The 102,883-nt window shown below is 47.2% G+C and overlaps 4 protein-coding genes and 1 pseudogene across 7 annotated transcripts; 2 read left to right on the top strand and 3 right to left on the bottom strand.

Annotated features, from left to right (window-relative positions):
• Nucleotides 1–319: 319 nt before the first annotated feature.
• Nucleotides 320–42,831, bottom strand: LOC123463558 (leucine-rich repeat-containing protein 37B-like). Its single transcript, XM_045159576.1, has 14 exons — nt 42,472–42,831; nt 41,555–41,703; nt 38,031–38,102; nt 36,582–36,653; nt 28,797–28,868; nt 27,146–27,226; nt 23,553–23,624; nt 22,503–22,577; nt 19,386–19,504; nt 16,698–16,798; nt 14,818–16,008; nt 13,123–13,227; nt 2,607–2,656; nt 320–436 (listed from the first exon to the last, which is right to left on the bottom strand). The coding sequence occupies exons 1-14, from the start codon at nt 42,829–42,831 to the stop codon at nt 385–387; spliced, it is 2,571 nt and encodes an 856-aa protein (XP_045015511.1). The 3' UTR covers nt 320–384.
• LOC123463463 lies at nt 35,123–36,223 on the bottom strand (annotated as a pseudogene).
• On the top strand, nt 42,588–66,199 carry LOC123463464 (serine/threonine-protein kinase/endoribonuclease IRE1-like). 2 transcript variants are annotated; one of them, XM_045159207.1, is made up of 3 exons: nt 42,588–43,006; nt 63,954–64,021; nt 64,713–66,199. In XM_045159207.1, the coding sequence occupies exons 1-3, from the start codon at nt 42,976–42,978 to the stop codon at nt 64,923–64,925; spliced, it is 312 nt and encodes a 103-aa protein (XP_045015142.1). In that variant the 5' UTR covers nt 42,588–42,975; the 3' UTR covers nt 64,926–66,199. The 2 variants fall into 2 exon arrangements, with proteins under 2 accessions (XP_045015142.1, XP_045015141.1); XM_045159206.1 differs by lacking the exon at nt 42,588–43,006 and adding an exon at nt 63,497–63,573.
• A 27,212-nt stretch (nt 66,200–93,411) lies between these two features.
• Icam2 (intercellular adhesion molecule 2) lies at nt 93,412–99,490 on the top strand. Of its 2 annotated transcripts, none has more exons than XM_045159697.1 (4): nt 93,412–93,587; nt 96,417–96,689; nt 98,181–98,501; nt 99,254–99,490. In XM_045159697.1, the coding sequence occupies exons 1-4, from the start codon at nt 93,527–93,529 to the stop codon at nt 99,421–99,423; spliced, it is 825 nt and encodes a 274-aa protein (XP_045015632.1). In that variant the 5' UTR covers nt 93,412–93,526; the 3' UTR covers nt 99,424–99,490. The 2 variants fall into 2 exon arrangements, with proteins under 2 accessions (XP_045015632.1, XP_004655694.1); XM_004655637.2 differs by having other exon boundaries at nt 99,150–99,490.
• Prr29 (proline rich 29) lies at nt 97,502–102,646 on the bottom strand. Of its 2 annotated transcripts, XM_045159698.1 has the most exons (6): nt 102,526–102,646; nt 102,198–102,273; nt 101,828–101,973; nt 100,630–100,847; nt 100,452–100,522; nt 97,502–100,272 (listed from the first exon to the last, which is right to left on the bottom strand). In XM_045159698.1, exons 1-6 carry the CDS (start codon nt 102,583–102,585, stop codon nt 100,244–100,246), a joined length of 600 nt encoding a protein of 199 aa, XP_045015633.1. In that variant the 5' UTR covers nt 102,586–102,646; the 3' UTR covers nt 97,502–100,243. The 2 variants fall into 2 exon arrangements, with proteins under 2 accessions (XP_045015633.1, XP_045015634.1); XM_045159699.1 differs by lacking the exon at nt 100,630–100,847 and having other exon boundaries at nt 100,230–100,272.
• Between the last annotated feature and the right edge of the window lie 237 nt (nt 102,647–102,883).

Here is a 102,883-nt window from a genome sequence, read left to right as displayed (position 1 = left end):
GACACAGGAGGGATTCCTGGAGCTTCCTGGTTAGTCAAGCTAGTGGAAGAAGGATAGCAGTGCCAGTTTAGTGAGAGTCCCTACTGGAAGAGAATAATGTGGAAGAACGATAGAAGGTGAGAGGCCTCATCTCAGGAAACTAATGTAGAATGATAGAGGAGGCACTGGCTTCCACTGGCGTGTACATGAGGCCTATGCTTCTGAACACACGTGTATGCACTACACATGCATGAATACACACATACCATACACATTACAAACACATATACAAGCATTGATTTTTATTTACTTATAGTTTATTTTCTAAACATGGTGAAAAAAAAAAACAAAAAGAGGATGTAAAAATAAAGATGGAGTCACTCTGTTGTCACCTATTTATTCTCATCAGTGCTTGGCGATGCTTGGAGGTGTTTCAATGATGACTTCAGTGAGCTCCCTGGAAGAGAACAAGGCCAAGACTTATAAACTGAAAGGAACAACTAGCCTTGTCCTTGAGTCCTCATTTCAGCTAAAAATTGTGAGCCTTGGCCCGGCGTGGTAGTGCACGCCTTAAATCCCAGCACTTGGGAGGCAGAGGTAGGTGGATCGCCCTGAGTTCGAGGCCACCCTGAGACTACATAGTGAATTCCAGGTCAGCCTGAGCTACAGTGAGACCCTACCTCGAAACATAAACCAAAAATAAACAAACAAACAAACAAAAGAATTGTGAGCCTTGGCCTGGCATGGTGACACATGTCTTTAATCCCAGCACTCAGGAGGCAGAGGTAAGAGGATAGCTGTGAGTTCCAGGTCAGCCTGAGACTACATTGTGAATTCCAGGTCATTTTGGCTAAAGGAAGATGCTGCCTCAAAAAAACAAAAACAAAAACAAACAAACAAAACATTGTAAACCACCGACAGCCATTTACCCTGTGTCTTAACTAAACCTCCTCCTCATCATCAGAAGAGTCCTGGTCCTGTAGATTCTTGGCCATGTTTTTCACACATGTGCGTGGCGAAGTCTGTACAGATCCCTAAACCACAATGGCCACGTTATCCAGTAAAGCCTTTCTAGAAAACAGCGAGGGAGACAATAATTCTGCTTGCCCTGCCTGCTCTAGCACAGCACCAAGTCTCAGGCTTATCTGACTCCCCTTTGGGCACCTCCTATGCCCAAATGGGAAACATTCCCTGGGAGGAAAATGCAGACCAGAAAAAAAAAAATTAGTGATTTTGTCTTTTCTCTCTTTTGGGTCTTATAAGTTGCATCTCTGGTCTCATCAGCATAAAACCTGTGCCTTGGTCCATAGTCACAGTGACCACATAGACCTGGGGACAATCCCGTGTATGCTGAGCTTCTAGGAGCTCTCCCAGTCTGTCCCAAGGGCCCCACAATACCTCTGGGGAGACCTATGGATGTGGCTTGGCATCGAGCATAGACAAGACACAGGCAGGACTGTCAGCCCCACTTCAAGCAAATGGCACAACCATCCTGGACAGAAGCGTCTTGCTCTCTCCAGAGCTTTCCCATCAGTTCTTATCAGACCACATCTCACACTCATGATCCTGCCTGAGGGACAGGTGCTTCTAATGTCTAGCCACATGATCCTAAGGGACAATCATGTCAAGCAGTGCTTGAGTCCCACAGTGAAGTCCCTAGCTCACAGACTTCACCCTGCAGGCTGTCTCTCATGAGCAGCTGTGGAACCTACATAAAGGACACAAGTGACAGCATGGCGGCTCATGCCTATAATCCCAGCACTCAGGAGGCCGAGGCAGGAGGGTTGCCATGAGTTTGAGACCAGCCTGGGCTATACAGTGAGCTCCAGGCTAGCCTGAGCTACATACTGTGGGAGACCCTTTCCCCCTCCAACAAGAAAAGAAAGGCAGTAAAGGACGAGAATGAGTGCTCAGCACCAAGCCCAAGCTTCCCACCTGCATCCAAACAACAGGAAAAGTCAGGGTGGATTGTTCCAGAGACCACTGACATCAGCACACTGCATGTGCACTGCTTCGAGACCCAAGATGCAGCCACAGCCTGAGCAGTGTCACCAATGACCAGTGCCCAGCAGGGAACAGTCCTCTTTGTGATACACCCTAGAGTGTGACCAGGGGTAACGTATTTCCTTTCTCCTCCTCCATGTCCTCATTATCACAGAAAGAGACAAACTACTGTCTAGGGCCTCTTCCGGCTCACACCTGTGATGTTTGCTAGAGGAAAAGAATGGGGTGGGAAGGGGATCCTGGGATGAGAAGAAGGTGGGGTGTCCTGCCATTGCAGAGAAAGGGTGCATATGGGATCCACCTGCTACCAGTCCTGCACCTTAACACTCTGGGCTTGCCCAAGCTTCCAAGCAGCCTCTGGCCAGGGCTGATGCCACCACCACGGGAGCAGGCACAGCCCAACCTCTTCCCCTCCACCCTCTTGGAGAACTGGTGACATCTCAGTCATCCATGCTAGTCCCTGCAGCCTCCATCTCTTTGGGGAGCCAGGAGTATGCCAGGGAGATCACATTCCTCCTGCCTCTGCAGGGTCCCTCTCTGTAAAAAGAGGGATTAAAATGGATGAGTTTCTTGAGTTCCAAGTTCTCAGATTGTCCTTGAAAGATAGTCAACCACATATTTACCCTGAGGATTTTCTTTCACTGGCCATCCTTGTTGCTCTGCGAGAATGAATCTGTTTTGGAAGAAAACACAATTATCACAATGACTACTATCTGTAAGTCTTTACTCAATCCTTTTATTTAATTTCTGTTATACCTACAGAGTGAGGTGATAACTCTTATGAGCCTAGGAGGTCTCCCCTGATTTTCTTCTTTTCTACCTAGCTTAGCTGTCACATGCAGCTGACACTTAATGCACTGTATTGACTTGTAAAGATAAAATCCAGCAAAAGATTCCTAATAACCTTTAAAAATGAAAAAAGGAAGGAATATCCTTGATAACAGTAATTACCAGAAACTTCAGCCCCAGAGAATCAACTGAAATTTTAGTGGAATATGAGAATTCAGTATGGTGTCTAATAACAAATATGGAGATTAGCACACAGCCTCAATAGTTAGTTCTCTGTACCTCAAACATAAATTAGAAAATGAAGTGAAGACCCCATTTACAGTGGCTGTTAGTATGCAGAAAGTCAGGTATGCATGATGGTGCATCCCTTTAATCCCAGAACTCAGGAGGCAGAGGAGGTCACCCTAAGACTACAGAGTGAATTCCAGGCCAGCCTGGGCTACAGTGAGACCCAACCTCAAAAAAAAGAGAAAATATGCAGAGAGTATCTTGGACTAATCTTTTGTTTTGTTTTGTTTTTGTTTTTGTGTTTTTCAAGGTAGGATTTCATTCTAGCACAGGCTGACCTGGAATTCACTATGTGGTCTCAGGGTAGCTTCAAACTCATGGTGATCCTCCTACCTCTGCCTCTCAAGTGCTGGGATTAAAAGCGTGTGTCACCATGCCCGGCTCTTGGATGAATCTTAATGAGCTGGGCATGATGGTATATGCTGTTAATCTTAACACTTGTGAGACTGAGGTAGATGTACACTATGAATTCTAGGCCTGCCTGGACTACAAAGTGAGTTTCAGGTAAACCTGGGCTAGAGTCAGACCTTTCATGAGAAAACAAAACAACAAAAAATATGTAAGTTCTACGTGACAAAAACTATAACTTGCCTGGCGTGGTGGCACATGCCTTTAATTCCAGCATTTGGGAGGCAGAGGTAGAAGGATCACCATGACTTGGAGGCAACCCTGAGAATACATAGTGAATTCTAGGTCAGTTGGAGGTAGAGTGAAACTCCACCTCGAAAAATCAGAGAAAAAAAAAAAAAAAAGGTCTGGGGCTGAAGAGATGGCTTAGCGGTTAAGCGCTTGCCTGTGAAGCCTAAGGACCCCGGTTCGAGGCTCGGTTCCCCAGGTCCCACGTTAGCCAGATGCACAAAGGGGCGCACGCGTCTGGAGTTTGTTTGCAGAGGCTGGAGGCCCTGGCGCGCCCACTCTCTCTCTCTCCCTCTATCTGTCTTTCTCTCTGTGTCTGTCGCTCTCAAATAAATAAATTAATTAATTAAAAAAAAAAAAGGTCTGGAGAGATTGCTTAGTGTTTAAGGCACTTCCTGCAAAGTCTAAGAATGCATGTTCAGATCTCCAGGTCCCAAGTGGCCAGATGCATACGCACAATGTTGCACATGCACACACGTCTGGACTTTGTTTACAGCAGCTGAAAGATCCTGGCACACCCATTCTCTCTCTCTCTCTCTCTCTCTCTCTCTCTCTCTCAAAAATAAATAATAAAAAACTGGACTTCCAGATAAGATGGAGGCATAGGAACCACACCAAAGCAGCCTAGGGGAGAAAAAGCCAAAGATAACCCAGCAAAATACACACTTTTACTAAAAAGTGAGGTGTATGAGAAATTAAAACGGCAGCAGAGAAGTAGGAGAGTCCTAGAGCATCCAGAGCCCACACAGGCAGGCCAAAGCAGCTCCGGCAGCGGCACCAGCTCTAGCAGTGGAAGTGGCGGTGGAAGCCGTGGCTCCGGCTCCGGCAGCAACAGCAGCAGCTCCGGCACTGTGGCTCCAGCAGCAGTGGCTATAGCAGCGGCAGCGGCGGACCCAGCAGCGCGGTGACCATCTGTAGGGCCACAGTTGCCAGGCTCGGTTTGCCCCACAGGAAAGGCCAGTGCCCAGCCCCAGAAATCAGAACAGTGGTCCAGCAACCCAGCCACCCTACTTGACTGAGACCAAAATCATCCAAAAAGGTAACTGGGATTGCACCAGGGAAGGGTCTCACTTGGTCACAAGCTGACTTGGAACCCTCAACAGACCAGAAATCTTAACCTCTTTGTTGATCGAGGATCTGGTTGTTATAACACCTACTCTTGCATAAATACTTGGTGCTGTTGTTGATTGAATGTATACAGTGTTTAGTTAAATTTTAGAATCTACCTGCATTTTGTTCCACTCAGCCTACTTGAATACTCCCATAGCAGGCAAACTCACCCCTAGGAACACTTTTCTAGACACTCTTGACTGTGTTAAGAGCCACACCTAAGATCTTAATCTCCTACACTGAAGATATATAACATCAGATCAATTGATACAGCTAAGAATACCCATCAAACTAGAAAATACAAGCATTAACTTAATCCAAGATGCAAAAACATATACATTATAACACGAGAAACACCAAAAATCAAGACAATATAAATCCACCAAAAAGTATTAATGCATCAGAGATGACCTCCAGTGAGAATGAGTTGGAGGAAATGCCTGAGAAAGATTTCAAAAGAATGATTGTAAATATGTTCAAAGAAGTCAAAGATCAAATCAAAAGAAACAAAGAGGAAATCAAAGGAATCAAAGAAGATGCAGGACACCAATTTAATGAAATAAAGAAGGCAATACAAGACATAAATAAGGAAATAGAAATAATAAAGAAAAACCAGTCAGAATTACTAGCAATGAAGAACACAGTTAATGAAATAAAAAAACTCTGTAGAAAATCTCACCAGTAGAATGGGTGAAGGAGAGGACAGAATATCTAAGCTAGAAGACCAGATGGCAGATCTAATACAGTCCAACAAAGAGAAAGACAAACTAATAGAAAAGTATGAATGGGAATTTCAAGATATTCGGGACACTATGAAAAGATCAAATATAAGAATTCAGGGCATAGTAGAAGGAAAAGCATCTCACTCCAAAGGCATAGTAGGTGTCCTCAACAAAATCACAGAAGAAAACTTCCCCCAAATTGGGAAAGAGGTGCCAATGCAGATACAGGAAGCCTTTAGAATACCAGCCAGACAAAATCTGGAAAGAACCTCTCCTTACCATATTATAATCAAACTACCAAACACACAATCCAAAGAAAAAATATTGAAAGCAGTCAGAGAGAAAGATCAAGTTACCTACAAAGGCAAGCCCATCAGGACTACAGCAGATTACTCAACACAAACTTTAAAAGCCAGAAGGGCTTGGGGTGATGTATTCCAAATTCTAAAAGATAACAACTGTCAACCAAGGTTACTTTATCCTGCAAAGCTATCCATTCAAATAGACAGAGAAATAAGGGCATTCCATGACAAAAGCAGGCTAAAGGAGTATTTGAAGACAAAACCAGCTCTACAGAAAATACTTGAAAGAATCCTCCATGCTGAAGAGAAAGAAAAGCACACATATAAGGAACCTGGAAAAAACAAGCAATACTCAAATACTAATTAACACAAGAGAGCAAAGGTAGAACCAGAACCACAAAAAAATGGCAAACATAAATACACACCTTTCAATAATATCACTTAATATCAATGGCCTCAATGCCCCAACCAAAAGACATAGGTTTGCAGACTGGGTTAAAACGCAGGATCCTACAATTTGTTTTGTCTCCAAGAAACTCACCTTTCTACAAAGGATAGACATAATCTTAGGGTGAAAGGTTGGAAGACGGTGTTTCAAGCAAATGGGCCTAGAAAACAAGCAAGGGTTGCTATCCTAATATCTGACAAGGTAGACTTCAGTCCAACGTTAGTCAAGAAAGATAAGGAAGGTCACTTTATATTGATTAAGGGCACACTCCAACAGGAGGACATTACAATCCTAAACATATATGTACCTAACATGGGAGAACCCAAATTCATCAAACAAACACTATTAGAACTAAGGCCACAGATAACACCAAACACAGTGGTAGTGGGTGACTTCAAAACCCCACTCTCATCAACTGACAGGTCATCCCGGGAAAAAATAGAGTGGCATCTGGAGTAAATGAGGTCATAGAAGGAATGGACCTAACAGATATATACAGGACATTTCATCCAAATGCTGCAGAATATACATTCTTTTCAGCAGCACATGGAACATTCTCTAAAATAGACCATATATTAGGACACAAAGCAAATCTTAACAAATACAGGAAAACTGAAATAATTCCTTGCATTCTCTCTGACCATAATGGAATTAAACTACAAATCAATAGCAAAAAAGGCTATTGAGCATACACAAAGTCATGGAAACTAAACAATACACTACTAAATGATGAATAGGTCAATGAAGAAATCAAGAAAGAAATAAAAAAATTTATAGAGTCAAACGATAATGAGAACACAACATACCAAAATCTATGGGCCACAATGAAGGCAGTTCTAAGAGGCAAATTTACAGCTCTAAGTGCCTATATTAAGAAATTAGAGGGCTGGAGAGATGGCTTAGCGGTTAAGCGCTTGCCTGTGAAGCCTAAGGACCCCGGTTCGAGGCTCGGTTCCCCAGGTCCCACGTTAGCCAGATACACAAGGGGGCGCACACGTCTGGAGTTCGTTTGCAGAGGCTGGAAGCCCTGGCGCGCCCATTCTCTCTCTCTCTCCCTCTATCTGTCTTTCTCTCTGTGTCTGTCGCTCTCAAATAAATAAATAAATAAATAAATAAAAAAGAAATTAGAAAGGTCACAAGTAAACAACCTAATGCTATACCTTAAAGCCTTGGAAAAAGAAGAACAAGGCAAACCAAAATCAGTAGATGGGAAGAAATAAGGAAGATTAGGGCAAAAATTAATGAAATAGAAACAAACAAACAAACAAAAACCATCCAAAGAATTAATGAAACAAAGAGTTGATTCTTTGAAAGGATAAACAAGATTGATAAACCCTTAGCAAATCTGACCAAAAGAAAGAGAGAAGAGACAAATTAATAAAATTAGAGATGAAAAAGGAAACATCACAACAGATGCCAGAAAAATTCAAAAAATCATAGGGACATACTATAAAAGCATATACTCCATGAAGTATGAAAATCTGAAAGACATGGATGAGTTCCTTAATTTATATGACCTACCTAAATTAAATCAAGATGAGATTAATCACTTAAATAGACCTATAACAAGCATGGAGATCCGAACAGTTATCAAAAATCTCCCAGCTAAAAAAAGCCCAGGCCCAGATGGATACACTGCTGAATTTTACCAGACCTTCAAGGAAGAGCTAACACCATTGCTTCTTAAGATTTTCCATGAAATAGAAAAAGAAGGAATTCTACCAAACTCCTTCTATGAAGCCAGCCTCACCCTAATGCCAAAACCAGACAAAGATAGAACAAAAAAAGAAAATTACAGACCAATCTCCCTCATGATCATAGATGCAAAAATTCTCAACAAAATATTGGCAAACAGAATACAAGAATATATCAGAAAGATCATTCACCCTGACCAAGTAGGCTTTATCCCAGAGATGCAGGGATGGTTCAACATACGCAAATCTATAAATGTAATACATCATATAAATGGATTGAAGGACAAAAATCGCATGATCATCTCATTGGACGCAGAGAAAGCATTTGACAAAATCCAACATCCCTTCATGATAAAAGTCCTACAGAGACTGGGATACAAGGAACATATCTCAATATAATAAAGGCTATATATGACAAGCCTACAGCCAATATATTACTAAATGGGAAAAAACTGGAAGCTTTTCCACTAAAATCAGGCACAAGACAAGGGTGTCCACTGTCCCCACTTTTTAATATAGTTCTGGAAGTCTTAACCATAGCAATAAGGCAAGAGACACACATAAAAGGGATACAAATTGGAAAGGAAGAGATCAAGTTATCATCATCTGCGGATGACATGATTCTATATATAAAGGACCCTAAAGACTCTACCAGCAAACTGTTAAGAGCTGATAAAAACCTACAGCTACATAGCAGGATACAAAATAAATACACAGTAATCAGTAGCCTTCATATATGCTAACAACAAACACACAGAGGATGAAATCAGAGAATCACTCCCATTCACAATTGAATAAAATAAAGTACCTTGGAATAAACCTAACCAAGGAAATAAAGAATCTCTACAATGAGAACTTTAGAATACTCAAGCAAGAAATTGCAGAAGACACTAGGAAGTGGACAAACATCCCTTGTTCCTAGATTGGAAGAATCAATACTGTGAAAATGGCAATCTTACCAAAAGCAATCTACACATTTAATGTAATTCCCATCTAAATTCCACAGGCATTCTTCATGGAAATAGAAAAAACAATCTAAAAATTCATTTGGAATCACAAAAAAACCTCGAATATCTAAAATAATACTGAGCAACAAAAATAAGGCTGGTGGTATCACCATACCTGATTTTAACCTATACTACAGAGCCATAGTAACAAAAACAGTGTGGTACTGGCACAAAAGCAGACATGTAGATCAACGGAACAGATGTAAGTCCAGGTAGCTATAGCCACCTGATATTCTATGAAAATGCCAAAAATATTCATTGGAGAAAAGACAGCCTCTTCAGCAAATGGTGTTGGGAAAATTGGATATGTATCTGTAGAAGGATGAAAATAGATCCTTCTATCTCTCCATGCACAAGAATTAAGTCCAAATGGATTAAAGACCTTAACATCAGACCGGAAACTCTATTTATTTGTTTATTTATTATTTTTTTTGGTTTTATGAGGTAGGGTCTTACTCTGGCCCAGGCTGACCTGGAATTCATTATATAGTCTCAGGGTGGCCTTGAACTCATGGTGATCCTCCTACCTCTGCCTCTCGAGTGCTGGGATTAAAGGTGTGCGCCACCACGCCTGGCTCAGACCGGAAACTCTGAAACTGCTAGAGGAAAAAGTAGGGGAAACCCTTCAACATATTGGTCTTGGCAAAGACTTTCTGAATACAACCCCAATTGCTCAGGCAATAAAACCACAGATTAATCAATGGGACCTCATGAAGTTACAAAGATTTTACACTGCAAAGGATACTGTGAATAAAGCAAAGAGGCAACCTACAGAATGGGAAAAAATCTTTACCAGCTATATATCTGATAGAGGATTAATATCTAGGATATACAAAGAACTCAAAAACTTAAATAATAAGGAATCAAACAAGCCAATCAAAAATGGGCTATGGGGCTGGGGAGATGGCTTAGCGGTTAAGTGCTTGCCTATGAAGCCTAAGGACCCCGGTTTGAGGCTCGGTTCCCCAGGTCCCACGTTAGCCAGATGCACAAGGGGTCGCACGCTTCTGGAGTTCATTTGCAGAGGCTGGAAACCCTGGCGTGCCCATTCTCTCTTTCTCCCTCTATCTGTCTTTCTCTCTGTGTCTGTCGCTCTCAAATAAATAAATAAATAATTTAAAAAAATGGGCTATGGAAGTAAGTTAAAAAGGAGATATAAAGGGAAAAGAAAGGAAGGGAGGAGGGTACTTAATAGGTTGATATTGTATATATGTAAGAACAATGATTGAGTTAGGGAGGTAATATGATGGAGAACGGAATTTCAAAGGGGAAAGTGGGGGGGGGAAGGGAGGGAATTACCATGGGATATTTTTTTATAATCATGGAAAATGTTAATAAAAATTAATTAAAAAAAAGAAAAAGAAAAAAAAGGGCTATGGAGCTAAATAGAGTTCTCAAAGGAAGAAATACAAATGTCATATAAGCATCTAAAAAAATGTTCTACGTCGCTAGTCATCAGGGAAATGCAGATTAAAACTACATTGAGATTCCATCTCACTCCTATCAGATTGGCTACCATCATGAAAACAAATGATCATAAATGTTGGTGGGGATGTGGCAAAAGAGGAACCCTTCTACACTTCTGGTGGGAATGCAATCTGGTCTGGCCATTGTGGAAATCAGTGTGGAGGTTCCTAAAACAGCTAAAGATTGATCTACCATATGACCCAGCTATAGCACTCCTAGGCATATATCCAAAGGACTCATCTCATTTCCTTAGAAGTACGTGCTCAACCATGTTTATTGCTGCTCAATTTATAATAGCTGGGAAATGGAACCAGCCTAGATGTCCCTCAACAGATGAGTGGATAATGAAGATATGGTACATTTATACAATGGAGTTCTACTCAGTGGTAAAGAAAAATGAAGATATGAAATTTGCAGAAAAATGGATGGATCTGGAAAGGAGTATACTAAGTGAGGTAACCCAGGCCCAGAAAGCCAAGTGCCACATGTTCTCTCTCATATGTGGATCCTAGCTACAGATGATGGGGCTTCTGCGTGAGAAGGAAAAACTCAGTAGCAGAGGCCAATAAGTTAAAATGGAGATATAAAGGAGAGAAAGGAAGGGAGGAGGGTACTTAATAGGTTGGTATTGTATATATGTAAGTACAATGATTGAGGTGGGGAGGCGATATGATGGAGAATGGAATTTCAAAGGGGAAAGTGGGGGGGGGTATTACCATGGGATATTTTTTATAATCATAGAAATGTTAATAAAAATTGAGAAAATAGATAAATAAAAAATATTTTTCAGGGTTGTTGCTCTATGAAGGACTAGGGTGACATGTGCATGGCCACAGTCAGCTTATGTACATGGGTGGAAAGTAAACTGTGGTCTCAGCCAGAACACATTTTTTTTGGTTTATTTTTCAAGGTAGCATCTCACTGTAGCCCAGGCTGACTTAGAATTCACTCTGCAGTCTCAGGGTGGCCCCAAACTCACAGAGATCCTACCTCAGCTTCCTGCATGCTTCAGAAAACATTTTAAAAAATATTTTATTTGCTGGGCATGTGACACATGCCTTTAATCCCAGCACTCGGGAGGCAGAGGTAGGAGGATCGTCATGAGTTCAAGGACAGGCTGAGACTACAGAGTGAGTTCCAGGTCAGGCTAGGTTTACCTCCCAAAACAACCAACAACAACAAAAATATTTTATTTAAGTCAGGTGTGGTGGCGCATGCCTTTAATTCCAGCATTTGGGAGGCAGAGGTAGGAGGATTGCAGTGAGTTTGAGGCTACCCTGAGACTACACATTGAATCTAAGGTCAGCCTGAGCTACAGTGAGACCCTATCTTGAAAAAAAAGTTTAAAAAACTCTATTTTATTTATTTATTTATGAGAGGTAGATAGAGAATGGCTGCAAACAAGATTCAGACATATGTTCCACCTTGTGCATCTGATTTACATGGGTACTGGGGAATTGAAGCTGGGTCCTTAGGCTTCAAAAATATTATTTTTATTTATGAGAGAGGGAGAGGGAGAGAGAGAGGGAGGTAGAGAGGGAGAAAGAGAGAGAGAATGGGCATGCCAGGGCCTCCAGCCACTGCAAACAAACTCCAGATGCATGTGCCACCTTATGCACTGGCTTATGTGGGTCCTGGGGAATTGAACCAAGGTCCTTTGGCTTTGCAGGCAAGTGCCATATCTCTAGTCCTCAGACAACATTCTTAAGCACAGAGCAATCTTTCTAGCTATAGGAATTTTTCTTTCTTCCTTTTTGGTTTTCCAAGGTATGGTCTCACTCTAGTCCAGGCTGACCTGGAATTCACTATGTAGTCTCAGGTTGGCCTTGAACTCATGGCGATCCTACCTCTGCCTCCTGATTTCTGGGATTAAAGGTGTGTGCCACCATGCCCAGCCAAGAATTATTTTTTAAATATTTTATTTTATTTTTATTTTTTATTTTTTTTTACTTTTCTTTATTTGAGAGCGACAGACAGAGAGAGAAAGAGGCAGATAGAGAGAGAGAGAGAATGGGCACGGCAGGGCCTCCAGCCACTGCAAACGAACTCCAGATGCGTGCGCCCCCTTGTGCATCTGGCTAACGTGGGTCCTGGGGAACTGAGCCTAGAACCAGGGTCCTTAGGCTTCACAGGCAAGCGATTAACTGCCAAGCCATCTCTCCAGCTCTATTTTATTTTTTTTATTTGCAAACAGAGCTAGAAGACAGACAGAAAGAATGGGTGCAACAGGGCCCCCAACCACTGCAAAAGAACTCCAAATGCATGCGCCACTTTGTGCATCAGGCTTTATGTGGGTCCTGAGAGACTGAATCTGGGTCCTTGGGCTTTGCAGGTAAGTGACTTAACTGCTGAGTCATCTCTCCAGCTCAGGAATTATGTTTTCTTGTTGTTTGGGGTTTTTGTTTGCTTGTGTGTTTTTGTTTTTACAAGGTTGTCTCACTCTAGTCCAGGAAGACCTGGAATTTACTATGTAGTCTCAGAGTGGCCTTGCACTAACAGCAATCCTCCTACCTTTGCCTCCCAAGTGCTGAAATTAAAGGCATGTGCCACCACGTCTGGCAGGAATTATGTTCATTATAGAATGGGAAAGTGGCTTTGATTTTCATTTTGTGAGTTCTAAATATGTTTCATAGATAAGAGTACATTCTAGAAACCTGGATGAATTAATGTCCTTACCTCAATGAGACAGAAAATTATAATCAAAACAGTCACTGCAGCAGTCACACATATTGCCAAGATGAGCTTGTTATTATAGCCATGTCCAGGGACTTCTTTTCCAAGCTAAAAAAAATTAAAATTAGGATTTTTTGTTATACAACAGAGTTCATATGAAGGATGAAATCTAATTACTCAAACCCCATCCTGAGTGGGGGCGTGGTTATGCACGCCTTTAATCCCAACACTTGGGAGACAGAGGTAGGAGAATGTCCCTGAATTTGAGACCAGCCTGGGACTACATTGTGACTGCCAAGTCAACCTGGGCTAGAGAGAGAACTCACCTCAAAAAAAAAAGAAAAAGAAAAAGAAAAAGAAAAAAAAAAGACAAGGCCAGTTGGGGGGGGGAGGGGAGGAGCATTCTAAAGTTAGACATGGCAACAGTTTGGGACTATAATCTAGCATTTGGGAGACTGAAGCATGAGGATTGCCATGAGTTGGAGGAAAGCATGGGCTACAAAGTAGATTTCAGACCATGCTAGGCTCCATAATGAGACCCAGGCTCAGAAAAATACCAAGGACTGGTGATGGAGTTCTATGGGAGAGCCCTTGCTTGCATAGTATGTGCAAGGGCTTGGGCTCAGTTCCCAGCAGCACAAATGAACAACAAAACAAGTAAATGCACAAAACCCAACAAATCCCCAAAGCCAACCCTACAAACAAGTCTTCCATGTGAGTAGCTTGTAGGGGTTTGTGTGTGTGTGTGTGTTATATGTGCACATGTGTGTCCGCATTTGTAGAGGCCAGAGGTCCATTTTGGATGTCTTCCTCAGTCATTGTCTGCCTTATTTCTTGAGGCAGGGGCTCTCAATCTCTCTCCCCCTCCTCTTATTTATTGTTACTTTAAATATTTTTATTTATTTACTTGAGAAAGAGAGAGAGAAAGAAGCAGATGAGAGAGACAATGGGTGTGCCAGGACCTCTAGTCACTGCAAATGAACTCCAGACGCATTTGCCATCTTGTGCATCTGGTTTTACATAGGTACTGGGGAATCGAACCTGGGTTCTTGGGCTTCAAAGGCAAGTGGCTTAACCACTAAACCATTTCTCCAGCCCCCTATTTATTTATTTTTGTGTAAGCCTCGCAATCTAGGTCAGGCTGATCTAGAGCTCACTATGTAGCCCAGGCTGGCATTGAACTCACTGTGATCCTCTTACCTTAGCCTCCCAAGAGCTGGGATTACAGGCGTGAGCCACTGTGTCTAGCCTGAGATAGGGACTTTCTTTAAACCTCGGGCTCATCAGTTCAGCGATACTAGCTAGCCAGCAAGCCCCAGGGACCCTCCCTGCCACTGGCTCCCCAGTACTTGGATTTTCAGGTGCATGCCATCATACCCATACAGGTGCAGAAACCTGATGCCACAACCTTAGGCTGGCACAGTAAGCATCTTACCAACTGAGCAATCTCCACAGCCTCACTTGGAGGTTCTTAATACACCATATCTAATGTGTTTCCTCCTTTTAATTAAATAAACATTTTATAGTTTATTGGAGTTTTAAATCTGGAAATCTAGAAACAAACTGAGGTAACACTGTCTTGGACAGAGGTCTATGGGCAACTCAGTATTTGGCCTGGGAGCCCCTGAGCTTCTTGCTTCAATGACAAAGTGTCAGTGATGGGAGAGTTGGAGCCTCATGTCAGGCCACTGTCCTCACCTCACTTGATTGACGCTCCTTCGGTCCACTCTGGGCCTCTGTGCTCTCACTGAGGTAGTTCTCAGTTTTCCACTGCTCTGTATCCCAGTCGACCTTGGACATGGTAAATTCTTGCTGCTCACTGAGAAGCTTCATCAAGAGGCTTGTTCTGAACCTGAGCCTGGCACAGGGCTGCTGCACGCGGGTCTCGGAGCATTCCATCTTCAAAATCCTGACAATGTGAGCGAGCAGCTTCCTCACGTTCTTGTTGGGGATGAGGGGCTGCATCTGCTCGTACAGCTCACTTTCAAACCGATCGCCTGCGGACCACTGCGGGAGGTCCTGGCTTGTGGCGGGTGCAGCGGTGGTCATGCTGGGGTGTTCCCACTGTGCCTCACCAGTTTGTTTATCAGGTGGAGTAATCTTAAGTGTATTCAGCGGGGCCTCTCCATAAGGATTCTCAAAGTTTGTATTTTCCGGTTCAGTTTCTTCTGGTACAGCAGTGGTTGAAACAGTTCCTTCAAAAGTACTTGCTGCAGTCTGATTTTCCACAGAGGCGCTTTCTGTGGAAGGATCTGCAAGAGTATATATTTCTGGAAAAGGGTTTGCCAGAGAACTCAGGTCTCCTGAAGATGACAAAGCCCCTCGGGGTAGGGAATTTATGAGGCTCCTCACTGCAGGCGCCGGAGGCCTCTCTGCAACTATCTGATATGACTTTTTCTTTCTTAAGTCTTGATGCTTTTTTGCAGATTGTTTAGCATTCACCATACCTCTAACCATAGCACTTGCATCTTCCAAAACGAAAATGGTATCAGTTAAGTCATTCTTTTTGTTTATGAAATCAGGTAGCAATTTTTCAGGGGTGGGTTTGGAATCCAGGCTGAGCCAGTACTGTGCTGGGGAGGAAGAGAGTGCCGCCTCGTATTCCGTTGTCAACGAGGGCTCAGCTAGGAAGGAGCTGTCCACGGACTTCGAGGGTTCCTGCCCCGGCTCCCGCCGCCCCGGCTCCATGGAGGCTGGGTCCCAGAGCTGCCCCTGGTCGCCCTCGGCGCTCTCCTCGGGTGGCTGGGCCCTCGGTGTCCCCCAGCGGCTCTTTCTCCTCGCTGTCTTGGGGTGTCTTGCCTGTGTGCTTCCGGGCGTCTCGTGGACTCTGTGCCTCCTCTGGCGTCTTTTTTCCTCTTTCTCCATCTCTTCAAGGCTGTTTGCCTCTCCCTGGGAAGTTTCAAATTCCTTATCAAAGGTCTGTCTTTTAAATGTGCTTTTTAAGAATATTTAATTAATTAATTTATTTATCTGAGGGAGAAAGAGGTAGAGAGGGAGAGATTGCGAGAAGAAAGAAGAGAACGGGCACACCAGGGCCTCCAGCCACTGCAAATGAACTCCAGGCACATGTGCCACCTTGCATCTGTCTTATATGGGTACTGGGGAAATCGAACCTAGGTCCTTAGGCTTCACAGGCAAGTTGCCTTAACTGCTAAGCCATCTCTAAAGCCTGTCTTTTAAATTTGGGAGCTAAAAGCCTAGCCTATTGCATGAGCATGACAGCTTTTTCTTTCTTTTTAACTTCATCAATTTTTCCCAGAATTTCTGTATCTAACAACTCTTAAAAAATAGAGGTTATACAGTTTATTTTTGTAAGCTGAACTGCTAGGTATCAATTGAGCAAGAGGACTTTTAAAATAAATATCCTTTTTAAAAATCCGGATATTATCTACATTTTCTATATTTGAGAAAAGCAGTTTAATGAAGAGTAATAATGTTGATGCCACACCCTCCAGATTTCCCTCAGAGAAATATGGCAATATGTAGTTCAGTGTACTAATAACATCACTTTCAGCATCAAAATCTAGCTGTTCATTCATGAAACCTGAAAAGCTGCCGCCATTTCTGTCAGAACACACCCTGTCTTGTTCAATGGTTAGCGCAGTGGTGGTGCTCTCCTTCCGGGCCTGCAGCGCCTTCATGAACGCTCCTTCCGGGTCGCCTATGGACGCTCCTTCCACTGTCGAGAAGAAGAGACTGCTTTTAGAAACGATCCCTGGCAGCCCTTCCTCAGCCCTCAACCATGCAGCCCTGTCACATAAATCAGGGGTCAGCACACGCTGGAGAGTCGTCCAGAGGGGAGAAACACGCGCCCGAACTCAGCGAGCGTCGTGGACAAAGGAGCCTCTCACGGGTAGCACCTCCCCGCGCGGACGCAGCGGCTCCCGCCCGAGCTGCCCGCGCACTGCTGACGCGCAGAGAGCCTCCGCCGGACCCGCGCTCAGGGCTGGAAAGCAGCGCCCCGCACGCCTGCGCACTGCTGACGCGCAGAGAGCCTCCGCCGGACCCGCGCTCAGGGCTGGAAAGCAGCGCCCCGCGCGCCTGCGCACTGCTGACGCGCAGAGAGCCTCCGCGGGACCCCGCGCTCAGGGCTGGAAAGCAGCGCCCCGCGCGCCTGCGCACTGCTGACGCGCAGAGAGCCTCCACCGACCCCCGCGCTCAGGGCTGGAGGAGCAGCGCCCCGCGCGCCTGCGCACTGCTGACGCGCAGAGCGCCTCCGCCCACACCCGCGCTGCCCACGTCAGGCCGCGGCGCGCGGGGTCCCTCCCTTCACCTCTTCAGGGAGCCCCGCCCTGCTGTGAGTAAGACCACCGGTGACCAGGATGGACAGTCCTCTGAGGAGAAAAGGACAGAACACCAAAAGCAGATGTCCTTGTCCTCATCCTTTCCCTCATGTGTCACAGAGATGCTTGCTTTACCACTTCTGGGTGTGAAGAGAATAATGCCACTGAGAAAAACTTGATTGAAAAATAGCACTATTGTGTTTACAAGGGTAGAGAAGTGCTATTATTTATTATTTGTCCCAAATCTCTGGTATTCAAGCTACCCGTGTACAAAATAGTCACATTTTGGAATGAGGTTAGTTCTAATAAACCATATATATATATATATATGACACTTTGTTTGAGGTACTGAGAATGGAGCCTGGGCCTCATGTACGCTAAGTATAGGTCCTACCACTGAGCTACATCCACAGCACTGTGTATTCTTTTAAGTTTTGAAACTTGACCTGACTAAGGTGCCCAGGATGGCCTTGAACTTTGATCCTCTTGCCTCAGCCTCTAGTAGCTGGGATTATAAGCATCATCCGCCACACTCAGCTTTAAAACAAAACAACAAAAACAAAAACACCCTGTAAAGCACCTGAGTGCTGTGTGGATAGAGAGGCTGCGCTGGGGAGCAAGTCCAGAGTTGGACACTCGGGCCTGCGCGAGCCTCCGTTCCAGTAGGAGATCCAGGCAGCGCTGCCAGTTAGAAGAATCTCTAAGTCCAAGTAAAATAGCATCGCTTATTCTCTTAACAAATTCCAAAACAAAACCAATCCATCCCCTCTGTGTAAGACAGAGGGCACTCGAGACCTAACGCATGCAAATCCAGCTGACAAACTGCACTGTGCTATAGGAACCAGTGGCCGTTGGAAGGCAGAGCAGGAAGCAGAGCTCAGTCCACGCCTGTGGCCAGTATCAGCCCCTCCCTCTTCCGTGTCTTCCTCTCCGTCCTTATGCGCATAGAACAGGTACAGTTTAATTCATGCAGGAAAAGTTGACAGCCTGACTTTAATTAAGCAAGGGAGATGGTAGATGTTCAGAAGTTTAGTGCCTTTTACTCTGGACAGATGGCATGAGCAAAATAAAGCAACTATATCATTAGTTAAACGTTTTAACATTTCCAGGGCTGAGAAGTTTGCTAAACAGTTAAAGGCACTTTCTTGCAAATCCTGCTGGTCTGAGTTCAATTCCCCAGCCACCCCACATAAAGCTGGATGTGCATTCCTTTCCAGTGGTAAGGGACCCGGGGTGCATGTGTGTGTGCATGCGTACGTGTGCACACACATGCACAGGAAAATAAAGAAACGTTTTAAAAAGCAAAAAATTGCCAGTAATAGTTAGAAATCAAAATTGGGGGGCTGAAAAAAATTAGGGGACCGGAGAGATGGCTTAGTGGTTAAGGTGTTTGCCTGCAAAGCCAAAGGATCCTGGTTTGACTCTCCAGGACCCACGTAAGCCAGATCACAAGGGGGTGCATGCATCTTGAGTTCGTTTGCAGTAGTTAGAGACTCTGACGTGCCATTCTCTCTCTCTTCCTCTGCCTCAGTCTCTCTCAAATAAATAAATAATCATACATATATATGTATATATATATATTTTTTGTTGTTGTTATTCAAGGTAGGGTCTCACCCTAGCTCAAGCTGACCTGGAATTCACTATGTAGTCTTAGGGTGGCCTTGAACTCACAGCGATCCTCCTACCTCTGCTTCCTGAGTGCTGGGATTAAAGAAAATATCTATTTTTAAAATTAGGTATGAGAGAGATAGCTCAGTGATTAAGGAGTTTGCCTACAAAGCCTAATAACCCAGGTTTGATTTCCTAGTATCCACATAGGACCACATGCACAAAGAGGTGCACGTATCTGGAGTTTGTTTGCAGTGGCTAGAGGCCCTGGCATGCCTATTCTCTCTCTCTCTCTCTCTGCTTGCAAATAAACTAATAAAATAGTTTTAAAAAGGAAGTAAAATTAAGACATTTATTGTCATGCAAGAGACTCACGACAATATGTGGTGTTCGTCAGGCATCCACTTCCACAACGTAGCTTGACAGTCTTGCAGACAACTTCAATGCTGCTTTTAAATTGACAGAGGCAGCAGCCCAGGTGGCTAGGTAAGATCCTATAAGTGGGAACACGGAGAAACGAGTCAAGGGAAAACAGGCTGCTGAGGGGTCAAAGAGGCTACCACAGGGTGTTCAGGAAGGAGTTCTTGAGGCACATGGCATGGAAGTTGGGGAAGAATTAGAGGGCAAATAGCTTATGTCAGATATTGAAATAGGAAGGAGGACAGAAGTTTCCAACAGAAGGGTGAGTGTGAAGGTGGGTGGGGAACACCTGAAATAAAGGTGGTAGGGATCAGGACTGGGGACATTGATCTTTGTATTCAGAAGCATCTCCTCTCAACTCGGAAGACTCACTCTGGACATTTTAATTCAGATTGCCTTGGCTCAGCTGAGCCAGACACCTCAAGGCCATGCAGATGTGGGAGCCCCTGGTGGGAGCACAGACGCCAGGATCTACTCCAATCACCCTGGAAGTAGGGGCAGGGTAGTGGACCAAATTCTTCAAATCTTTCACCATCAAGGGCAATATGTAGAAATATTCAGTTCAGGTTTCTGTGATTTCCTTGTTCAAGTATTTCTTTGCACATTAAAAATGGAGAAGCCAGAGCAGGGTGTGGTGGTACATGCCTTTAATCCCAGCATTCAGGAGGCAGAGGTAGAAGGATCGCCATGAGTTTGAGGCCACCTTGAGACTACATAGTAAATTCCAGGTTAGCCTGAGCTAGAGTGAGACCATACCTCAAAAAAACAAAACAAAACAAAACAAAACAAAAAGACATAAAAGGCTGGAGAGATGGCTCAGTGATGTAGGTGCTTGCTCGCAAAGCCTAAAGACCTGGGTTCAGCTCCCCAGTACCCACATAAAGCCACGCCAGATGTATAGAGTGGTGCCCGCAGTGGCAGGAGGCTCTGGCATTTCCCCCTCTCTATAATGCTTGCAAATAAATAAAAGAAAATATTTCAAAAACTAGTCATAAAAAAAGTGTGCACAGGAAAAAGGTAGGCTTCTAAGAAGGGCATGAGCCAGCCTCCAATGCCTGGATTTCTTTTCTCAATTCCTGCTGGGAGTGGCAAACATTAGAAATTATCCTAGTCCTAAAAATAGCTTACTTCAACCAACCCATATTGTATGGCTAAATGACAGCAGAGATCACATTGGCCAAATCTGGATAATTTGTGTATTCAAAAGAATAAATAGAGTTAGAACAGAAGTGCCTGGCATGGGTGCCTAATACCATGTCTAGAAGCCATGGGTTATTAAAGGAAAATCCAAGTGCCAGCATGGGACACCTCCTGGTAAGTTGTTGGGTATAGAGGCCATTGAGCCTCCAAGACAATACAGGCTCTTGTACTTCTCTTGGTTGCCCACCAGAGCTAAATACTTAGACCCAGGGCTGGAAAGATGGCTTAGCGGTTAAGCGCTTGCTTATGAAACCTAAGGACCCCGGTTCGAGGCTCGATTCCTCAGGACCCACATTAGCCAGATGCACAAGGGGGCGCACGCATCTGGAATTCGCCTGCAGTGGCTGGGAGCCCTGGCATGCCCATTCTCTCTCTCTCTGCCTCTTTCTCTGTCTGTCGCTCTCAAATAAATAAATAAAAATAAACCAAAAAAACTAAAAAATACTTATATCCTATTGCTGAAGACACCCTGCTTTGGTTGCAGGATACAGAGAAATTAGGCTGGAGCTGAGCTGGAGGCTTCCTCCCTGCTGGCTGGCTGTCACAGTGCCAGAAGGTGGTGTGCAGACTGCCGTGGGGGAGAAGTCATCGACAGTCTGACCCAGTGGTGGACTCTGCATGCTACACACCTGACCAGGCCAAGCACTGGTGCAAAAATGGCATCCCAGGGCTGGGGAGATGGCTTAGCAGTTAAGGCACTTGCCCATGAAGCCTAAGGACCCAAGTTTGATTCCCTAATACTCATGTAAGCTAGATGCACAAGGTGGTGCATGTGTCTTCAGTGGCTGGGGGCCCTGGCACACCCATTCTCTTTCCTCTTTCTCTCTCTCTTTCACTCTTAAATAAATAAATATGTAAATAATATCAGGAAAAAAGTGGCATTCTAGTTTTTGAGGGGAGAACAACTGCTTTCTGATTGAATTTGAGGCCTGCTCCATAGGAGTTCATGCCAGGTACTGGAACCTAGTCAAAAGCCTACAGCTGGACAGGTCATGGGTCCTAGGATGGACACTGCTACTACTGTTTGGCAAAATGGATATGTTCTTTCCTTTAAACTGCCATCTGAATGCCCATGTTCATGCCCATGGTGAAATGCTTTCAGCTTTGATCAGAGTAACTTCTTTTTGCAGGGTGGGGGGGCACTGCTGGGAAGACTCAAAACTCAGTAAGTGCTGTGAAAAACAAGAGACTGGTGAGTGCTCAGAGCTAAATGGGACATCTGCATCCCTTCCTTCCAGGCTGTGGGAACACTATGGAAGAAGGATGGAAAGAATGTCAGAGGCAGAGGAAGGAGAAGAGTGCCGTGCAGCTCCGTCTTCTAGATGAGACACTTTTACGACCTCACCAAGGCTGTCATCACCTGACCAAGGCCAGCACAAGATCCGGCCATGACATTCTTCACGGCTGGTTTCCAAGAGGCTGATGGTGGGAGGGATGAGTGGACTGCAAAGGGAAATGAGAGGCCTTTGCAGGGATGGCAAATGTCCTGTACCAGCAAGGTGGTACGTTTAACTATGCAACCTCAGCACCTGGGTTCTATTGTGTGAAAATCATACCTCAATAAATAAGACCCAGAAAAGAAATAAAATCCTTAAAACATGAAACTAGGGCTGGAGAGATGGCTTAGCGGTTAAGCGCTTGCCTGTGAAGCCTAAGGACCCCGGTTCAAGGCTCGGTTCCCCAGGTCCCACGTTCGCCAGATGCACAAGGGGGCGCACGCGTCTGGAGTTCGTTTGCAGAGGCTGGAAGCCCTGGCACGCCCATTCTCTCTCTCTCCCTCTATCTGTCTTTCTCTCTGTGTCTGTCGCTCTCAAATAAATAAATTTAAAAAAAAAAACATGAAACTAAATTTATCCTAAGAAAAAAACTTACAGTTTTTCCAACGTAAAGCTCATCAGGAGGATGTTCTCAACTGTCGTAAGTTGAACGTGTGTTTTCCCCACGTCTCTGAAGGAGAAAGCCCAGACACTCATGATGAGCTCAGTACAAAGTCTGTACTTTAAAATATATTTTAAGCCCATGTACTTACTTAAAATTTGGCTTTTCTGTAAGAAACCTGGATTGAGCTTGTCTGTCATAGAAGATGATTTCAGAGAGCTCTTACTGAAGATGCTTGAGCTCACTGTTTACAGTAGCATATTAGTGACCTGGCTTTGCATAGAACCCTTTTGTGTCATTGTGTTCTCATTTTACTATTACATGCACCCCTATACCTACCACCATTTTCTCTTCCTTTCTTCCTTCTTTTAAATAACTATATACACCTATGCCTACGGAGCAACAGGCTTTCTGGGAGGAGGACATTCCCTCATGTGCTCGCGTGTTCCATGTCTCTGTGTGCTTCAGCCCTGGTCTGTACCCTGCTGGGTATCTTACCCACTATACAGCCTTTCTCCATCCTTTTCTTTGTCAATAATTGTTCTCAGTTACCTAGTTAAAACTAAAATTGTGACTCAAGGCAATATGTCCTGGATGAAAGTAAACAAGAAAAGCATAAATCAATTGAAGACTTGTAGGACTGGGGCTGGAGAGATGGCTTAGTGGTTAAGGTGTTTGCCTGCAAAGCCAAAGGACCTCAGTTAGATTCCCCAGGACCCATGTAAGCCAGATGCACAAGCTGGCGCATGCATCTGGAGTTCATTTGCAGTGGCTGGAGGCCCTGATTCGCCCATTCTCTCTCTCTCCCTCTCTCTCTAATAAATAAATAAATAAAGTTTTAAATCCCAGCACTTGGGAGGCATAGGTAGGAGAATTGCTGTGAGTTCAAGGCCACCCTGAAACTACATAGTGAATTCCAGGTCAGCCTGAGGTAGAGTGAGACCCTACCTCCAAAAACCAAAATAAATAAACAATAATAATAATGATAATGATAACAAAATAAAGTTTTAAAAAAGAGAATTATAAGATCACCACAGTACTTACAGATATTTTAGTGCTGGCAGCTTGAAAAGGTAAGGATCTTCAATAACTGTCAGAGGATTATGGTTGAGAATTCTGAAAAATGCCATGAAAAATGATTAGCATGTTTAGTGTGCATGTTACTTTAATTTTAAGTATTTTTTATTTATTTGAAAGTGACAGACAGAGAGAGAAAGAGGCAGAGAGAGAGAGAGAATGGGTGCACCAGGGCCTCCAGCCACTGCAAACAAATTCCAGATGCGTGTACCCCCTTATGCATCTGGGTAACATGAGTCCTGGGGAATCGAGCCTCAAACTGGGATCCTCAGGCTTCACAGGCAAGTGCTTAACCACTAAGCCATCTCTCCAGCCCTGTGTGAGACTTTTAAAAAAAACAACATTTTATTTATTTATTTGAGAGAGAGAAAAAGAGGTGGGAGGGGGAGGGGGAGAATGGGCATACCAGGGCCTCCAGCCACTGCAAACAAACTCCAGATGGATGTGCCACCTTGTGCATCTGGTTCATGTGGGTCCTGGGGAATCGAACCAGGATCCTTTGGCTTTGCAGGCAAATGCCTTAACCGCTAAGCCATCCCTCCAGCCCTGCATGAGACTTTTTGAAAGGTTAGAATTGCTTCTTTGATATGAAACATTTAAGGGAAAAAAAAAAACCACATTTTTTTCTATAAGCTCTCCTTAGGTTACATAAAAATAAAGTAGAAGAGAGACAGAGGAAATAATAGGTCACAAATTAAAATACTGGGGCTGGAGAGATGGCTTAGTGGCTAAGCACTTGCCTGTGAAGCCTAAGGACCCGATTTGAGGCTCGATTCCCCAGGACCCACGTTAGCCAGAAGCGCAAGGGGGTGCATGCGCCTGGAGTTCGTTTGCAGTGGCTAGAGGCCCTGGCATGCCCATTCTCTCTCTCTGCCTCTTTCTCTCTCTTTATCTGTCACTCTCAAATAAATAAATAAAAATAAACAAAAATAAACAAATTAAAATATCACACCTTCATGACATCGAATATATATAAGTAGAAGAACAGATTACTGGGGGCAGAAAAGGCCTAAGTGAGGTCAGGGGAAGAGATTGAGTAAAGGAAGGGTGGGGGGAGGGTTAATCAAAATTCAAGAGGGTATGAATAAGTCATATGGAAACCTACATTTTTGGACAATGGCATATCTAAAAGCCATAGATTGTTACTAGAAAAATTTTAGTGCCAGGGATGGGATACCTTCCAGTCAGTTGTTGGCCAGCGAGGTCCCTGATGCCTGCAAAACATTACAGGCCATTCCTGAGGTCCTTGGTTTCCCACCAGGAATAGATGGCAAGACCCTATTGCTGAAGACTGCACATACTTGGGCTGCAAGGTCACTGAGAAATCCTGCTGGAGCTGAGCTGAAAACCTTCTCCATGTAGACCAGCTGATAGAAAACTGGAAAAAGCTATGCTGTATGCAGTTCAATAGGAGAGAGAGAAATCACCAGTGGAGATATTCAACAGTGGACACTGCAAGCCTTATATTTGGCCAGCCAGGCCAAAAGAGCCAATAAGTGCAATAGTGGCATGTTGTTATGGGGGAAACCAAATGCCCTCTAATTTGACTAGAGGCCTGCTCCATGGGAGGAAATACATCTCCTGATACTGAAAACCTATGATGGGGGATGTTATGAGCCCTATGGGTGAAATGCTTGCTGGTGTCTGGCTAAATGCATATGTTATGCTCACTAAAGTACCTGGTAAGCACTTCTCTTAATGTTCATACCTATATTTTAATGCTACTCTCGCTTTTGGTTAGAGAAACTTCTCTTTTTAGATGGCAGTGACCTCTGGGATGACTCAGAAGGGATCATAGTGCTGAGAAGAAGTGACAGAGGAGTGTTCAGCACTGAAACATCTCCATTACACTTTCCAAGGCTCAGGATCCACTGCAGAAGAGGTGATGAAAAGAATGTAAGGACCGGGCTGGAGTGATGGCTTAGTAGTTAAGGCGCTTGCCTGAAAAGCCAAAGGACCTAGGTTTGATTCCCCAGTACCCATGTAAGCCAGATGCACAAGGTGATGGTGCAGGCATCTGCAGTTTGTTTGCAGTGGCTAGAGGCCCTGGCATGCCCATTCTCTATCTCTCTGTCTCAAATAAACAAAAAAAAAAAAATTAAATTCTTTTAAAGATTTTTTAAAAAGAATGTAAGAGCCAAAGGAAGGGCAGGATTCCTTACAATGCACTCTTCTAGACACAAAATGGCCTGGCTAGCCATGACCTTGCAGTGCCTGGCACTACCTACACAAGACCATCATAATAGGAGAAAAAGATGATGACATCAAAATAAAAGAGAGACTGATGGAGAGGGGGAGAGGATATGATGGAGAGTGGAGTGGTGAAGGAGAAAGTATAATGGTTTATCGTCTGTAATTATGTAAGTTGTCAGTAATAATAAATAATAATAAAATAACATATCACACCCTCTAAGGCTTGGAAGAGGTGGACAAAAGAATGTTAGAAGCAAAAGGTGAGGAGGAATACTCTGGAAGATGTCCAGGTACAAAGTGGCCATTGCATTCATATACCCACAGCATTGGCCTTTACCTGCACAAGACCTGCATAACGTTAGGCCCATCAACATGTTGCCATCGATGATGGAGGAGGGGGAAAATGACATCAGAACCAACTGGACTAGATGGAAAGAAGGTAATGTTCCATGGGAAGAGGGAAGAGGAGGACAAAAGAAAGTAATGGGAGGAAAAATAGCCCACATGCACAGTACTAGAGGCATCAGGATGAGGCTGTAGCTCCAAGGGAACTGGTGGTGCCTGGAGACCTCACTTGAGACATGTCTTGGTCTAATGCTAATCCCCCCTCCCATAGGTGTTTTGGAAGATGCCTACAGATGAGTGTTTTAACTATGGCAGCTGCATGAGGTGATGGATGACATTTGAGACAGAAAACAGCCTCAGTCACAAGCTGAGAAGGTGTCCCTGTAGGGACTTTGAGATGTTTCCACACCCTGGGGACACTGGGAGAGCACGAGCCATGTGTCTGGGAATGCACAAGGCCATACACATATGTGGGAAGAAGCACAGACTGAAAACAGCCTGGGAAAACGCTAAGATGGTCACCTGGCTGACCCTGAGGTCCTGCACAGGCCAAACAGCGAAGCTAAGGCAGAGAAAAAGCCCCTCACACCGACATGGCACCCACACCATTGCCCCCTGGAGGGCTTTGTGTTAGACTTTGCTCTGTGCAGCTCTGCCTGGCCTCCTTTCAGGCCGCTGGGAACTCTGCATGCGAGAGGAATCCAGACCTCACAAGTGGGACTTCAAGGACCATCCATCACGTATCAGATCAGCACCACGGGGCCCCATGACAGTGCTGACCTGCGTGGTGTCCTGTAGCGCCCATGCTCACAGTCACGACTAAGGAAAGCAGGGCGTGGCGGGGACGTTACCCAAGCCACTTGGCCTCTTGTGCCTTAGTTTCCTCACTGGAAAAGAATGAATATCCACTGGGACATAAGTGTCAGAGTGCACACAAGGCTTACACCCAGCTAACCACTTGCTACATGAGGCGTCTGACACAGAAATCAAGTCCACATGCGTTTGTCTTCTATTTCACTTACATCTTGGTTAAGAACTGCATTCCATGCCATGTCTGGAATGTTCCAAAGCTCACTTCTGTCATAAAGTTGCAGTTGAGATTTCTACAAAAGAGGACAGAAGTAAAATAATAAGAAGAAGAAAAAGAAGGAGGAGGAGGAATGTTCTTTCAGCACATTTCATTTGCCAGTGATTCTAATTAATTTATTATGAAACAAAGCCTCAGTGTTTTTCCACTCACTAAGAAAATCTCACTGTGGATGACATGAGCTTAGCATTCTATATGGATGTCCGCCCATGCAGTGCATCAGACAGCGAATGCTGTAAAGGCGATGAAGTGACCTTCTCTAGAACAGGCTTTCACGGTATCAGCTCCACTGACATGCTGGGCTGCACTGTTCTGTGTTGGGGAGGTGGGTCCTGTGCACCATAGGATGTTTAGCAGCATCCCTGGGCTGCCCACGGGCGGACAGTAGCACATCCACAGATGCCACATGCGGCCTCGGTGCAAAGCCACAGTGCTGTGTGATGACCCACTCTGACTCAGAAGAATTCTCACACTCAGCTCCTCTAGACACTGAACAGATGTGGCTTTCTACCAGTAAAAAATAAAAAATAAAAAATTAATTAGGGGCTGAAGAGATGGCTTAGTGGTTAAGGCACTTGCCTGTGAAGCCTAAGGACCCATGTTTGACTCTCCAGAGCCCTTGTAAGCCAGATGCACAAGGTGACACAAGCACACAAGGTCACACATGTGCACAAGGTAGTGCACATATCTGGAGTTTGATTACAGTGGCTGGAAGCCCTGGCATACTAATTCTCTCCCCCATCTCTCACGTTAAAAAAAAAAGGCCAGTTTGTCAAGGCCACCCTGAGACTACATAGTGGATTCCAGATCAGCCCAAGATAGAGTGAGACCCTACCTTGGTAAAACAAACAAACAAACAAACAAACAAAACAGGCCAGTTTGTTAGGCTTACCTCAAAAAAAAAAAAAAAAAAAAAAAAAACAACTAGTATACAAAATAATGGGCTTTGTTGTGACATTTTCATATATGGATATCATCATTGTCCTCTGCTCTTACTGTCCCTGCCGTTCTCCCCTGTCTATTCTCTTCCTCCTTTTTCTTATCCCCTTACCTCAACAGAGTCCCCACTCTGAATTCCTATATAAGTACATATATTCATGTATATTATGTATAAATTTAGATTTTACATATGAAAGAGAATTTGATATTTTGTTTTTTCCTCATTATCCCCTCTGATTCCTCAACCCTTTAGATTCCTTTCCTTTCTTTTCTTTTTTTTTGAGGTAGGGTCTCACTCTGGCTCAGGTTGACCTAGAATTCACTATGTAGTCTTAGGGTGGCCTTGAACTCATGGCAATCCTCCTACCTCTGCCTCCCAAATCCTGGGATTAAAGGCATGAGCCACCATGCCTGCAAGATTCTTTTCTTGACATGCGCATGTGTGTGTAAATGTGCAAGGCACTGCTAGGTTTGGTTCCCAGAGCAAAAGACAATCATGTATCTAGTTGCTACATATGAGAGAAAAGATGTGATATTTGTCTTTCTGAGTCTGGCTAATTTCCAACTAGCAAAATTTTAATTAACTTGTAAAATAAGCAACAAAGTGGGTTATAAAATTCCAAATATGAGTTACATTTATAACTTACAAAGTCTTCAGAAACGGTAATGAGTCGAATGTCCCTCTTTCAATGTAGCGTATTTTATTGCAGTGTAAATCTCTAGCAAAAGTGAAAGGAAAACATTGCTGTGATTAGCTATTTGATATCAAATTAATTAGATAAATAGTAGAATTAAAAATTGGTAATACTGAATACTTTGGTTTGTCTAAACTTTTGGAATTGAATTTGAATTTTGTAGAGCCCCTAACCAACCCAGACCTCTCCTACAGTCCTTCATGATTTTCTTTTTATTTTATTTTCTTTTTAATTTTTTTGTTTATTTTTATTTATTTATTTGAGAGTGACAGAGAGAAAGAGGGAGAAAGAGAGAGAGAGAGAGAGAGAGAGAGAGAGAGAGAGAGAGAGAGAGAGAGAATGGGCACGCCAGGGCCTCCAGCCACTGTAAACGAACTCCAGACGCGTGCGCCCCCTTGTGCATCTGGCTAACGTGGGTCCTGGGGAATTGAGCCTGGGATCCTTAGGCTTCACAGGCAAGCGCTTAACCGCTAAGCCATCTCTCCAGCCCCCTTCATGCTTTTCTTATGTAAACATATATAACTATAGATACTGATAGATTTTGGAGATTTTTTTTCTTCTTTTTTAAGGTAGAGTCTCGCTATATCCCAGGCTGACCTGGAATTCACTCAGTAGTCCTCCTACCTCTGCCTCCAAAATGCTGGGATTAAAGGCGTGCACCACTACGCCCTGCTGGTGATAGTTTTTTTTTTTTTTTTTTTTGGTTTTTCGAGGTAGGGTCTGATTCTATCCCAGGATGACCTGAGTTCACTATGAAGTCTCAAGGTAGCCTAGAAGTCAGGGTGATCCTCCTACCTTGGCCTCCCGGAGTGCTGCACCGCCACACCCAGCTTAAGTGACTTTTTTTGAGAGAGAAAGAGACGCGTGATGAGGGAGGGGCAGAGAATGGATGTGCCAGGACCTTCAGCCACTGCAAACGAACTCCAGCGCGCATGTGTGACTTGTGGGGTTTGTTGTTGTTGTTGTTTTGCTTTTTTTGTTTGTTTCTTTGTTTGTGGTTTTCAAGGTAGGGTCTCTGGCCCAGGCTGACCTGGAATTCACTTTGCAGTCTCAGTTTTCCAACTCCCAAGTTCTGGCAAGGTCTTTCTGTGTAGACCCAGCTGGTTTCAGACTCCTAGTCGCCCTGCTTCTGTGCCGAGTCCTGGGGTTGCAGGCTCACAGCCGCCTCGGTCCTTCCCTGGGGTAACTACTAAGCCATATGAAGATTAATCTTCACTGAGTCCATGGCTGATCAAGATGTGGATCCTGGGCTGGAGAGATGGCTTAGCGGTTAAGCGCTTGCCTGTGAAGCCTAAGGACCCCGGTTAGAGGCTCGGTTCCCTAGGTCCCACGTTAGCCAGATGCACAAGGGGGCGCACGCGTCTGGAGTTCGTTTGCAGAGGCTGGAAGCCCTGGCGCGCCCGTTCTCTTTCTCTCCCTCTATCTGTCTTTCTCTCTGTGTCTGTCGCTCTCAAATAAATAAATAAATAAAATTTTAAAAAGTGAGATCTTCTTATCCTATATTAAAAAAAAAAAAAAGATGTGGATCCTGGCTGGAGGAAGCAGGTCAACGGGGACAAGCCTTTTGAAGCGTGTGTCTTGCTCCTGTGTCCCTTCTCTCTTCAGCTTTGCTCTGCCACACCCTTTTGCCATGATGCTCTATTTCTTTCTTTTTTAAATATTTATTTTTATTTATTTATTTATTAAAGATGGAGAGAGGGAGAGAGGAAGGGAGGGGGAGAGAGAGAGAGAATGACACACCAGGGCCTCTAGCCACTGCAAACGAACTCCAGACGCAAGCGCCACCATGTGCATCGGGCTTACGTGGGTCCTGGAGAATTGAACCTGAGTCCTTAGGCTTGCAGGCATGTGCGTTAACTGCTAAACCTTCTCTCCAGCCTTAAAAAAATTTTATTTGAGAGAGAAAGAGAGAGAGAGAGAGAGAGAGAGAGAGAGAGAGAATGGGTGTGCCAGGGCTTTTCAGCTGCTCTGAACAAATTCCAGATGCGTGCGCCCCCTTGTGCATATGCACTGCATTGCTGCTTGCATCACCGTGCATCTAGCTTACATGATTGGAATCTGAGTTCTTTGGCTTCACTTGCGAGCATTTTAACAGCCAAGTCATCTCTCCAGCCCTAATGCTGTAGGTCAACACAGAACCATAAACAATAGAGCCAGCTGACATGGACCAAGACCTCTGAAATCAAGGGCCAAAATAAGCCTCTCTTCCTTTAAGTTGCTCTTATCAGGTATTTTAAGCACATGGACCAAAAAGTGACTAGCACAAGCCCTTTAAAAATGTAAAAGCTGTTTGTCAATATGTTCTTAGCAGTTCAACTGAACGAATTCATAAAGATGACTATATATCAACGACAAAAAAAAAGTAAAAGCTAGGCTGGAGAGATGGCTTAGCAGTTAAGGCTCTTGCCTGCAAAGCCTAAGGACCCAGGTTTGACTCTCAAGATCCCACTATAAGCCAGATGCACAAAGGTGAGGCACACTCTCTCTAGGTGGTGGCACAAGCATCTGGAGTTTGATTGCAGTGGATGAAGCCCTGGCATGCCAATTCTCTCTGTGTGTGTCTTTGTTTGTCTCTCTAAAATTAAAAAAAAATGTAAAAGCTGGGGTGTGGGGCCTGGAAAGATGGCTTAGGTGCTTGCCTGCAAAGCCTAAGGACCCAGGTTCGATTTCCCAGTATCCATATAAAGCCAGATGCACAAAGTGGTACATGCATCTAGAGTTTGTTTACAGTGGCTGGAGGCCCTGGCATGCCCATGCTTTCCCGCCCCCCCCCCCCAACTGTCCCTCTCTGCTTACAAATTAAGTAATTACAATTAAAATGTAAAAACTGGGGCTAGGAAGAAGCGAGGTGGTTAAAGGTGCTTGTGTGGAAAGCTTTATGGCCCAGGTTCAATTTCCCAGCACCCAGATTAAGCTGGGTGCAAAGTGCCACATGCATCTGTGACCCCAATGTGCTTATGGTAATGGCAGGAGAGCCAGGAGAATCCAAAGTTTGCAGGCCAACTAGTCTTGCATTTATTTGCAGTCTGGCAGTTCATTTGCAGCAGCAGGAACCCTGTCTCAAAAAAGGTGGAGCACAAGACACCTCGAAATTGTCCTCTGATCTCCATGCACATGCTGAGGCACAAACACACACACACACACACACACACACACAGAGAGAGAGAGAGAGAGAGAGAGAGAGAGAGAGAGAGAGAGAGAAAATTATTTTTTTAAATTTAAAAACCATTTTTTTTCAAGGTGGGGTCTCACTCTGGTCCAGACAGACCTGGAATTCACTATGGAGTCTCAGGGTGGCCTTGAACTCACAGCTATCCTCCTACCTCTGCCTCCCAAGTGCTGGGATTAAAGGCATGTGCCACCATGCCCAGCTCCTTGTTTGCTTTTCATTTTTTAATAATCATAACTCAGACTTTATTGCTTATTAGTTACATCATTCCATATAACTTTAATTAAACAGACTTTGAGAAAATATACTGGGAGTGTTAAACAGATGATGGCAATATTGATGAAAGTGTTCAAGTGTTTTGTATATGGTAACGAGAGGTACCACTGCCATTATCATCCCCAGAAATTGATACATTCCATATAAAAAGAGTAAAGGGCTGGAGAGATTTCTTAACGGTTAAAGTACTTGCCTGCAAAGCCCAGGGACTCCGGTTCAACTCCCCAGGACTCATGTAAGCCAGATGCACAAGGACACATGCATCTGGAGTTTGTTTGCAGTGGCTGGAGGCCCTGAGTGCCCATTCTCTGCCTGCCTCTTTCTCTCTCTCCCTCTCTCTCTAAATGAATAAAAATAAAAAGAGGGGCTGGAGAGATGCTTAGTGGTTAAGCACTTGCCTATGAAGCCTAAGGACCCTAGTTCAAGGCTTGATTCCCCAGGACCCACATTAGCCTGATGCACAAGGGGGTGCTCGCGTCTGGAATTCGTTTGCAGTGGCTGGAGGCCCTGGCGCACCCATTCTCGTGCTCTCTTTCTCTTTCTCTGCCTCTTTCTCTCTCTGTCTGTCGCTCTCAGATAAATGAACAAAAAATAAAAATAAAAAGAGTAAAAACAGTTCATTGGCATTTAACTAGCATTTTTCTTTGTAATTGAAGAACCATAAGCTTGACCAGTTTCATAATCTTCAGAGCAGAACAAACACATATTTTTCATCACAAGATTTCTTAAAAGAAAAAAAATCAAATCAATATGACAATAAAACTACTCACACCTTGAAAACAAAAGATGTCATCATCTAATGCTCCTCTATTTCAATATTAACCCAAGAAGCAAAATTTGACTCAGCTTTTCACAAGGAGAGTTAACTCTTCACTGTTACTATTCTCACTTTACAGCACACAATTTAACTGAAGCCAAGACTAACTTTGTCAAAGTCTATGGATATATCTCAAACTGTTCTTATGCTAAGATAAAGTCTTTAATAAAAGTTAATTATTCTTTAAAACCTCAGACATAAGCTATTCAAGTATAATGTGACATATTAACAACCCCCCGACCTTTCTGGATATAACAGGAGTTCTAAGTGTTCCTCAAGCCGGGGACAGACACACAGTCACTGTAAATCACATAAGCATCAGTAAATTTCCTAGTAAACTGTAGCAATAGTTTCTCTACTAGTGATTTAAAAAAAATATTTTATTTATTTATTTATTTGACAGAAAGAGAGAGAGGGCGACAGAGAGAGAATGGGCATGCCAGGGCCTCTTGCCACTATAAACGAACTCCAGATGCAAACTCCAGACATATGTGCCCCGTTGTGTATCTGGCTGACATGGGTCCTGGGGAATTGCACCTGGGTCCTTTGGCTTTGCAGGCAAATGCCTTAACCATTAAGCCATCCCTCCAGCCCCTGGTAGTAACTTTTTTTTTTAAAATTTTATTTTATTTTTATTTTTATTTTTAAAATTTTTATTAACATTTTCCATGATTATAAAATATATCCCATGGTAATTCCCTCCCTCTTTTTTTTTTTTTTAACAAGCATGTGTAACAGTTCAGCATTGGAAAGACTTCTACATATAGTACTGAAAAGACACAGGGCAAAAAACACATTTGCATACTTAAAAAGACAGTACAAAAAAAAACAAAAAAAAAACCTTCCCAAACCCTCACAACTTGAAATGTGGTTTTATGATGTGCCTACTTAAAGACCTCAGTCATCCACTAATTAAAAATACCACAATATGCTGGGCGTGGTGGCGCATGCCTTTAATCCCAGCACTTGGGAGGCAGAGGTAGGAGGATCGCTGAGAGTTTGAGGCCACCCTGAGACTACACAGTGAATTCCAGGTCAGCCTGAGCCAGAGTGAAACCCTACCTCGAAAAACCAAAAAAAAAAAAAAAAAAAAAAAAACCCACAATAGCAGATAAACAGAAATTTATTAAAATCACTATCTCCAACAATACAAAATTAAATATTAAGGCATCTTTTACTCCCATCCTGGTATATGCAACAAAGATAAGTGTTGTAAATAAGAGCCAGCATTTATTCAAATGTTTCTTAAAGTATTTGGCAAATTTGTTTTCCAGTTCTCTTATTACACCTACCACTGAAAGCTCTCCTGATCAATGACTTCGACTCAAATCAAGAAAAAAGTAACGCTGGGCGTGGTGGCACATGCCTTTAATCCCAGCACTAGGAAGGCAGAGGTAGGAGGATCACCGTGAGTTCAAGGCCACCCTGAGGCTGCATAGTGAATTCTAGGTCAGCCTGGACTACAGCGAGACCCTACCTCGAAAAAACAAAACAAAAAAAAGTATAAATACATCAGTTTATTAAAGGGAAGCAGTTCACTGTTGAAAAATTAAGATTAACTACAAAGAGAATCATGTAAAGTTCATATACCAATATTAAATTTTTTCCCAAAGCAAATTATGCCTTAGTCATTAAGCAGAAAAGAGATGGAGACTTTCAGATGAGCAGCCTGGGGATCCAGGCTCATGGCATGTAACAACTGTAGCTAAGTATTTGGCTCTACTGGGATGGCAGGATGGAAAGGGCTTGGACTCCTTTAACATTTACCACATCCCCTAGATAAGACCATATACATTAACACTGACTATGGTTCCCCACCGTCGTCCATTTAACAGAGCTCTACAGGCTTTATAATATAACCAGGTCTCTTCATGATCTTTCCCCTTACGTGTTTAAGAAATATACAAAAGAACTGTATCTTGTAAAAAGCCAGTTTTATACTCCCCCAAATAATGAAGGGTGCTGACCCAATTTACTTTTCAAAGGGAGTTCTTACTTTTTCTTGGTTTCTAAGTACTATTCATCTTCTTTAGAGCCAGTTTTGCTTAATTGCTTCATGACATCAACCCAGTTCCGGCCTCGAGGAAGTTCCCCTTTATGATGTGTTTTACCTGCCAGCGTACGATTCAGTGCTTTAGAAAGCTGTTCTATTTTGTCTTTTTTTCCGACTTGATGGGCTGTATTAGGAGTGTCACCTGAGAGGATGTTGGTTATGGAAGTTGTGGACTTAATGGGATGGTGATTCTCCATGAACTGCTCTTTATTGTCCTTGGCCTATTCAATAATGAATAGGTCATAGCGGTTCCAGACTGACTTCCTCTGCTTCCTGTACCTTGGCTAATGTACTCGGCTTTATAGCTGAGGAAATGGTGTTGTTAAAAAAAAAGCATTCATGGGCTGGAGAGATGGCTTAGCGGTTAAGCGCTTGCCTGTGAAGCTTAAGGACCCCGGTTCGAGGCTCGGTTCCCCAGGTCCCACGTTAGCCAGATGCACAAGGGGCGCATGCGTCTGGAGTTCGTTTGCAGAGGCTGGAAGCCCTGGCGCGCCCATTCTCTCTCTCTCCCTCTATCTGTCTTTCTCTCTGTGTCTGTCACTCTCAAATAAATAAATTTAAAAAAAAAAAAAAGCATTCATATGTAAGAGCCAAAGGAAGGGTAGGACTCCTTACAACATGCTCCCTCCAGACACAAAATGGCCTGGATATCCATGGCCTCACAGTGCCTGACACTACCTGCATAAGAACATCATCATAAGAGGAAGAAAAGATCATGACATCAAAATAAAAGAGAGACTGAGATGGGAAGGGGATATGATGGAGAATGGAGTTTCAAAGGGGTAAGTGGGGGTAGGGAGGGTATTACCATGGGGTATTTCTTATAATCATGGAAGTTGTTAATAAAAATAAAATTATTTAAAAAAAGCATTCATAGATGTAACTGGAGGCGTTTAGGGATAGGTTTCTGTCCAGGAAACCTCTCTTAAGAAGGCTTTGGGATCACCATTTTCACCTATCCTATATTGAAATGAAACTGGACTTAATTCCCGGAAGCTTTCATCACCTTCATAAATAGAACGAAAAGCTTCCAGTTCCATCTCCTGGTCCTCGCCGGCCCCCATCGCGCCTGCGCCTCCCGGGTGCAGTGGCCCGGAAGCCCGGGCGCCCCCTTCCAAGCCTCAGCCGAGGGGTCCCCTCCCCGCCACCGCCGATGTTAGTTCACACCCTTGTGCCCTGACCTCCCTGTTTGGTTTTTGAGAGCGGACTTTGCTGGGCGGCCTGGAACTCACTTCACAGAGCAGCAAGGACTCAGAGCGCAGCAGTTCTCCTGAGTGCCAGCTGGCAGGCGTGGGGCACCACACCCAGCTGACAACTGCAGAATGTCGACGCTGGTAGAGTTTTTAGCATTTAATTTTAACCCTTGTTCATTTCACACATAGTTCATAGCTCACAACTCACGAATAAATATGATTAACTTACAAATACCGGAGGGAGAGCAGACCTTCAAAGGTATCCTTGTGTAATTCAGTCAGCTGATTGTCACTGAGAATTCTGGAGGGTGAAAAGGTTATTTCAGGGGCAGAATTCATCAAACAGATGAAGACTAACTACCCAGTGGTGAAATAGGGGTGGTGGGGGGTGGAGACAATGAATGCTGTCATGTTCTGTTGCCTGGGTATAAGCTGGTGCTACTTGTTTAGGCCAACAAAATCTCTAATTGATAGGGCTGGAGAAATGGCTTAGCAGTTAAGGCATTTGCCTGCGAAGCCAAAGGCCCCATGTTCGATTCCCCAGGACCCACATCAGCCAGATGCACACGGGGCACATGCATCTGGAGTTTGTTTACAGTGGTTAGAAGGCCTGGCATGCCCATTCTCTTTCTGTTTGTCTCTCTTCTCTCACTCTCTGCTTGCAAATAAGTAAATAAAAAATTAACCTTATAATTTATAATAGTTTTCAGTCTAGTAATTCCATTTCTCAATATGTAGTCTATTGGGCTGGAGAGATGGCTTAGCGGTTAAGCGCTTGCCTGTGAAGCCTAAGGACCCCAGTTCGAGGCTCGGTTCCCCAGGTCCCACGTTAGCCAGATGCACAAGGGGGCGCACGCGTCTGGAGTTCGTTTGCAGAGGCTGGAAGCCCTGGCGCGCCCATTCTCTCTCTCTCCCTCTATCTGTCTTTCTCTCTGTGTCTGTCGCTCTTAAATAAATAAATAAAAAATTTAAAAAAATATATGTAGTCTATTAAAAATACTTGCTGTCCATTGCAGCCATGTAACAAGAAACCTGGACCTGCACTCAATAACAGCAGTGTGCGATTCCATTCACCATGATTTATACACACTACAAATCACTATTCAGGACATGAAATAGATAGGTAACCCTCTACACAGGATAAGGTGAAACTAGCAAGTTGCAGGATGTTACCATTTATGCAAAAAGGAGATATGAAAACCATATTTTGCTATATCGAGCCATGTCTGGAAAGGTAAATACCACACTCAGAGCAGTGGCTATGTCAGGGGTGGTGGTAAAAGGACAAAAGGAAGGTTTTCACTACACCTGTATTTCATGTGTCTCCATTACAAATGTAATCGTGTGTTATTTCTACATTGAAAAGTGACTTAAGTTGTCCCTTATTTCGAAGAAAGTCCACAACATTTAATTAATTTTTTTTTTTTTTTTTTTACTGGTGAGGGTCCAATTTATGGTCTCACACATGCTAGGCAAGTGCTCAGCCAGTGAGCCACACCTCCAGTCCCTATGAAATTCATTATTTTAAATAATCATAGAATCTCAATCAATACAGGTAGATTATTTCAATCACACAGAGAAAGTACCTTGCCTAAAAAGTATTGACTTCAAAATTCTGAACTCCAAATAACCTTGCAACGTAACATTTTGAATTCATATTTGGAGATCACATACTCACAGTTTCTCAGTCCACGGATATTCTTTCCATACCCTCTTATCGACGTCTGAAATTTTATTTCCTTGGAAATTTCTGGAAGAAACAGTTCAAATGCTTAAATAAGTAGGGCACACTTAGGTAAGTGGCTGCAACCTCATGGAGGTATTCAAGGGAAGAACACCATCAGTCACACCGCTTCAAGCTACACAGAGAAAATAAAGAAAAGCCAGCGGCCAGCCTAACCCTGAGCTATGCACAGTTAATAAAGGAAAAACAAAACAAAACGGCAGCTATCCTACTTCAGAGCTATGACAAGTAAATAAAGAAAAAGAAAACCCAGCAGCTACTCTACTTCAAAGCTATGCAGAGTAAATGAAGGGGAAAAAAAGTCCCAGGACCTATGATACTTCAGAACTATGCAGAGTTAATAAAAAAGAAAACCAGGGCTGGAGAGATGGCTTAGCGGTTAAGGCACATGTCTGTGAAATCCAAGGACCCAGGTTCAATTCTCCAGGTCTCACATAAGCCACACAGTGGCACATGCATCTGGAGTTCATTTGCAGTGGCTAGAGGTCCTGGAACACCCATTCTGACTCTCTTTCTCTCTCTCTCTGTCTCTCTCCCTTTCCATTTCTTTCTCAAATAAAAAACAAAAGAAAACCAGCAGCCATCTTCCTTCAGAACTATGAAGTTAGTGAGGAAACAATGTGGGGCCACCGGCACAAACAAGAGTCATTTCCTCGGAAATTGAACTTTGATCAGATTTCTTTGACAGTGAATACCTGTTTAACTATTTAGATTGTAAGGTGTATATATATATTTTTAATCAAGATCTCTTCCTTTCCTGGATTCCATTATTTAGGTTCCCCCCACCCCTCCATTGGGAATATATCCATGAATGACACATGTTTAAGAGAAATGTTTGAGGCCAGTGTGGTAGCATACACTTTTAATCCCAGCACTTGGGAGTCTGAGGTAGGAGGATTGCCTTGAGGTAGAGGCTGCCTTGAGACTACATAGTGAAATACAGGTCAACCTGGGCTAGAGCAAGACCCTACTTCAAAAAACCAAAAAAAAAAAAAAGAAGAAAAAAAGTTTATTCTGATTCAACCCTGTGATTAACTGTATCTTTACTTTTGTTGTTGTTTGTTTTTTGAGGTAGAGTCTCACTTTAGCCCAGGCTGACCTGGAATTCACTATGGAGTCTCAGGCTGGTCTTGAACTCATGGTGATCCCCCTACCCCTTCCTCCTGAGTGCTGGGATCAAAGGCATGTGCCTCCATGCCCAGCTTGTATCTTTACTTTTAATGCTCTTTTTTTTAATTTTTATTTATTTATTAGAGAGAGACAGAAGAAAGAATGGGCATGCCAAGGCCTCTAGCCAGTACAAATGAATTCCAAATGCATGTGCTACCCTGTGTACCTGGCTTACATGGGTATAGGGAATTGAACCAGCACCCACTGTGTAGTCAGCCCGAAGTCCTGTCTGCCCTTCCTCTGCAGAGGTCCTGGGCTTTTCTTTCCACTGCCAGCAAGATGGTGCCGACTCGCCCTTCTCACTTCATCCTAGATGGAGCCGGAGCTTCCTAAGAGCTACTCCCGAGCTGCGTGGCCCTCTGGAAACCACTATGCACACGGCTGCTAAGATGACCCGAGATCTGGTGGGGCGGCACGTGCCTAAAACCCCGACACTCGAGAGGCTGAGGCAGGAGGACCATGAGCTCTATACCTGTACCTACGTGTACTATATGGGAAGGTTCTGTCTAAAAAAAAAAAAAAAGGGGGGGGGCTGGAGAGATGGCTTAGCGGTTAAGTGCTTGCCTGTCAAGCCTAAGGACCCTGGTTCGAGGCTCGGTTCCCCAGGTCCCATGTTAGCCAGATGCACAAGGGGGCGCACGCGTCTGGAGTTCGTTTGCAGTGGCTGGAGGCCCTGGCGTGCCCATTCTCTCTCTCTCCCTCTATCTGTCTTTCTCTCTATGTCTGTCGCTCTCAAATAAATAAATAAAAAATGAACAAAAAAATTTTTTTTTAAATCCTCATTTTCCTCTTTTTTTTTTTTTTTTTGGTTTTTCGAGATAGGGTCTTGCTCTAGCCCAGGCTTCATTTTCCTCATTTTAAAAATATTTATTTATTTGCAAGCAGAGAGATAGATAGGTAGATAGGTAGAGAGGCAGAATGGACACACTAGGGCCTCCAGACACTGCAAACTACAGACACATGTGCCACCTTGTGCATCTGGCTTTACATGGGCCCTAGGGAATCAAACTCCGGTTGTTAGGCTTTGCAGGCCAGTGCCTTAACTGCTGAGCCGTCGCTCCAGCCCATTCCCCCCATTTTCATCTCTTGCTTGAAAATATCCAATGGCTCTCCATACCTCACAGTGTGACTTTCCAACCACCATAATTGCCATTGAAGGATTTTTCCTGATTTTTTTTCATTGTTTTCTTACCCAATTTTTTGCAGGCAGACTGATCTATGTAAATCCTCAGCATTTCTGCAGACATGCCTGTGTCTTGACTCCACTCCTTGGTGGGTTTTTCCCTCTCACAATTATGCAGTTTTTGAGCCAAAGGTAATGTTTCAGCTTATCCATGTTTTTCCCTAACCTCTGACCTCAGCACTTAGGGTGTGAAAGACCATGGCCCGTATAGTCTGCATGCTCTTTTAGTGCTCAGTTATGCACCATCTCCTTTTTATGCCTTTTCCTTTCTTCCCATCTACCATTTATTTGTTCTGAAGACATAGAGTGAAACCCTATGTAACTGGAAAACAAAAAGGATGAGCTCTGGACATAAATTAGGAATTAATAATAATTGTTTTGTTTTTGTTTTTCAAGGTAGGGTCTCACTCTAGCTCAGTCTGACCTGGAATTCACTATGTAGTCTCAGGGTGGCCTTGAACTCACAGTAATCCTCCTACCTCTGCTTCCCGAAAGCTGGGATTAAAGGCGTGTGCCACCACGCCTGGCGGATTAATAATTTTAATAGCTATCATTCATATGTCTTAGATACTGATGCATAATATATATTCACTCATCTTAATCTCACCACAAATATCTACATATATGTTAGATACTGAAGTGAATACATGTATTCGCTCACACAACAAGCTTATAAAACGTTAGCTATCAAAAGCCCCATGTTACAGGTGAGGAAGCTGAGTCACAGAGCTAAGTAACCTGTCCCCAGTTGCAGAGTTAATCCAGGAAGGACCTGGTGCTAAGCCCGGGCAGTCTGGTTCCAGAACGGACTCTTACCCACTGTGGTGTCAGCACTGGAGATGTAAACTAGAGGAGGAGCGGGTGTGGAAAAGCGGGCGTGGAAAAGCGGGCGTGGAAAAGCGGGTGTGGAAAAGCAAAGGCTACGCAGTGCTGCAACAGGATGCCCTGGCAAGGCCCTGCGGGCAGGGCAGGGGCTCACGCGCAGAGGACTGGGCAGGGGCGCTGCGGTGAGAAGAGTGGAGAGAAGGAAAGGCTGAGAGCGCAGGGGAGAGCAGAGAGCCCGTCAGTGTGGGCTGAGGGCCGAGGAAGGAAAGGCGGCTCTTACAAGGTGGTGAAGGTGCCATTGTAGCTGCTGGGCTCGAGCACGGGCACTTGGTGGAGCTCCTGCCCTGGGCTGAGACCAACGCAGGACAGTGTCTCGTTTTGGCACCAGCAGAGCTTGCATATGTTGCCGCCTGTGGTCACAGTTTGATCCTTTAACACAGCAGAGTCATTTATGGAACTTCCAGAATACTCGGGTATGGTTCCCGCGTCCAGAGAAAGAGCAGTGATTTCAGCTGGGTTTGGACTTTGAGTCTGACCCTGGTCTCTGGACATCACCTCGGAGGGCTTTGGAGGAGGAGCTATAGTGTTTGGAACCTCAAAACGTGCAGCCTCTGGGGTTGGTGACACTGGGCTCCGAGCTTGACCCTGACCTGATGCTGGAACTGGCAATGGAGATACCATTTCCATTTCTTTGGGTGGCTCTGGAGGCTGAGCTAGGGTCTTCTCCATAAATAGAGACCACTGAACCACTGTAGCAGCTTGTGGAGTTATAGAATGTTCCACATGTAAAATCTGAAGTGTGAAATCATTTGTGTTTGCATGAGTCTGGTGTAGAGCTGTCACCTCAGGTTTTTTTGGAGGAGGAGCTGTTGTCAGGGTTATAGACTGTTCTGCCTCTATTAGGGACATTGGAGTGACACTAAGTGTCTGGTCCAGAGGTTGAACTGGGATTCTGGGGAATACTGGAAACTGAGTTTGATCCTGACCTGCCACTGGAACTGCAATCTCATTAAACACTAGTGCCTGTGCTACACGCTTATGTGTCTGTGGAGGCTCAGTGAAGGTCTTCTGTAGGGCTGGAGAAGGCTCAGCCCCCATATTGGATCCCTCAGTTACAGAAAGTTCCAAATCAGAAGGTTGAAGTTTAACTTCAGGCACATTTGGATGTTGATCCTGCACCTGGTCTGGAGGTGTTACCTCACTGTTCATTGGAGTAGAAACTGTATCTGTCAGGGCCTTAGAATGTTTAGCCTCGTTAGTAGGCTCTGAAGTGACGGTGAGTTCAATGTCCAGAGGCTGAGGTGTGACACTGGGTGAAGTTGGAGAGTGAGCCTCCTCCTGACCCAGGGCTGGAACCGTCATGCCATAGTGTGTTGGAGGCGGCGCTGGGAGCTCAGGCAGGACTCCCTGCGGGGTCGGAGCGGGTTCCACCTCCATGGGTGGCTCTGAAGGCTGAGCTGGGCTGGGCTGTGACCCTGGAGATGGCTCCATGTTCGCAGGGAGTTCTACAGGCCGAGATGGGGTCATTTGCTGAGCTGTGGAAGGCTGCACCTCCATGGTGGGATCTAGAGGCAGACTTGGGATCTCCTGCTGAGTCGAAGCATCCTCCTCTTGCGGGGGCTCACTTGCTGGTGGTGCGGGCTCTTGTTGGACTGGAGAAGATTCAGCTGCAGGGGAGTCTGGAGGCTGGAAAGAGAAGTCATGCTGGACTGGAGAGAATCCAGCTTGCCTGGTAGGAACTGCAGGCTGAGTAAGGTCCTCCTGCTCCCCTGGAACTCCAGCCACCACAGTGGGCTCTGGGGTTATGGTGATCGCCACATCCACATGTTTAACTGTGGTGGGAGGCAACTTCAAATGGTGACTTCTGAACATTGATTCCAGATCTTGAAGAGTAAATCCCACGTAATTAGGAGAAACAGTGTCTTTCATAGAGGTTAGTGAATACTCATCTGAGAGCACGTGAATAGTTGGTGGAAGTTCAAAATAATTCTCTGCAGGCAGGGTGACAGGCTCCTCTGCAGGTGGGGTGACAGTTTCCTCTGCAGGTGAGATGACAGGCTCCTCTGCAGGTAGGGTAACAGTTTCCTCTACAGGTGGGGTGACAGGCTCCTCTTCAGGTGAGGTGACAGTTTCCTCTACAGGTGGGGTGACAGGCTCCTCTTCAGGTGAGGTGACAGTTTCCTCTATAGGTGAGGTGACAGGCTCCTCTTCAGGTGAGGTGACAGTTTCCTCTGCAGGTGAAGTGACAGGCTCCTCTACAGGTGGGGTGACAGTTTCCTCTGCAGGTGGGATGACAGTTTCCTCTACAGGTGGGGTGACAGGCTCCTCTTCAGGTGAGGTGACAGTTTCCTCTACAGGTGAGGTGACAGGCTCCTCTTCAGGTGAGGTGACAGTTTCCTCTACAGGTGAGATGACAGGCTCCTCTGCAGGTGGGGTGACAGTTTCCTCTACAGATGGGGTGACAGGCTCCTCTTCAGGTGAGGTGACAGTTTCCTCTACAGGTGAGGTGACAGGCTCCTCTTCAGGTGAGGTGACAGTTTCCTCTACAGGTGAGATGACAGGTTCCTCTGCAAGTGGGGTGACAGTTTCCTCTACAGGTGGGGTGACAGGCTCCTCTGCAGGTGGGGTGACAGTTTCCTCTACAGGTGGGGTGACAGGCTCCTCTGCAGGTGGGGTGACAGTTTCCTCTACAGGTGGGGTGACAGGCTCCTCTTCAGGTGAGGTGACAGTTTCCTCTACAGGTGAGGTGACAGGCTCCTCTTCAGGTGAGGTGACAGTTTCCTCTACAGGTGGGGTGACAGGCTCCTCTGCAGGTGGGGTGACAGGCTCCTCTGCAAGTGGGGTGACAGTTTCCTCTACAGGTGGGGTGACAGGCTCCTCTGCAGGTGGGGTGACAGTTTCCTCTGCAGGTGGGGTGACAGGCTCCTCTTCAGGTGAGGTGACAGTTTCCTCTACAGGTGGGGTGACAGGCTCCTCTGCAAGTGGGGTGACAGGCTCCTCTGCAGGTGGGGTGACAGGCTCCTCTGCAGGTGGGGTGACAGTTTCTTCTGCCACTGAGGTGACAGGCTCCTCTGCAAATGGGGTGACAGTTTCCTCTGCAGGTGGGGTGACAGGCTCCTCTGCAAGTGGGGTGACAGGCTCCTCTGCAGGTGAGGTGACAGTTTCTTCTGCCAGTGAGGTGACAATTTCCTCTGCAGGTGGGGTGACAGGCTCCTCTGCAAATGGGGTGACAGGCTCTTCTGCAGGTGAGGTGACAATTTCCTCTGCAGGTGGGGTGACAGGCTCCTCTGCAAATGGGGTGACAGGCTCCTCTGCAGGTGGGGTGACAGTTTCCTCTGCAGGTGGGGTGACAGTTTCCTCTGCAGGTGGAGTGACCGGCTCCTCTGCACGTGGGGTGATAGTTTCTTCTGCCAGTGGGCTGACAGGCTCCTCTGCAGGTGAGGTGACAGTTTCCTCTGCAGGTGGGCTGACAGGCTCCTCCTGGGCCAGGGGAGCTTCCAGCTCCTCTGGAGGCTGGGCAGGGGGCTCCTGCGGGACCCGGGGAGAGTCAGTCTCCCTTGTAGGCTCAGAAGTCATGGTAATGTCCACGGCGGCAGGCTTAGCTGTAATGTTGGGCCAATTATACTGACCCTGGCTGGGAGTCTGAGCCGCCACTGGTGGAGTTTCCACTGCGTTCGCCACAGAAGACTCTGAAGCTGGAGCTGAACCCGCTGCTTCTGGCGGAAGCATGACTTCCTGAGAGGGCTCCTCAGGTGGACCTGGAGCTTCCAGATGGCCGCCAGAACTTTCCAGGTCTTCCGGGGGCTCTTGTTGGCTTGGCGGAGGCTCTGCCTCCTCAGGGCTCTCTGGGGCCGGGCCTGGGGCCTGCTCCTGGCTGGGAGGCGGCCAAGCCTCCTGACCTGCCTCTGGGGTGAGGGTCATCTCGATGTCCACGGGCGTCGCTGCGGCAGGGCCCGAGATGGGGTGCTGGGCCTCAGGGAGCACGGGTGGCCCAAGCTCCTCAGAAGCAAGGCTGTGCTGGCCTTGGGCCTCTGGGGCTTCTTGCTGAGGTGACAATGACTGCACTGCCTTGGGAGCTGGTGGAGTTGGAGTCCAGGTCTCCTGCTGGACCAGAGAAGGCTGGACTTGCTCAGGGGCCTCCGAAGGCCCAGCGGAGGTCTGCGATCGCAGGGGCAGGCTGTCCGAACTCACTCTCTGATCGCCCCCATCCTGCCATGCGTGCGTCTTCAGCTGAGTGTTTACAGATTGGTTTGGCGTTCCAGCCACAGCCTTGGCAAGTCCCCCGGGCTGAGCTAGATCTTGCTTCAAGTTCAGGGGGGACTCAAACTGTGGCGCTTTTGAACTAGGACTCTGTGGAGGTGGAACATGCATTTCAAATGCCTGGTGATCTGTTGTCTGATCGTGACCAGAAGTCTGGATATTATTTTTGGGGCCATAAAAATGAATATTTTTAAACTGAAGAGGCAAATTGGGGCCCTGATTTTTAATGTCATTTAGCCTCATAACAGTTTCCAGGAGCTTCCCAGAGTGAGTCACCTTGTCACGAACATCCTGATGAGGAACAGGGAGCTGATCTGTCTCAGGTGGCAGGGTGGTCATCTGGAAGGGAGCGGAGGACCCCAGGTAATCAAAATCCTTGGGGTCTGATGACAGGGCAGCTCCGTGGAGGGATTTGGGTGGGAGATCTGACGAGAGCTTGGTCAGTCCCCAGGGCTTCGGGGTCAACAGAACTGGCTTTCCAGCCCACTCCTGAACGGGAGTGGCCTGGGCCAGCAGCCACAAAAGCTGCCAGCTCAGGAGAAGCCCTGGGCTGCGGAAGCGCAGTAGGAACATGGCGCGAACAGCGATGCGACGCTCAGTGCTGGCTCTTGCTGGCAGGAGACAAACTGGATGGGAGAGAGCCAGAGCTCCGAGAGCCTTGGCAACCTCCAGCCCCGCCCTTCATTTATGACAGCGCCTTAGTTACACAGCCATTACCAGTCTCCTACCTAGTTCTACCCAGGAACCTTTTCCCACACTGACAGGGCCTGACCTCCCTGACCCTGGCAGAGAAGTCAACTGGCTTCTGCGGGGACCCCTGCCCCATAGTCAGGCAGGACTGGGGAGTCTCAGCACTGTCAAAAATTGAGGAGGAAATGTGGATTTGCACTCAACCCTTTCCTAGTACAGGTCAAGATCCCCAAACCCCCAGCCCTGGGTAGCTGCTCCCTGGCTGTCTGGGGCTGTGCAGTGGTGGACAAGGACGGCGCCCATTTGAAGCTGCCGGTTCCTCGGGGCAGCAGCAGGTCCACAGTGAGGCCGCGCCTGGCCCAGTCACTGCAGGGCGCCTGCGCACAGCTCTTGCACGTTGTGACTCTTGGCAAAGGGCAGCATGTGGCGCCAGGCCTGAGAGACTTGGAGGGCATCGCTGGATGTGGTCTTGAAGACCTCCGGGCGTGCGCCGGGCCGACCCATGCGTGATCTTGTGGATCCAGGTCTGGAGCTTGGGGCGTGAGGCTCGGGCTGGGCCAGGGGATCCCGGGCCAGGTCCTCCAAGCGCTCCAGGTGGTAGTGACCTCGCAGGAAGGACGGTGGTGGCTTGTGCAGGTGGCCTCGGATGCCCACATGGCTGCGGCACACCCTGCTGACCACACGCGGGAGGGGATCTGCTACCACTCACGTGCTGTTGGTGCCCAGGAGATGACAATGCCTGGAGCGTGGATGCCACTGCCCCGCGACAGGGCAGACCACATGTGCCAGGCGGGCTCTATCATGTAGAAGAGTCAGGGTGCTAGCTGAAGAGCTGGCTCAAAAAGAGAACAGAATGCAGATATGCAAATGTTCCTCCTTGCCTGCGGGGTGGGGGTGCAATGGCTCCGGGACATCAGGAAGTGCAGGACGCAGGTCTGTCCTTAGACTTCACAGGCATCACTCCAGTCCTCATTTCTAATTTTTCAAAAAGGGCATCAGGCTGGAGAGATGCCTTTGGGATTAAGGTACTTGGCTATGAAGCCTAGGGACTCAAGTTTGATTCCCCAGAACCCACATAAGCCAGATACACATGGTGGCACATGCATTTGGTGTTCATTCGTACTGTCTAGAGGCCCATTTGCCCATTCTCTTTCTCATAAATAAATAAGGGTCTAGAGAGATGAATTAGTGCTTAAGCTGCTTGCCTGCAAAACCTAAGGACCCAGGTTTGATTCCCCAGTACCCATGTAAAACCAGATACACAAAGTGGCATATGCATCTGGAGCTCATTTACAGTGGCTAGAGGCCCTGGTACCCCCACTCTCTCACCATCTGCCTCTCTTCTTTTTCTCTCTCAAATAAAATATATTTTAAAATAAATAAATAGGGTGGAGAGATGGCTTAGCAGTTAAAGTGCTTGCCTGCAAAGACCAGGGACCCATGTTTGACCCTCCAGATCCCAAGTAAGCTAGTTGCACAAAAGATGAGGCAAGCGCAAGGTCACACATGCCCACTAGGTGGCACAAGCATCTGAATTCAATTTCAGCGGCTAAGGCCCTGGCGTGCCAATTTTCTCTTTCTCCTAAAATTAAATAAATAAATTAAATGTTTAAACTGAAAAAAAAACTAAAAAAGGGCATCAGCTTTACAAACTAAAATGTATACTGTTTACATTGGATTATGCTTTGATTTTCTACTACTTCTATTTTTTAATAAGAAAGCTTATTCTATGTAAATGACAATTTCAACAAAGAAAAGCTTAGCTGCAGGCTGGTATGAAAATATGGCTGACTTAATTTCTGAAATTTCCATTGCTCTGACCTTGGAGTCTTGTCTCCTTTCTGAGTGTTGGCTGTAAGCAATCCATTGCCAGCAGGTAATGGGGAAATCCCCAATGATCTAGGGTGTTCTTTTCTATTTGGAGGAAGAGAAAAATTAAGCATTCATTTATTCTTGGGCTTTTATTGTCATGACACTAAGTAATAAGCTTGGGTTACTGACAGGCTGAAAGTTCCAGCTACTAGGGAGGGTGAGGCAGAGGGTCACAGGTCAAGACCTGCCTGTCTGGTAGAAAGATAGTTCTCACTATTTTGAGGTCGTCTCTCTTGAATTTTACTGTCTGCCCATCTGAATAACTGGACTTATCAAAGAGAAAGGACTATATAAGAAGTTTAAATTAGCCAGAGATTAACTTAAAAAAGTGTCAAGTCTGTTTGGGAAATTTTGGGGGGTTGGTCTTTCTTTCTTTCTCTCTTTCTTTTTGGTTTTTTTGAGGTAGGGTCTTGCTGTAGCCCAGGCTGACCTGGAACTCACTATGTGATCTCAAGGTGGCCTCAAACTCATGGTGATCCTCCTACCTCTGCCTCCCAGGTGCTGGGATTAAAGGTGTGCGCCACTATGCCTGGCTTTCTTTTCTTTTCTTTTCTTTCTTTCTTTCTTTCTTTCTTTCTTTCTTTCTTTCTTTCTTTCTTTCTATCTTTCTTTCTTTCTTTCTTTCTTTCTTTCTGTCTCTCTCTCTCTCTCTCTCTCTTTCTCTCTTTCTTTCTTTTTCTTTTTCTTTTTGATACAGTTTCACTGTGTAGAATAAGACTGACCCAAACCCAAGATTCTCCTGCCTTAGCCTTCTGAGTGCAGTGACTATAGGCACATATCAGCATACCAGACAGGAAATTTTACAAATCACTGCCCCAGTCAGGAAGTGGTTGGTGGTTCACTCTAGCATCATGTGGAGAAGAGCTGCTATGTTTTCATCATGGGTTAGGAGAACAGCATTGGGGTCTGGGCAATGGCAACCTTCTCTGTAAGTGAGCCAGCCCCTGCTCCTAGACGTCCCTCATCCTCAAACTACGGTCCCTAAAAATGTTTTCTCAAAGGTAGGCTTTTTCTGCCTCGAGGAAAATCAATACATTATGTGAATTAGGACCACTGATTCAGTGGTAAAAAATAAATAAATAAATAAATAAATAATCTGCAACTTTTTTTTTTTTTTAAATTAAAAGCAGTGGAGAACAGTGGAGAATGTGTGTGCCAGGGACTTTTTGCCACTGCAAATGATCCCCAGGTGCATATGCCACTTTGTACACCTGGCTTTACGTGGGTAATAAGCAATTGAACCTGGGCCTTTAGGCTTTGCAAGAAACCACCTTCAGCCACTGAGCCATCTCTGCAGCCCCAGAATTCAAAAGGTTTTTTACCCCCCCAACTATAAAAGTTCTATTTTCACGTCATGCTACTTGTAGGCACAGTACGTAGGAGAGACCACTGCCAGGCTTTTTTTTCCTTTTCCAGACAAGGAGCCCAGAATAGTCTATGAAAGAGCTGGTGACTATCCAGTGTTTTGTGGGAGTTTCAATGCCCAAGAGTTAGAATTTTAATAATAACAGAATTTCAGCAGAAATACATTCTATGTTGGTATGTAGAGGGTTCTGAGTGGAAGGGCGTTTAGAGGTCAAAACAAGACCAGTTATCCCAGCCATTAGCTCAAAAGTGTGTAAACATAACATAAAACTTGTTTGTTTCTATTCCTACCTCTACTGTAAAAAACTAAGCTAGAACAGAGAACAATCAGTGGCTGGAGACATGGCCTAGCAGCGGTTAAAGGCACTGGCTTACGAAGCCTGATGGTCTGGGTTCTGGGGAATCGAGGCTTTAGTCTTCACAGGCAAGTGCCTTAACCTCTAAGCCATTTCTCCAGTCTTTTTTTTTTTTTTTTGGTTTTTCGAGGTAGGGTCTCACTGTAGCCCAGGCTGACCTGGAATTCACTATGGAGTCTCAGGGTAGCCTCGAACTCAAGGCAATTCTCCTACCTCTGCCTCCCGAGTGCTGGGATTACAAGCGTGCGCCACCACACCCGGCCAGTCTTATTTTTTAAAATAAATGAATTAATTAATTTGCAAGCAGAGAGAGAGAAAGAATGGGTGCACCAGGTCCTCTAGCTGCTGTAGACAAACTCCAGGTGTACGCACCCTCTTGTATATTTGGCTTACATGGGGAATAGAGCCTGGGTCCTTGGCTTTTCAGGCAAGTGCTTTAACCGCTAAGCCATCACTCCAGTCCCTCCAGCCTTATTTTTGCTTGTTTATCTCAAGGTAGGGTCTTACTAACCCAGGCCAACCAGGCACTCACTCTGTAGACCCAGGCTGGCCTCAAACTCACAACAATTCTCTTACCTGTGCCTTACAAATGCTGGAATTAAAGGCATATGCCACCTCACTGGCAAGAAACTAAGTTTTAAAACCAAATCTGGGCTGGAGAGATGGCTTAGCGGTTAAGATGCTTGCCTACAAAGCCAATGGACTCAGGTTTGATTCTCCAGGGCCCACATAAGCCATATGCACAAAGTGGAGCATGTATCTGGAGTTTGTTTGCAGCAGCTAGAGGCTCTGACATGCCCATTCTTTCTCTCCCTATATATATGTGTGTATATATATATATGTGTGTGTGTGTGTGTATGTATGTATATATATATATATATATATATATATCACATAAATAAATAAAAATATTAAAAAAACCCAACTCTATGTTTGACTAAAAGCTGCTAGTGACAAAAATTAACATAACTAAGCCAGGTGTGGTGGCACACACCTTTAATCCCAGCACTCAGAAGGCAGAAGTAGGAGGATCTGTGAGCTCGAGGCCACCTTGAGACTACATAGTGAATTATAGTGAATTCCAGGTCAGCCTGGGCTAGAGTGAGGCCCAACCTTGAAAAAAATTTTAAAAATAAAATAACTAATAATGGAGGATATAGTTCAATTGTAGAGAGCGTGAGACCCTGGCTCAAAAAAAAAAAAAAAAAATTCAAAACCAAGCAGCGCTGGGCATAGTGAGGCACGCTTTTATTTTTATTTTATTTTATTTTTAATTTAACTTAATTTTATTTTTTCTCAATTTTTAAAAACATTTTCCATGATTATAAAAAATATCCCATGGTAATACCCTCTCTCCCCCCCCTTTCCCCCTTTGAAATTCCATTCTCCATCATATCCCCTCCCCATCTCTCAATCAGTCTCTCTTTTATTTTGATGTCATGATCTTTCCCTCCTTTTACGATGGTCTTGTGTAGGTAGTGCCAGGCACTATGAGGTCATGGATATCCAGGCCATTTTATGTCTGGAGGGAGCACGTTGTAAGGAGTCCCACCCTTCCTTTGGCTCTTACTTATTTTTATTTTTTATTTTTTGATTTTTTGAGGTAGTGTCTCACTCTAGCTCAGGCTGACCTAGAATTTACCATGTAGTCGCAGGGTGGCCTCAAACTCACAGCAATCAAACTCATAGCAATCCTACATCTGCCTCCTGAGTGCTGGGAATAAAGGCATGCACCACCATACCCGCTTTTAATCCCAGACTACATAGTGAATTCCAGGTCATCTTGGACTAGGGTGAGACCCTACCTCTAAAAACAAAACAAAACAAAATCAAGTAGGGCACAGTGGTGCATATCTTTGATCCCAGGCTGAGGTAGGCGGATACTCATGACTTCTGGGACAATTTGGGGCTACAGAATGAGTTCCGTGTCAGCCTGGGCTAGAGTAAGACCCTAATTTGAAAAAAAAAAAAAAACAAAAAACCCAAGCTAACAAAACTGCACTTAAGTGACTTGTCAGTTATTCTGTTTTTTATCAGTTATTACCAAATGCTGATTAAAAAAATACCCAAAACAATTTACTAAATGCACAATAGGGGAAATCAAAGATTAATCAATGAATAAAGGGCAACTTTAAATTTAAAAATTTTTTTCAAGTCCACAACACAATGCGACAAGCTATTTGCTCCCCAGCCCATTAGCACTCCCTTTTGGTAAAACTAAATGACAACTCTTTGTGGACTAGTTTTGTTTTTGTTTTTTTATTTTTCCAGTTAAGGCTGACATGGAATTCACAATACAGTCTCAGGGTGGCCTTGAACTCACAGTGATCCTCCTACCTCTGCCTCATGAGTGCTGGGATTAAAGGTGTGTGCCACCATGCCTGGCTTTGAGACAAAATTTTGCTGTGTAGCTTTAGCTGACCCTCAAACTCCAAGAAATCCTCCTGCCTCAGCCTCACTAGCTAAATCTGTGACTTTTGCCCAGAAATTCTGATATCTGTATTCAGGCAGGGGTTTGAGGGCCTGGGAGGCCTGGGAGGCCTTGGATGATGTCCTTCTGGGATTTGTTAGTCTCCGAGTCTTCCTGGGGAGACTTCCACCTGAACGCTGCCTTGCTTCAAGTACATCCAAGAGAGTGACACAGGTCACCTGGCAGAGCGCCGTGGGCTTCCTGTGGGCTCTGCCCTTGACCTTCCCAAACCTCCCTGTCTTCCTCTGTGAATTGAAGATGCTATTAGTACCTTCCTCACAGGGTTGGAGTAAAGATTACCTAGTATCATTATTTGTTTACATTTTCGTAGTTAATCATTATTTAGATATGCAAATCCCAAAGCCCTTGAAGCTGTTGCCTAGCACACAGGCGTTATGGTTGGTAATGAGCATTTCAACTATCGCTGCTACATACACGTGGATGCCTATAAATAACTACCATTACTATTAATTCTTTTGTTTTTATTAGAGAGAGCACACATGTAAAAGGAAATTTCCATGGTAGGGTCTCCAGCACCACCTTCACGTGTGTGTATCATCCTGTGCGTTTGGCTTACGTGGGGTCTGGAGAGTCAAACATAGGTCCTTAGACTTCACAGGCAAGCCCCTTCACCGCTAAGCCATCTCTCCAGACCTATTTTTTAAAATAGTTTATTTTTATTTATTTATTAAAGTGAGAGAGAGAGTGGGCATGCCAGAGCTTCTAGCCACCACAAATAACTCCAGACGCATACACCAGTATGAGCATCTGGCTTATGTGGGACCTGGAGAATCGAACCTCCTTCCTTAGGCTTTGCAGGCATGCACCTTAACCACTAAGCCATCTCTCCAGCCCCTCTCCAGACCTATTTTCTTAAAAAATATTTTATTTATTTGAGAGAGCAAGAGAGAAAGAGGCAGATAGAGAGAGAATGGACGTGCCGGGGCATAAGGCCACTGCAGACTCCAGGTGCATGTGCCACCTTGTACATCTGTCTATGTGGGTACTGGGGAATTGAACCTCTGTCCTTAGGCTTTGCAGGCAAGTGCCTTAACTACTAAACCATCTCTCCAGCCCCCTATTTTTTTTTTTTTGTTTTGAGGTAGGGTCTCACTCTAGCCTAGGCTGACCTGGAACTCACCCTGTAATTCCAGGCTGGCCTGAAACTTACAGTGATCCTTCTACCTCTGCCTGCAGAGAGCTGGGATTATTATTTTTTCAAATTGAAACTAATTAAATTTGCTAGGGAGTTTGTTAGACTGTAGCCCTATGAGGGTGGAACTTTTTTCCTTCCTGTATGCCCCGCCCCTAGCACTGGCTCAGCTAACAGCATGCACTTATCAGCATGTTGTGAGAGCAAGTGGATAAGTGAATAAAACTGGCCTCTCCAGTTATTTATCCAAGTGTCGAGGGCTTGCTGAGTAATTGGAGGAAGAAGTGTATGAGGAAGACTCCAATTCCTCCCCATATCTTGTCGCAAGGAACTCTGGGGCTTGCTGAGGGACAGAAGGAAATGGTCAGCTACCCCCTGGCTGTGTCTCCCCCCTCTCTGCTGTGAGCTGTTCAGTGCTCCTCTGGCACATCCAAGAGACCCCCTAGGTGGTTAAGTGTGCTTGAGGCCAGGCCCAGCTCAGGCCTGGGGTGGCTTTTGTTTGAAGTTCCACCAAAGAGAAAAATTAACATCTCCGAAGCACAGATAAAAGGCTACTGGGTCGCAGGCTATGACTTCCAAAAGGGCATTCACAGCACACACCCGGAACACCAGGTGCTCTCTAAGCACAGGATGCAGAACAGAATCCATGGGCATTAGCTTCTCCAATGCTCAACCCACCCACTGGACCCAGACAGATGACCAGAGGTGCTATGACAGCCCATCCTAGAGTAAGGAGGGTTGGACACCAGGGTCTCCGCCTATGCCCTTTAGTAGTCTTGAAGAGAGCGCCTTACCCATCTTGGGAGGCAACAGAATGGGCACTGTCATGAGACTCCAGGGTTTAACCGTTCCGTGGTGAGCTCAGGGTGGGCAAGATGGAACCAGTCATCAGGAGGAACTTTCCAGAGCAGCTCAATAATGGACTGACCACTCCCTTGGTGGAGGGATGGGTCAAAGGCCTTCCTGTGTGGGGTGAGAGATCATGAGTCAGCTTCTGAGGTTCACAGCAAGAACCTGCAGCCGTTTCCTCATAGCTTTGAGCTCTGGACTTCTGAATTATAAAACTAAGATGTGAAATCTTAGGGCTTTCTCCTATAAAAGGAGCCCTGAAATACAGCTTGGCACTGTATTTGGGCTCTTGAATCCTGGATGTAGTCGCCGGCCAGCTACTAAAGATTCCTTTCCTACTACTTGGTGTCTGTGTGGTCTTCCCTGGGGGTCCTCACCATAACGACCACCACATCTGGCTTGAGTCCTTCTCACAGCCCGGAGGAAAGATAGGATTCTGGCAGAGCGCCCAGCAGGCCTTCCCTCCTCCACCCTGGAGTGGCTGAGAAGGGGAAACACGCCTCCAAAAAGAGGCACACGGTCTTCCCTCTTTAGCCCCCTCTCCTGACTTGCTACCTAATTCCCCCTCAGCCAGACCCATCTTGAAACCAATAGGCCGGGCGTGGTGGCACAAGACTTTAGGCCCAGCACTTGGGAGGCAGATGTAGGAGGATCGTTGTGAGTTCAAGGCCACTCTGAGACTACATAGTGACTTCCAGGTCAGCCTGGACTACAGTGAGACCCTACCTTGACCCCCCCAAAAAACCCCAAAACCCCAAAACAAAATAAACAACAAATGACAAGATAAAGAGAAAACATGCTGGACACAGCGGTCCGTGCCTATAATCCCAGTACTGGGGACAGAGATAGGAGCATGCATAGGGCTCTCTGGCCAAGTAGTCTAGCTGAATTGGTGAAAGACTTGTCTCAAAAAATAAAGTAGGAAAGCCGGGTGTGGTGGTGCACGCCTTTAATCCCAGCACTCGGGAGGCAGAGGTAGGAGGATTGCTGTGAATTCGAGGCCACCCTGAGACTGCATAGTGAATTCCAGGTCAGACTGGGCTAGAATGAGACTCTATCTTGAAAAACTGAAAAATAAATGAATAAATAAAGTAGGGGGGCTGGAGAGATGGTTCAGTGGTTAAGACGTTTGCCTATAAAGCCAAAGAATCCTGGTTCAACTCTCTAGGACCCATGTAAGCCAGATGCACAAGGGGGCGCATGCATCTGGAATTTGTTTGCAATGGCCGGTGGCCCTGGTGTGCCCATTCTCTCTCTCTCTTTCTCAAATAAATAAATAAAATATAAAAATCATTTTAAAAATAAAGTAGGGCTGGAGATGGTCAGCAATTAAGGTATTTGCCTGCAAAGCCTAATGATCCGGGGTTTGATTCCCCAATACCCACATAAAGCCAGGTGCACAAAATGGCACATGCGTCTGGAGTTGTTTTTTTTTTTTTCAGCTGGAGGCCCTGGCATGCCCATTCTGTCTGTCTTCCTTCTTCTTGCTATCTCTCTATGATTACCAATAAATAAAAAGTTTAAAAAAATAAAGTAAGCTGATAAGATGGTGTGAGCCACCTTTAATCCCAACACTGAGGAGGCTGAGACAGGAGGATTTCTATGAAGCATGGGCTGCAGAGTGAGTTCCAGGTCAGCCTAGGCTAGACTGAGAGCCTGCCTCAAAGAAAAACAAGGAAGAAAAGAAGGAAGGAAGGAAGGAATGGGAGTGGTTGAAGAAGACACCCAACATAACATTGATCTCTGGCCTTCATATGTACATACTTACATGTGTTACTGCACACACATGCACACACACACACACCACATGCCAAAGAAAGAAGGAAGGAATGAATAAAGAGGGGAAGGGAGGGAAGGGAAGGAAGAAGGAAGGGAAAGAGGAAGGAGAGAGGGAGGAGAGGAGGAAGAAGAAAAGAAAGACAAAGAGAAGTTGGATATGATGGCTCATGCCTTCAATCCTGGCATTTGGACATTGAGGTTGGAGGATCACCATGATTTCAAGGCCACCGTGGGCTCTAAGAGTGAGTTCCAGGTCAGTCTGGGCTGGAGTGAGAGAAAGGCGGGGGGGGGGGGGGAGGGGTGGAGGAAGCTAAGTCATAATTTTGTAGGTCTATTGGAGCTGGAGGAAATGGTGTGGGGTTCCTTTGGGGGTGATAAAACTCTAAAATTCATTGTGGAGATGGTGGCATAGCTCTGTATACCAACAACTTTTGCGTTGTCAATGTAAAAGGGTGAATTTTATGCTCTGTGAATTATAGCTCATCATGTTTTAAGGCCATTATCCAGTAGTATTGCTGAGTAGGTGAGACTGGCTCTCTTCCCAATTTACAAGAGTAATAAAGACGAGCTGAGAAGAGAGGACAGTCTGTAACAGGGTCTGTAAATAAGACCGTGGCATTTAGCTGACAGGTGAGCACCGTGGATGGGCTGCATGTCTGTGTCCTTGCAAAGAACAAGGTTTGAACTCAATGCATTTACTACAGAGCTGGGAAATGCAGTGGGAGAGGGGAGGAGGAGAACCCCTCCCACCATGCCTGAAAGACATAATTAAAAACATAAATTCCACTTCCCAGGCTTTGGAGGCATTGGTCGCGTGGTTTTCCACAGGCACTGCACGGACAGGCAACGAAGACTTCGGTGCATTATCTTGGAAAAGAAAGGAAGAGGTAGCTGTAGAATACGGGCATGGCGCTGGGGAAGAGGGCAGCAAGAGGGCAGATGGGGCAGTTAGGAAACAAGGGGCTACCCTGGTCTACTGCCAGGTCTGTGTCACAGCCTCATACAGAGTGAAGGATTTCTCTCTCTCTCTTTTTAAATTTTCCTTTCTTCTTCCGTCATCTCCCGTTCTCTTTCTTTTCTTCCTTCTTCCCTTCCTTCTCCTTCTTGGCTTTTCATTGTTTTTACGAGGTAGGGTCTCACTCTAGCTCAGGCTGACCTGGAACTCACTCTGGAGACCCAGGCTGGCCTTGAACTCACAGTGGTCCTCCTACCTCTGCCTCCCCGAGTGCTGGGATTAAAGTCATGCCCCACCACACCCAGCACTCCATTTTAGTTTTTCAGTTCAGTTTTGTCATTTATCATTTATTTTTTTCTTTTTAAATATTTTATTTTTATTTATTTATGAGAGATAGAGAATGCACACACCAGGCCTCTAGCCACTGCAAACAAACTCCAGATGCTTGCACCAACCATGTGCATCTGGCTTACATGGGTCCTGGGGAATTGAACCTGGGTCCTTAGGCTTTGCAGGCAAGTGCCTTAACCACTAAGCCATTTCTACAGCCCTCATTTATTATTTATTTGCAACGAGAGTGAGAGAGAGAGAATGGGATATTCCAGGGCTTCTTGCCACTGCAAACAAACTTTAAATGCATGTGCCGTTTTGGGTATCTGGCTTTACATGGGTACTGGGGAATTAAACCTGGGCTATCAGGATTTACAAGCAAGAGCTTTAACCTCTAAACCATCTCTCCAGCCCCCTAATTTTGTTTTTGAGCCAGGGTCTCACTATCTAGCCTCAGGTAGCTCTGAACTCCCAGATATTCTCTACTTTAGCCTCCCAAATGTCAGGACTCCAGGCATGACCCAACCCATCTTGCTATAAATTAGCACTTTTCTTTTAATTTTTTTCAAGCTAGGGTCTCACTCTAGCCCAAACTGACCTGGAGCTCACTCTGTAGCCCCAGGATGGCCACGAACTCACAAGGATCTTCAGTCCCCTGGGTGCTGAGATCAAAATTGTGTGCTGCCACATCTGGCCGAATATTTTTAAATTAGATCTGCCTTACATTTTGGCCAAGATGAGTAATTCAGAATATTAGACAGAATGTGTGCGACAATTCATGGATGTTGCAACGGTGGCATTATCCTGAGGTATCTATCTGGGTGGACCCTAGACACAATCACAGGTGTCCTTGTAGGAGAGAAGCAGGAGGTGTGACGCCAGAGAAGGCAGCAGGAAGACAGCAGGCTGAGCGACGCTGGTCAGGCCGAAGCCCCGCTAACCCGGCCCCAGAGGCCGCGGCAGGACGCCTGCCTGGCTTACAGAGGGAGTCCAGGGCCAGCCCGACAACTTACTGAGTAAAACAGAATCGGTCAAGTCGAGTGTGGTGGCATACATCTTTAATCTCAGCACTTGGGAAGCAGAGATAGGATTGCTATGAGTTTGAAGAGTGAGTTCCAGGTCAGTCTGAGCTAGAGTGAGACCCTACCCCCAAAATACCAAAAGAGCTGGGTGTGGTGGCATGTGCCTCTAATCCCAGCACTCGGGAGGCAGGGTAGGTGGATCACTGTGAGTTCAAGGCCACTCTGAGACTACATAGTGAATACCAGGTCAGCCTGAGCTAGAGAGTGAGACCCTACCTCGAAAAACTAAAGCAAACAAAGAGATAAGGGCAGGGACATAGTTTGTAGCTCAGTGCTAGAATGCTGGCCTAGCACATGCCAAGGCCCTAAGTTCAACTCTTAATACTGGGGGTGGAGGAGAGAAGGTACTATCCTGGATCTCTGGAGTGGATTGCCAGTTGGGTACAAGCCCACTCTACCAGAAACTGGCCAAGGTGAGGTACTGGCTTTCTTGTACCTCTGCCTCCCAAGTGCTGGGATTAAAGTCATAAGCCACAACACCCAGCAGAAGGAAATTTTTAAAAATATATTTTATTGCCAGGCATGGTAGCGCACACCTTTAATCCCAGCACTTGGGAGGCAGAGGTAGGAGGATCGCTGTGAGTTCAAGGCCACCCTGAGACTCCATAGTGAATTCCAGGTCAGCCTGAGCTAGAGTGAAACCCTACCTTGAAAAACCAAAACTGTGTGTGGGGCTGGAGAGATGGCTTAGTGGTTAAGCACTTGCCTGTGAAGCCTAAGGACCCTGGCTTGAGGCTTGACTCCCCAGGACCCACGTTAGCCAGATGCACAAGGGGTTGCACGTGTCTGGAGTTCATTTGCAGTGGCTGAAAGCCCTGGCACGCCCATTCTCTCTCTCTCTCCCCCTCTTTCTCTCTCTCTCTGTCACTCTCAAATAAATAAGAATAAACAAAAAATTTAAAAAAAATGTGTGTGGGGCATGTGGTGGTTTGATTCAGGTGTCCCCCATAAACTTAGGTGTTCGGAATGCTAGGTCCTAAGCTGATCGCAATTTGGGAATTGAAGCCTCCTAGAGGAGCGTACTATTGGGGGCTGGCTTATGAATATTATAGCCAGCTTCCTCTTGCCAGTGTTTGGCACACTCTCCTGTGCTGCTGTTCATCTGATGTTGTCCAGCAGGGGCTGATGCCCACCCTCTGCTCATGCCATCGTTTTCCCCTGCCATCATAGAGCTTACCCTCGAGTCTGTAAGCAAAAATAAACCTTTTTTTTTTTTTTTTTTTCCTACAAGCTGCTCTTGGTCCGGTGTTTTCTGCCAGCAATGTGAATCTGACTATAACAGGGCACTTGCCTATAATCCCTGCACAATACTCAGGAAGTGGAAACAGGAAGGAGTTCAAGGTCATCCTTGGATAGCTACATAGTGAATTGGAATTTGAGGCCAGCCTGGGCTACATGAGCCCTGCCCCTTGCCCCACAGAAGGAAAATCCCAGTGACAACACTTGGCACATGTGTTATTATTCCCTTTGGGGCTGAGGGACTGCTCAGTAGCTCTTCAGTTCTCTCAGTGGCAGATTCTACCCTGTTCTGGATTCTTGGGATAGCAACAATGGTGGGAACTACCACCCTTGATTGTCGCCTGTTGCGTGCCAGCACTGGGCTAAACATCTGCCACACACCCTTCTCCAGAAGCAGCGTGGGAATAGGGAGAGTGGAACTTGTACAGTGAAATCAGAAACCCCTGGACCAAGTCGCAGGTCTGCCACTCTTAGCCGTGTGACATGAGGCAAGTGGCCGCACGTCTCTGAGCATCAACTGCCTCACCTACGAGATGCTGCTGACTCTACCTGTTTTGCCTGAGATGCTGTAAGGATCAGATTCACCTTAAACAAAAATGCCTGGCACAGTTCTCCTGGACCACTGTTCCTTGTATAACACGTGGACGATTCCCGGTGATGACAGTGTGCTATTGTCTCTGGCTTGAAAACCATCTAAGTGCCACCAGCATCCATTCAAAAGGCAAAGCTACCTCTGCCCCCTGGCTGTGGGACTAACAGAGCATTTCTCCTATGACAGCTTCTCCAGTTGCCAGTGTGGTGATTTCTAAGCAAGACCAAGTGACTGATTTTCTCAACTAAAATCTCTTTCTTCCTTTCTTTTGTTATTATAGGCTGGAGAAAAGACATAACAACACCCCCCATCCCAAGTCTGGAAAAGAAACAAATACATGAAATGTGATTTGGAACTGGAAGTAATCATTGTGTCTACAGTTCTAAAAATAATAATAAATAAATCAAGGAATCATTTTTTTTAGAGCCAATCTTAAGTCATACCTGAGGGTCTGTTTTTGCTCCCTGAACTGCTAATCTGCCGAGATGTTCTACTCTGGCTAAAAGCCCCCACCCAGCCCCTTCGTTAAAGGGGCATTTTTTAGGTGATTTCCAATATTTTGGTACTAAGACCACCAAGGTTATTATCACATCTTCATGTGTAAATCTTTGTTTCTGGGTCTGTTCTTTGTCTTAGCCTCTCTCTCTCTCTCTCTCTCTCTCTCTCTTTCACATGTAGCCCAGGCTGGGCTTGCACTCATTGTGTTTTAAGAATGAGCTTGAACTCCGCAGGCCTCTACTTCTCAAGTGCTGGGATTACCGCATGCGGCACCGTGTCTGTCTGATGATGTGCTGGGGGTCAGTTCCTGTGCCTTTCGCATGCTAGGCCAGGAGCATTCTACCAGCTGAGCCTCAGCCTTGTCTTGGGTGAGATCCCTCCAATCACAATGGACTGAAACGGAGGGCAGTGGGTGTGGTGGGAGGGCGCTGAGCTTTTGAGATTGATCGCCAGTGGTAGGTCGCCTCTCCTGCCAGCAGCTTCCCCGAGTGCCTGTATCATCATCCCCCTACAATTGTGATCACCTGGGGCATAAAGAATACAAGAATAGCCGCTATTACATGTGAAAGAAAAATTGCCTAGCTGGGAGGGTTTCAAAGAGGAGCATTTAGCAGGCTTTTGAAGCCTAATTACTGTTTAATCAATCTGAGGAACGCACAGGCTTATCATTTGCTGTTTGCAGAGACCGAGAATTGCAATGTGCGGTTGGTAATTTTGTCCGCGTTGGGAATGCCTGTCAGTATCCCCTTCCCCAGGCTTGGGCTGCAGGGCATTCCCCCTACTTCCAAAGCCCCTCACTATACACTCAGCTAAGAGGCACACCCCTCTCTCTGGCAGTGTCAGGAGAGATGTCTCAGGCTCACAGGAGGTGGGGCAGGGGCTGGCTGCCCACTGCCCACAATGTTGCCTGAAGATCCAGGTTTTTAGCTCTCATGCTTTTTCCTGAATTCCGCCTTCAACTTTGACAAGCCAGGTTGTCCCTGGAGGAATTTCTCAGTATGGATTTGTCAAGGGGCCGGGGTGTGGCTTTGTGGTGGAGTCCTTGCTTAGCATGCACGATGTCCTGGGTTTATCCCCAGCACCACGCATAATAAACCCACTTGCCTTGGAGAGAGACGCCCTAACCAAGCATCTCATTCATTTTTTTTATTAAAAATATCTTTAGGGCTGGAGAGATGGCTTAGTGGTTAAGACGTTATTTTCCAGGATCCATATAAGCCAGATACACAAGGGGGAGCATGCATCTGGAATTCATTTGCAGTGGCTGGAGGCCCTGGAGCACCCATTCTCTCTCCTTTTCTCTCTCCCTCTCTCTCTCAAGTAAATAAATAAATAAAATACATTTAAAATTTTTTAAATACTTTTTTTTGAGAGAGACAGAGTCAAAGAGGAAGACAGAGAGTTAGTATGGGCACATTAGGGCCTCCTGCCACTGCAAATGAACTCCAGATACATGAGCTACTTTGTGCATCTGGCTTTTACATGGTACTGGGGAATGGAATGGAACCTGAGCTATCAGGCTTGGCAAACAAACACCTTTAACTGCGGAACCCTCTTTCCAGCCCTCATTCTTGCTCAGAATGCAAAAGACCACAACTCGCTGCTCTGGGTTCCAGGAGAGGGTTTCCAGGAGCTACAGAATGACAGGAACTGCAGACCTATGTGCCACTTTCTTTGTTGTTTTCCGAGGTAGGGTCTCACTCTAGCTCAGGCTGATTTGGAATTCACTGTAATCTGAGGGTGGTCTTGAACTCGTGGCAATCCTTCTACCTCTGCCTCCCGAGTGCTGGGATTGAAGGCATGCATCACCATGCCTAGCTCTATGTGCCACTTTGTGCATCTGGCTTTCCAGGGGTACTGGGGAATTGAACTCTGGTCATTAGGCTTTGTAAGCAAATGCCTTAACCACTGAGCCATCTCTCCTGCCTATCCTTTATTTATTTATTTATTTTTTGAGACAGGATTTCATGTATTGTAGGCTGGCCTAGCACTTAATGCTCCTGCCCCCATCTCCTGTGTGCTGGGATTATAGGTATGTAGAAGCACAGCCAGCACATGCAGTGCTGAGTGAGACCATCATGCACATTAGACAAGCACTATACCGACTGAGCTCGCTCCCGAGCTCTGAGGGCCCTTCCAAGCCTGAGACGCTCAGTGGACTGTTGCTGCAGCCTCTTCCCTAGAGCATGAGGCTCACCCACCAGGTGCTTATGCACTGCTTCCCTCCTGCCTACCCAGGGCACTTTCTAAGGAGGAAGCCTTTCTGTTTAATCACTCTCTTCCTTGACACCCCCCTCGCCAGGACTTACTCTGTACCTAGTATACAGTTGGGGCTCAGGATGAAGACAAAGGGGGCTGGAGAGATGGCTTAGCACTTGACTTAGAAACCTAAGGACCCAGGTTCGATTCCCCAGTACCAATGTAAGTCACATACAGAAGGTGACACATGTCTGGAGCTTGTTTGCAGTGGCTAGAGGCCCTGGCATTTTCTCTCTCTGCCTCAAATAGATAAATTAATTAAAAAATAAATCGCAGCCAGGCGTGGTGGCACACGCCTTTAATCCCAGCACTCGGGAGGCAGAGGTAGGTGGATCACTGTGAGTTCAAGGCCACCCTGAGAATATAGTTAATTCCAGGTTAGCATGGGTGGAGTGAGACCCTACCTTGAAAAACCAAAAAAAAAAAAAAAATCAAAAAACCATAAATAAATAAAATTAAAATAACTAAATCGTGAAGCAGTTAGAGAGAGGTGGGAGAGCCGTGGTGAAGATGGACTGGCGGGAGAACATCACTGTGCCCCTGCAGACAGGTGACCATACTGAAGCCCAGGGGAGAGTTTTTCTAAGAACTTGACGTGAATGAGGCTGTTGGGCTCCAAATCCCACTTCTCAGATCGGCACCTCATTTGAGTGTGTCCTCTGGGGTCTGGTTGCATGGATGCATGTTTGATGTCTGCTCCTTAGAGTGACAGGCTAGTGACAGCGTCATACTGTAAGTTGTCATTTCTGGTAGGATGGGATCACAAGGTGAACTTGAAGTGAATGCTACTTCAGGTCCGAGAGGTGACATGTGCTCCTGGGACTGGGAATTGGTGTCCTACTTCAGTTGCTTACTCCCCCAAGACTTTGGGAAGTAAAAAAAGAGGTTTTTTTAACTTGATTAACCACTGCATGCTTAATGCTTTTCTAGATCTACGTAAATTCAGAACCTACAAAGGCGGCTCTGTCCGAGACCTCCTCCGAGCCATGAGAAATAAGGTAGAGCGCTGTGGGTCCTGCGGTGGGGTGGGGGGCACAGCACAGGGCTCTGCCTTCATGTTGGTTTCTGCGGATCTTGTTCTGCATGCTGGATTCCTCGGAGGCTGGGCAGCTTCAGCTGGACTTGTCAAGTTCGAGGCTGTTCCTTCCTTGCAGGGTTTTCTCTCTAGGAATGTGAAGTGCAGAGCCAGGCTCCAGGGAGAGCCTCGTAGCTCATGCCCTTCGTGGTTTCTCTTTCTGTACCCTCCGACTGCCGACAGCCACCTTATGCACACTCTGCAGGGGTTCAGAAAAGGGTCCCTGTGTGTCTCCTGGGGGTCTAGGGATACTCTTGGCCTGTGCTGAATGAATCCAAGCAGCTTTCACCTAGGGCCAACCCTAGGCCCAGGAGCAGCCCCCAAACCTGTTGGGACACCAGGTGACCCTACTGCACTCACAGCTTTTAGGATTCTCCCTCGGTTTTGAGCTCATGGGAGGCCTGTGGGCCCCTGCGACTCCCCCAGCAAAGCCCCGCCTGTCCTCCCGAGGCTGCCTCTTGCTTGTCCGGAAGCCTCTTCCTGAAGGCAGGAAGCCCGCAGGACAGCTGGGTTGGCTCTCCGGGTGCATAAAGCTCTGTCTGTCTTTGCAGAGGAGCAGGCAGCCCTCTGCCAGGCCGCTGCTAAGCCCCTGTGTCTTGTCTGCCCATCTGCAGAAGCATCACTACCGGGAGCTGCCCGGGGAGGTGCAGGAGACGCTCGGCTCCCTGCCCGACGACTTCGTGCGCTACTTCACCTCGCGCTTCCCGCGCCTCCTGTCGCACACCTACCAGGCCATGGAGCTGTGCAGCCGTGAGAGACTCTTCCAGCCCTACTACTTCCATGAGCCCCCGGAGCCCGAGCCCCGAGCCACTCCAGATGCCCTCTGAGCCGGGCAAGCCCTCTGGTCTGTGACTGCGGGCCTGGCCTCTGCGTTCCCGAGCTGGATGCCCGCCAGCTTAGCAGGGAGACCAAGCTGCCCCCACCAAGTGCCTTGAGCTGCCACTCTGCAGCTAGCAGAGGATAACGCTGACCCTCGCAAGTGGGAGCGGGGACCCCTCATGACCGCGGGGAGCTGAGAAGACGGCAGCCCAGAAGCTGTACAGGCGAGGACGTCTGCAAAGGAGGACCCGTCCCAGAGCCACGCAAGGAGCACCATCGCCCTGTGCTGGATGAACTCGCTTCGGCTCTCGTATCTACCTAAAGTTCCTGCTGTTGGCAGTCCAGGGCCCTTCAGGAAGGGCGCAGAGGAATTCTGGCTCGCTGTGTGCTAGGAGCAGTTAGGCCGAGATGCAGTACGCTCAGCCTCTGCTAAAAGTGGCTCAAGAAGCAGCAGGGTGCTCAATACGGGGCATTCAGAGGTGTTGTGATGGGGACAGGGGGCACCTTATTGATCACAGATGTGCCCAGAGCGCCCATGTTACCTCAAGCAGCAGAGCTGTGGGCACCGGCAGGTGAAGTTAGGGACTGGCCGCTGACGCACGTGGACGGCGGGGATGTTGTGGGTGTCTGGCGGTGAACAGGTGCAGCGCTGGCCCAGGGCACCAGTGGCCTAAACAGTGGCCATGGTGGATTGCGTTGTTGGCCTCTGGGGCTAGACGTGAAGAGTTCCTTGGCCATCAGTGAGGGCATCCAAGACTAGACAGAAAGGGACAGGCCTTCAGGACCAGAGGGAAACAACCAAATTGGAGCATCCCAGCCACCTGGAGAAAGATCTGAGCCAGACAGAAGAGGGCGAGCAATGAGGTCCCTCTGTCCCTGAGGCCAGCAGATCAGCACACACCTTGCGAGTGGGAGCTGTGGGGTGAGTCCCAGGACCAGAGTCGCTGTGGGCTTCCTGGGTCAGCTTGTTTCTCCTGGCAAGTTTTAGTGACTGTATTTTGATCATACTGAAGAAAGCTATATAATAAGTAAGCTTAAACTTAACTTGAAGCTTACTCGCAAAGAAGCAATGCAAGACGTAATAGTTTTCCATTTTGTGCCATACCAAAATATCGCCATCCCCTCAAGAATGTAGAACATTCTCTAATGCAGAAGACTAAAACAGTATAGCAACACTAGGTAAATTTTGCCAAAGTAAATTATATCAGTACCTTTCCCCCTAAAATTAATATAGTTTTTAACTTTAGTTTTAGTCAAACTTCCTGTCTTCTCCCCCCAGGGCCTGAGGGGTTAGAAGGCAGCCAGTGCTGGGTGGGGGGTGCTCTGTGTGCAGCTCCTCCAGCCCGTGAGGGTTCGCTGCACTCCTGTCAGGCTGGAGCTTGTTCCTTTGCGGATGGCAAGAGTGGCCCTGCCAGTGGGAGTCACTGCTGCTTCCTGAGACAGGGCTTCTGGGGTGTTGCCGCGCGGCCTGCTCTCGCAGGGCGTCCTCTGCCTCTGTAGAAGTCCGTCCTCTCGCTTCCGTAAGGGCCAATGTGGGCTTTGTCTTATATGGTCCTATGTCTTTGAACCTATGGGTCACCCCATTCGACCTTGGGACCTCGGCCCCACAGTGGCTCCCTGCACATCTCATACCGTAGCACTTTTTGTCCATGGCCCAGGAGGTGACAGCACAAGACAGGTCAGGAGGTCGGGCAGTGCCATCTGTGGCCGGACAGGACAGTCACGGGGCACTGCTGCTCGCCTTGTCCTCGTAGCTGTCTTCCCTTTGGAAGGTGCCAAGGAGATCTGTGGGGGCCTGACTTGGTGTGGTATCCCCATTTGAACTCAGCTTGCTTTTCAAATGCCCTTTCCGCTTAGACTTCTCAAAGTCGTGTGTTCAGCAGGTTTGATCTGAGCATTTTCCATATGGAGCTAGGCGAGACATAAAATGCCAGACAGGAAAAGCTGCCTTTGTGAAGTTTCTCACAAGAGTTGGCAGCAAGTATCTGGCTAACAAGAAAACCCAGGTGTATGGAAAGAGCGTGTGTTTGGGGTTTGCCCCTGTTCTGCCTTAAAACTGCCCTGCCCCAGAATCTGTTCCCATCATTTCCGTCTGTCCTCTCCCCGACACCTTTAGGGAACAGGCAGTGGTCAGCCCTTCAAGTTTGTCTGGAGAGGGGTCCATTGTCATGGGAACTGTGGGCATCATCTCACATACCCACTTGGTAGGACTCTAGTTTCCCATTGTGCCCACAAGGGAAGCTGTCTTTCTTCAGGCCAGAGGAGCTGTGCAGTGGCACGTCTCTGGGGGCTTCTCCAGTCCCCAGATGGCTGTGTAACTAGAAGCTTATTCTCTTCATCTTTAAGGTGGCTTCGAGTTGTGTGTTGGGAAGGAAATGTTTGAAGTTTGCCTTTTGTTGAACCTCTCTCCTGCCCACATGCCGGAATTTCTCTTGCTGTTTGTTGAGTCTTTTCAGTTTCCATGAGGCACCAAAGCGTTTGGAGAACACTGTGTCCCTTGATAAATCACTAGCAATGGGTGACTGAAGGTGAATCCTGGGTACAGACGTGTCCCCTGCTCTCGGTGCCGCAGCAGTTGGCTTTTCCCCACGGTCAGCACAGAGCGGGACCGCGGTAGTGGTCTGAGGACAGTGGGTCCAGCCCTGTGCTTCCTGCCACCAACTCTAAAAATAATTAAGTCCTGGTCAGGGTTGACTTGACCTTGCAGAGAGGTTGTGTGCGCATGGGATTCAGTTATCATTGACAGCTCTATCTCCCTCAGTGAAGAGAGGTCTCTGGAGTGACCTCCCGCGGGTGCTGTGACCCCCGGACTCAGGAGCCGCCTTTTGGCTGCTTGGCGGTCACCTCCCAGCTGCTTCCTTTCCAGCGCATGCACTTGGGCCCTGTGTGATTTCCGTCTGTTCATGAGGTCCTTGTCAGTCTGTCTGTCTGAAAGCACCGGAAGAGCCTCCTCAGCTCCCCACTTGCCCTTCCTGTTGCTGTGATCTGCTTCCAGCAGCTCTGCTCCTTGTCCGCCTCCCCCTCCGGGAGCAGCGACACTCGACTCTCCTGGCCTTGGCATTCCCCAAGGTCATTCTTCCTTCTACTGCGGAGCCCAGATTCTGCCTGTCAGGCTCGGGCCATTGTCTTTGAAGCCAAAGCGTCTCTCCTCTCATTCTTGCTTTTCTCTAGGAACGTGTGATTCTCCATGAGTAACTCTGGTTGGTCTGGGCACGCAAGTCCTTTCTGTGCGTCCTGGAAAGCTGCAAAGACCCGTGTGCCTGAGCCTCCCTCCAGAGCTGCCCTTGCCACGCTGCTGACCATCCCGTGTGGCCCGGCCTCTCCTGCACCCCAAGTGTTTGTGGGTACAGTATTCCTTCCCAGTGTCCCTAAAGCTGTGACATTAGCACCTACATGTAAGCAAGATTATGTATATTCAGTGTTGGAAGCCATTTGGCTGGCCTTAATAGTCTTTTGTACTGAGAAGTGATTGAAGTGCAAAAACTCTGTCACAGGAAGGGTTTTTTTTTTGATAGAAACTTGTGTGAGACTCAGGGAACTTTTGTCCATGGAAAAACTGTTTGTAAAATGATATAAAAATGAATGCTGTGAAATAAACCGTGTCTTCAGTCCTGGCTTGAATCCTTGCTTCAGCCCTGGACTGGAGTCCTTGCTTTCAGTCTTTCTCCTGTCTTTCCTTAATCCTCACTCCCCATCAGGCTCGTACCCTTTCAGCTCCAGCACCCTCGGTAGCACATCTCTTAGCCTTTGCTACATCCCAAGAAGGAAGAAGGTGGCTCCGCGTCACCATGGCAACAGCAGAGCCAGCTTTTGGGTTCCCCTGGGATGACTAAGTAGGTCTGGGGCTGAGCCTTGAAATGGCCATGGGAGGTAGACAGCTGATAGCCCCTCACTCCTCCACAGACAGAGGATCTGGTCCTCTGGGCAGGCTAGCATTCAGGGAGACTCTTCCCTGTCCCGGCCAGCAGGGCAGACCAGGGTTCTAGAGCCCTGAGGGTGATTGTCAAGAGGGCCATGGTGAGAGCGTCGATGTCCAGTCAGTGTTGGCCTAAGAAAAGGAAGCTTTTTCCTGCATGTTTTCTAACATTTCATTAAACATGTAAACACAAACACACACGCGCACACGTCCATCCGTCTCCTGTCGGGATATGCGTCTGTCAGTGCTCTCCCCAGATCTGGTCCATGTGTCATTTTTGTAAAATGTATGCTGTAGCTTCAGGATCTCCTCCTAGGGCTGGAGAGAAGCTCAGTGGTTAAGGTGCTTGCCTACGAAGCCTGAGGACCCAGCTTCCATTCCCCAGGACCCACGTACGCCAGGTGCACAAGGTGGTACATGTGGCTGAAGTTCATTTGCAGTGGCCAGAGGCCCTACCATGTCCATTCTCCCTCCCTCTCTCTTTCTCTGCCTCTTCTTTCAAATGAATAAAATAATAATAATAATAATAAACCAGGCATGGTGGTGCACGCCTTTAATCGCAGCACTCGGGAGGCAGAGGTAGAAGGATGGCATGAGTTCAAGGCCACCCTGAGACTACATGGTGAATTCTAGGTTAGCCTGGGCTAGAGTGAGACCCTACCTTGAAAAGCCAAACAACAACAACAAAACAAAACAGTGAACAAACAAAAGAGCTCCAGGCTGCAAAGATGGCTTAGTAGTCAAGGTGTTTGTCTATGAAGCCTAAGCATCGAGGTTCCATTCTCCAGGACCCATGTAAGTTGGATGTACAAAGTGGTGCATACGTCTGGAGTTTGTTTGCAGTGGCTAGAGGCTCTGGCATGCCCATTCTCTCTCTACCTGCCTCTTTATTTATTTACTTCTCTCAAATAAAACAGAGAGAGAGCATGTGAGAGAAAGAGAGAGCTCTTTCTAACAGCCAGCCCTCTGGCCTTTCTACCATGGGCAGGCATGCACAACTGTGCCATGGTGGCTCCTGGGCCTTATGCTTTCTCTCTGCAGCTCCAAACTGAACACATTTTAGCATCTTTTACCTAATGAGTGACTGGACAGACCCTTTGCCAAGGCCAAAACCAGTCCATGAGCACATCCCGAGCCACTTGTTGAGGGCAGAACAACAGATTGGGAAGAACATGGCAGCTCCTGGGGCGTCACCCTGAAAGATGGAAGGGGCGGTGCCGGCAGGAAGTCGTTAGCTTTGCTGGGCCTCTGAGAAAGCCCAGGAAGTGGTAACGGGGTGGTATGCCTCCCTTTCCTTTTGTCGCTTTGCCTCTTCTTCCTCTTCCCAATCTCACCGTGTAGCTTGGATGAAGTCACAGAATGTTCCTTGTATGTGCTGACACAAGGATCCAATCACCTGAGGATTCCGCGAAGCTAAGCCAGAGCTTGAGGACTGACGGACGTCATGCTGAGCGATGCACCGCAGTGAGCGTGGTGGGCAGGAGGTGCCCTTCCACAAAGGAGAACACTTGTGCAAGTCACGTCAGCCGGGACACAGTGACACAAGCCTCTAAGGGTGGTTTCAAATACAAAAGAACTCAAGCCGAGCAGCACTTACTTGTAAGCCTGAGGTGGTAGGATCACTGTGAGTCCAAGGCCAGCCTGAGACCACATAGTAAATTCCAGGAGAGCCTAGGCTAGAGTGAGACCCTACCTGGGAGTGGGAGGGGGTGTTTACCACCCACAGAGCCACCCCAAGGAGTTGAGCATCTTCCACCTTCCAAAGCTGAGTCTAAAATCTCCATAGATACATGAAGAAGGATGCTGAGAGAAGGAATGGAAGGAAATAGGGTGCACACGAAGGTTCCTGGCATTGCTGGAGAGAAAGTATGGACAATTACTGCCCAGGTGTGGACATGATAGGTGGCTGCTGGAAAGATGGAACTTTCAGATTCCTGGGTCTGAAGAGATGAGCTTCACTCCAACAACTGAGTTAGTCAGCTTTGTGTTACTCTAAAACAGTGACTGGGGTATTCATCTTAATAAGGGTTATTTTGGCTTACACTGAGGTTCAGTCCATGGTCACTGGGCCTGGTTGCTCTGGGCCTGTGGTACCACAGTGCATCATGGGAATGCAACTCCTATTTATTGATTTATGAGACAGAGGGTGGGAAGGGAGAGAGAATGGGTGTACCAGGGCCTCCTCCTCTACCCACCACAAATGAACTCCAGACACGTGCCCACCTAGTGCATCTGGTTTATGTGGGTTCTGGGGAATTGAACCTGGGTTTTTAGGCTTCACAGGCAAACATCTGAACTGCTAAGCCATCTCTCCAGCCCTAAAAACTTAAAGAAAATTTTTTTTGTGTCAGGGTCTCATTTTAGTCTAGGCTGACCTGGAACTGAAGCTAGTCTTATACCAATCCTACCTCAGCCTCCCGAATGTTGGGCCTAAAGACATGCACCACCATGTCTGCAAATAACTTAAAAACTTGAGTGAAGGTAGAGGTAGGAGGATCGCTGTGAGTTCGAGGCCACCCTGAGACTACATAGTGAATCCCAGGTCAGCCTGGGCTAGAGTGAGACCCTACCTCAAAAAACCAAAAAAAAAAAAAAAAAAAAAAAAGGTCTAGGCAAAGCATGGCATGAATTTATAGTTTCTTTTTCCTAAGCTTTACATCATACAATGCACACAATAGTGATTCTTCCTTTTTCCTTTAGCATCATGCCTTTGAAAAAATTAAGACATAATTTACACACATTAAAATCCACAGGCTTTAACTATGTCATTTAACAATTTTTGCCAGATGTGGTGGCACATGCCTGTAATGCCAGCACTTGGAAGGTGAAGATAGGAAGATCAGGAGTTCAAGGGCATCCTCAGCTTTTCAATTTGAAGGCAGCCTGAGCTACATGAGATTGTGTCTCAAAAATCAACAACAAAACAGTTTTATAAAGTGTTTATCCAGACCTGCATAGCCCCTTCCAGAATGTTGAGGGAGAGCATTGGTACCACCCCAGTAGATCCCCTCTCCCTCCTTCCAGTCCTGCTCCACAAAGGCTCCTCTGGTAAAGGCTTAGTCTAGGGCTGGAGAGATGGCTTAGTGTTTAAGGTGCTTGCCTGTGAAGCCTAAGGACCCAGGTTTGATCCCCCAGCACCCACATAAGCCAGATGCACAAGATGGTATGGTACATACATCTGGAGTTTGTTTGCAGTGGATAGAGGCCCTGGTGCACCCATTCTCTCTCTCTCTCACTCTCTCATAAATAAGTAAATAAAAATATTTTTTAGGGGCTGGAGAGGTGGCTTAGTGGTTAAGCGCTTGCCTGTAAAGCCTAAGGACCCTGGTTCAAGGCTTGATTCTCCAGGACCCACATTAGCCAGATGCAAAGGGGGGGGCACGTGTCTGGAGTTCTTTTGCAGTGGCTGGAAGCCCTGGCACACCCATTCTCATTCTCTCTCTCTCTGCCTCCTTCTGTCTCTGTCATTCTCAAATAAATAAATTAAAATGAACAAAAAAATTTTTTTAAAAACTTTAAAAAGGCCTAGTGCCTTCTCTCTCTCTTTCTCTCACTCTCTCATAAATAAGTAAATAAAAATAATTTTTAAAAAGGCCTAGTCTATTGGCAGGTGGTGGAACCACTAAGAGGTTAGGCTTTGTGGGCGGTCCTTAGGTCAGTGAGGTTGTTCTCTTTAGGGGACATTGAGACACTGGCACTTCTCTTCCTTTCTTTATTTTTTGGCCATGAACTGAGGAGTTCTCTTTCTTGGCCCCAGGGTGGGTAGAAAGGTTGCCCACAAATAGGGCAGGAGGAAGACCAGATCTCTAAGGCTCTATTACTGTCCCTTGGGTCCATATCGCGAAACTGTCACCTCTGCACATACAACTAGAAAGGCCCTCCTGGCCTCTCCTGTGGGTGGGCCCTCCACCCCTCAGCAACAGTCAAGCAAGGGCTTTCTAGAGGAGCAAAGGAGGTTGGGAAAGTGTGTGCCCAACCTTGTCCACTTCCACAGTGGAAAGTCACAGCCCAGACAGCCTTCCCTAGGTAGGGGATCCTCCCAACACAGGAAGGGGGTCAGATATTCTGCTGCCCAAACTGCTGGACATCCACCACGCACTTTAGTGGATCCATATTTCTGAAAGAATGCAATTAGAACCATTTAACCTGGCAATATTTCTTGCCTTAAAAAAGAAGTCGGGGGGGGGGGGACTAGAATTCTTGGATTCTTTTTTTTTTTTTTTTTTTGCCTTTGCTCTGTATATAATAGGCCAGAAATTGTTCACTGCCCCATCCATCTGAGTTTTTAGGTGAGCAAATTGGTTTTATTCTTTCCCATGCAACAGAGTCTAAAGAAAAGGGGCTGAGGCAGGAGGATTTCCACAAGTTTAAGGTCAGTCTGGTCTACACAGCATCTCCCTCTGCCTCTCCTTCCCTCCATCCTTGACTGGTGGATGCTTGTGGATAAATCTGTGTGTCCATGTAGATTAACCTCCTCGAACACAGACCCAGCACGGCAGCCTCTCGTCCCAATTTTTGGAAGGCTGAATCAGGGGAAATGTTACAAATTGGAGGCCAGCTTGGGCTCTACAGTGGGTTCCATGCCAGTCTGAGTGCCATGCCAGCTACAGGGTGAGACCTTGTCTCATTTTTTAAAAAATTATTGGCAGGGCGTGGTGGCACACACCTTTAATCCCAGCACTTGGGAGGCAGAGGTAGGAGCATCGCCATGAGTTCAAGGCCACCCTGAAAGTACATAGTGAATCCCAGCCAGAGCTAGAGTGAGACCTTACCTCAAAAAACAAACAGCAAAAAAAATTATTAACTTACAGTTGGTTGACAGGACTTGCTTGCAGGGTGAGTTCAGAGGGTGTGGGAAAGTTTGAGTAAGTGAAGGTCAGAATGAGCCTGGGAACCAACCTGAATCTCTTAGGATTGGAGAGTTCCTTGAGGTGAGGGGAAAGGTGTCCTGGGAGTGAGGAAAACTTTGCGATTGGGTTTGAAGAGAAAGTAACTGCTTAACAATTTTCAGAAGTAGAATTACTTTTAAAAATATATTTATTTGTGTGTGAGAGAGAAAGAGACAGATACAGAGAGAAAGACAGAATGAGCATGTCAGGGCCTTCGGCCCGCTGTAAACGAACTCCAGATGCGTGTACCACCTTGTGCATCTGGCTTACACGGGTCCTGGAGAATAACACCTGGGTCTTTTGTCTTGACAGGCAATCGTTTTAACCTCTAAGCCATCTCTCCAACCTGAGACCCTATTTTAAAACAAATACAAATACAGGGTCTCAAAACAGCATTCAAACCTACCTGTAAACAAAGGAGTAATTTACTGCAGCCACTGCCCTTGAGCCTTTTAGACTTAATGTCAGGACAGTTGCTTACATCAGCCACTAGATGGCAACGGTGTGCCACACCAGTCCTCCTAGGTTCCAGGAATTCAGCATGGCCTCTAGAGAAGTCAGTGATTTCTCATTCCAAGATCAATGCATAACAGAATGGATACTGACAGGAGGAGGCTGGCATTCTGTGTCTCCAAGCAATTGTCAACTCCATTCTACAGCGTTCTTGAGCACAACCTACAGTGACCCAGGTCAGAGCAGGTTCAGGTACCAACTTTAACAACAAAAAAAGTTTTTTTGTTCTTGAGTGGTTACTATTTACCAAGTTCTGAACTGATGTTTTTACAAATACCTGTGTAACTCCATTCCATCAGGCTGATCCCCCAGCCTCTAGTCTGTCTCTAGGCTAGGGAGCCTCAGCCTGCTACAAAACTGTAACATTCCTCCACCCTGCAAAGTTTTCTTTTTTTTTTTTTTAATTTATTCATTTATTTGAAGGGGATACACCAGGGCCTTCTGGCACTGCAAATGGACTCCAGATCCACGCACTGCTTTATGTGTCTGGCTCTATGTGGATACTAGGGAATCAAATCAAGACCATCAGGCTTTACAAGCAAGCACCTTTAGCCACTGAACCATGTCTCCAGACCCCCAGGCCCTGCTAAGTATTTTGCTCCACACTTCTAGTTTCTGCTTGTGGTGATTACTGGTCGTTACCAAAATTCAGAAGCACTTTCTCACTCTGCTAAAACAGTGTGTTCCCCCAAGTCAGACAGCATCGCCTGGGAACTTGTTAGAAATGTGTTCTCCAGCCTCATTTGGGGCATAACTCAGAATTCTGGGTTTTAGCAATCCCTCTACCACACCTGTGGTGGTTTGATTCAGGTGTCCCCTGATGGAGATTTGGGAATTAATGTCTCCTGGAGGCAGTGTATTGTTGGGGGCGGGCTTATGGACTTTATAGCCAGTGTCCCCTTGTCAGTGTCTGGCACACTCTCCTGTTCCTGTTGTCTACCTTATGTTGGCCAGGGGGTGATGTCCACCCTCTGCTCATGCCATAGTTTTCCTCTGCCATCATGGAGCTTCCCCTCAAGCCTGTAAGCCAAAATAAACCTCTTTTCCCCACAAGCTGCTCTTAGTTGGGTGATTTCTACCAGCAATACGAACCGGACTGCAACAGTAAAGTGGTACCGAGGAGTGGATTGCTGCTGGACACCTGACTGTGTGGCTTTGGCCTTTTGAAGCTGATTTTCAAAAGAATGTGGAAGGATTTGAAACCTTGGCCTAAGAGATGCCTTGCAGTGCTGTAAGTACAGCTTGATGGACTATTCTGGTCAGAGTTGAAAGGCCTGAATGCAGTAAGAACTGTGGACTGTGAGGTTTGGCTTATGAGGGTGAGAAAGAGCTTTGCCTGGACTGGGCTAGCAGTTTGTGTGAGAAGCTTGCTGTTATGCCCGTGTCCTGAGAAGTTGTGCAGGGTTGCACTGCGTAGAGATGTTTCGACTGGTGTGAGCAGAGGGATATGACACAGAAAAAAAAAAAAAAAGAAATCTTTGGGCTTAAACTGCTGCCTATCCAGCTGCAATTGAGAGATTACAACCATTGAGATTGGGCCAACTGATCTGTGTTGGGGCAACAGGAAGAATGCAGACGCTTTTGGAGGGGTCTGAGTGCTCAAGGAGTGTCCTGTTCTTCAAAGTCTGCTTTATTTCCCCCTGCATTAACAAATTGGCACCCTACCTGTTATTGTGGAGTATAAGAAATACTAGAAAGTGGGTGATTGAGTTTGTAACACAGTCTTGTGTTTTGGAAATGGCCGTGGGCAGTATGAAGCAGGTTTACTGGGTGCCTGTATGGAGACCCCATGAAGCCATGAGGATGAACCGTGGGTTGCAGTGGAAACCCAGTGGAGATGCCAGGACCACAAGATGGCTGCCAAGGAGAGCTGCTGGCCCCAGATGAAGTTTTCCAGGACTGTGAGTAGCCTAGCTGGAGGGGTGGAATTGGAACTCCAGAGACTTGTTGCTGGTTAGAATTATCGGACTTGGAGATTTGTCACTGACTAGAGTTGTTGGACTTGAAGCTACAGAGTTTGATGTTTGCCCTGGTTATTTTAAATCTTGTATTGGCTGAATATTTCTTTGCTATGCCCAGTGCCATCTTTTGCAGTGTGAATGTTTGTTCTGTGCCATTATGGGTTTTTGGGGGGGATTTTTTTGGTATTATGGCTCAGTTAATAGATCTTGGACTATGGGGATATTTGAACATCATTGTGATTAATAAAAACTATGGGGACTTTTAAGTTGGACTGAATACATTGTATTTTACATCATGTATGGATGTCAGTTTATGGGGGCCAGGGACAGAATGTGGTGGTTTGATTCAGGTGTCCCCCATAAACTTAGGTGTTCTGAATTCTAGGTTCCCATCTGATGGAGATTTGGGAATTAACGCCTCCTGAAGGCAGTGTATTGTTGGGGGCCGGCTTATGGGTGTTATAGCCAGTGTCCCCTTGTCAGAGTTTGGCACACTCTCCTGTTGCTATTGTCTACCTGATGTTGGCCAGGGTGTGATGTCCACCCTCTGCTCATGCCATCGTTTTCCTCTGCCATCATGGAGCTTCCCCTCGAGCCTGTAAGCCAAAATAAACCTCTTTTTCCCACAGGCTGCTCTTGGTTGGGTGATTTCTACCAGCCGTGAGAACCAGACTGCAACAATGCCCACACATGCGCAAATGTGAGACCCATTTCTGTAAAACACACATCTCATAAAACCAAGCCATTCACTTAATATCGATGAACATTTTGTTTTCTCCTTTGGTTTTTTGAGGCAAGGTCTCACTCTAGCCCAGGCTGACCTGGAATTCAATCTGTGTAGCCCAGGTGGCCTCACCGTGATCTTTCCTACCCCAGCGCTTGGATTAAAGGTACACACCACCAAGCCTGGTCTAATTTCAATAAACATTTGCTTAACGTGCCTTTGTGGGTTTAAAGAAAAATGTGCCAGAAACTTAGCAGAAAAAGAAAGGAAACAGAAAATACAATCTGCCCCAAAGCCACAAAGGTGGGGAAGGAGGCTTCTGGGATGGAAGTCAGCACGAATGATGCCTTAGGAGGTGCAGGAGGAGTCAACCCCGGCCACACATCCCAACATCAGAGCTGAACTGTGTACACAGCCTTCCAAGTGGGCTCACAGGTGCTAATGTGACAGCTCTCAGTGGGCCTAGCCCATGCAGCACTAAAAGCTTCCTTACCATCAAGAAAGGTGCAGAGCTGGAGTCAAGGCTCGATTCCCCAGGACCCACGTTAGCCAGATGCACAAGGGAGTTCGTTGGCAGTGGCTGGAGGCCCTGGGGCGCCCATTCTCTCTCTCTCCCTCTCTCTCTCTCTCTCTCTCTCTCTCTCTCTCTCTCTAATAAATAAAAATGAACACACACACACATACACACACAAAGGAGCACTAGCCAGGTATGGTGGCTCATACCTGTAATCTCAGCACTTGGGAGGCTGAGGTAGGAAGATTGCAAATTAGAGGTCAGCCTGGGACAAATAACAAGAGCCTGTGTCAAAAGACGGAGAAGGTGGCTCAGGATATAGCTCAGTAGTAGGGTGCTTGTCTAGCATGCTAAAACCCTGGGTTTCACTCCTCAGTATGGAAGAAAAGTCCTGGTCAAGGAGAGATGGCTTTGGAGGGCCAGCGTTAGTCCAGCTTCCACACCCACAGCAAGTGCTTTTAACCACCAAGCCATGTCTCCACTCCCGGTAGAAGGCGGTGCCAATTGTGAAGCACAGCCAGAGCCAGTTGCGGCTCTGTAATGGTAACTGGACCCAGGAGGCGGCTCATTCTGGAACTGCACGTGGGCAGGGAGTGAGCAAGGTGGTGGCTCCTTCTACACATAAGAGCAGAATTGCCATATGCTGTGAAAGCTTCACTTCCGGGTAGTGTGGTAGTTTGAATGTGTGGCCCCATGGACTCAGGTGCGTCGTAGAAAACTAGTCTACAGGGGCTGGAGACATGGCTTAGTGGTTAAGGCGCTTGCCTGCAAAGCCTAAGGACCCATGTTCGACTCCAGATCCCACATGAGCACAAGGCGACACAAGTGCACCAGATGGCCACACATCTGGAGTTCAACTGCCATGGCCGGAGGCCCTGTTATGCCAGTTCTCTACCTCTCTCTCATAAATTTTTGTTTTGTTCTGTTTTTCTGTGTTTCGAGGTAAGGTCTCACTCTAGCCCAGGCTGACCTGGAATTCACTAGGTAGTCTCAGGGTGGCCTCAAACTCACAGTGACCCTCCTACCTCTGCCTCCTGAGTGCTGGGATTAAAGGTGTGCGCCACCATGCTGGGCCCCAGATTTTTTTTAATTGAGTTTTCAGCTTTAGCTCCTAGCAGGAAGACTCCTGCTGGGAGGGGTGGGTATCACTGGGTGGATCTGAATCCCAGCGCACAGACAGGGAGAGAGAGTTTGAACTCGGGGGTTTCATGTTGTCTGCTGGTGTTGGTGTTTCGCTGGCTGCAGTTGTTTCTCTCTGGATGTACGGAAGCAAGCAGCTTCTTCCGCCATCGGAGGAACAGCCACCAGATTTGTGCTGAGATAAATCCCATTCCTCTCCTAAAGTGTGTGTGTTTGGAAGTTCGTCCCAGCAACGTGGAGCTGACTGCAACAGGTATGTACCCCAAAAGAATTGAAAGCTGAGCCGGGCATGGTGGCGCACGCCTTTAATCTCAGCACTCGGGAGGTAGAGGTAGGAGGATCTCCGTGAGTTCGAGAACACCCTGAGACTACAGAGTGAATTCCAGGTCAGCCTGGGCCAGAGTGAGACCCTACCTTGAAAAACAAAACAAAACAAAACAAAACAAAGCAAAAAAAGAATTGAAAGCTGAATCTCAAACATAAATTTGTACACCATGTTCATAGCACCATTACTGGCAGCAGCCAAAATGCAGAAGAAACCCAGGTGTCCATCCATGGACAGGCGGATGAATAGACACAATGTGGCACACGCAGTGGAATAACCTGCGGCCTTCAGGAAGAAGGGAATTCGGCCACAGGCTGCCACATAGATGGACCTTGAGGACAAGATGCTGAGTGAGCTGAGTCAGGCACAAAAGTGCAACTACTGTAAGCGTCCACTTTTATGGGCTTCCTAGAGGAGTCAAACTCAGAGATAGAAAGTAGAAGAGGAGTCACTAGGGGCCAGAGGAGCAATGTGGAACTATAGTTTCACTGCCCCAGAGTTTCGGTTTGGGAAGATTAAAAAAAAAATCCTGGTGGATGGGGAAAGAAAGGGTGTTGGAGGAGAGTTAATCAACATTAAAGATGTTATTTTTTTAAAATATTTTATTTATTTATTTGAGAGCGACAGAGACAGAGAGAAAGACAGATAGAGGGAGAGAGAGAGAGAATGGGCGCGCCAGGGCTTCCAGCCTCTGCAAACGAACTCCAGACGCGTGCGCCCCCTTGTGCATCTGGCTAACGTGGGACCTGGGGAACTGAGCCTCGAACCGGGGTCCTTAGGCTTCACAGGCAAGCGCTTAACCGCTAAGCCATCTCTCCAGCCCTAAAGATGTTATTAATAAGCCATATGGAGGGTTGGAGAGACAGCTTAGTGGTTAAGGCACTTGCCTGCGAAGCCTGAAGACTCAGGTTTGATTTCCCAGAACTGATGTGCTACAGTCAGGTTCACATTACTGGTAGAAATCACCCAACCAAGAGCAGCTTGTGGAGAAAAAGAGGTTTACTTTGGCTTACAGGCTCAAGAGGGAAGCTCCACGATGGCAGGGGAAAACAATGGCATGAGCAGAGGGTGGACATCACCCCCTGACCAACATAAGGTGGACAATAGCAATGGGAGAGTGTGCCAAACACTGGCAAGGGGACACTGACTATAATAACCATAAACCTGCCCCCAACAATACACCCTCTCCAGGAGGCGTTAATTCCTAAATCTCCATCAGCTGGGAACCCAGCATTCCAAACACCTAAATTTATGGGGGACACCTGAATCAAACCACCACATTCTGCCCCTGGCCCCCATAAACTGACAGCCATATATGATGTAAAATGCAATGCATTCACCCAACTTTAAAAGTCCCCAAAGTTGTTTTTTAATCAATAAAAATTATGTTCATACACCTCCATAGTCCAAGATCTTTTAACTGACCCATAATACCAATAAATAAATAAATAACCTTAAAAAACCCATAATGGCACAGAATAAACATTCACACTGCAAAAGATGTCACTGGACATAGCAAAGAAATATTCAACGAATACAAGATTTAAACAGGGCAAACACCAAACTCTAGCTTCAAGTCCAACAACTCTAGTCAGTGACAAATCGCCAAGTCCGATAATTCTAACCAGCAACAAGTCTCTGGAGTTCCAATTCCACCCCTCCAGCTAGGCTACTCACAGTCCTGGAAAACTTCATCTGGGGCCAGCAGCTCTCCTTGGCAGCCATCTCGTGGTCCTGGCATCTCCACTGGGTTTCCACTGCAATCCACAGTTCATCCTCCTGGCCCCATAGAGTCTCCATGCAGGCATCCAGCAAACCTGCTTCACACTGCCCATGGCCATTTCCAAAACAGAAGACCATGTTGCAGACTCAATGACCCTCTTTCCAGTATTTCTTATACTCCACAATAACAGGTAGGGTGCCAATTTGTTAATCCAGAGGGGAATAAAGCAGACTTTGAAGAATAACAGGATACTCCTTGAGCACTCAGGCCCCTTCCAAAGAGTCTTCATTCTTCCTGTTGCCCCAACACAGGTCATCTTGCCCAATATCAATGGTTGTAATCTCTCAAACAATTTGCAGGTGAGTGGGCAGCAGCTTAGGCCTAAAGATTTCATTTTTTTTTTCTGTGCTATATCCCTCTGCTCACACCAGTCCATCTCTATGCAGTGCAACCCTGCACAACTTCTCAGGACACGGGCATAACAGCAAGTTTCTCACACAAACTGCTTCTAGCCCGGTCCAGACAAAGCTCTTTCTTACCCTCATAAGCCAAACCTCACAGTCCATAGTTCTTACTGCATTCAGGCCCTTAAACTCTGACCAGAATAGTCCATCAAGCTGTACTTACAGCACTGCAAGGCATCTCTTAGGCCAAGGTTTCAAATTCTTCCACATTCCTCTTGAAAATCAGCTCCAAGAGGGCAAAACCACACAGTCAGGTGTCTAGCAGCAACCCCACTCCTTGGTACCACTTTACTGTTGTAGTCAGGTTCGCATTGCTGGTAGAAATCACCCAACTAAGAGCAGCTTGTGGGGAAAAAGAGGTTTATTTTGGCTAACAGTCTTGAGGGGAAGCTCCACGATGGCAGGGGAAAATGATGGCATGAGCAGAGGATGGACATCACCCCTTGGCCAACATAATGTGTACAATAGCAACAGGAGAGCATGCCAAACATTGGCAAGGGGAAACTGACTATAATACCCATAATCCTGCCCCCAACAATACACTGCCTCCAGGCGAGATTAATTCCCAACTCTCCATCAGCTGGGAATCTAGCATTCAGAACACCTAAGTTTATGAGGGACACCTGAATCAAACTACCATACCATATAAGCCAGATGCACAATGTGATGCATGTGTCTAGAGTTCGTTTGCAGTGGCTATAGTCCCTGGTGCACCCATATTCTGTCTCTCTTTCTCTCTTCTATGGTAAATAATTAAAAATAAAATATTTGCCGGGCGTGGTGGCGCACGTCTTTAATCCCAGCACTCGGGAGGCAGAGGTAAGAGGATCTCCGAGAGTTTGAGGCCACCCTGAGACTACATAGTGAATTCCAGGTCAGCCTGAGCCAGAGTGAGACCCTACCTCGAAAAACAAAAAATAAATTAATTAATTAAATAAAATAAATTAAAAAAATAAAATATTTTTTTAATTAGTCATATGGAAACCTACTTTTTCACTAGCTCAGTAATATCTATGTTAAACAAGAGAGAGTTTGGACAGATGTACCCTGTGGGGGTGGAGAATGCTGTGCCCAAAAGCCAGAGATTGTTACAAGAAATTTTCAGGGCTGGCAAGATGGCTTAGCAGTTAGGGCACTTGCCTACAAAGCCAAGGAACCCAGGTTCAATTCCCCAGAACCCAAATAAGCCAGATGCACCAGATGGTGCATGCGTCTAGAGTTTGTTTGCAGTGGCTGGAAGCCCTGGTATGCCCATTCTCCACACTCACTCTCTCTCTCCTCTCTCTCTCTCCCCCTCTTTCTCTCTCCCTCTGGAACAAATAAATAACAATAAAATGTAAAACAGAAAAAAAAGAAAATTTCAGTACCAGGGTGAGGTACTTTTCAGTGAGTTATGGGTCACGGAGGTCCCTGATACCTACAGTGGATGATGCTACCTACATGAGGTCTGTAGAATAGAAGGGGACAGAAGATGACATCAAAATAGAAGAGAGACTGGTTGGAAAGAAGGGGTGTGGTGGGGGACACTGAAGAGGGGAGGGAAGGGAAGCGGGAGGGTATTGAGATCGCTCTGTATTATCTATATGTATGGAGGTTGTCAATAAAAAGGTTTTTAAAGTATTTGTTTATTTGAAAAAGAGAGAGAACGTGAGAATAGGCACACTAGAGTCTCTTGCCACTGCAAACAAACTCCAGACACATGCGCCACTTTGTGCTTCTGGCTTTGTGTGAGTACTAGGGAGTTGAATCTGGGCTTTCAAGCTTTGCAAGCAAGCGCCTGTAACTGCTGAGCAGTCTTTCCCCCTGTAAAAGTTTTTGTTTGTTTGTTTTGCTGTATTTTGTTTGTTTGTTTGTTTTGCTTTTTTTCAAGGTAGGATCTCACTGTAGCACAAGCTGACCTGGAATTCATTCTGTGGACCCAGGCTGGCCTTGAACTCCTACCTCTACCTCCTGAGAGCTGTGATTAAAGGCATGCTCCAGCACACTTGGTTGGTTTTGTTTGTTTTAAAGAAAAAGCCCTGGGGATGGAAGGTGGTGCTGGCTGCAGAACAATGTGAATGTACTTGATGCCCCATGACTATGCATTTGAAGATGGTTAAAGAGCTGGATGTGGTGGCTCCTGCCTCCAGCACTCAGGAGGCAGGAAGACTTTGGGTTCAAGCCCAGCCTGGACTACATACTGATACTGTGTCCAAAAAAAGAGGAACTGGAGCTGGGAGTGGTGGTGCATGCCTTTAATCCCAATACTCAGGAAGCAGGCGTAGGAGGATCTCCATGAGTTTGAAGCCACCCTCAAGCTACATAGTGAATTCCAGGTCAGCCTGGGCTAGAGTGAGACCCTACCTGGAAAAACTACAAAATAATAAAATAAAAGGGAATGGAGAGATGGCTTAGCAGTTAAGGCACTGGACTGTGAAATCTAAGGACCCAAGTTCGATTTCCTAGAACCCATGTAAGCCAGATGCACACAGTGGCACATGTGTCTGGAGTTTGTTTGTAGTGGCTAGAGGCCCAGGTGGTGCATTCTCTCTGCATGTCACTTTCTCTTTCTCTGTAATAAGTAAAAAACCATAATTAAAAAAATAATCGAGTTTAGGTATAGTTTACACAATGATACAAAATTACTGGTGGTAGAGCTAATGTCAGGTACATTTGGGGTGAGAACTAGGGCACAGGAAGCACATGACCCCAGAGGGCGTTAATGCTGAACTGGTGTCAGGGCTGTGACAGAAAACACACACACACACACACACACACACGCACGCACACACACACACACACACACACGCACGCACGCACGCGCACGCACGCACGCACACACACACACACACACACACACACACGCACACACACACACACGCACACACGCTCAGCGCACGTCTAGACCCCGAGCTGCCCTGAGCCCCCAGGGTAGGTTACAGCCTCTCACTTCCGCTGTGGAACGATTGTGGACTCGGGTGGAGCCCTGGGTTCCCGCCCTTCTCTCGAGCTTCGGTCTCCCCGTGCGTGCTGCGCTTCGGGTCCCTGGACGGCCCCAGGCTTGCTGACCACCCCCAACGTGCCGGTTCTCCTTGGACTCCAGCCCGCTGCCCCGCCCCAGTGGCTGCTTCCGGTGTTTTTGCCTTCTTCCTCTCCTTCCTTTTCTGGGTGGCATCGGGGTGACCAGTGTAGAAATAAACAAGCTGCTCTCTTACCCACAGGTCCACGTGGACTGTGACCCGGGTCATTGGAGCTGATGCTCCGGGGCAGGAGCAGTCGTGTGTGTGTGTGTGTGTGTGTGTGTGTGTGTGTGTCTCTCTCTCTGTCTGTCTGTCTGTCTCACTCTCCCTCTCTCTCTCTCCCTCTCTCTCTCTCTCTCTCTCTCTCTGCAGAGCGTGCCCTGGGCTGGGGTGGCTCTCATCCTGGGAAGCCTCCGGCTCATGAAAGGAAGGGACTCACCTGAGCTGGGGCTCATGTTCCTGTTCCCACCGAGATGCCCTTTCCTTCTCGATAAGCAGGAAGTTCCCTTTGCGTTTTGTAAGATTTAATAGTTGGGCCTGGAAATGTATCTGCAGCATGCCTGTTACCCTGAAGCTTTCCTGGACTTAGCTACTTAGTAATGCTTGCTTTCCCTCAGAGGTAGCTCCTCTCTGGAATTTTGTGGTTTTCATTTTCTTTCAAAGTTCTTGATGCCTATTACCCTGCACCTTCCACATACATGTGACACTTTAACTTCATAGTGGGCAGGGAAATTAAAATGAAAGCCTCAGTGGGTGTTAGCTTTACGTTGCCAGGATGAACCTCTAATCCGGGCACAAATTATGGGAGGGATGGATTTGTTTTATTTATTTGTTCTGTTTTTACTTGATTTCTTGAAGCTTACAGATCCAGGGGAAGTTCCATAATGGCAAAGGAGCTGGCCCCCTTTCAGAGGTCCGAGCAGAGAGAAAGCCCACCACCAAGCACAGAGCGAGCACACTCCCGGAACCCCAGGCGGAGCTCAGGCACTCTGCAGACCTTTGACTGGAATTCCAGATCTGCCCCTCACTTTAGGGCTGGACCCCAGGATCCGCCCACAGTGACACCTCCAGCCCACAGGAGGATTGTGAGTTTAAGGCTAGCCTGAACTGCTTACTGAGACCCTGTTTCCAAAAAAAATTTTTAAAGTAAGTATATTAGTCACTTGTTTTTGTTTTGTGTTTTTTCTTAGGCAGTATTAGCCTAAGTACTCTAGCCCAGGCTGACCTGGAACTCACTATGTAGCTCCAGGCTGGCCTCAAACTCACAGTGATCCTCCTACCTCTTCCTCCCAAATGCTGGGATTAAAGCGTGCATCACCATGCCTGGCTATTAAGTTACTGTTATTGTGACAGTGACCTGACAGAAATAACTTGAGGGACAAAGGATCTGTTTCCCAGTTTGAGTCCATACTGCTTGGCTCCGTTGATTCTGGCCCTAGAGAGACAGAATGTCATGGTGGCAGAGGCACATGAAAGAGGAAACGGTTGACCTCATGGTGGACAGGAAGCAGAGAGAGAGAGAGAGAGAGAGAGAGAGAGAGAGAGAGAGAGAGAGAGAGAGGGAGAGAGAGAGAGAGAGGGAGAGAGAGGGAGGATGAGGGCCAGGCACAACTTTCAAAGGCACACCCCCAGTGACCTGCTTTCTCCAGCCAGGCCCACTTCCTAAAGTTTCCAGAACCTCCCAAAAAATAGCACCAGTAGTCAGAGCAGAGAGTTCGAGACATTGAGCCTCTAGGGCACATTCCATATACAAACCCTAAGGGTAAATTCCATATAAGGACTTCTGGTTATGTTAAAGAAGTTGCCTTTTAAGTTGCTGAGAACTTACATGTTGATGGTGTCCGACGTCATCTTTCAGCGCTCTGCAGTCATATACTGAACCACTAAGCTGTACCACCCCGCTCACCTCCCCTGTCATCCATCAAGTGTGTGTTATCTATCTAGACGATTATACACACACACACACACACACACACACACACACACACACACACACACACATATATTTTTTTCTCCTTAAATCTGTCAAATATGTTTTTAGTTTGGGCTTCTTCAACATCAGAGCCTAGAACCGGGGCTTAGGCAGTTTATCTGGGGGGATTCCAGGAAGCGGTGAGTTACCAGCCTGGGAGGAGGTGCCCTCCAGAGCTGCTTGCGGGAGTGTCAGCCCCGAGCTCCCCTCTTCCCAAACCAGAGTATAAAAACAGGTTCCAGATTTGTTCCTCCCCACCTCCCTCAGCTGGGCGTGGTGGCACATTTGGCTTATGTGGGTCGTGGGGAATCGAGCCAGGGTCCTTTGGCTTTGCAGGCAAATGCCTTAACCACTAAGCCATCCCTTTAGCCCTGTTATTGTATTCTTAATCAACTTAAGCCTCTAACAATCCCTGGTGAAAGTTACATCTAAATGCTAGACTTGTATGCTTTCCCACTGGACAAATCTGCCATTCGTTTTAATTTATACCACCTAAATTTCTATGCTTATATGTTGCTCTGATCTCATATTATTTCCTGGTAGATAAAATCTATATGGTTAGATATTGTTCTGATTTCATATCATTTCCTGCTAGATAAAACCTCACTTGTTTAATAGGGAAACTTATTCTAACAGACAAAATCAAGCCTAATCATATAAAGTCCATAGTTCCTATAGTTACAGAAACTGAGGGGAAAAAATAAGCCTTTCCACTTTGACACCCTTTCACTGATTCTTCTAGACCTCTGAAACCTCTAGCCTGCACCAAGTAAGCAAAGAATTTTTATTTAACTACTAGTCTCTTCACTTCAGTTAACTCTCCTTAACCCAAGTTAATGGCTTCTTCATTGTTCCTTGTTTCCTTACTTCCACCTGCTACTTTCAACCTCAGATACAATTTTTGTCCGATGTGTTACCTGTAAATGTCATGTCACACACACAGACGTAACAATCAGATCATAAGGGCTGGTAGACTTAGTAGGATCCACAGAGTATCTCCTTAGTGGCTCTGGTAAGGGTCATTCTCCTGAAGCTGCCTCCACGCCTGTCCAGCCTCACCTCATCGACCCCAGGAGGAAACTTCCTAGCTGCTTGGGACATCAGCAACTGTCTCGTACAAAGTACAACAGGATTCTTGACAAAAAGGGGGAACAAAAACTGACGTTCTTAATGACCACACCTGTGCTACTAGAATGCCAACTGTGGCAGTTGTGCAGAGTTAAGTGTTGCCCACCCAGAGAAAATCATCTTGGGCTGTATTAGTCCCATGGAATAAATAGCTTGCTGTGTATCTCTATGGCCAGCCAAGACACTCGTTGTTGCTCTGAGTTACAATTTTGAATCCCCCCGCCCAGCACCCTCATGTGGTGTTAAGATACTGTGGGCCCAAAAGAAATTGTCTTCATGGTTCTCTAACTTCTTCTTTAAAAAATTTATTTATTTATTTATTTGAGAAAGAGAGAGAGAATGGGTGCACTGGGGTCTCTATCCTCTGCAAACAAACTGCAGCTATATGTGTCACTTTGTGTGTCTGGCTTTACGTGGGTACTAGACAATCAAACCTGGGCCATCAGGCTTTGCAGGCACGTGCCTCAACTGCTGCACCAGTTCTCCAGCCTGGTTTTCTCAATTCGGAGCTTCACACAGGGCCTCTCCAAGGGCTCTTGTCTCCTCTCTGGGTGAGGCCTGCATCCTAGGGACCTAACATCCCCACACATCTGGGAGGCAGAGGCTGATCAATGGGTCCTAAAGCATCGCATGTGACTGTGAGGCAGAAGTCAAAATGAGACTTTGGATAAGCTTAAGATGAGGGGACACAGGCAGCTGAGGTAAGTGGCGTGAAGCAATTGCTATCTGTATAGCTGAAGGGAAAGGAAGCAGACTCTACGCCACACAGACCACCATGTCATTTCCCAACATAATGCATTTGCGTGTGGTCTTCTAGTCTGATGTCTTTTTTTTTTTTTTTTTTTTTTTGAGATGGGTCTCACTCACAGCCCAGACTGGGATCCAACTTGTGATCCTCCTGCAGGAGCCACCCCCATGCTGGGATTGCAGACATGTACCACCATGATCAGCTTTTAATGCCTTACATATCTTTTAAAAATAATTAAAAATGTTTTTAATATTTTTACTTATGATGAAAGAAAGAGAGAGAATGAATGGGTGTGCCGGGGCCTCTTGCCACTGCAAATAAACTCCAAGTGCACCCACCATTTTGTGCAGCTGGCTTTACATGGGCACAGGAGAACTGAACCTGGGCCAAGCCAGGAGAGCAGGCTTTGCAAGTAAGGGCCTTGGGCTGCTGAGCCTTCTCCCCAGCTTTGTCTTACATATCCTACACAGTGCCAGCTTTGATTTGTTAGTGTTTTCTTTATAGTTGTTGAAGTCTCAGTCAGGAGTGAGGCTGGCCTTTCCTTTTCCATCCCATGTTTGTCGTGTTGGGGGACACTGACCATGGAGCTAGCTAGTGTTGCTGCTTTTCCGTCCTCTGAAAGAGTTTTCATGAAGTTACACTTACCGCTCCTTCTGGATGTGGCATTTTCTTTGTGCCAAGATTTTATTTTATTTACTTTTTTTTTTTTGAGGTTTAGCAAGATTTTATTAGATCAAGAGAAGGAACCACAGAGAGCTCCCGCCATGTGGACAGCAGGAGTGGGTAGAAGGAACTCGCGTGGGAAGAGATCAGACAGTAAGGTCCCCTCCCCCCATCCCAGCAGGACTTGGCCAGTCAGGCCTCAGGAAGGATGAACAGCTAAGAAGAGCTGTGTGAAGTCTTCAAAATCTTACCAACTCAAAGTCTTGAAGAACTATAGAACCATTCAGGATTTTCATTATTTCTGCTTATATCTGAAAACTTATATTTTCCAAGATCTACTTTGTTCCATATTTTATGGCATTTATTTATTGTTTATAGTCTTTATTATTATTATTGTTATTATTTTATTTTATTTTATTTTTTGGTTTTTCTAGGCAGTGTCTCACTCTAGCCCAGGCTGACCTGGAATTCACCATGTAGTCTCAGGGTGGCCTCGAACTCATGGCAATCCTCCTACCTCTGCCTCCCTAGTGCTGGGGTTAAAGGCGTGCACCACCATGCCTGGCTATAGTCTTTATTTTTAGTTTTTGTTATTTTAAGGTTTTTATTTTTTATATTTCATTTATTTACTTGAGAGAGAGAGGGAGAGAGGCAGATAGATGGGGTGGGGAGGGAGAGAATGGGCATGCCAGGGCTTTTAGCCACTGCAAATAAACTCCAGATACATGTGCCACCTTGCACATCTGCTTTTATGTGGATACTGGGGAATTGAGCCAGGGTCCTTTGACTTTGCTGGCAAGAGCCTCAACTGCTAACTCCAGCTCTTAAGGATTTTTTTTTTTTTTTTTTTTTAAGGTAGTGTCTCACTCTAGCCCAGACTGACCTGGAATTCACTATGTAGTCTCAGGGTGACCTTGAACTCATGGCGATCCTCCTACTTCTGCCTCCTGAGTGCTGGCATTAAAGGCACGTGCCCCCATGCCTGGCTCCTTAAAGGTCTTTTGAGAGTAGCCCGGATTGATTTTAAACTCATGATCACCCTGCCTCAGCCTCCCCAAGTGCTAGAATTACTATCATGAGCCACCAAGTCTGGCTTATTGTTATTTATTTATTTTTTAAAAAGATTTAGGTAGACTTCAGGGCTGGAGAGATGGCTTAGAGGTTAAGGCGCTTGCCTGAAAAGTCAAAGGACCCAGGTTTGATTCCCAAGTACCCACATAAAGCCAGATTCACTAGGTGGCACATGCGTCTGGAGTTCATTTGCTGTGGCTGCAGGCCCTGGCGCACCCACTTCCTCCCCCGCCCTTATCTCTTTATTTCTCTCTCAAATAAATAAATAAAATATTTTTAAAAATATTTATGTTGACTTTATTAATTAAGAGAAGAGAAAAGATCGCCCCTGCCATGTGGAAGGCAGGAGAGGATGGGTACCCTTGTGGGAGTAAGGGTCTCCCCATCTCAGTTCAACAGGACCAAAATGAGGGGGGCTTACCAGAGCAGAGACCTGGAAATTTAGGAAAGATGAAAAGCCAAAAAGAGACTTTTTTTTTTTCTGATTTTTCAAGGTAGGGTCTCACTCTAGCCTAGGCTGAAGAGACTTATTTTTACTTTTAATGGTGTTAAGATATGCATAGAATGTATCATCCATGTTTTATACACACAGTTGAGTAAAGTTTGCTCGTCTTGTTTTGCAACTAATCTCTGGAAATCTCAGTCTTACAAAACTGAAACTACCCATAAGGCAACAGCTCTCGTTGCCTTTCCCAGCTCCTGGCAACCACCGCTCTTCTACTTTCTGTTTCTACAAATTTCTGTGTTCCTCTTTTCAGAATTGTGCTTATGTTTCCCGAGTTATTCCTAGTAACTGTTATTTATGCCTTCTTCTTTTGTTTATACAAAGCTACAAAGAGTGTACCAGAGACTTGCCCAGAAATTTCCTTTGGCCTTCTGCTGCCTTGCAGTTTCCTCCTAAGGGTCTCTGGGGAAATCCCCTAACACTCCTTCCCTTGTCCCTGCAATGCTGGGCTCGGTCAGCTACTACAGCTGGCTCTCACCCACAGGATCTGTCCTGTGTATGTGACCTTCCTCAAGTCTCTGAGCCTCTGTGTCTCCATCTATGAGTATAATAACAGCACTTGGCCTATAGAGTCAGGGGATTCGTTAGTTAATGTTTGAAAAGTGGTTAGGAAAGTGACCATAGATTATCCAGTGACAAACTTCTCAGAATTTACCCCCTTATTTCTGGGCCTGGTGGTGTATAGGCCTGTAACCCCAGATACTAAGGAGGCTGAGATGGTAGGGATCCCAAGTCCAAGACTTGCCTGGACGAGCTACAAAATGAGTTCAAAACCAGCCTGGGCAACAGAGGGAGACCTTGTCCCAAAATAAGAAGTAAAAAGAGGGCTGGAGGGCTGGAGAGATTGCTCAGTAGTTAAGGCATTTGCTTGCAAAGCCTGAAGACCCAGATTTGATTCCCCAAGACCCACATAAGCCAGATGCACAAGGTGGCACATGCATCTGGAGTTTGTTGCAGTGGCTGGAGGCCCTGGCCCACCCATTCTTTCTCTCCTTCTCTCTCTAAAAAACGTAAGTAAATAAATAAAATATTTTTCTTTTTAAAATATATTTTTATTTTTATTTATTTATTTACAAGCAGAGAGAGGAAGAGTTAGAGAGAAAAGAGACAGACAAAGAGAGAATGGGAGCACCAGGGCCTATAGCCGTAGCAAATGACTCCAGATGCATGCACCCCTTGTGCATCTGGCTTATGTGGGTCCTGGGGAATAAAACCTGGGTCCTTTGGCTTTGCAGGCAAACGCCTTAACCACTAAGCCATCTCTCCAGCCCCCCAAATAAAATATTTTTAAAAAGAGGGCTGGGAATATAGCCCAGTGGCAGAGCAGTGGCTTAGCAAGCATGAAGTGATAAATTCACCCCATCCTCTCTTCTTCCTGGTATCATTCATTCCAAAGCCCAGCAGCCTCAAGCAGGGACTTCCTTGCATCTGGGCTGATGATATCTGTGCTGGATGACTGGATCAACAGTAACTGCCGTGGGCCTCAGCAGTGAGGGAGGGGCAGGGCCTCCTGGTGTCCTCCTGACTCATGAAAAGAGCCCAAGCCGGGCCTTTGAGCCCATCACTTGGGAGGCAGAGAGGTAAGAGGATCACTGTGAGTTCGAGGCCACCCTGAGACTATATAGTGAATTCCAGTTTAGCCTGCTCTAGAGTGAAACCCTGCCTCGACAATCCCCCCCCCAAAAAAAACTGGAAAAGAGCTGAGCCTGAGCCCCCCAAAATCTAAGGATTCCCTTTGCATAGGCTCCTTCTGATGTTCCCCTGAGAAAGCAAGGAGGCCTCTCTTGCTCTGTCTGGTCCCCAGGAATCTGAGATACAATTGGAAGAGTTGGCTAGATAGTAAACAAAAGTCTCATGCAAAGGTCCTTCTGTCTGTTAAAGCGCCTGTTCCCGGGCTGGAGAGATGGCTTAGTGGTCAAGGTGCTTGCCTACAAAACCAAAGGGATCCCGGTTCAATTCTCCATGACCCACGTAAGCCAGATGTACAAGGGGGCACATGCATCTGGAGTTCATTTGCAGTGGCTGGAGGCCCTGGCATGCCCATTCTCTCTCTCTGCCTCTTTCTCCTTCTCAAAAAAGTAAATTATATATAATATATATATATATATATACATACATATATATATATATATATTTTTTTTTTTTTAAAGCTCCTGTTCCCACCTGCGCACTGCTTCTGGGGCTGGGGAGACCGCCCAGCGGGTAGCAGTGCTTGCTGTGCAAGCATGAGGGCCCGTGTCCAATTCACGGCACTCACGTAAAAGGCTGAGCATGGCCACACACCTTTAACCCCAGCCCTGAGGAGGACAGAGTCAGGAATGCCACCGGGGCTCCCTGCTCAGCCAGTTTACCAAAAGTAGAAAAATAAGCTCCCGGTTCAATGAGAGACTGTCTGAAGGACCGATACGGGAGGACTCCTAGCATCCTCCTCTGGCCTCCGCGTGCACGCTCATGCGGCATGGGGGTGTGCATTTGCATGAGCGTGTGTGCACCTGTGTACACACACACCAAAAGATGGAGGAAGAGGAGGAGCACTAGAAGCTTCTCTAGGAGCCCTCAGGTCCTAGGCCTCCCAAGCCAGGGCCCTGCATGGAGGGCAGATGGGCAGGAGGACACTAACAAGTAGGCCCAGAAGAGGACCTGAGGTTTGGGGAAAGGCTACAGCCAGAGTGCTCCCTGCTCGCCCGGGCCTGGGCCAGGGACGCTGCTGCTGGCTACCTGCTCCAAGGCTCCGGGCTGCGTGAGCTTTCCATCAGCTGAGCAGGACTAGGTAGGACATTAATGTGTGTGCAGATACGTGCTGGGACATTATCGGGACCTCACACTCCTGCCCGGTTTCCTCGGAGAAGCCCAAGGTCTCTGTGCCTTGGCTGTGAGTGTGCCCGGACTGGATATCCTCTTCCAAGAGATGACTCTAACGGAGTGTCCTGTGAGATCTGGGGTTCCCCAGACCTGACCCTTGGAGGCCTCATTCTGTCCGGTGAACACAGCCCACAGAGATGGGTCCTACGTGCACACACATACTGCTTGCCCACATCTACACTTCCACGCACAGGCCGGCCGGAGCTCAGGCCGCAAGGGACCACAAGGTTATGGCCCTGCTTATCATCTGCTTCCCAGCTTCCTTTGCCTGGATTCTTGAGGCCCTGAGGGCCTGGGAGCTGGTCTGTGCACGTGGCTTCCTGACCCCAGATAATGAGAGGAAATGCAGTCATAGGCCCAGGGAAGGCTACGGGATTTTCAGACCGCAGCTACAGCCGCCACTCCCTGACCCGTGCTGTCCATCGGGTCCATTTCTCTCTAGGCAACAGCCTTCAGCTGACACCCCCAGAGCCTGCGGACCCCCCGTCTGAGATGTCTTCTTTTGGCTGCTGGGGTCTACCTGCAGCCCTTCTCGCCCTGCTCTGCTGCCCAGGTGAGCCAGGCATCCAGCGGTCCTACCCCGGGCCCCGCCCAGGCTGGGGGTGTGGCCCCGCTCCTAGGCTGCAGGTGGAAGAGGGGAGGGTGATGTCTTGGCCCTGCGCTTGAGACTTTGAGTACAGATACTGCCCCAGCAAGGGCACAAGGAGGCTGTGTCAGCCCGCTTCAATCCTCTTGACCTTGGGCAGTGGAAGGGCGCCTGGTCTTTTGGACACCCTTTGGAAGGGACCCTGTGGCTCCGAGTGTGCGGCTGTGGCCGCTGCGAAAGCTGAATGGTGGACAGTGGATGGTTAGGAGGAGCCTCAGGAAGTGGGGGGATGCTGGGGTCCGAGGGAAGATGAGGAGCTACGCCCAGCCTGTCATGGAAAGGGCCTAGTGGACAGCAGGGGGCAGCAGAGGACGCTGAGTTCTTTAGGCCAACAAAGTGAAAATGAAACCCCATTCAGGGGGTCAAGGGGACTGACTGCAAAGGATACCACCACGTGCGGATCGCCCTTTGCCTTGGGCTGCCTGCAGATGCGTTCAAGCATAATTTCACCAAGCACTAAAGGCCCTGGGGAAAGGGATGCCAGCCTACTTGACAGACGAAGAAACTGAGGCTTTGAGAGAGAATGCACCTGTCCCGTTTGCCTAGCCAACACGTGATGAGACTCTTGCTCTCTACCTTCAAAACCCCTCTCCCCACCATTTTATTACATGCTAACTAGCTGAGGGCTGAGTGGGCCATGTGGGAGCACAGGACACAGACAGGGGCCAGCTGGCCAGGACCCATCACCTTCCTGGTCCTCACAGAGTGGGAGTGGGCACTGAGGACTCCATCTTAACACAGTGTGCACCACCTGAATGTCTAGCTCACTAGGAGCTTTGTGGCCAGCACAAAGGGAAACATTTGAAACCCAGGCCCCACCTTCTAGAAGCTCCAAAATGTCTCTAGGGAAACATCAACACTAATACAAGTTATCCGTGGTGTTCCATTACTTTTCTGGCCTCTTCTCCAAGCCCTCCTCTTCCTGGCTGGGCTCTGACCATCTGGGTCACCCTGTTGTCTTAAGAGAGCATGCTCACAATGGAGGGTCTTTGTTCTGGTGGTCTCTTCGTCTGGAACATCTTCCCCCAGCATGTCCAAGGCTCAGCCCAAATGTAACTGTTATTGAACCCTCTCAGGGCCAGAGAGATGGCTCAGCGGTTAAAGTGCTTGCCTGCAAAGCCTCAGGACCTGAGTTTAATTCCCCAGTACCCACACTAAGCGAGATGCACAAGGTGACACATGAGTCTGGAGTTTGTTTGCAGTGGCTAGAGTGTGTGTGCGCCCATTTTTTCTCTCTTTCTGCCTTTTTCTCTCAAATACACACACACACACACACACACACACACACACACACACACACACGCACACACACAGGTTTTTCGAGATAGGGTCTTGCTGCATGTAGCCCAGGCTGACCTGGATTCACTATGTAGTTTCAGGGTGGTCTCGAACACATGGTAATTCTCCTACCTCTGTCTCCCAAGTACTGGGATTAAAGGTATGTGCCACCACACTTGGTTTACTTTAAATATTTATTTATTTGTTTATTTGAGAGGGAGAGAGGGAAAGGGAAAGAGAGAGAGAAATAAATGTGTGCCCCAGAACCTCTAGCCACCACAAACAAATTCCAGATGCATTTAGGTGGTTACTAGGGAATTGAACCCGGGTCCTTTGGCTTTTCTGGAAAGCACCTTAACCACTAAGCCACGTCTCCAACCCTAATTAAAAATTTTTTTAAAAAATAAGGGCTTGAGAGATGGTTTAGCAGTTAAGCACTTGTTTGTGAAGCCTAAGAACCCCGGTTCGAGGCTCGATTCCCCAGAATCCATGTAAGCCAGATGCACAAAGTGGCCCATGCATCTGGAATTTGTTTGCAGTGGCTGGAGGCCCTGGCTTTCCCATTCTCTCTCTCTCTCTTTCTGCCCCTTTCTCTGTTTGTCACTCTCAAATAAATTTAAAACAAAATTAAGAGAAGAAAAGAAAGCCTCCCACCTCCACTCCCTTTCCCTGGCACCGTGTGCCTCTGCCAGAGCAGGGCATGGTTTGCTTGCTCACTGCCATGTCTCCCCAGCCTCACACAGTGCTAAGCATCTAACAGTTACTTGAAAAAAATGATTATGGAAGGATTAGAAACAGAAAAGGATGGAGAGGGGAAATGATTTAAAAAAGGGGGGAAGGGCAAGGAAAGAAAAGGAAGAGAGGGAAGAGAGAGAAGAGAGGGAAGAAAAGAAAAAGGGCTGAAGCCAGGGCCACAGCTCAGAGCTTACCTCCATTCTCAATGGCCTTCATGGCAGAGGGGACACTGGGCGGAAGTTTGAGGGAGTAGAAGATGAGTTTAAGAAGACTGATCTGGATCTCACTGACAGGAGGAGGAAGGAGTGCCAGAGTCAGGGATTGGCTGCTGGGAGGCAGCCTCTAGTGTTTAGTCACATGGCCACAGGCCCTAATACATGGAAAAGAACAGAGGGATCCATCTGTGGTCTTTCTTCTTGGATCCTTAGATCTTTTTATTTCTTTTTTATTTATTACAGACAGGGAAGAAGGGAGGGTGAGAATGGATGCCCCAGTGCCTCTAGCAAACCAACTCCAGATGTATGTGCCCCCATGTGCTTATGGCTCACGTGGATTCTGGGGAATCGAACCTGGGACCTTAGGCTTTGCAGGCAATTTCCTTAACCACTAAACAATCTCTCCAGCTCCAAGGGTCCTTGGTCTTTGTTCCTGAGTGCTGGTGGCACCCAGCTCCATCAATAGGCAACAGGGGCACCCACTGCCATATGGTCTTCGGTCTTCCAGGGTCTGGAGAGGAGACATTCGAGGTGCACATATGGCCGGAGAAGCTGGCAGTAGAGACCAGAGGGTCTGTTGAAGTCAACTGCAGTACCAGCTGCGCCAAGCCGGAGAAGATTGGCCTGGAGACTCCCCTGAATAAGACCCTGCTGAAGTATGACCCACAGAATCAGTGGGCGCAGTTCCTGGTCTCAAACTTCTCCCAGGACACCGTCCTGCTTTGCCACTTCACCTGCAACGGCAAGCAGCTGTTGAAAAGCCTCAGAGTCAGCGTGTACCGTGAGTGCCGCCCGCGGGGCAGAGCCTGTGTCCGCGAATGGTCCCGAGGCGGCGCAGTATTACCACCTCCCCGGGCTCAGAATGGGCCCACACCCTTGGTTGTAGTCCTTGAGCCTACAGGCATTTCAGGATCAGACGCCAGGGTTTCGAGTCTCATTGGAAGGAGGACAGGCTAGTCTAGATCTAAAAGTCAGTTCCCAATGCAGGGTCTCTCCAGTGAGAACCCAGCTTGGCCACCAGAGCACCCACACCCATGGCAAGCAATGGAAGAACATCGGGAGAGCTGGCATACTCCCAGACTCCCGTACTTCATGGGGAGAAGGTGGAGGTGTCACATGGCCTGGTGTTCTTATCTTTACCTAGGGGTCTAGGGCAAATGTGTAACCATTTCTCTCTCTATCTTGCACACACACACACACACACACTTGCTAGGATAAGCCAGGATTCTCTCAACATCTCAGTTTCAGGCATATCACTGGTGCCCTACCCATCCCTGACTTTATTGGATCCAAACACATCCAAAACCTGGGTGAAATCCCAGCACTCAGGAGGTAAAGGTAGGAGGATCACCGTGACTTCAAGGCCACCCTGAGACTACATAGTGAATTCCAGGTCAGGCTGGGCTAGAGTGAGACCCTACCTCGAAAAACTAAAAAAAAAAAAAATCCACCCTGGGGTAAAGCGGGGTTGAGTAGAGATAAGGTATTCTATATTCATTCATTCATTTATTTCATTCATTCATTCATTTGAGAGAGAGAGAGGCAGGTAGGGAGAAAGAGAACGGGCACACTAGGGCCTCCAGCCCCTGCAAATGAACTCCAGATGCATCTTGTGCAACTGGCTTACGTGGGTCCTGGGGTATTGAACTGGAGTCCTTAGGCTTCACAGGCAAACACCTTAACTGCTAAGCCATTTCCTCAGCCCAAGGTATCCTATTTTAAAAGAGAACCCAGGTGCCACCACAGTCCCTGTTCAGTAGGTAAAGAATCTCTTTGGTCATGAAGCTGACCCTGGAGAAACAAGGCAAGTCTGGCTCCAGCCCCTGCCTCCTAAGTGAGGGACTTCATAGCAGTTCCTCACATGCCCACATCTAATGAACGGTCCCTTCCAAGTCTCTTGCAACATAATTATACAACTGTTTAATGCAAAATTTGCGTTTAGTTTTGAGGGAGATAGACCCCAGATTTTTTTGTATCTTTCCAGTTGGCTGTACACGTTCTGGGTCTTCTCTTTATATAGACACCTGACCATCTGCGTCTTATCTGCACATCGCGTCCACAAAACCAACACCAAGCACATCTTTCATTCTGAAGAGCTTCTTTCTTCCTCTTCTTACAATGGGCAGGCCAGTTCCCAGTCCTCTTCCTCTCCCACAAGTCCTGGTAGGAACTGGAACATTAGGAGAGGCGCCAGGAGATAAGCCCTGGCCAGGTGGGGCCTACAGGGACACACCTCCATCCTGAGCAGATTTCCTTCTTTTGTCGCCTGCAGAGCTCCCAACGCAGGTCATATTGAAGCTGCAGCCCCCACGGGTGGTTGTGGGTAAACCCTTCACCATCGAGTGCACAGTGCCAGACGTAAAGCCCCTTGAGAGCCTCACCCTCACCCTGCTCCGTGGGAAGGAGACCCTGCAAAATCAGACCTTTGGGGGTGCAGCCTTGGCCCCACAAGATGCCACCACCACTCTCAACAGCACAGCCTCCACCGAAGATCGCCTCCTCAGCTTCTCCTGCCAGGCTGAGCTGGACCTGCGACCTCACGGCGGGTACATCATTCGCAGCATCTCAGAGCCCCAGATCCTCGAAGTCTATGGTGAGTGGACTCCATTGGGTAGAGAGGGAAAGAGGTCGAATTCCCCTTTCGCTCCTTGGGGGAAGAAAATCCAGGAGCCCCATTTTTAGGTGGTTGGGGCACACACTTAGTCCTGAGGGCTCCTTTTCCTACCCTCTTCCCTAGTTCTTTCTCCAGCCCGGACCCCAACTCTTCCCATTGTCAAGGCAGCAAAACTAGGTGTTTGGCTGTTACTGAGCTGTGAGGTCTTGACCAAGGCAATGTGTCCTCTCTCTGGCCGCAACTCTTCCCTACACTGAGAAGTCTGGCTGACCCGATCCTTGGGCCCAGAGCGCTTCTCTTCTGCAACTCTGGCTGGGAAGCCTGTCACCAGGGAGTTTGCTTGAAACTTCCTCAGCGCTGCTGATGGAGGGACATGGCCCAGGCCATGGCGTGTGCCACACGCTGGGTCCAGGAGTTGCTGGTAGGAGAATGTCTGCCCTGCCTGGTGACGTGGAGCCTGGGTTATCTTGCTCTTAGATGTCACTCTGAGACAGTCACCTTATGCCACTGTCTTCTGGAACTATGGTAACTACAGAATAGATGAGAGGACAGGGAGAGATGGGTGGACAATTGGGAGCCATGGCACCTGAAAGCTTCTAAGACCATTGTCCCTTCCATCTTCCCCAGGGCTCCCTGGGCAGGACAGCCAGATGGTCATCCTCATCACGGTTGTGTCCGTACTGCTCTTCTTGTTTGTGACATCTGTCCTGCTCTGCTTTGTCTTTGGTCAGCACTGGCACAGGACTCGGACGGGCACCTACAGGGTGCTAGCTGCCTGGAGGAGGCTTCCCCGGGCCTTCCGGACACATCCTGCATGAGCCACATGGCCAGCAGCCTGGTGGCTGCTGAAACTCGACTTGGCTTGTCAGGGTGTAGTCCAGCCCTGGCCGAGGGACTGTGATAGCAGTACAAGGCTCTGGGGACATTTCCTTTTTTAGCCTGAACACAAATATATGAATTTAACCTTGTGTCCTTCATGTCTGCTCCTGGGATAACAGTGTCTCCCTCAGCTCCTCTCACCTGCTCATTTCCAGGGCTTTCCAGAATCTTTGCAGCCAAGTCCCAGACATCCATCTTCACCATTAGGAGCAATGATGCCTACTGAGGACTTGGATGACCGAGGATACTCTAGTCCCAGCTGCCCTTGGGACCTCAGGCATTCTAGATTGGAGCAGGACATAGCCCTGACTCTCCTGTCTGCTCACAGGGTCAACCTCATGAGGCAAAGAAGGGTCCAGAGGAACGGACTCAGCTGTAGGGCTCTCCCCAGTCAGACGTCTCCTCTGCCATTCTGCTCTCAGGGGGACTTAAGGAGCTGGGAGACAATCATGCTCCTCTGCTTCTGTCCCACTGTCAGGCCAAAAGATCATGACGAAGCCGTCCCCATCCCAGAGAGAGGAGTGGCAGAGACACACTAGGGCTCCAGCTCCAAGGCCTCGCTCTCGTGTGAGTAGGAAACAGTGGAGCCGAGTTGGGCTTAATGGCTTTCTGGGCCCTGGTGGGGCTTGAAGGAGCTCTTCACACGGAGATCGGGCTAGCTCGAGATTGCAGTGGGATGGGAAGGGTCTTATCCCCAGCGTAGAGGGTCTCATCGGGAAAAAGGGAGAAAGTCGGGCTCCAGGGTGGGTGCAGAGTCAGTTGACAGTAGAGTGGGCGGCGGGCACGCCAGGGCCATTGGCAGTCCTGCATCGAAGCCGGCAGGTCCCTGTGAATGTCTGTGCTCATGGTAGGCTCTCGGCATCATAGTAGTCTAGAGAGACAGCACCCGTATGTCACGCCTCCTTCCTGGATTGGTGGACCCCAAGGGAAAGCAAGGGAGGGGGACGGGCCAGTGCCTGCAACAGTGATCGGCAGGAGCCCCACTTCTGCCACCCTGACCTCCAGACTCTCCCAGGCCTGGCCCTCTTGCCTGCCCACCTCGCCCTTTACCTGAAGCTGGGGGTATGTCTGCACCCACGGTCTCGGTGGCACTGGGGGGTGGGGGTGGGGGCACAGCTCTCCTGAGATGAGGGAGAGACAAGAAAGACTCCTTCATGGGTCCAGAGTGACCTCTGAGAGTTTTACCCCCCACCCCACAAGCCCGATTTTTCAGCCTAGCCCCACTTACACCTCCCTTTGCTGGGAGGCAGGACGCTGGTGCTGGATCCTGGGTGGACCCTGCCAGTGGGACGGGCACAGGGGGGCCGGGAGGAAAGGGGCTGGCCACGGTTGCAGGGAGCTCAGAGGGGCCACCAGAGGGGGTAAGTAGTGATGGTGGAACACCACAGGCCCTTCCTCCTGCACGTCCATCACCTCCAGCTGCTCCTGTTGGCTGTCCAGGTAGCCCTGGCGATTGTGCAAAAGGAACAGGGTGGAGGTGGCGCAGGCTTTCTCCCCGCACCCGCTCTGCCACCCCCTACATCATGTTCTACATAGATGCATCAACACCATGGCTACCGTCCAGTGAGCGTCCCCTGCACGCAAGCAAGGCACGCTGGAGACATTTACTCCTTATCCTGTGCTGGGAGAACCCAGGGTCCAAAAAGTTAAACAACTTATCCAGGGCCCCCAGTTAATAAGAGGCGAGGTCAGGGACCGGAATAAACCCAGTGACTCCAAAGTTGGGGCTGGGAATCTACGGCGCTGCCTCTAGGGCTCCTCAGTGAGGTGGGGTGTTCATCCCAGAGCCCCCCTGACAGGCCTGGAGGTGAGGGGTAGCAGCAGTTCTGTAGGTCTTCACCTGACAGATTCACCTGACCAGCCTCTTTTACCTTTCCTGGCCACCCGGAGTTCCGGCTCCATGCAGGCCTCACTTCCCCCTGACTTCTCACACCCCGCACACAACCCACACCAGAGTTAAGATCCTACCAAGGTCAGTTCCTACGGCCACTTGACATGATCCAAGGACCCTTCCTCCTCTCCTATGAGGTGTGCATCCAGCTGGGTATCTCCTATGTGCCTGTGACAGCCCACGTGGCCTTATAGTCACCCTCATCCACTTGTTTTGACAGATACCAGTTAAGCCCTTAAAAAATGTTAAGCACCGGGCCACAGTAGTGTCTGCTCACTTGAGGCTCAAAGTGTGCAGGTGGGTGGTGAGGTGAGAGGTGAGTTGAGGGACGTTACCCAGGGGAGCCTCTTTGAAGACAAAACCTGAGTGGGTGTCAGGATTTTACCACTGTACTACCATCACCATGGAGGCGGACACCCGGCTTTGACACATAATAGTTGCCAAAGGGACCCAGCCAGAGAAGTGTGAACTGGCTTCCTTCCTGGGGTGAACCACAGATGAATTGATCTCCACCCTGCCGCCCCGCTCCCCGCACCTGCAGGCTGGGCCACTGGGGTTCTGAGCCCAGCGCGCTCTGCAAGCTGGGCCACTCCGGCTCTGGGTTCAGCGCTCCGGCCGTCAGACGACTCAGCAGAAGCTGGTGCATTTGGACGTTGTGCAGCAGCATCAGGTCCATCAAGTCTAAGGACAAAAGTTTCAGCAGCGCCCCCACCCCCGCCCCGTGGGCCTCCAAACTGTCCCTTCCTTCCTTCCTTCCCGGAGCCCAGACTCCAGGGCCTCCATTCCCACGCAACCAAGGCGCGGAAGTAATGGGGCGGGCAGCATGCAGCACAGGCACCCCAAGTGTGCACAGCACAGGGGAGATTGGAGAGTAACTCCCCCTACCACCACCACCAGAACCTTACCTTCCTTCACGCGGCTGGGCTGCGGAGCCGGGGGTGGGACGGACCAAGAGAGAGGCTGCAGGATGGTCACCCAGGGCTGGGGGGGGGGGGTTGTGCAGGAAGAGTTAGCCAGACCAGGTAGGAGAGGGATGGGGCACACCACGGAGCCTCCAAACTTCCTTCCCGGTTCTTCTGATCTCCCAAGCCTGCCCTCTCCCTACCCAGTTTCCCGGTCTCTTCTTCCCTGTTTGGGACCTCTCTCTCCTCGCTCTCACCCCAACTGCCCTCCGGAATCCAGTCCCCTCCCCTCCTCCCCCAGGCAGGCTCCGCTGCCGGGCTCAGCCTTCACCGTCCGGGTTTCACTCTGTGGTGGGGTGCCATTCCAGCTCCTGCTGACGCCGGAGGCCATGGCCCAGATCTGCTGGTCAGGATTACCTGGACAGGGTTACCTTGGAAACACCAGGGACGCTGAGCGAAAGAGAAAGAAAAAGCTCCTCCCCGGGGTGGGCGGGGCCGTCCCTCCCCCCAGTCAGTCACTGAGCATCCCTCCTTTTTTCTACTGGGGCCTAAGAGGTCCTCCAGGAACCTGAGGTCCGACTGTCCACTGGAGGTCCGCCCTCAAGACCCTTGCTGAGTCAGTCTTGGGCGTCCCTGTACAAGGCACCTCAGTGCTGGGGCTGGAGGTGGAAGAGGGGGTGTGTTTGGTT

The sequence above is a fragment of the Jaculus jaculus genome, chromosome 9 (assembly GCF_020740685.1).
Source record: "Jaculus jaculus isolate mJacJac1 chromosome 9, mJacJac1.mat.Y.cur, whole genome shotgun sequence".
NCBI lineage: Eukaryota > Metazoa > Chordata > Mammalia > Rodentia > Dipodidae > Jaculus > Jaculus jaculus.
This window is presented reverse-complemented; position numbering and strand designations above follow the sequence as displayed.

Excerpts from the sequence above, each read along its gene's own strand:
- Icam2 (XM_004655637.2), top strand. The coding sequence starts at position 93,527 with ATGTCTTCTTTTGGCTGCTGGGGTCTACCTGCAGCCCTTCTCGCCCTG. Across the intron at positions 93,588-96,416 it reads CGCCCTGCTCTGCTGCCCAG|GGTCTGGAGAGGAGACATTC; the intron begins GTGAGCCAGGCA and ends TCGGTCTTCCAG. Across the intron at positions 98,502-99,149 it reads CCAGATCCTCGAAGTCTATG|GGCTCCCTGGGCAGGACAGC; the intron begins GTGAGTGGACTC and ends CATCTTCCCCAG.
- LOC123463558 (XM_045159576.1), bottom strand. The coding sequence starts at position 42,831 with ATGGAGGTGCAGCCTTCCACAGCTCAGCAAATGACCCCATCTCGGCCT. Across the intron at positions 28,869-36,581 it reads CTGCTCTCCCTCCGGTATTT|AGATTTACACTGCAATAAAA; the intron begins GTAAGTTAATCA and ends CACTTTTGCTAG. Across the intron at positions 23,625-27,145 it reads ATGCAGTTCTTAACCAAGAT|AATTCTCAACCATAATCCTC; the intron begins GTAAGTGAAATA and ends GGCATTTTTCAG.
- LOC123463464 (XM_045159206.1), top strand. The coding sequence starts at position 63,534 with ATGGACTGGCGGGAGAACATCACTGTGCCCCTGCAGACAG. Across the intron at positions 63,574-63,953 it reads CACTGTGCCCCTGCAGACAG|ATCTACGTAAATTCAGAACC; the intron begins GTGACCATACTG and ends ATGCTTTTCTAG. Across the intron at positions 64,022-64,712 it reads TCCGAGCCATGAGAAATAAG|AAGCATCACTACCGGGAGCT; the intron begins GTAGAGCGCTGT and ends GCCCATCTGCAG.
- Prr29 (XM_045159698.1), bottom strand. The coding sequence starts at position 102,585 with ATGGCCTCCGGCGTCAGCAGGAGCTGGAATGGCACCCCACCACAGAGT. Across the intron at positions 102,274-102,525 it reads CACAGAGTGAAACCCGGACG|CCCTGGGTGACCATCCTGCA; the intron begins GTGAAGGCTGAG and ends CCCCCCCCCCAG. Across the intron at positions 100,273-100,451 it reads AGACATACCCCCAGCTTCAG|ACTACTATGATGCCGAGAGC; the intron begins GTAAAGGGCGAG and ends CTGTCTCTCTAG.